This window comes from Adiantum capillus-veneris, chromosome 22, assembly GCF_014529385.1.
Source record: "Adiantum capillus-veneris isolate H3 chromosome 22, ASM1452938v2, whole genome shotgun sequence".
NCBI classification, from domain to species: domain Eukaryota; kingdom Viridiplantae; phylum Streptophyta; class Polypodiopsida; order Polypodiales; family Pteridaceae; genus Adiantum; species Adiantum capillus-veneris.
In genome coordinates, this window is record NC_140952.1 from 85967033 (window position 1) to 86111211 (window position 144179).

Sequence of the window (144179 nt, forward strand, 5' to 3'; positions counted from 1 at the left end):
TTGTTGAATTTGTACAATGCATCCAAGAGTGAGCTCCTCCTTTGTCATATTATAATACAAAGCATTCAAGTCACCCTTGACCCATGCATGGAGGAGGATTATTGGTGAAATAAGAAATATATACATGGTGGGACTAGTGTATGGACTATTCATGGACTTTAGCTCAATGAGCACATGGTGTTAGAATAATAAGTAAAAATAATAATAAAAATATGGAGGAGTTATGGATATGGAAAGATATTGGAATCATATGATATGGTCCCTCCTTGAATTATTTTGGGTGAAAGAGGAAAAGGTATGCAAGTAAATAATATAATAAAAGTAACCAATGAGTAGAAATCAATTTTTTGTTTTCACGAGGGTGAGGGTGAAAATGTGGGAGTGATTTGTATAAAAGAAAAATATGAGGTTAGAGTATGTACATATTGGCAAAAAATATAATTATGGTGTAAGAGGATGAAAGAAGGTGTACATAGGTTTAATAAAACACACACCTAAGTAGAAATATTTAAATAAAATACCAAAATAATTATAAAAAATCCCTATATTTAAGCCATATATACAATGAAATATTTACACACAAAGAGGCTATAATATACTTTTATTTTTTTTATTTTTTTTTATTTTTATTTTTTGGCTCACCTAGCCCAGTGACTAGCTAGCTGAGGGTTTTTAAGAAAATATGGGGAAAGTTTCCTAACTCACACACGCCTATATATAGTGAAATGGTAGGGATAGCCACAGTGTTTGGGTGATTTTGGTAGGGTGAGGTAACTCACTATGGCAATTACAGAGAGCCGAAAAACGGCTATCAACATCAACAAGCAGATCATTTGTCAAGGATTGTTTCAGGGGAATCACCTAAAGGGCTAGACGATGATTTACCAGATCCCTATTTGTTCTCCCTAGAAATGATACCTAGATGGTCGGAAAACATTGTGTCATTAATGAAAATAGCTCAAGTGGATTCACAAATACCACTTCCAATCACAATCGGATTAATTGAGCAATCGGCTATGTATCAATTACTAGTTAGAAGGCTATACAAAAGAAATCGGGACGGAGTATTGCTCTTATGCATTAACCCTAAAGAAAAAGAATAGTACCTAAGTCAAGCACATGTTACCATAGTAGGACTTCACTTTGCGGAAGACCAAACTATGCAACAAATCTTGAGACTTAGAGTATTTTGGCCGACTATGAGGAGAAATGTTAGATCTTTTGTAAAGGATTTCCCTCAATGTCAAAAACAAACTTCCATTCCTCATGTAACCTTGTTTCAAATGTCACCTGTTCCTAAGTGGAGTAATTATTTGGTTAATTACTTATCGAGCCAAACATTTCCTGAGGATATGAGTACACGCCATCAAAAAGCAATTGAAACTAAAGCAAGAGACTATGCTCTTATTGGGAACCAATTGTATCGGAGAGGTAAAGATCAACATTTGCGTCTTTGTGCAAATGAAAATGAGTATATTCCGACTATAGAACAAGCACATGCTAGATTAGCTAGAGGTCACTTTTCTAGTGAGACCATGGCAATAGCAATATTGATGGCAGGTATATGGTGGCCAACATTTTTTGCAGATGCCAAAGAATATGTTCGAAGATGTGATGCTTGTCAACGAGCAAAAATGCCAACATGAGTAGATAGAATGCCCTTAAGACCAATGATGGGGGCTAGAGCTTTCGAAAAATGGGGTATAGATTTTGTTGGACCAATACAGCCACCTGCTTATAGAACCCAAGCTCAATATATCATTGTAGCTATGGACTATTTGACCAAGTGGGCCGGGGCTTAAGCAAGTCAAAAGAATGATGCCAGAACCACTGCTCCATTTTTATATGAGTATGTATTCACGAGATATGGACTACCAATAGAGATTGTCAGTGATCAGGGAGCTCAGGTAATAGAGTATTTGCTTAATGAATTTATGGTCATCCATAACAAATCAGCTCCCTATCACCCACAAGCTAACGGACAAGCTGAGCATACGAATAAAATTCTTAGCTTGGGTGCTGACTAATGTGGTTAGTTCAGGAAGGACGGACTGGGAAATGAATCTCCATGCTGCTCTATGGGCTTATCAAGTTTCATTCAAAACAGCTCTAAATGCTACACCCTTTAACCTTGTTTATGGTCTTGATGCCATACTGCCAATAGAATTTCTATTGTCGACATTAAGAGTAGCACAAAATCTTGAGTGGACTCAACATCAATTGTCAAAAAGACTTGAAGATTTGGAAAAGCTAGACGAGAAAAGGCTAACTGTTGTAGCTCATATCTATGCACAAAAGCGGAAACAAAAACAATTTTTTGATTCCCACTTAATCACAAAGACCTTCAAGAAAGGGAACTTAGTTCTAGTCTATTTTCTTAAGCAACACATTCCCAAGTTTAAGAAAAAGGGAAACAGACCATTTATCATTGAAGATGTATCTCCAAGTGGAGCAGTAAAATTCTCCACCCTAGATGGTGAACCAATGGCTAATTGGATTAGTGGATGTCATTTAAATAAATACAATTTGCCACTAACCAATGAATTGCTAGAAAGAATGCATGCAGCCAAACAAAGGAAGATCAAACGATAGCAGGTGATTGAGGAAGCCCAAGAGGAAGCTCGGCTTCGAGTACTCAAGCGAAAACTGCTCTCAAGAATCAACAGATACTGATTCCCATCAACACTTTGGAAATAGATGATCGACAATGGGAATTACCTAAAGAGGCAGTTTCAACAGATGATGACTGGTTAGATGGAATGGACATGCGCATCAAAGTACAACTTAACAATCATAGCACCAATGCTTTGGTCAACACAGGAGCTAGAGTAAATACAGTCAATTATTCCACATACAAGAAGGCCACAAGTCAAGCATCGACGGCAGGAATAGCGATAATCAAAGGATGCAACAAGAACCCAACTCCAACATTGGGAGTAGTCAACTTGAATGTAATAGTACATGGATGTTCATGTCCTCATCAGTTTGTATGCTTACCAGATGAACACATGAATGAGACGATGATTCTTAGAATTCCCTGGATGCGTACATACAAAGCAGTACCAGATTGGGATACGAATCAACTAAAGCTATCACCTAAAGGAGGACAACTCATTGTTCCAATTGCACCAAGCAAGGAGGAATGGAAAAGAAGCAATCAATAGACCAATCCACAAAGTCAATCTTCTCCATCCCCTCGACAATCAAATGCTACATATAGCATGCAAGGAGTCAGGCAAATTTTCACAGCTTAAGGATAAACCGATTCAGATCTGGGTGCCTAAAACTTCACCGACGAAACAAAAGAAGGTTCCAAGGGTTCGAACACAGAGACGAGCATCTCCGAGCGAGGAACCTAACATGGAAATGGTTTGGAAGAAAGACGTGCACTTATCTTCTCCACAACCCGCAAAACCAATCAAGAAATGGCGAGTTAAGTCTCAACAGACTCCACCACACCATGCAGCACCATGCCAACCAAATTACCAATGGCGAGAAAAATCTTGAAAGTGCTACCAACACCTCAAGCAATCAGCGTGCTAAAGAATCATGATGGTACAATCAAACAAAGAGCACACAAACTACAATATTTTCTTTTTGGAAGACATCAACAACAAACCTCGACATCAGAAACCCTTGAGTTAATTACTCAAGACCAAGCTCTTGCACAGTATATTGGTTTGAATTGCATTGATCTTCATATCATGGTAGAGCCAATCACGGTTATGCATAGACACGATTGTTGAACCCATGCACACAGTCGTCCTGGAGTATGCCATCTAGGAGGGGTGGAAGGGCACTAAGAACTACGTACTAAGTACTAAGTAATTAAGGGCAATGTTTGAAGAGGGAGGAAAAAGTTCTATGTTAACGTGTGATTTTTTGCAAAATTACCTAATAATGCCCTTATAATTTATCACCAAGGGAAAATTCACAGATAATATCTCCCCAATGAGTGTAAATAGTGTATATACTATTAGAAAATCATAAAAAATAGTCATTTTTGAGTATTTTTTTACATTTTTATGGATAAGAGGCTTAAAAATAGAAAAATCCAACAAAAAATAATAAAGCTATGTTTTTCAGGGGATTTTCTTAATTATTGAATTTTTACTTTACTTTTTTAGAACATTGTTCTTTTTTCTTTGATTTTTTCAAATAAACAGGTCAAAAATTAATAATAAATAGCAGGAAAGCTCAAATGGAAAAATGAAAGACACGATGATGATCAGAAAGACAAGGCGGACAAGCACAAAAGTTTTTAATAAAATGAGAAGATGGAAGCGGGAAGCCTAAATTAAGCGGCCAGGCCTACTTTTGCAAAATTCTTGCAGAATGAGCTACATGAATCCGATCAGGGAAATTTTTGAGTCTAACATAGATTTCACGGCCTACTAGGACTAACGGGGGAGTCTGGGTAAATCGGGAAGTCCGGGTATAGATATCCAGGGTAGGCTAAAACCACCTCATTTCCACTTGGAGCCTTTGCAGAGAGAGATTTCGGCCTCTTTTCGCGCGACTTTTCCGGAGCCCACAATTGACCATTTTCAGTGCCGTCTCACACGAGACATGAGGGGTAAGTTCTTTACTTGACAATGATTCATTTTGTACGGCCGGTAGCTAGTCTAAAGCCCTAGAAAAAACCCTAGAAACCGAGCAGTGTATGAAGACCTATGACCTAAAACTGACCATAGCGGCCTGCCAGCTTGACCAAATCGGATGGGATTTGAACCATAGCATGCCCTAACATAATAGAACCTTTCTATACCATCAGATGACCATTCAGCAGGGGTCGAGGGGGTCCTTAGTAGAAAAGTTAGGTTTTTGGCAAATGCCAGAATTCCGACCTGACTCCACAGATGGCTTGCTTATGAGGTCCATATACAATGTATATGATTGGTTTGGTGAAATTTATCAAGCAAAGCCCTCGAAAAGCAAAAAACGGCTCGAAGGTTACAAAGCGTCAAATTCGACATACGAGGTCAAACTGACTCCAAATGAGCAAGAATTGGACATGCTACTTCACGACTATGTTGCGAACAAGTCCAAAGCCTCAAAGTTGACCGACCAACCCAACAGACCGAGTAGTCACAAAAAACAGTGATTTCCGAGCCGACAGAACACAAAGTGATGCCGGCACGACCAAACTTGACCAAATTCAGTTTAGGACTTGTATTAGGTGTATGGAACATGTCTAGGTCAAAATTTGTAGGTTTTGAAAAGTTTTTGTCACTATTGTAAATAATCACGATTATTTACTTTTGCATCAGTTTTGATTGGAAATTGTCAAATCACCTCACGTATCATGTGTACACACCTATATTTACATGCCAAAAATCAAGTATGAGCCAAAATGACCACCTATTACTTGTAAATTGCCAAAAAACGCAAGGAAGTCTTTGCAAGCCAAAATTTGGGTTATGGACTACATTTTTTGATCCAAATCACTTCATATCTCATACCCAAGGTCCATACAATGCCTAGAACCAATTTGTACCAAAAAATGTTAATTTTGGAAGAAAAGTTAATAATCGCGATTATTTACTTTCTGGTCAAAATTGGGAAATTAGGATATTTTGTCATCATACATCCAAAGTACATAATGTGTTAAGCCCACTAGCAAATTTTGAATCAATTTGGAGTTCAAAATCTCAAATTTCCTTTAAATCTACTGTTTTAGAGACCTAAAGCCAAAATCTGGTACCATTTTGACCCTGTGCATCCAAATGAGCCCATATTTCACTCAGAGCATGTATTTGGTATATACTTCAAGCCTATAAAGCCAAGTTTGCAAAAAGTTGAAAATTTTTCTTAGTTGTAAATAATTGCGATTATTTACTTTGGTTGCAAATTTTTGTTTTGACCATACAGTGTTGTTCCTTGCATGTTTTTATGCATCTTTGCTTGTTCAAAAATTGCTTTGAAGCAAATTGGACCAAATTGTCAGCATTTCAGTCTAAAAGGATGATAATTTCGACAAATCTGCTAACTTTGCACTCTATTCACTGAACTGGAGCCATGCAAGCAGCAGAGAGGGCCAAGAAGAAGCTAAACCCAAAAGAGAAACTGCAAGAACTTCCTGCGTATCAACTAGACCCCGTGTCAGTCAAAGCAGCAAAGGCATCCTACCTTTCTAGAGAAGAGCTGGAAGAGCACCACACTATAGCTTTCACTGGCAGGTTCAAAAGTGAAGAAGGGCATCAAGTGGAGTTGCAATTTTATGATGTAGCTGCTAAATCGGAAACCAAGGGAGCTAACTGCAGGTTGGGGCTCATGCATTTCTACGAACAGAGCCTTGCGGAGTGGACTTTCAGAAAGCTTACGAGCTTCTATCCACCATCAAAGAAGACGGAACCGCACAGATATCAGACACCCAAGGGAACAAGTTCAAAGTAGAGATCACAAAATAGATAGTGGTAGAGGCACTCAGACTGCCCATTGAAGGAATGACCATGTAGGCAAGAGACAGGAAAACCGCAGGTACATTTACCAAAGAGACAGCCGAGGCTACATTAGCTGATCTTATCCACAAACAAGTGGAAGATCAAGCCCGTTTGTACCACCAACACTTCCATTTTCTGGCAAAAAGGGAACCAAGGTACAGTACAAATCACGTCATGGCCACCACATTCACTCAGATTCTGAAGTTGACGACAAGGCAACCAGTGGACCACGTGCAATATGTCTTGACAACCTTGAAGGGCACCAAGAAGGAAGGCAAAATCATGTACTTGGGTGCACTAGAGGTCTTGACTAGAATAGCATATCATGCCATCGGCATGGCCGACAACCTACCACCTGTCCCTGATCAGAATACATGGATATTGACAGCACAACCCTCTCCAAGAGCTACAAGATCATATAAATTTGATGATGAGTCAGTTGATAGCTCGCCGAAATGGCACATCAGTGAGAGCTCTGACAACGAAGAAAAGAGAGTGAGGAGAGAAGAGATGAAAAGGAAAGCTATGGCCGCACACCAAGAAGAGCCATCTAAAAAATAAGCGCACTTTGAAAGAGAGAAACATGCGTACGAGTGCAGTAGGCAAGCACAAGGGAAGGACCCAGAAAAATGGTACCTGCAGGACTAAAAGGCCCTCGAACAAAACATCATACAAGAAAAGAGGTGGATGATCCAACAGAGTATTTAGAAAGAATGTACCAAGAGGCTGAAGCTCTAAAGCTGAAGGAGGCAGAAGAAGCTGCAAAGAAAGCCAAGGAAGCAGAAGACCAAAGGCAAGCCGAGGAAACGGCTAGCCAAGAGCAAAGTCATGGATCTCCCCGACCCATCTCACCGCATACAGAACAACAAGACCATCCCATGCCTAGTCCACCACCATCATTTGCAAGTAAAGACACCAATGAAGAAACAGAGCCTGAGAAAGAGAAAGATTCTGAGTCCATCCAACAAACAGAATCTGCACAAGAGGCTGACCACCTCGACAGACAAAAAGAAAAAGAAGACGAGTCGGAACAAGAGAAGGCAGCAGAAGATACTCAAAGGCAAAAGAGGAAAAGGCAAATAAATCTGAAAAAGAGACTGATAAGGAAGCAGATGCGGAAAAAGCACTTACCACTGCACATGAGATGGAACCTGAGCTAGAAAAGGAAGAAAGGCCGGCACCTGAAGAGACAACAAGGGTTGAGACAACACCCTCTACTTCTACTCAGCCAAAAACTGCCGAGGCATCAAAGCCTCAGGATGGCCAAGAAGAAGACCGATCATCTACCTCACCAGTAGCAGTTATGATGCAGCAAGAAGCCACACATGAGGCTGCAGGCACATCCCAGCTGGCAAGACAAGAGGAGTGGCAGTCAAACGACGAAGTAATAGTCCAAGTCAATGAATATGCACGCTAGATGCAAGAAATGACGGAGAGACTCCGTTCAGCAACTTTAAACCGCAGCACAAAGGCCAAGGAACTTGAAATGGTGATCGATGCTCTCCAAGGAGAGTTAGAAGACAGGATGACTATCATCACTGATCTCCAAAGGCAGGTGCAAGAGCTGAAGGCAGAAGCGGGACAACATCAGCTGGCCAGAGATAAACAACAAAAAGAAATGGAGGAGTTAGGTGATCTACTCACTAAACTGTCCGATGCCTGCAAAGCAAAAGATAAGAAGTTGACAGAAGTTAAAAATGAACTTCTTACGACATCTCTGTCAGCTCAAAAAATTTAGTTGCAGTCAGATGTTGCCAATGCTTCTCTGCAGTATTCTGAATAGAGGATCAATGATCATGCCATTTTCTTACGGCAAATCAGAGAAAATCCAGCAGTGGCCTTGATCAAAGGAACTGATAAAGTGTACAAGGCACTTGAAAAGAAAAACAAAGACTTAGAATTGGAATAAAAGCTAGAACAATCACAGCGCAGGGACCTGGCATTGATGCGGGTTCAAAGGGAGGAGGAGCTTCTAAAGGAGATAGCAAAACTCAAGAGGATTAATCAACTCCTCAGAGATGGGAAACTAGACACGCAGGAAGAGGCAGACACTTCAGAGCTGCCACAGATAGACATACCCTCGGTCTCGTTTGCTGAGTTTGAGACACAGTCCACAGCAGAGCCGAGTGGTGATGAATATTTTCATATTAACATCACGGACGAAGACATAATGCCAATGGTCCTGTAACATTTAATGGTCTAAAAACTTATGTGTAGCGGAAATTAGCATGAACATAGTGGGCATTTCATTAGCATAGATTCCTAATAAGAATTACAAGAGTGCTTGGGTGGAGAGAGCAACAAAAAGCATAACACCTAGTTAGATAGCATCAACAATACTTTCAAAAGAGAGAGAAATTAAGCTAATGACAACAGTTGAGGACCGGATTTGCATGGAGCCGGTCCCCCCTCCAAAAGGCTTTGTATTATGTTTTCTCCCATCAAGAGAGACATTGTACAATACAATTCTTTGTGTTCCTTCAAGACTAGCTAGTGCAATGAAGATGAAAGCTTCATGCACTAAGCAAAACACTTAGCAAACACAACTTGAATTATCCCCGTTCTCAGACCCAAGACCTCACACACCTTCAAAGATGGTGAGAGCTAGCAGGGTATGAGAGTAGATTGAGAGGAAGAAGGAGTATCTTACGAGAAAGATGTACATCTCCTCACATAATCACTCATATTAGCATAGCTTAGCTTAGTAATTAGCTTGGTAGAGGAGATGAGCATGCATTGAAGCTTGGATCTTGGTTGGATTTGCATCCACAAGCCAAGAGTGTGTCGAGGTAGGCTTCTATCTCACAAGCTTGGAGTAGGTGATGAGTTCTCCATTAAAGCTTGGGAAGAGATAGTCTTCTCTTTCTTCACACATGAGATTGTGTGAGTGTGTGTGTGATAATGCCTTGCAAAAATCATCCCCCTCTCTCTCTTGGGCGAGCCCTCTTGCTATTTGCTCTTGCTGAGCCCTCATTGGCCCTCACCAAGTCAAGCCAATCACAATTAAGCAGCATAAGTGATAGCCTTTTGACATGTGTCCCCGTTTCCCCTTTTGTGAGAGCTTTAGGTAATTAAATAATTAAACTAAACTCTCATTGGACCCATTTGCCTCCTGGCCAATAGGAATCAGGCAAGCCATTGGGCTCCTGAATGCTCATTGGACCCCTTGGGAGACTGCCCAATAGTCTTCTAGGAGACTTAATTCTCATTGGTTTCTTTTATTAAATGTTTTTAAATTAATTAAACTAGATTTACTCTAGCTTAATTCTCATTGGTCCACTTCAAGGGTCATCCAATAGAAACTGGGCACACCTTGTGGGCATCTGGCCTAGGGAGCTGACACGTGTCCCTCATTCCCTTTGTGTAAAGGGAGCTTGTGTGTGTGTGTGTGTGTGTGACTTTCTCTCTCATCCCCTAGAAGAAGGGCTCACCCCCTCCCATGTAGGGATATGCATTGACTTTGGAGAGCACACAAAGCATCCAATTCCCCCTAAGCTTTAACCCTTTGGACACAACCTTTGAATTTTGGAACCTTAGCATTTTGGAAGTCTTAATGGGCTGAACCTTAGGGTCTTTTTCGCCCATTGTTGCACATGGATCTTTTGCAGATGGCCCCCCCTTGGATCCCTATTTTCCCTCCTTTGGATCCCTACTGTGGCCGGTCTGCTAGCTTAACCAATATTCTATCCCTTCCCCACATTAAATGATCAGTTAAATATGAGAAAATCATTTAGGAGAATTAGATATTGATTATTATGACATTACCTCTCTCTTGAAATCATAGTCGTCCTCGACTATGGTGTAGAGAAGATAAAGCATATTCATGAGTCCTTTTCTTAGCGGGTAGAGGATCCCTATGTTACCCTACGACATCATTCCACAATGGATGACTAGTCCATTTGGCGCTTGAGAGCCTTAGACTGCCGCAAGCATGTCTGCACATTAGTCCTATCAGTCTTCCATAATAGAGTGACAAGCTCTACTTGGTGTTTGGGAGACGTCATCTCCGCAAACTTGATCTAAGCATGCATACTACTTCAGTTTTGTGCACAATAAAGAAAAAGAGAGTGTTATAAGACAAAAACTTTGTTCATTTTTAACATTTTGTACATTTGCTTACTCTTGGGAAGCATTGTAAGCATTGACAAGGTTTAGGTTATCCTTTAATTGTATGCCTTGCATCCATCTAGCATCTTCAAAAGGATAATTCTTAAACTTAATAAGATATCGTCGGATAGTCTTACCGCCTCTTAATACCTTGTCTTCATGTCGGAGAATGGACTCGGGCTGCAACACCTCCTCTTGGTCCTCGATCTCCGGTGGGTCTTCAATAGTTGGTTCTTGAGGTGGCTCTCCTTTGTAAGGCTTTAATAGGCTCACATGGAAAGCATTGTGTATGAGCCAATGATTGGGAAACTTGAGTTGATAGGCCATATCATTCATTGGCCTAAGAATCTGGAAGGGACCATAGTACCTTTTTGCCAGTTTAGCATAGTACTTTTGGTGGCCCGTAGGATTCTTGCCCGTCGTGTGCCTTAATCGAGCCTTGGGAAACTTTAACAAGACCCAATCGTTTTCTTTAAATGCTTGGGCTCTTTTGTGCTTGTCAGCAGCAGCCTTTTGCCTTTGCTGTGAGATAGAGATAGCATCCTTAATCTTTTGAAAAGATTCTTGTAGGTCTCGGCTATACTCATCTGCAGCGAAGATCTTCCCATGTACCTTAAGTAGCAAGGGACTTTTTGATCTTCCCTCAATTACCTCGAAAGGTGCTTTTCCCGTGGAAGTATGTATAGTGTTATTGTAAGCATACTCCACTAAGGGTAAGATTGGGATCTTTGATCTACTTCCGTTACATAGGCTTTTAGTAGATCAAGAATGGTTAGGTTAGCTATTTCACTTTGGCCATCCGTTTGTGGATGATAGGCCGAAGAGAAGTTTAGCCTTGTCCCTAAATTCTCAAAGAGACCCTTCCAGAAATTACTGGTCATTCTAGGATCTCTATCCGACACTATGGACATTGGCAAGCCACGGTACTTGAAAATTTGTGAAATGAAGAGGGTTGCCATTTGATGGGCTTTGATAGTCTTTTTGACAGGTATAAAATGAGCTTGTTTACTAAACCTGTTGACTATCGTCCATATTCCCGTATTCCCATGGATAGACTTAGGAAATCCAAAGATAAAATCCATGGATATGGTCTTCCATGGTGAATTAGGGATTGGCAAGGGTTGAAATAATCCAAGTTGCTTCCCTCTATCAAATTTTGTCTTTTGGCATACTACACATTTAGAAACATACTCTTGTATGTTCACTTTCATGGTAGGCCAATAGAAATATGTTTCAATTCCCTTTAAGGTAGACTGAATCCCTCTATGCCCCGCATAAGGTGGAGCATGAGATTCATACATTACTTTCTCACGTAGTGAGTTAGTCACTCATAGTCTATTTCCATAGAGAAGATAACCATCTTGTAAGGTAAATGGTTCTTCTTTCTTCCCTAATGCAAGGGCTGAAATCACATCTCTAAAATTGGGATCAATAGCGTACTCATCTATCATTGAAGATAGATCATTGTGAGTTGCTATGGAAACCGCATTCACTCTCGGTCGTCTTGAGAGTGCAGCAGCTACTTGATTATGCTTGCCAGCAATGTGAGCAATATGAAAATGAAATTGCGAAAGGAAATTTTCCCACCTCATTTGTTTGTCGGAGAGCTTGGTCTGCGTCATGAAGTACTTAAGACTTTGGTGATCCGTTCGCACAATGAAAGGAGTCCCCAATAAATAGTGCTTCCATGAGTCTAAGGCATGTAGAATTGCAAGGAGTTCCTTTTCATATATGCCTAGAGCTAGCTCAACAGGGTCGAGCCTTCGACTCTCATAGGCTACGGTGTGCCCTTCTTGGAGTAAAACAGCTCCAAGGCAATCACCACAAGCATCACATTGGAACTCAAATGGTTTTGAGAGATCCGGTAGTGTAAGCACAGGTTGAGTGATAAGCTTTTCTTTAAGCTTTTCGAAAGCGTTGTTCTCTTTAGCAGACCATGTATACCTAACGTTTTTCTTTGTTAGGTCATGTAATGGTTCCGCAATTTGTGAGAAATTTTCTATGAAGCTTCTATAGTATGCACACATACCTATAAAGCTTCTTAGTTCATGAAGATTCCTTGGTTTAGGCCATCCTTTTATTACCTCTAACTTTCATGGATCCATTTGGATGCCATCTTGAGAGATAATGTGACCTAAATACTGAATCTCTTGCAAGAAAAATTCACTTTTCTTTCGATTAACATAAAGTTTATTCTCTCTCAAAACTTGAAATATTACCTGGAGGTGTTGCCTGTGTTCATCTAATCAATTAGAGTAGATGATAATATCATCAAAGAACACTCCAGTGAAGGTTCGATGAGGCTTGAACAGCTTCTCCATCAAGCGGTTGAATGTAGCTGGTGCATTGGTCAAGCCAAAAGGCATGACAATGTATTCGTAAAGACCAAATGTGGTGCGAAATGCGGTCTTTACAATGTCTTGATCAACTATCCTTATTTGATGATAGCCACTTTTTAGGTCAATCCTACTGAAGTAGGTCGATCCTTGTAGCTTATCAAATAGGTCTTCTACCCGTGGAACGGGAAACCTATTCTTGATAGTGATCCTATTTAGTGCTCTATAGTCGACACACATACGATATGTGCCGTCTTTATTGTGCACTAATAGCACCGGTGAGCAAAAGGGAGATGAGCTAGGCCTAGCCATGCCCTTCTCAACTAACTCATGCACTTGCCGCATAATCTCCTCTTGTTGAGCGTGAGAAACTCTATAAGGAGGTTTGTTAGGCGGTGAACTTCCTGGAAGAAGTTCAATTGCATGGTTATCATTACCTCGTTTAGGAGGTAGCTCACAAGGGATGTCGTCAATAAAAACATCTTGAAACCCCTTGAGAAAATTGGATAACTCTAATTCCTTTTGGTTGCTTTTATTTTCTTTTGATAAAGCATTAGGTTCTCTTTTAGAGTCTTTAACAAAAATCATGTACACGGAAATAGAGCTCTTTATTGACTTGTTGAAAGCTGGTGTATGTACAATGGGGATAGTTTTACCCATTTCCTTAGCATCTATATACATGTCTTTTTCCCTGAACTTAAAGGAGATTCTCCTTTCATAAAATTTAACACCGGCAGCCAGGCGGTCAAACCATGGTGCCCCTAGGATTACATCCTCATGCTTGAGAGGAGAGATAAAGAAGTCCTCTTTGTCCACATAGCCTTGGACATGAAGCCTCAATTTCCCAATTAAGGGAGTGAGTGAAGCTTCTTGCCCTTTGAAGGCACTGTCTGCGGGTAGGACATCTCCCATCTCGTAGTATTGTATGCCTAGCTTAGTGGCTAACTCCATAGATATAAAATTATGAGTAGAACCAGGGTGAAAGAGAATAAAAGCATCATGTTCTCTTACCTTTCCCCAAGCATGGCATATAGGAGATCCTTTGTGGTGAGTCTCCTCCTCTTGGATTTCAACCAAGGAAGCTCTAGGAGGATCTTGGCGGTTGTTCTTTTGGGGACAAGCGCGGTATGCATGCCCTTGTTCGCCGCACTTGAAACACCGGTTATCCTTACGATAACGCTCAAGCTCTTTAGGAGAGAGTTTATTCTTACCTTTGTAAACTCCCTTCTCTTTAGCTTTGTTGGAGTTGCCCTTAGGAGACTTTTGGACATTGTCCTTCCCCTTAGGCTCATTAGAACCCTTGTTTTCCGGGGGCTTATTATTTCTTTTAGCCCCCGTTTGGAAATTGATTCGAGAGGCCACCATAGTGTGGTGTATTACCGCCGATATGGTACGTGGCCTTTGGGAGTTGACATACTCCGCCATTTCTTCGGTTAAGCCCGCACAAAATTGTTGCTTTTGCTCTCCAAAATCCAACTTTTTGAAGAGAGTGGCTTTGAGTTGTAGGTCCCAAAATTTGTCTACATATTTGTGGATGGATTCATTGGGAGAGAGCTTTAAGCTTCACCATTGGGTGAGTACTTTGTCTTTGGAATCCGTGGCCAAAAACTACTTCATAATGGAAGCTCTTAAAGCTTTCCATGTTCGTGGAGCTTCACCGTTGGCTCGTAGGCTAGACCACCATTGTCTGGCGGACTTTTGAAAGTGCATAGCTACATGGCGTAGCTTAGAGGACTCCGTGAAGCCCTCATCTCCAAATGCCACATCGAATTGCTGGATAAAGGCCAAGACTTTGTCTGTAGCACCAAAGGTGCCATCATAGGTAAGGAAAGAGATGCTCTTCCCTCCCTCTTTGAATTTCTTTAGCTTGGACGACCTCTTCCATGTGGCATAGGATTTCCTATAGCCTCTTCCTTTTGATGGTTCAAAGGTTGCACCATCACTTTCTTCAGAAGGTGAAGAATTTGAAGAGGGTGGAGAAGAGGGTGACCTCTTTCTTGCCTTTTTCTTGTCTTGATCTTTGTTGTCTTTTCACCATAGCTTTCATAAGAGGAAGAGGATGAAGAAGATGGAGAAGAGGGTGTCCTCTTTCTCGCCTTTTTCTTCTCTTGCTTTTTATCATCCCTCTTTGAATTATGGCATGGAGAAGAGTATGATGGTCTTCTCCGCTTTGGTGGTGATGGAGAGCGTTTAGCCCGCCGTCTTCGTGGAGCCATCTCCGCCGAGGTGGCGGGAGACTCGCTTCTTTCTCGTTCCTTCGGTGGAGGTTCTTGAGTTCTCCTTTGGGAAGGAGATGCATCATCAAGAAGTAAATTCTTGAGCCCTTCGTATGGATTCTCTTCTTCTTCCCGAATCGGAGAGAGACCTCTTTTGGTAGTCTCACAAGGAGGCTTCCTAGGTGTTCTGTCGTCATGGTGATGAGCTTGGAGACTCCCGTGAGCACGGAGCTGCCGTTGCACTTCACTTTGGAGAGATGGATTGCCCATGGCTTGTTGAAGCCTAGAAACAAGATAGTTAACAATCAAGATAGTTAACAAGATAGTTATGTCAGCTCCAAAAATTTAGTTGCAGTTAGATGTTGCCAATGCTTCTCTGCAGTATTCTGAATAGAGGATCAATGACCATGCCATTTTATTACGGAAAATCAGAGAAAATCCAGCAGTGGCCTCGATCAAAGGAACTGATGAAGTGTACAAGGCACTTGAAAAGAAAAACAAAGACTTAGAATTGGAAGTAAAGCTAGAACAATCACAGCGCAGGGACCTGGCATTGATGCAAGTTCAAAGGGAGGAGGAGCTTCTAAAGGAGATAGCAAAACTCAAGATGATTAATCAACTCCTCAGAGATGGGAAACTAGACACGCAGGAAGAGGCAGACACTTCAGAGCCGCCACAGATAGACATACCCTCGGTCTCGTTTGCTGAGTTTGAGACACAATCCACAGCAGAGCCGAGTGGTGATGAAGATTTTCATATTAACATCACGGACGAAGACATAATGCCAATGGTCCTGTAACATTTAATGGTCTAAAAACTTATGTGTAGCGGAAATTAGCATGAACATAGTGGGAATTTCATTAGCAAAGATTCCTAATGAGAATTACAAGAGTGCTTGGGTGGAGAGAGCAACAAAAAGCATAACACCTAGTTAGATAGCATCGACAGTACTTTATAAAGAGAGAGAAATTAAGCTAATGACAACAGTTGAGGACCGGATTTGCATGGAGCCGGTCCCCCCTCCAAAAGGCTTTGTATTATGGTTTCTCCCATCAAGAGAGACATTGTACAATACAATTCTTTGTGTTCCTTCAAGACTAGCTAGTGCAATGAAGATGAAAGCTTCATGCACTAAGCAAAACACTTAGCAAACACAACTTGAATTATCCCCGTTCTCAGACCCAAGACCTCACACACCTTCGAAGATGGTGAGACCTAGCAGGGTATGAGAGTAGATTGAGAGGAAGAAGGAGTATCTTACGAGAAAGATGTACATCTCCTCACATAATCACTCATATTAGCATAGCTTAGCTTAGTAATTAGCTTGGTAGAGGAGATGAGCATGCATTGAAGCTTGGCTCTTGGTTGGATTTGCATCCACAAGCCAAGAGTGTGTCGAGGTAGGCTTCTATCTCACAAGCTTGGAGTAGGTGATGAGTTCTCCATTAAAGCTTGGGAAGAGATAGTCTTCTCTTTCTTCACACATGAGATTGTGTGAGTGTGTGTGTGATAATGCCTTGCAAAAATCAGCTCCCTCTCTCTCTTGGGCAAGCCCTCTTGCTATTTGCTCTTGCTGAGCCCTCATTGGCCCTCACCAAGTCAAGCCAATCACAATTAAGCAGCATAAGTGATAGCCTTTTGACATGTGTCCCCCTTTCCCCTTTTGTGAGAGCTTTAGGTAATTAAATAATTAAAAGAAACTCTCATTGGACCCCTTTGCCTCCTGGCCAATAGGAATCAGGCAAGCCATTGGGCTCCTGAATGCTCATTGGACCCCTTGGGAGACTGCCCAATAGTCTTCTAGGAGACTTAATTCTCATTGGTTTCTTTTATTAAATGTTTTTAAATTAATTAAACTAGATTTACTCTAGCTTAATTCTCATTGGTCCACTTCAAGGGTCATCCAATAGAAACTGGGCACACCTTGTGGGCATCTGGCCTAGGGAGCTGACACGTGTCCCCCATTCCCTTTGTGTAAAGGGAGCTTGTGTGTGTGTGTGTGTGTGTGTGTGTGTGTGTGAATTTCTCTCTCATCCCCTAGAAGAATGGCTCACCCCCTCCCATGTAGGGATATGCATTGACTTTGGATAGCACACAAAGCATCCAATTCCCCCTAAGCTTTAACCCTTTGGACACAACCTTTGAATTTTGGAACCTTAGCATTTTGGAAGTCTTAATGGGTTGAACCTTAGGGTCTTTTTAGCCCATTGTTGCACATGGATCTTTTGCAGATGGCCCCCCCTTTGGATCCCTATTTTCCCTCCTTTGGATCCCTACTGTGGCCGGTCTGCTAGCTTAACCAATATTCTAGCCTTTTCTCCCGTGGCACTTCCCCACATTAAATGATCAGTTTAATATGAGAAAATCATTTAGGAGAATTAGATATTGATTATTATGATAGGTCTAGCTGTCAAAAGCTGAAGAAGACACACTGAAGGAGAAGATCACCCTAGAGGTGGATGAGCGGTGGAAAGTCGCTATGGATTGGGAGTTGAGAGTTTTACACTGTCAACGTCACTCAACTCACCCCCAATCAGATCAACGCTCATTGCCATCAACAATCCCTGCCGTACCCTCTCATCAAAGTAGAACTATTACAGGTGAAAGAAAGGATATACAAGGATATGCAAGAAGATGGCGCAGATAAAGACCACCCAAAGTGGAGGTTAAGCTGGCTGAACAAGAATCCGAGATACGTGATTTTGTTCACAAGAGCACCTGCAAACCTTCAAAGAGATCTGACCTTTTGTCCTATACCCAGAGTAAGGACATGGCAAGCGCATGAAGCACTGCAAAAGAAGAGGCCAACTTGGCTCAACTTGCCCAGGCTACCAGCTCTAGAGAGAGGCCAAGCGACAAAGGAATACATGATGAAAACCCTAACGGGCACCATGTCTTTCTTCAAGAGTCTTCCAGATCTCTCCTGTGCCATGTTATGTAAGATCTGCAGAACGCTGCTCACATGTATACAGGTTTTTTAAGAGCCTGAGCAAACAGGAGCCCCATGGCTATCATTCTTAGAAGGAAACAAAGGCTTATGCTGCGATCTGAGTGGGCAACCTTCAGAAGAGGTCCTTTACGGATTCTATGTCAGAAGAGGTCCTTTACGGATTCTATGTCAGATGCATGTTCTTGCCATTGAATAATATACTAGCCTTTGAAGAAGCTTTCTACACTGGATTCTTCACTTGGAGAACGAAGATATTTGCACCGATGACCAACAACGATGATCAACAACCTAACATCCAGGTTTGTAGGCTACTCAATGGTGGAGCTGAAGAATCAAGTCACAATGCAATTTCTGAAGTGCCCGACAAAGAACGAAGAATCAGATACCAGAAGGCATTGGACGCGCTTAAAGAGCGCCTCGCTAGTCGTCAACCCTAAGACTATTTCAGCCCATAAAGTTGTGTCAAGGGACGACACAGGCGAGGAGGGGGGGAATGTTAGCAGCAAGCTAACACGGACACCATTTTTCGAAGTTCTCTTTGTAAAATATTTATTATTTTGATAATTCAGGAATATTGTAACTCGTACTTTCTCAGATAAACTCTATAATTAATGAGCCGGGGATACAAGCTTCCAGGTTGTATCAGCCAGCTTTGGTAGAACTCCAGATTATTAGTTTTGACCACCCAAAAACCTTGGCTAAGGTATAAAAGCCAATTTTTGTAAGTTTTATATAAGTTTTGGATAAGAAATACACAGCGTGAGCTAACGATGCTCACTTCTCTCCTTCTCGTGCTTCCTACTCCCTCTTTGGTTGTCATATTGTGATTGCGTTTTTTGCATTGCAACCGCAGGTAAGAGCTCTACGCATTGACGCAAGCCATTCACAGTATTTCGTAGCTTTTGGTGTCGCCGATCCGCGGCCTAATTTCATCATAACTAGGAATTTACACTTTTAAATCAAAAACTAAGCATAGGCGGGGTATTGGGGCATCATTGCTAAGCATTTAGATGCATTCTGGGTCGAAAACAACTAGGTCAAAAATCCACTGCTGTTAATAATCGCGATTTTGGAACTTGACTTAAAGTGGGGTTTGAGACCATAGGCATGTGTGCTTAGGTCTTATAAACTTTTCCTAGAAGTTTTGTTACGTTTGGATGTCGTTTGGTGCTGTAATGGATGTCACATTTGCTTGCCGATGAGCGATTGGCTTTTGGTGATTTTAGTCACTTGAGTGTAGCTTGAGTTAGATGCGAGTTGTTAGTTGTTTTCCAAGAGATTGACAACCTCTTGTAGCCTCTATGCACTAGTCGAGTCAGCTTCGTCCCATGGTTTGACAAATTAATCGTGGTTCTCGCTAATACTGCAATAAGATAGGATGGTGAGGTTAGACATGCGTCCCACAACCACTTATGAAACATGTAATGAAAAAGGCCTATGAACATCAGAATAGAGAAATTAATGTTGGAATTAAGGTTGCAAGGAAACACACACAGCTTGGAGAAAAGGAAGCTCAAGGCACACAATAGAGAATGTATAACTTTGTGTGCAATGGAAAGATAGATAGCCCTAGAGTGATGGGCATGTATACAATGCACGGGGGAAAAAACCTCTTGAAGAGATAAAAAATGCCCCAGCGGTCCTAGTGTGTTCACACACATCACTACCACATGTATATGCTAACAAATCCCCCTTGGGAGTGATGCGGTGAACGAGGGCTGACACGAAGAGTAAAGGGAAGTGCTATGCTCTGAAGACATGATCAGTCCACAAAGGGGAGCAAGCCCAAAGCTTTGTGGAAAGATTTGAACTTCTCACAAGACAATGCCTTTGTGAAAAGAACTACAAGGTTGTCCTATGTTTGCACATAAGCCAAGTTGATCTCTCCTGCTGAGAGCCTCTCCCTAACATAGTGGTAATGCACCTCAATGTGCTTTGTGCGAGCATGAAAAAATGGGCTCCTTGCAACTGCCAAGGAACTCTACTGTCAGTATAGATGATGTTGGCAATGTCTTGTCCAGCACCCAAATCAGCCATAAGGCGTTTGAGCCATACACACTCAACCATAGGTGTGAAGATTACCCTGTACTTAGCGTCACAATTGGAAGTGGCAACAATAGGTTGCTTCTTGCTCAACCATGAAATAAATGAACTGCCAAACATGAAACAAAAACCACTTGTGGACACTCGCGTGTCATAACAACCAGCCCAATGTGAGTCCAATGTAAATCTGGCAGCAATGATCCCCCTTTGGATAAAACAAGCCAAGATGCAAAGTGCCGCTCAAGTAGCAAAAAATCCTATTGACTGCTTGCCGCATAAATTTGCTGACATGTGAGACTGCAAATTGAATATTCAGCCTTGTGTTGCATACATAAATGAGGCATCCAACAATAATTTGGTAAAGAGTGACATCGATAGGATCATTAGCATCATGTAGACTCAACTTCAAACCTGTTTCCATGGGAGTGGCAATAGGTTTGAAATCCTCAAGTCCAAACTTACATAGCAATGTCTCTATGTAACTTTTCTAACACAAGGCAATACCACCATCACATTGCTTAAATTGTATGGCCAAGTAATGAAGCAACAACCCCCCCAAATATTTAATCTTGAAAGTAGCATTCAAATCAGCCTCATTAGGACCAGTGATCAGAAAATCATCCATATAAAGAACAACAATGAGAAGTACATCGCAGTCACGCTTGACATACAATGTGCTTTCTGTTGGACTGTTACAAAAGCCTCATTTGACCAAATGAGTGTCAGCTTTCTCATACCAGGCACGAGGAGATTTCTTCAACCCATACAAAGCCTTCTTACATCTACACACTTTGTCCTCTTGTCCTTTCTTTACAAAACGTGAGGCTTTGTTACATAGATTTCCTAAAAAATATCACCATTCAAGAAAGTAGTAACAATATTGGATTGATGTACATCCCAACCAAAATGAGCTGCCAATGCACATAGAAAATGAAGTAGTCATACGACAAGTGGGAGCAAAAGTTTCTTCATAATCTATGCCTTTTTGTTGCGCATAGCCTTTTGCAACAAGTCGAGCCTTATGGCAAGCAACCTCACCATCCGACTTGTGTTTCAACTTGTAAACCCACTTTGTACTAATGGCCTTTTTGTCAAGAGGCAAATCAAATAAAGTCCATGTGTCATTTTCTAGAAGTGCATCATATTTTGATTGCATGGCAGCCATCCAATTTTTTGAATTCTGTGCTTCATCAAAAGATAGAGGTTCCTCTATATCACATAAGCTAGACACAGCCAAAGCATAACAATTTGATGCATAAGAGGCATGGCGAGAACTTGAAAGAGTACAACTAGACAAAGGTGCATCCAATTTACTATCATGCAAAGTGTGCACCAGCCATTTTGGCATACCTCTAGCTTGCTCATTTTTAGCCCTTTCCTCATCAAGTACATCATGTACATTTGCACAGTAAAAGGCTGATCTGTAACATTTTTAGAAACCCCCATAGATTGTACATTTGCCTCATTTGAATTTACATTCGAACTTCCATCATTGAAAAGAGGCAATAAACTATCATAAATGTCCTTTGAGCTTACATTACTATCTCTAGTACATGACACAAAGGCTGAACAAAATCTTCTACAAACACAACAGGTGATACCAAAATACGCTTTGTTTGCATATGGTACAACATATAACCTTTTCTTTCATCACTATAACAAAAAAAAACATTTGACAGTCTTATCATCCAATTTTTTGTGTTGCGCTTGTGGCACTAAACCATAAGCCAAACAACCAAAAACACGCATGTGCTCAATAAATGGATTTCTATCATGCCATGCTTCATATGGAGTCATAGACTGCAACGCTTTTGTAGGACACCCACTGAGACAACCTCAAGCCAAAATGAATGTGGTATAGCTTGACTCTTGACCACACACAGTGCAATATTCGTAAGACCTTTTTTTCCTCTAAGAAACACCGTTTTTTTGAGGCGTATACGGCACTGTACATTGTTGTTGTATCCCATGACTAGCCATAAATGCATTAAATTCATGAGACATATAATCCCCTTCTTGATTGGAATGGAGGGCGTCCATAGTACATTTTGAGACATTTTTTAGCCATAGCAAGAAATTGCTTGAAGCACATAAACACTTTGGCCTTAGCTTTCAATGGATATACCCATGCATGCTTGGAGTAGTTGTCAATGAAATTCACAAAGTACAAGTAATTTTCTAAGGAAGGAGTTTTCATAGGCCCACAAACATCATTATGCACAAGCTGCAATCTGCATGTAGCACGATCTGAACCATCCCTTAGAAACTTAGCACACTGCATTTTACCCAAAATACAGCCTTCACAAACATGTTTGATGGGTGCTTCAAGAGGCGGCAAAGAAGCAACCGTATCAAATTTTTGCAAACACAGCAAACTGGAAAGGTTCAAAAGCCCAAAACATGCATGCCACACTTTTGCATTTGAAATAGTCATTGAATTTGCAACTGCATTTACAAAATTTTTTCCACACTTGTCATACAAAGTGCGCTTATACAACCCACGACACAAAAGGCCAGATGCAACAATTTTATCACCAAAATTGAGATCATGAACTGCACATCTGCCATCCACAAATTTGACTAAGAGACCAAGTCTAGCAAGTGCAGATACAAACAAAAGGTTATTTCTAATCCCAGGTATATACAATGCATCAAAAGTGTGAAAGAACTACCATTTACAGCAGTAAGCACAATATTTTCAACTCCTTGAATATGATAAGAGGCATTGTTGGCACAAGTCATCGTATTCCCATGAGGGAATAACTCAATAGAGGTAAACAAATCATGATGTAACGTAATGTGCTTTGTAGAACCACTGTAAAAATACCACACATGTGAATCTGCAGCAACCCACATACATGCATCATGGACAACACGATCATAAGTGCACTTTGCACTAAATGCCCATTCTGCATCAACATCAACATCACAATCTCCTTTGATAGAAGACTCTACAATCACTACACTTGTATTGGACCCTGTAGTGGATCCAAACTCTTTCTTCTTAGCCTCTTTTGCCTTCAATTTTGGACACTGCTTGATCAAGTATCATTAGCTTTACAATAATGGCAACGCATCTTCTTTTTGCCCTTATCACCAAAATTGCCAGACAAAGTGCTGCCAGTAGAAGGTGTTGGGAGAAGAGGGGGAGATCGACTGCTTAAGCTATTCAACACATGCTCCCAAACATCACCATCAACCTGTCCACTTCTTTTCCCAATTTCCAAGCACACATACACACCTAGACTATGACACACACACACACAGAACATAGAATTGACATAGACAAGCTTGTAAGAGTGTGTAAGAGAATTGTAAGAGATGGAGACTTGATTAGAAAGTACACAACAGAACATAGCATAAGAGAGTAGAGAAGAGAATCTGCAAGAGAAAGACCTAAATCTAGCCCCAAACTCCACGACACCTCTCTTTGGAGTTGGTATTTAATATATTATTTTTGAGTTTAAGGTGCCAAAAATTGAGGCCCCTCTTTTTACAACCACTTTACTTTTGTAACTGAGTGAAGCTCATTAGTACTTGCATGACCCATAAGGGGAGTTCCCACAAGAATTATTTACTGATCGATAGTGGCTTATTGAAATGAGATTCTAAAATACTGTGAAATTATAAAATGTTGAAGAGTAATTGCCGACGTCTCTTCATCAACTCCCCACATTCCACTCTACAAAATCATCATCATCAACTCAATTAGAAAATATATAGACATCACATAATTAACCATTATGCTAGCTATCCCAATTGCAACTGACCACTACAATAGGAGGGTGCCCAGTCTCGTAACATCCCTCCCACCAAGGATAACAACTGTCCTCAGTTGCTCAATAGAGAAATCAACCGGACCGTGAATGATGGAAATTGTGGAGAAGGTCGGAGAAGTTGTGAAAAAACTTTTCAGGCATCCATTTGGCATCCTCTCTAGGGTGGCCCTTGAAAGTCAAAAGGTAACGGTTATAAACCATATTCGTGCGTGTAGTGGTGGTCTTGTGACCAAGTATTGTTTTCGGGGATGAGTTGCTCTTCTTAGTCTACAAGTGAAGGTGGGTCTTCATGAATGTGGTGTGTAGGTAGGGGTCCTTTGAATGGGCATAAAAGACTAATGTGAAAAATGCATTGTGAATGTGCCTGGGAGAAGAGAAGTTAAGGATTAAGAGTCATTACAAGGTTAAGATTCTTGTTTAAATAAACACCATGACCCAAAATATCGTGAGTATGCAAGCATGAGCTGAGGACACGGAGAATGCACAAGATCTTAAGAGTCCTCATGCTCAGCATATCCTGCATTACAACCATAGAAGGTGGCACATAAGGTGGCAACAAGTGTGATTATCTAAAAAGAAAAATTGACCAAGAATTTAGTACCTGATAGGCTAGTAAGCCCAAATCTACAAGATATGCAATACCATATCAACTTGTTAAACTTAACTTTTTCATCAAATAAGAAAATGCTATTATGAAGAAATTGGTGCATTTTGTTATACAGTAATGTTTCTATGTAGAAATAGAGTTAGCATACTAGTAATAAATAAAGTAATGATATCATTTTAGCAACTTAATGACTGGGCATTCAGCTTTTTGAAAAGAGTGTAAACCAGTGTAAATCTAGAACTTTAACCTCACAATTTGTGAGAGAATTTGTACTAACAAGCAATTGCGTTCGCGATCTGTCAGCATTAGGATTAAAAGTGGCCTTTGTGCTTTGATTAGTAGCATGAAGATTAAAAAATATGTAGCATGAAATCATCAATGATTAACTACAATTGTCAAGTAACAATCCATAAATGATTATTACTATGAATAAATGTTAGCAAATTTTTTTCTAAAGAGATAAAAGAGAGATAGCTTACAAAAGTGAACAATCATATTCAGAAACACACACTCGACATGTCATATGACCAAAACAACCCCAATATGGCAGCTTATCGAGTGGATAGTTTCCAAAGATGTAGGGAGAGAAATGATATGGATAATGGTAAATAGATGGTTAGGTTTTTGACATTAAAACTATCGTTTGATAATCCATAAAAACTTCAAAGCAAGTCTTTGAAAAATAATAATTTAAAGTTAGAATAGACACTTATCAATCTATTTGATATGTAGACTTGTGCTCTAATGATCCTCGACGTGGCATGATTAAACTTGGAAACCATGTTCCATTAGTTGTCATAGTACCTGTCGAAAATACCTCAAACCAAGACTTCTTGGGGTTGATTAGTAGCTATCCTAATTTTAGTATATATATATATATAATAAATAAATATGAACCATAATAAGTAAAGGGAAATTTAAATAAGGGGCTTAGCTATGATGCATGAGCGTTCCGCTAGCCCGAAATTTTACTTTGTGAGTATAAAATTTTAGGAGTAATCCATGACAAAGTGAATATCTAAGTGTCATCTTTTATTTTTTTAAGAGAAATTATAAATTTTCATGCTTGAAATGTAAAACTTTGAGGGTTTATATAATAATAAACTCGACACTTAATTATCATGAAAAATATAAGTAATCATGTCAATAATAAAGTTGAGATGATGTATTTACCTTGTCGTACCTGATTATTTGAGAATTTTACCAATCAATCTCACGAGCCGAAGTCCAAGCGTTGAATTCCCTTTTGTAGCTTAGGCCAAATTTTTTCTAAGATACGCATGAGTTTGATTCGTCTGTTGAAATGCTTCCTTAATTTGTACAATCAAAAACCTGCACTAAACTCACCCTCGTCGAGAACCGAGCTTATCAAGTTAGATGAATCTAGGTGAATTGCCTTTGGGACACCAATCGAAAGCCTTAATGGGAGGTGGCTTTTTTTTTTTTGGCTTATGGTTCTAAAGGTGTTAAAATTGAAAACTCATGGTATCTTATATAACCTAGGTGTATGTGTGGGTAAAGTCTGGTCAAAATCTGGCATTGAGGTACACCGATCGCGATCGTACTTTGGAGCCCAAATTGGATGAAACTTCACCAGCTTGTTCACTATGCTATTTTAAGACTACCTGCCAAATCTTTTTGGATTTGGACTCAAAAAAGTCAAGAATTTGCAGTTTCTTGGTCTGAAGTGTCTGATTTCCAGAATCTGTCAATTTGACTTGATCTTGATGTTTGTTTTGGGAAATGAAAGCTATTTGGGATTGTCTTGTGTACAGGCTATCCCTCTGTATGCTTTCTTCTCAGTTTTGATGTGTTTTGGTCTACTGAAAGTCAATTTCTATGCCAGTTTAGCAGTTTTTGACTAGGATCTGTATTCAGTGGTTTTGATCTGTTTTTTGTGGTTTTTGACCCTAGGTCCTTTAGACTTTTATGTTTGTATACACTTGGGGAGTCCAAGGTAAAGTCTGGTCAAAATCTGGCACTTAGGTACACCGATCGCGATCGTAGTTTGGAGCCCAAATTAGACCAAATTTGGAATGCTTGTAGACAATGATGTTTTAAGGCTATCCCCCAAGTCTTTTTGCATTTGGATCACCAAAAGTCAAGATTTTACAGTTTTTGGGTCTGTCAGGCTAGTTTTACCCAAGTGGCCTGATTTTCTTGATTTTTGATGTTTTTGGGTGTGGTTGCTTTAGACAAACTTGTTTAGAATCTTATCAGGAAGGCACATGTCAAATCTTGTCCAATTTTGGCACTAAGGTACACCGATCGCGATCGTAGTACAGAGGCCAAAACTGATGAAATTTTGTCTGCTCCCTCTGACAAGTGTTTCCTAGTGTTTGGTGCTACCACTTTGTGATTTGAATCAATTTCAGCTCTGTTTGGTCAGATTTTCAAAATTTCAATCTTATGGCCTTTTTGCCAAAGTTATGGTTTTCTGGTTTCTCGACTCTAACTTTTACCCCAAATCTGACTGGAATGTGATTTACTTATCCTACTCTTAAGTACAAAAATGAAAGAACATAAGAAAATGAATCCAACAAAACAAACAGGATAAAAAACGGATGATGGATCAGTACTCAATCAATACAAAGAAATTTGAAGAGCAAACATGCTTAAAGCAACCTCACTCACAACTCCCTATATCTCTCAAGAGTAGATCTAGCCAGTCCACCGACCCTAGACTCCACTAAGCACTAAACCCCTGTCTAGATGCTTCACCGAAATGTAAATGGAATGGAAATTATCTTTTCAAACAATAAGAAAACTCTGAATACGCACTCGGTCACTCATCACCTAAGATTCATTCCCCGGCAACGGCGCCAATGTTTGCGGGTCACCGTGACAGACGTCCATAGCATAGCTCTCAAGCATCAACATAAAATTATTGATACAGGGGAAGCGACTCGGATGAGGCATGGAAACTCACTAGGGTGTCAATCCTAATGAAGTGAACTCGAAGAGATGCAACTACTAACTCTACAAGCAAATCAAACGCACGAAAGCCAAGTAATCTGCCTATGTCCTTCTACACAGCTCTACAGTCATCACGCCCGTTCACCATGCAAATCATATCAGAATCGCACGAAACTTGAAGGGAAGCTACAGGGGACTATCAGGAACATATCCTATCACTGTCACAGCATTCTGGAGAGGTACACGATCGCGATTGTACGTCCCACAGTACGCAAAAACAGTAAACGAATGATCCTAAAGGGTCATTTTTAGGTCCCTAAAGCCTCTCTTAGGGTCAAAACAACATAAAATACGCATATAAACACTAAAAACAGCGATTTAAGGCCTAAATGGACGCGTTTGAAACCTTCACCGAATCTTGAATGCTTACACTTGAATGAAAGAGCAGAGTAAGAGGAATACAATGCAAGAAACAAAACTGAATTTGGATTACAGTAGCCACGGAAGCGATGATTACAAGTTGGAGCAAAGAGGTAGCTCTCTGTACGTAACGCAGTAGTCCCTTATCTTCACAAAAAATGATCTCCGCTTTTAGTGTATTATATACCTAGGGCTTTCTAAAGTGGCCGGTGGCCAACTTCTCATGGACCTTTACATACATCATTGGAAAAATTACATCTTTGACTCAGACTTGACATAGGCGATTGTCATTAGACTTTTACAGGGTTTGATGTATTAAACATCGGAAAAATAATGTGACCACATCAAAACTTTGGCCGCCTGACCCAACGGTGCCTTGGCTAGGTGGGCACCTGTATGTTGTTATCACCTCCAAACACTCCCCCCTTCCTAGCTCGTGTCGTCCCTTGACACGACCTTGTGCAGTCTTGTCATAGGGTTGTCTTTAGCTTTGTCTTCAAGGTTGGTCTTCATCTTGGGAAGCCCGTTGTCGTTGATGACGCTCCCCCCTTCCTTGAGTGATGCATAGCTGTCATGTTGTTGATACATGATTTGAGCTTTGATTATCGAGGCAACGTTTTTTCTTGTTGTGCATTCGCCTCTTGGTTGTCAATCTTAGCTGCCGTAAAGATGGACGTTCAAGTGTTTGATCATGTAGAACTGATTTTCCTTGTGGTGTGGACTTTATGATGGATATTCTTTCAAGGTCCACTGCAATTTGAGTTGTTTGCAATAGGTCACCAATGTTGAAGCACGGTGTGAGCTATTTTTGATTGTTGTGGATAGCTCGCTTGCTAAATTTCTCATTGCTTGATGTTGTAGTCCATTCTTTGACTTGCCATTGTTGGATGGAGCTTTGTTGTCACCCTTGAAGATAAAAGATGCTCTTGATAAGCATATGGAGACCTGCTATTTTTACTCCAAGTTGTTGTTGATTGATTTGGGTAGCCCTTTCCTTATTGTTGATGTAGAAGGAATATATACAAGAAGTTGATGATGAGGTCTATATTAGGGTATTAAAACCTGGATGACCAAAGGGAAAAAACCCGGTGGGAAAAAAGTGCCTTTGGTATACGCTCTTATTGGGTTGAGCATTTGGACTGGAAGTACCTGTCATGCAAGGTGAGTGCTTGGGAGAAACAAAGGAAGAGTGCCTAATGTAAGTGCCAATTATGGGACACTCTATATGCTTATGAGAAGTTTTCAAAAAAAATCATGTAGTGTAAAAGATGGAGTTGATGGGTGCTTCAAGGAACAAATGTAGCACATGTGACATCAAAGGACGTCTCAATAGCTTGCACGTTTCCAAGAAGGGTTTTCGATGTAGAAGCTTCTCCACTCATTCCTCACTATGCATAGTGCGTGAATGTCTTTTGGACTCTCTTCTTCACTTTACCAAACTTAAAATACATAGACTTGGACTCTTATGCTCACCTATACCATCATGAGCGACACAACATAAATATGCTCAACTCCTCCACCTTGAGCAATACCTAGAATAGCTAAGACTCTTAGACCACAGAGAATATTACTTGAAGCTTTGGGACTAATGCCTTGCTCATTTAGTGGCTCAGCTGCCTGACTCTTGACTTTTATGCCATGTATTTTTAATGGCAACTTGGACTTACCTGTTCATGGCCTGAAACCCAATGCCATAAGTTCTTGAGATTAAGGCCTCTATCATTGTGTTGGTCTTTGGATGGCGCCATTTTGTCGAGTAGGTTGGCATATTTTGGCTCCTCTTGACTTGCTTTTTGTATGTTGATACTTCTTTGTAAAACAAGTCCTTCAGCTCTGATAGGGATCGATGTAGCCTTTGCATTAATTTCCATGAGAAGCGATTGTCGAGATGTGTGGGTTCTCTGTGATTGAGTTTCCACTAGCAATTTTGGAACCCATCTTGTTTTTGGTCCTTGTGTGACCGTCTTTGGCATTTTATCTTCTTCTATAATTTGATGGACACTAGGCTTTGGTATCCAAATGTGATAATTTCCGTTGTAAAAGCCTTGCTTTTGTAATTGATGACAAGGTATCCATCTGTAGATTGCAGCAGCCTTGGTTGTAATTGGCTTCTGTTGGCTTTTTATTGTTGTTGATTGTCTTTGTGTGGGGTCATTTGCTACTTGGTTGGTCTTAGTGGCTCTAGGTTGAGCAACTACTTTGGGTAACCATATTTGGGTGTTACCTTCATAGAATCCTTGTGCTTCGAGTAGCTTCACTGGAATCACCCGCTGATTCACCTGTTTGTGTTGGGTATCTTTGTTGAAGTCTGATTTCGGTACCCAAAATTTTCGCGTTGCCCGCTTGGAAGGTCTTTTTGTTTGCCTTTTGTTGGCGTTCTTTTGCTTCCCTGAGTATTTTGTATTCCGTTGATAGCACGTCTTGTTCCTTGGAGAACTCGTTGGTTGAGGTGGGTAGGTCCAGGCTGTTACTTTAGGCTTTTTGGCCCAAACATTAGTGTTTCCTTGCCTTGAGCAGTGATTGACTCATTTGATGCTATCCACCCTGTCACCTTTTGTTGTTGTGGTTGAACCCATGTTTCATGTATCCAAACTGGGTCTTTGACTTGGATGTGCTCTTTGGATACCAACACTTGGTTGACATTCTTCGGCTTCTTCTGGATGCTTTTTTGTGATGGAAACTTTGGTTGATAGACTTTTTGCTTTGGTTTCCATTGCATTGTTGATGGTGTGGCTCTTGATGTAGAGGCTTCGTGGGAAATTTGATGGAAGCTTGTTGAAGGTAAAGTCGTCTGGCGAGGTTGATATACTTCAATGTTTACCTTTGCTTTACCTTTTTCCACGATGGTTGGCAATTTCTTCTCTGCATGGATTTGAGAAGCTTCATGGAGTCTTACCGTTGTTGTTGTTGAAGATTTTGATTGTTGTAGAAAGAAGATGTTCCTCCAGCTTTCTGTCAGGACCAGGCTCTCCTTGATATGATGGGAGTTGATTATGTGGAAAGTACCTTTATACTCCCCGGTACTCAATTTGAGTACAGCTTCTGCCACTCCAAAGCTAGGAATCGGCATTTTTGAACTTGTGTAAACTGTTTCTTCTAGCTCATTGATTGGTGGCTTTCCCATCATGATCCATGTTCCATAAGTCATTAGATTCTTTGTTGCTTCTGGATCTATTGCCGCCGAACATGTAACCTTGAGCCCTGTTTGTCCGCATAAATTGAATTTGATCATCGTAGGAGATAGTCCATCTTATTCCTTGTCCCTGTTCTTCTTTTGATCTTGCGTTTGTTGAAGATTTGTCGTTGAACTTGGAAGCTTTTCTCCTTCATCTACTTTCATTTACACTTTTTCTGGAGTAGGCTTCTTTGAAATAGCTTTTGTCGATTCTTCAGGTATGTCAATGATAACATATTCTCGTTGTTTCTTTGCTTTCTTCATGTGCACTTTGGCATCATGCTCCATGACGTAGCTATCTATTTCACCTTTTTTGCCTTCACACTCACAAATCTCGTTAGCTTCCTTCAACACCTTTATCGTAAATACAGGAGTTATATCATACCCTTCCTCATCACAAAATTTAGTCGGGGTCACCTCATTCACACACACATCCAAGATTGCCAATATTTTAGTCCATCCAAATGGCTCAAATAACTCCTCTGGAAAGGGTTCCGGTATGTAAGCTTCATCGTCCATTGATCTTTCTAGGATGCAATCCTCCTTCAATGAGCTTCCACACTTCGAAGCACCACACATCCAAAGTTCTTGTTTGGTTTGTAGCCACGCAGGTATCTCTTTCCCATTGACTATAGAAGAGTCAATTTATTCTAACGGAGTTCTATTCACATCTCTATAGCTATGGTCTTTTACGCTTATTTTTGTGGTGATCTTTTTATGTCTCAAGTAGATATAGTCATAGCCCCAATCTTGAACCATCTTAAGTTGACGCATGAAAGGTCTTCCTAAAATGATATCAAAATTGTTCCCTTTTCCAAAATCTACTATTGCAAATGTATGTTCATATTCAATTCCACAAGAAGTCACAATAATTTGCTCTAGGATACCCAGAGCTTTTTCTGTGTATCCATCTGCAAGTTGCAGCTTCATTCTAGTTTTCCTAAGCGCTGGTCTACCCCATTTTTCCCAAATGTTTTTTGTGGCTATGGCTACTCCAGCCCCACTATCAAGTACAGCCAATGTTTTAACTCCTTTTTATTCCACAGGTAAGGTGGTGTTTCCTTCTTCTCCTTTGCAATATTCCCCCACCTTGTTTATTGGCACAGGTTTAGCGTCTACACTTTCTTGTTGAGTTTTGTTTGATTGTTCATTTGAGGGTAGATCTTGCAGAGGTATCTTTAATCCCATCTTCCCCAAATTGTTGCCTACTTCATCCCATACACGTGGTCTAATCTTAAGCAGTTCAGATAGAGTAATGGTGCACTGTATTGGAGCTGACATCAACTCTTGCATACTCTTTGTATCCATCATCTTGGATATGGGTTTCCTCTGAGATGGCACCACTCTAGTCTCTGAGTCTGCCTCATGTTCTCCTATGTATGAGGGTAAGGTCTTCAAGGACTCTGGTTTGCTTTCAATTGAAACTTCCGTCCCTACATCTCCGTTTAGAGATTGAATGTCTCCTTGATAGACTTCATGCCCTGTATTGACCTCAATTATGGGTGCAGATTGGAAAGTCGCACTTCCATCTTTTGCACTTCTAATTGCTTCCCACAAGTCATTTGGCCATGGCTCATCTATCTCTGGGATAGGTGCCATAAATTGTGATCTTGATCTTGCATCATTAGTGGTGTTGGCCACTACTTGATCATCTAGTTGAATTTCTAGGTTGTTGGTTTGTGTTGCAGTCTTTGCTTGCACATCCTTTTGTGATTCTAGCTCAATGTTTCTTTGAGTTAATGTTTCAACAACCTTTTCCTTAGGCATTTTAAATCCAACACTTTTTGGTTTTGTTTCTGGAGGTGGAATTGGTACTTCAGGCTCCATCATTGCCTGCCCTGTTTTTACCAATTCCTTACACATTTTCAACCTCTCAGTCTCTACCTCAGCATGAGGATATTTCATCCCTCGTTGCTCTAGGGTTTGGTTGGGTTTCAACCTAGCCTCATATGCTTCCAGTGCAGCATCTAATGGCTCTAGGACTTTGTCTACCAATACAGATCCTCCAGAAGACGCCTTCCTCGGTTTCTTATCGCTCACCATCGTTTTGTTTTCCAGTTCTTGTTTTAACTGCTCCTTTGTCTCTTGTCATTCTGTTTGTAGTGCAGTTTGTTTTGTAATTGTTTTTGCTTTAATTCTGTCTCTTTTGGCTTTCCAAGATTTTCTCCCAGTCCTTACTGACACACTAGTTGTCTCCCCTTGTTTGGGTTGTTGATCTTTCTCCTCATTAGCTTGGTCCTCAGCATTTTCTTTTGCTTGGGCTCTCGTCACTACCTTCACAGGAATTTTGGGTTTTGCCTCGGATCCACTTGGAGAAGGTAACACTCCCACAACATTCATTGTTGTTTTCCCCTGTTTGTTTGGGTGTTTTGGACAATTTGGAACAATGTGTGTAATGGCACACTCCAAACAATATCCAATTATCTCTACACGAGAACAATTCTTGGCCTAATGGTTACCTCCACACTTGTAGCATGGTCCATCTTGTTGAGTCACTGGTGGCACAATTGATGGTTGTTCTTGCTTAGCCAGAATGGTCTCTGGTCTACGCTCTTGATTGGCTATGAACATCAGAGTGTCCTCATTCCATGAATAGAGTTTTCTCGTAGGTTCTTGTCCTAGCCTAGGTTGTGATACCTCAGCTCTTTGTAAAGCCCTTGATACAACCCTATTTTGAAATAATGGATGATTTGGTAAAGGCATTTTTTTTCTATTTTATGTCCAAATAGTGTCCCCCTCGTGTAGGTTTGATTATAGTAGCACTCACTCATCTCATGATTGGTCCATTTTTTCTCAATGGCACACCATTTTATTCGTTGTGCTACCTGCACTGCTAGCTCATCTAGGTCTAGGTTGGTCATTAATTGAGACATAACCAATTGCCTTGTGTTGGTTTCACTAGATGCTAAAGGAGCATTATCCATAGTGATCTTTGTATCACTAATTTTCTCGCCATAGGCTTTACAATTGTCAACTAGGTATAACACTTCTCTCGTGACTTGTTCAAAGGAAATACATCCTTTTAAGTGCAAATCTTTCTTGAGAGTTTCATTTATCAAACCCTCTATGAAGAGAATTGATAATCTTTCATCCTGTGGTAACTCGCGTTTCGGACATCTCTCTATATATTGTTTGAAGCATAGCGATGATTCCTTCACTCTCTCATCTTCTTTTTGCTTGAATGCATAGATTTGGGACACTGTGTTATGCTTGATTCCCATTTTAGAGAACTCCACAACAAATTCTTGCAACAGTTGTTCAACGTTTGAGAAGGCATTTTTGTCCAACGGTTGGAACCAATTCAATGCTATCCCTTCCAAGGTTAAGCCAAATCCCTCATACTGTGTATGAAAATAAAATACTTGTTCGGCTCTTAACACTTGTCTGAACAAGGATGCATGTACGTATGGATCCCTTAACCCATCATACTTCTTCTTGACACATTTGGCCAATTGATATGGTCTTAATCGATGTGGTTCAGTCACCAATCCAACCAATTTGTGGTCTCTTGCACAATCGGATCCCGCTCTTTCCTCTCTTCTCATAGAAAATCCCGGTGGAATCCTCTCTGATGTGTACTCTGGCATCATTTTTGGCTGCAAGTAAGTGAAGATCGGTGTACCCTTGTATGTGTATCGTTCTAAGTCAATTGGATTGACAAGTTTGTACTCACGTCCATACTTATCTACCATCAAAACTTGAACTCCGTGGGCATCCGTATATGTGAATGCATAGAGGTTCTTATGGGTGGTCAACTCCCTGGCATTGGTCTCTACACACCTGTAGAAGATGTATGGCTCCCCATTTGTGAATTTGTATAAGCCCTCATGAGTGTAATCTGTAAGCACTCTCATGGATTCATTGGCTTTGATGAATCTCACATCTGGTTTGTTGATTAGAGGATGCTTCTCCTCTAAGTCTCCAACAATTTCTACTTTTGCTCTTCCAAACTCCTGCATCTTTGTTGATTGGTTTGGCTTCCAGTGAGCTACATGATCACTTGACAAATATCCATGAGCCATGCCTTGAGGTTTGGCTTGATATGATTGATAAGCCTCATGGTCTTGTCTCAACCCTCTTGTTATAGGTGTTGCACTATTTCTGGTTGTTTGTGTAGGTGGTATAGCTCTGAGTTGAGTGGGAAACCCCAATGATGGATGATTTGTCATGTTTAAGCCTCACTCAGTACTCTCAAGATGGTCCTAGATAAGAACACCTTGGCTTAGTGCACACAATCCCTTTTTGCCCCTGGTCCAAGTCTCTAAAAAGTCAGGAATTTGTGACTTTTTCGGTCTCTGGAAATTGGTTCTGGGTACCCTAAAAGTTTGGAATTAGGAAACCTAGAAAAATTCAGCTCTAAAACCTGACTAAGTTTGGAGTTGTCTATCAAAAGTTAGAGCAATTTTAGTGAACTGCACTTGAAACAGCACTCAAAACAGTCTCAGGACCAGAACACAGGAACTTTTGTTCTTGTATCTTGGCCTCCAAAGGGTATTTTTCACTCAAACTTGAGATTTGGGATGTACTCAAGTAGGTCTACAAACTTATGAAGTCAAATACCCCCACTCTGTAGAGGTACACCGATCGCGATCGTTGACCCCATGTCACAAATTTGGAAGATTTTTGCACAGTAGCTAGCCCTTGATGTCTTGATACCAAGTGTCTTTGTATTTTTGAATTTGGAGATGTTTTGACCAATGAAAACCCAAATCCCAGGTGGTTCTGCGGTTATTGGCCTGATTGCTTAACTGGGACTTTTGACCACTTTCTTTTGCTTTTTTGACCTTGCTCCTTTTGGAAAATATGTTGCACTAGATGTCAGCTACCTACTCATAAATTTTCAGTCCAAAATGTCACTGGGGTACACCGATCGCGATCGTAGTTTGGAGCCCAAATTGGATGAAATTTTAGGAGTTGATAGACATGGGTATGATTAGTCTATTCCCAAACCCACTTTGCATTTGGATCTCAAAAACTTGAATTTTCTCAAGATTTTGGTCTGAAGGATTAGTGATTAGTGTTTGCCTTATTTGACAACTGTCTTTTGGTTTTTTGACCTTGGTTCTTTTGAGAAAGTTGTTTGTCTAGTCATCAGCTACCTACTCACCAAGTCTCAACTCAAAATGTCAGAATGGTACACCGATCGCGATCGTACTTTTGAGCCCAAATTGGATGAAACTTGTGGATATGGTAGACAATGATGTGTACAATCTACTCCCCAAATCTTTTTGAATTTGGACAAGAAAAAGTCATGTTTTCACCAGATCTTGGTCTGCTGCAGTGGTTTTCTGTCTGTCTGCTATTTTTGGCTATTTTGGTGATTTTTTTGAATTTTGAAAAATCATGGTATCTTATATAACCTAGGTGTATGTGTGGGTAAAGTCTGATCAAAATCTGGCATTGAGGTACACCGATCGCGATCGTACTTTGGAGCCCAAATTGGATGAAACTTCACCAGCTTGTTCACTATGCTATTTTAAGACTACCTGCCAAATCTTTTTGAATTTGGACTCAAAAAAGTCAAGAATTTGCAGTTTCTTGGTCTGAAGTGTCTGATTTCCAGAATCTGTCAATTTGACTTGATCTTGATGTTTGTTTTGGGAAATGAAAGCTATTTGGGATTGTCTTGTGTACAGGCTATCCCTCTGTATGCTTTCTTCTCAGTTTTGATGTGTTTTGGTCTACTGAAAGTCAATTTCTATGCCAGTTTAGCAGTTTTTGATTCGGATCTGTATTCAGTGGTTTTGACCTGTTTTTTGTGGTTTTTGACCCTAGGTTCTTTAGACTTTTATGTTTGTATACACTTGGGGAGTCCACAGGTAAAGTCTGGTCAAAATCTGGCACTTAGGTACATCGATCGCGATCGTAGTTTGGAGCCCAAATTAGACCAAATTTGGCATGCTTGTAGACACGGATGTTTTAAGGCTATCCCCCAAGTCTTTTTGCATTTGGATCACCAAAAGTCAAGATTTTACAGTTTTTGGGTATGTCAGGCTAGTTTTACCCAAGTGGCCTGATTTTCTTGATTTTTGATGTTTTTGGGTGTGGTTGCTTTAGACAAACTTGTTTAGAATCTTATCAGGAAGGCACATGTCAAATCTTGTCCAATTCTGGCACTAAGGTACACCGATCGCGATCGTAGTACAGAGGCCAAAACTGATGAAATTTTGTCTGCTCCCTCTGACAAGTGTTTCCTAGTGTTTGGTGCTACCACTTTGTGATTTGAATCAATTTCAGCTCTGTTTGGTCAGATTTTCAAAATTTCAGTCTTATGGCCTTTTTGCCAAAGTTATGGTTTTCTGGTTTCTCGACTCTAACTTTTACCCCAAATCTGACTGGAATGTGATTTACTTATCCTACTCTTAAGTACAAAAATGAAAGAACATAAGAAAATGAATCCAACAAAACAAACAGGATAAAAAATGGATGATGGATCAGTACTCAATCAATACAAAGAAATTTGAAGAGCAAACATGCTTAAAGCAACCTCACTCACAACTCCCTATATCTCTCAAGAGTAGATCTAGCCAGTCCACCGACCCTAGACTCCACTAAGCACTAAACCCCTGTCTAGATGCTTCACCAAAATGTAAATGGAATGGAAATTATCTTTTCAAACAATAAGAAAACTCTGAATACGCACTCGGTCACTCATCACCTAAGATTCATTCCCCGGCAACGGCGCCAATGTTTGCGGGTCTCCGTGACGGACGTCCATAGCATAGCTCTCAAGCATCAACATAAAATTATCGATACAGGGGAAGCGACTCGGATGAGGCATGGAAACTCACTAGGGTGTCAATCCTAATGAAGTGAACTCGAAGAGATGCAACTACTAACTCTACAAGCAAGTCAAACGCACGAAAGCCAAGTAATCTGCCTATGTCCTTCTACACAGTTCTACAGCCATCACGCCCGTTCACCATGCAAATCATATCGGAATCGCACGAAACTTGAAGGGAAGCTACAGGGGACTATCAGGAACATATCCTATCACTGTCACAGCATTCTGGAGAGGTACACGATCGCGATTGTACGTCCCACAGTACGCAAAAACAGTAAACGAATGATCCTAAAGGGTCGTTTTTAGGTCCCTAAAGCCTCTCCTAGGGTCAAAACAACATAAAATACGCATATAAACACTAAAAACAGCGATTTAAGGCCTAAATGGACGCGTTTGAAACCTTCACCGAATCTTGAATGCTTACACTTGAATGAAAGAGCAGAGTAAGAGGAACACAATGCAAGAAACAAAACTGAATTTGGATTACCGTAGCCACAGAAGCGATGATTACAAGCTGGAGCAAAGATGTAGCTCTCTGTACGTAACGCAGTAGTCCCTTATCTTCACAAAAAATGATCTCCCCTTTCCAACTAACCTTAGTGTATTTTATACCTAGGGCTTTCTAAAGTGGCCGGCAGCCAACTTCTCATGGACGTTTACATACATCATTGGAAAAATTACATCTTTGACTCAGACTTGACATAGGCGATTGTCATTAGACTTTTACAGGGTTTGATGTATTAAACATCGGAAAAATAATGTGACCACATCAAAACTTTGGCCGCCTGACCAAACGGCGCCTTGGCTAGGTGGGCACTTGTATGTTGTTATCACCTCCAAACAATTATTGTCTATTTTTTTTCTTGTTTTGACCTCCATCTTTTCTTGAGCTAGTTATGATCAACTTAACTTCTTCGGAACCACTTCAAAGAGCTTCAAGATTTGTCGAACTCGCTTCTTTTGGATCAAATGCTTCCTCTTCTTCACAAGCTTGAAGAGTTAGTAAAAATAGACATGGGAAAAAAAAGTTTAGTCGTACCTTTCTTCTTCTCTCGTTTCCTTGTCCCGTGAATTCACAAATCCAAGGGAATTTAGTGATTGCTTAGAAATTAATGCTGCACATACCAAATTTTGATCGTCAATAAGTGGAAAAATTAGCCGATTTACTAAGTATTCGTCAAGTAAGCCTTGATATTGCAAACTTGGTGTTGCATGTCGTAATTTTCTCTTTTAAAATTTGAATCCAGTGCCGATTTTCCTCGAACCAGAAGCTCTGATACCACTGTTGGGAGAAGAGGGGGAGATCGACTGCTTAAGCTATTAAACACATGCGCTCAAACATCACCATAAACCTGTCCACTTCTTTTCCCAATTTCCAATCACACACACACACCTAGACTATGAAACACACACACACACACACACACACACACACACACACACACACACACACACACACACACACACACACACACACACACACACAACATAGAAATGACATAGACAAGCTTGTAAGAGTTTGTAAGAGAATTGTAAGAGATGGAGACTTGATTAGAGAGTACACAACAAATAGAACATAGCATAAGAGAGTAGAGAAGAGAATCTGCAAGAGAAAGGCCTAAATCTAGCCCCAAACTCCACGGGCACCTCTCTTGTGGAGTTGGTATTTAATATATTATTTTTGAGTTTAAGGTGCCAAAATTTGAGGCCCCTCTTTTTACAACCACTTTACTTTTGTAAATGAGTGAAGCTCATTAGTTCTTGCATGACCCATAAGGTAAGTTTCCACTAGAATTATTTACAGAGCCATAGTGGCCTATTGTAATGAGATTCTAAAATACTGTCCAAATATAAAATGGCCAAGAGTAATTGCCGAAGCCTCTTCATCAACTCCCCGCATTCCACTCTACAAAATCATCATCATCAACTCAATTAGAAAATAAATAGACAGCACATAATTAACCTTTACGCCAGCTATCCCAATTGCAGCTAACCACTACAACAGGAGGGTGCTCAGTCTCATAACAGAAGCATTAGGAACATAAGTTTTTCCACTCGCATCAGAACCATAAGAAGTGGTTACATTGCTGTTCCCACCTTTTCTTTAAGCTGCAATAAAAGCTTGGTCAGCCTAGTTCTATTTTTTTGGAAAGTGACTCTTGCAAGAACAATGTGCATAATCCATCAAACTTGACATCTTCAAGATTTCCTTGGGTCATAAGTCTCTAAGTACTAGAAAAAGTATGGTAAGAATCTGGCAAAGCAATGAAAATAGTCTGCACAAGTGCACTATCAAAAATGACTTCTCCAATAAAAAGTAGTTTCTCATTAACATCCTTAAAACCAACAAGAAAAGGGTCCATTTCATCTTCCTCATGCATAATCATTGATTCCAGCTCTTTATGCACCAAAGAAATTTTAGCCTCATTGCGGCTTGCATAAAGACCTGCTAGAATATCCCAAGCCTGTTTTGCAAATTTTGCTAAATGGATGTGAGGAGTGATAGTGTGATTCAAAAACAATGCAATAAATGTATGAGCTTGCACATCTCTTTTATCCCAATGAGCCCGCTCAACTGTAGGCAAAACAACTCTGACAACAACAACCTTGGCAACAAATCCTAGAGAATCCTCAACATTGCCTGCATCCACAGTACCAAGATGTACATCAATGTCTTGCACAATGTTCCAAACTCCCTTTGAAACAAGTACATGTTGTATCATGTAAGCCTGCCACCACAGGATCTACATCAGAGGACCGTCGTCGACTAGACTGTCCAAATTTTGCCATGATTCCACAATCTTGAGTAAAATGCTTTTTGTCAATCCGTTCCACCCTAAAATGTCAACCTTTACACCATGCTGTTGTGTATGACTTATACTACAACAAACAAAGATTATGAGTGGCCATTCAAACATCTAGAAAGTCACTAGTCATACATTGCAAACTTACCTTGGTTGCGCAACCCCTAGAGTACTCCCACTCTTCCTCAATCACTTCTTCATTGCATTGTTGTGCGCTTTTCAATTGGTTGTGCAACCATCTTAAGCTCATGAATTTTGGTAGGCTCTCCAGACCCATTGGATAGTGCATTGGTGGTCGTCTCCACTCGATTTGTGCCCTTTGTCGCTCTTGCTTTGCATCCTCATATTGTGAAATCCACTTTTGCATCACTGGATTGTGAAGCATGCAAAATCGGTTGATTTTAGCCTCTAGATCTTCTGTCATCTTCTTCTCAACACCGAGATTGCACATGACAATCCCAGATATGCACTCATCGTCTATGGTTCGCCATAGCGTGTCCTGGGCTTTATCAAATCCGTCTAGCCACTCTCCAATGTACACTAGGGACTCTGATACTAGCCAACCTTCTTCCATGCTACCCTCCAGATGTGCCTTCTGATGCACATATCCCTTGAGCATTTTCATGAAACATTCTAAAAAGAACATCCATCTGGAATGTACTGTGCCAGCTATTTCCACCTCATCAACTATGTGAACAAGAAGATGCACTTGAATGGTTAGCATGGTAGTAGGAAAATGTTTCTCAAACATGCACACAACCTCCGCAGAGTTTAGTTTGGTGAATGGTATGGAGTCTACGTTGATATCCTTCTGTGAGATCCATTGCACCAACTTTTCAAGTTTGTAGATTATGTTACGGACGTCAAGAGACAAATATCCCTCAATGGCAACCGGTAAAATAAACTGCAAAACACATGCACCAATGATATTAAAGTCCACACATGAATTTGTTACACAATTCCCACTATTATATATTCCACTATGAACATACTTGACACATTTTATGCCAGTCGTGTGACTTCGAACCGGTAAGCTTTCCTTCTTTAGTACAACACGTTTGGAGCGAGTGCATTACGCTAGTGGGGGTCTCTTTTACTTTGCATTCTTGGGCTCCTGTGAAAATCCATGGTGCTTTGGGGAGTTTTATCGATCCATCGGACACTGTTTGCAGCCAATATTTCTCCATACGATCCAAATTTCTAAGGTCAACCCTGGCTCCCAAAGTATCTTTCTTGCCGGTGAGATGGTCCCATAGTAGATTACCCACATTCTTGAATATGTGCATTGGATCGAGCAAGTGATTGATCATGAGTCGGGTCCAGTATGGTAACTCGTACCATAGAGATAGTCTCTTCATCCCTGGGGGAAATCCGTCATCAAACATCTCCTTCTGCTCTACCATGCTTGTGCAGACATCCTCGGTGGCTCTCTTCCCAAAAAGCCGTTGTGTAACACATGATTCTCTGGAAGATACGCTTGATGACCTTCGTAGATTTGCTTCTTCAATGAGGGCGCCCTACGTGCATTCAGTCTAGGTCCACATGTGACACATGCTCTGTATCCGCTTGTTTGAAGCCCTGCATGTATACACATGATAATAGATCAGCTTGAGAAAAACCAAGATTTACAGTGTTTAAGTGAGGAGTGTAAATCACCTGAGCATTCTGCTAGTCCGGGATAGTCATGCATGGTCCACATTAGAATGCCTCTAATCAAAGCATTCCATCGACCTGTGTGTCGGCTCATATCCACCACTTCTATGCCAATCCACTTCTAGCTCTTCCAATAGTGGACAAAGATACACATCCATATTCTTCACTTTATATCACCCCGGCACAATCAAGCTTAGCCATAGGTGCCCCTTCTTCGTAGTCAACCACGGAGGAATGTTGTAGTTGACGATGACAACGGGCCATACACTCTAAGATGTTGATCTTGGACCAAATGAATTTACGCCATCCATAGCCAGGACTAAGCGCAAATTTTGAGCTTCCCTGGCGAAATCCGACCATGTTTTATCTATATGTTTACAGGCTACGCAATCTGCAGAAATCCGTAGCACACCATCCGAAGATTTATTCTCCTCATGCCATGATGCTAGGGCGGCCATGGACTTACATTCAAAGAAATGCTTGATGCGAGGAAGCAGAGGAAAATGTCGCAAAACCTTTTGCGGAATTTTTGTTCCGTGGAGATCTACTCGATATCTCTCGGAATCACATTTTGGACACTTCTCCATGTCTATGTATTCCCCTCTGAAAAGAATGCAGTCATTAGGACAAGCGTGGATCGAATTGTAATCCATCCCCAAGTTTTTCAAAATCTTTCTTGCTTCCTCTCGGGAATTTGGCATCACATTATTAGCTGGTAGTATGTGCTCTTTGAGCAATCTACACAACATAAAACTACAGTACAATTGTGTAAAAATCTATCAGATCATTATACATTTTGAGTTTTATTAAAGTAAACTAATTGTAATAGATCACCTGAAAAGCGTTGTGACGCTAGTGTCACTCCATCCAAACTTTGCCTGTATGTTGAGAAGAACGAGGAGCACTTTCAATCTAGACACACATGCTCCATTATACAATGGCGTATCGGCTTTACTTTTCATATCATCATAGATAAGCCTTTCTGAATCCATGATCGTCTCGATCCTTTCATCAGTCTCGGGCTCAAACATTGCCTCATTGGGAATGTGGTCTGCATGATCATCCCCCGAGTTGTCAGAGGCTACATCTTGTGCCCTCACATATGCTGCTTGACCAAAGTGCCTGCGAACACGTCTATTGGGTTGCAAGATTGCTGCTTGCTGGCCAGCGTCAGAGTCCAACGAGTTATAATTGGCAACAACTCGATCTATAATAGATGGATCGAACTCGTCAAATTTGCGGACGTGCTGCAAAGAAACGTGTCTTGTCCGTCGCACAGCATGCTTGCATTGATTACAAGGACATAAGATTCTCGTTGAGAGATAAGTGTTTCGGTTGGACGACCCCACATCCTCGTCACTACTCATAATGAGGGTAAAAATATTATAACTTGGACAACAATATAATCTTCTATTGGCATTCTTCGCCTTATCTCTCTCTCTCTCTCTCTCTCTCTTTGTTCACACTGTAAACTACCTCACATTCTCTAGTCATGTCCAATCCCCACACACCTCGGTCTAGAGGTGCACGGAGATCAGAACCATCGGTTTATAATCTCGTCTTTATTGGTCAATGCCTATATTTGTGGGTACAAGAAATCTAGACACCCACGTCTACATGATAGTGCATGTAGTGGACAAAACCCCTTTGCCTCTTCTCTAGCCGTAGCATTTCACAGCATCTTACATCTTTTTACAGTAGATCTTTTCACCGTTCGTCTAACTCTAATTTTTTTACCATAATCTCGAAAGGTAGACTCTAATATAAAAACTCAATCCAAAATCTTATCTTAAATCTAACCTAATTGAACATGTGGTGATTCGCTCCATTGAAGGGTAAAAGACATACCAATGGGGCTACTAGATGTGTAGATGTGAATGGGCCTCACATATACAAATACTTCAATGCAAGAGTTTAATACTCTCACCTCTCCACCCTGTCGATCCATGACCCAGGTGATGGGACAAAATCCTCCTCGAAGCTGGCCCAGCCGCCACTCCCCAGGTGATGGGATAATCCCGTCTTGATGCAAACTCTTGCTGTGTCCCTTTGCTGCCACCACCTGTCTCCATTGGTCGTCCTCTCCTCCCTGATACCCCTCCAGTCTTCTCTTTCAAGCCAGTCAGGTCTGGCATCTGTGCATCTGACCTCCGATGCTTCATGTAGTCACACATGCGTCTCCTCATCCAAGCATCGTCAAATGTATTCTCCAGAGAGAGAACTGGAAACTCCCGATGCAGCGTAGCAATAAGATAATCCTTAGAGGCTTTATCCCGATCCCTCTAAGAGACCATGACACACTACAGTGTATCAAAAAACCTGTTTACACAACTGTTGTATGCGGCCCATCACTTGCTTCCCCTCAGGGGTCATAATGGTCTCATCAGACATACGATTCATGATGAGGCAGGCATAACTTTTGGCATGTCCCTCCCATGAACTATAGAAACCATGTGCGATGAATGCTCATCATCCAAGCCTCTAGGTGACCTCGACGCAGTGTTCGGGTCACCACCACCACTAGACTGTTGTGGAATTGCTGGTCCGCATGGTCCATCAAACATAAATCTAGATCTAATTTAATCTTAAACTCAAAATAAACCTAAATTTAATCTAATCTAACGTAAATCTAAATCTAACGCGCGTTAATAAACCTAAACTAATCTAACATAAATCTAACTCAAAATAAACCTACATCTAATCTAATCTAACCTAAATAAACCTAAATCTAATCTAGCATAAATCTAAATCTAACCTTATCTTAAACGATAAAAAGAGAAAAATGGTATAACCTTTCTATCACCCAAGTGTGGTAGATTGGTTATGACATTTCCCTCTTGAATAACAGGTCTTGAGTTCAACTCCTTGTCGGCTAGATCTTTAAGGTCTTTTGGGATAGTTTTTTATGATGTTAAAACTTTCTTCTTCTCGGGGGTGTGTGTGTGTGTGTGCCAATAAAAAGAGAAAAATGGTATAACCTTTCTATCACCCAAGTGTGGTAGATTGGTTATGCCATTTCCCTCTTGAATAACAGGTCTTGAGTTCAACTCCTCGTCGGCTAGATCTTTAAGGTCTCTTGGGATAGTTTCCTACGACGTTAAAACTCTCTTATTCTCGGGTGTGTGTGTGTGGGTGTGTGGGTGCACCAATAAAAAGAGGAAAATGGTAAAACCTTTCTATCACCCAAGTGTGGTAGATTGGTTATGCCATTTTCCTCTTCAACAATAGGTAATACCCTAAATCTAATCTAATATAACGTAGATCTAAATCTAACGTAAATAAACCTAAATCTAACCTAATATAACGTAAATCTAAATCTAACGTAAATAAACCTAAATCTAACTAAAAATAAATCTAAATCTAATCTAATTTAACTTAAATAAACCTAAATCTAATCTAACGTAAGTCTACATCTAAACTAATCTTTAATGTCTTTTGGGATAGTTTCCTACGACGTTAAAACTCTCTTCTTCTCGTGTGTGTGTGTGTGTGTGTGTGTGCCAATAAAAAGATAACCTTTCTATCACCCAAGTGTGGTAGATTGGTTATGCCATTTCCCTCTTGAATAACAGGTCTTGAGTTCAACTCCTCGTCAGCTAGATCTTTAAGGTCTCTTGAATTAGTTTCCTACGACGTTAAATTAAACTCTCTTCTTCTCGGGTATGTGTGTGTGGGTGTGTGTGCACGCCAATAAAAGGAGAAAAATGGTATAACCTTTCTATCACCCAAGTGTGATAGATTGGTTATGCCATTTCCCTCATGAATCATTAGGAGAAATATGAACCTTGCATGGGCCTTGTAAGGAATCCTAATTTTTAGGGATTAAAGCTAATGTTGTGTAGGGTTAAGGGGACAAGGGCATTCAAGAAGCTAGTTTTGAGTAGACTTTTCTAGCCTTTTTTTAGACACATGTAGGATGTGGACCTAAGAGGTCACTTCCTCTCTCTAGATTTTGGAAAGTGAAGGGAGTAAAGGGGTGTGGCCACATCGGCAAAAACGTGGGTCACTAAGACCCAAAATTTGACTTTTTTTCAAAAAAGTTATTTTTACTTATTTTTGACTTAAAATTCCCTCCCAACATATATACACATCAAAAAATCATTTTTTGACATTTTTTTAAACCTACAAACACTAAAAGTCCACTTTTTCAAAAAAAAAATCCCCCCCAAAAAAAAACCTTTGTTCTCTCCTCCTCCTTCCTCCTCTCTCCCTCTCCTTTCCCTCCCTACCCCCTTCTCTCCTCCTCCTCCCCTCTCTCTCCCTCTCCCCCCTCTGCCCCCTTCTCTCCTCCCATGTTCCTCTCCTCTCCTCTCCCTCCCTACCCCCTTCTCTCCTCCTCCTCCCCTCTCTCTCCCTCTCTCCCTTTGCCCCCTTCTCTCCTCCCATGTTCCTCCCTCTCCCTCCCCCCTCTTTCTTTTCATTCTTTGCTTCCTCACGCAACAATTGCCATGGTACTCACGGACATCACAAATCGTATCCCTCCACCACCATGTACTCCGCACAACAAAAGTGTACATATTGCTTGTCCGCAGTGTTTGCACCGAAGGCCGCAAGTGAGGGTGAGCAGAGGTTATCCCAAGATCTTCATATTGTCGGTGAGACGAATGTGTATGGTTCTTCAATATCTTGGGAGGGAAGAAGTAGGCTTGTTAGGCTATTGCAATTGGTTGTGTATGGGTGCAGGTGCTTCTTTGCATTCGTGGATGCACGAATGTCAAGCTCTTCAGCTCAAAATAGTGGCATTACAAGAAATAGTGGGTGCAGGTTAGAGAGGTCAAGTGTCACCACTTTTCCTCTAAAACAGCCTTCTTTGTTACATCTTGCAGGTAGGTGCTTCAAATCCATCATTATTAGAAGTGGATAATCTCATCCTAATGCAAGAATGGCTCAAGGAACTAGCATAACATGAAGCTTTTACGGTGGCACAAAGCTCTCCTTAAGCAATGTGGCTCCCACTACACCAAAAATCACTATGCTAACATGGAGAGATCCCTAGTAGGACAATACAACAACTTTTCATCAGCAGCACACCCTTTCCTAACATGAGGGCACCCCCACCAGAGATATTTTTATATGATAGGTCACCCCATGAGCATACCATGTCATGGAATGGATTTAAGAACTATGACTGCACTACCCCTTGGAAGTTGTTCACGAATGTATGTTTATCAAAGTTAATGAGAAGAAGTTTGAACTTTTTTGTTTGTTGATGTATAAGAGCACTCTTGGTCTACCATATTTTAGATTGTTTGATAAGTTAAATAAGATTTGTAGTCATTTATAGTATCTTTTTTTTTTGGTAAGATTGTACATGAGAAGACATGATAAAGTACAAGAGATCTTGACAGAATAAACCTCGATGAGATTCCCACCATGCACTTGTAACACCATACCTCTCCTTGAACCCTTTGACTTCTATCATTGTGGGGAGTCCAATGGGGGGCTATTTTCAAATTTTTAGCATAACTTTTTTTTGAAGGAAATTTTGGTTATTCTAAAATTTATACACAGTCTAGGAGTTCATTCTGATTGTTTTTCTTCACTTTCAAATTTTGACCGAGTACACTCCTTGGAAGCCACTTTTGAAGGTGTTAGGACGAGATTTTGGGAAAGTTTTGTATGTAGGAAATACAGTCCTTAACACAATAAAAAACAATGGTTCTTTGAGTATTTTCAGATTCCATGGTTTTAATGCTCGTTGGAGCCCGTAGATTAAGAAAAAAAGTAAAAAATGTATGTTTTACATCATTTTTAAATAAATTGTCAACTTGTACATTGATTTTTGGAGAATGCGAGCAAGATATGATTTTTTCTCATCACATGATGGTCGAAGAACGCGATGAGATGAACAAATTCATGTGAGACAAGCCCAGACAGATTCGGAGCCGATTGAAATCTAGAAGCTGTTGAAAACAACCGAAAAGTTCAACACTTAGAAAAAAAAAAAAAAAACTTAACACTTGAATCATGGCCATGCATCAAAAATATGCTCACACGGTGAAGGAGGTGCTTCAAAGCTATGGAAATCAGTATAAAATGCAAGCAATAGCGTTGGAGGCTATTCAAGAAGTTGTAGAGGCTCACATCATTTCAGATGACTTTGCAATGACAAAATGATTAAGAGTTGTGTCTACTGTCTCCATAGTGATTTGGCTTTTCTGTTTATCCATGTGTTTTAAGTTAAGTGGTTTTGGCCATGAAGAGTTAAATTTAAATCAAATATTAACATTTTTGCCATCCTAAGGGGCAAACAAAGCTAGAAAATGCAAAAAAAAGGGTGGCCACAAGGACGCGCAGATGGCCCATCTAGCAGTTTTGGATGGCTCATCTGCGCGCCCTTGTGGCCACCCTTTTTTTTGCATTTTCTAGCTTTGTTTGCCCCTTAGGATAGCAAAAATGTTAATAGCTGATGAAACCAGATGTTTATGTAGCATGAGACTAGATTTTTATATTGTCCAATGTGATTTGGCCTTTTGGTGTAGGGAACTAGTAAGTTGAGTTGAAGGAAGGCATAATGTGTTTGAAAAGTTAAATTTTACATTCATCTCACCTTTTCCAAGGTCCTGGAGTGCAACAATAGCCTAATTATGCAAAAAAAAGGGTGGCCACAAGGGCGCGCAGATGGCGCATCCAGCAGTTTTGGATGGCTCATCTGCGCGCCCTTGTGGCCACCCTTTTTTTTGCATTTTCTAGCTTTGTTTGCCCCTTAGGATAGCAAGAATGTTAATATTTGATGAAACCAGATGTTTATGCAGCATGAGACTAGATTTTTATACTGTCCAATGTGATTTGCCCTTTTGGTGCAGGGAACTAGTAAGTTGAGTTCAAGGAAGACATAATGTGCTTGAAAAGTTCAATTTTAGGTTCATCTCATCTTTTCCAGGGTTTTGGAGTGCAGCAATAGCCTAATTATGCAAAAAAAGGGTGGCCACAAGGGCCCACATATGGCCCATCCAGCAGTTTTGGATGGCTCACTACGCGCGCTTGTGGCCACCCCTTTTTTTGCATTATATGGCCTTGTCTGCACCCCAAGATACCAATTTTTTTTTAGATCAAGTGAAAGCAAATCTTTATGCAACATGATAGTACAAATTCCACTTCTTTTCACTCAGATGTAATTAGAGCTCCCCCCCCCTCCCCCCCCTTTCTTTGTGTTCAAAGGTCCGGAGCATTCACTATGTAAAATTTTCCGATATCACGTGCGTTCACTAGAATGGATTAAAAGTACCCCTTATAGTCCTTATCTACACATGTTTCTGCAACTTTACAAGAATATAAAATCCCTTCTGTTGAACACATGTGCTATGTTACATATACTTTAGTGAACTCTCCATGTCAACGGCCTCACAAATCCTGTGCACTAAACATTAAACACTAGAAATCGACCAAACAAGGAGCCAATTTTTACTTCCTTGTGTCCACCTAGTGTTCTTGTGAAACATTGCTAATGATATATATTCAACATCCCCAAATGAGGACATCTTGACAAAGTTTATGATCCACTTTAATAAGAATAACCATTAATGATTAAACTGAAATCAAAATATTGCTTGAATTTCTTCAAGGTGGAGTGATTAAGACTTGCGACTTGAATCATCGTACAAGCAAATCAAAATATCCATAAAAGTAAACAATATTTCTCAGATCTGTATGAAACTTCAGTAATCTAAATTAAATACTCTCACTCAATGCGACACCATTTAACAAAAAAACATATTTATATTGCATTTATAGAGGAATCCAGCCTCATGAAAAATAATTACAAATGGAGACAATGTTGTTGATGTTAGGCTTATCTTACAAGTATTTGTCTTCCTCATCTAGAGATTCATATACACTTGAGTATTTGTGTGTCTATGACACTAGGGAAGATAGTAGTACTATATGGATGGCTTCTATGAGAGCTTCTAGAGAGTCCCTATTGGTTCAAGATTCTAAAAAACACCTACTATTCTTATCAAAATCTTTTAACATGGTAGTGAAAGGTTCCTCAAGGAACAAAAATAGAGTGATTTCCATGTCTGCACATGGTTGCTTGCTCATGTCCTCTTAAAACAAGTTGAATCTGTAAGTAAACAAAAGATTATGTGAGCACAAAGTTATAAAGTACAAAATGATATCATTCCAATTATCTAATGACAATTATACGAAGAATAAATTACAAGAAAAATCTTTGACGACTCTCCATAGATAACACAACTTACTAACATTGTGAGACTCAAATCACATGCTACACAACTATAGATGGCGCACCAAAGTCATCAACAAAATAGCACCACCCAGTGTTATGAGGTGTGAAGCCTAAACACTGAAATCCATAAAGAGGTTAATTCTCTCCAGCATGATAAACTTAAAGATGGAGATGATGTTAAGCTCTGAATGTAAGCTACAAGGGTAGTTTTCTTACCATTCTATCTTTATGTTGGAGATGAACCCTTGCAATGCCCACGCGATATTCACACCTCCTATTGTTGTGGTGTGCAACTCATGTGAGCTCATACTTTTTCCACCTTCGGGAGTAGAGGTTTCCATGTAGTGTGAGTGAATGAAAGTAGAAGGAGTAGAATCTTGTTTCATGTTGTAATGGAGATGAGAGAAGGGAGAGGAGCTAGCTTGGTGTGAAACTATGTGGTGGGTAAGGGGAAGAGATGGAGGAGTAGCTTGCTTGGTGCTACAATGGAGGTGGGAGAAAGCTAGCAGAGAGATAATGATAGACTATAGGGGGTGCATGTGGTTGTTGCAGCAATGGAGAGCTTGGAAAAAGGTTTGTAGAGAGAGAAAAACACTTTTTAGCTATAGAATAGGTTTGGAAAGACTTTGGAGGGTGAAAATGATGTTTTGATTTGTTTTTTAAAAAAATCAATTTTTTGGATTTTTTAGTGCACGTTTTTAACTTTTGAAAGTCAAAAATACTTTTTTGACCATGAAATAGGTTTGGGGACCTTTTAAGGAGGGAAAACTTGAAATTTGCAAAATTTTGAAAATTTGAAATTTTTAGTGTATTTTTAAATCCGGGCCAAAAAGTGGGGGAAAAGAGATCAAAGTGGTCCCCCCCCCCCCCTCTTTCCCCTAGCCACCTCCCTTACCTTCTCACTAGGTAAGAGATAATTAAGAGGTGTAAGGCTACCTTGTCCCCCTACTTTTTTGAGGGTATAGAGTGTGTCCACCACCCTCTTCCTATTGGCTGACCTCTAATTAACCTTAATCCCAAAGGGCCCCTAGAGGGTTCATATTTTTCCTAATGTAACAGGTCTTGAGTTCAACTCCTCGTCGACTAGATCTTTAAGGTCTCTTGGGATAGTTTCCTTCGACGTTAAGACTCTCTTCTTCTTCTTCTTCTCTCTCTCTCTCTCTCTCTCAATGTGTGTGTGCGTTTTTTGTTTATGCATGTTCTCTCTCTCTCTCTCTCTCTCTCTCTCTCTCTTTCTTCTCCACACACACACACACACATGAAGAGAGGAAGGAGAGCCAGGTATGCTCCTTCCCTCTCCTCACTCTCATGTTCCCTTCCCCTCTTTCTCTCTCCCTCTCTCTCTCTCTCTCTCACACACACACACACACACACATTGTGTTTTTGAGAGAGAGAGAGAGAGAGAGAAGAGAGAGAGAGAGAGAAGGAGAGAGAAAGAGGGGAAGGGAACATGAGAGTGAGGAGAGGGAAGGAGCATACTCTCAAAAACACAATGTGTGTGTGTGTGTGTGTGTGTGTGAGAGAGAGAGAGAGAGAGAGAGAGAGAGGGAGAGAGAAAGAGGGGAAGGGAACATGAGAGTGAGGAGAGGGAAGGAGCATACCTGGCTCTCCTTCCTCTCCTCGTGTGTGTGTGTGTGTGTGGAGAAGAAAGAGAGAGAGAGAGAGAGAGAGAGAGAGAGAGAGAGAGAGAGAGCGAGAGCATGCATTACCTTTGCTTGTTTGAGCACGCGCCGAAAACTCAGATATGAGATCTGAGTTTTCGGATGCTCTTGGTTATTTTTTTACCCCTAACAGCATCGTTATAGGCATCGCTATGAGCGTCGCTAAGTTACTGATAACTTAGCGATGCCCATAGCGACGCCTATAACGACGCCGTGGGTTTTCACATTTGAGCGTCGCACTGCGAGCGTCGCTAAAATTAAGTATCTCTTGTAGTGATTGGAGCATTTGACCATCTGATTGATCTTCATGAAGGGTAATCAAGGTGGTATTCTCAACCTCCCTAGAACCTAGAGATGTGTAGAATTGTGTAGAGATCCCACCATGATGCAATGTGATGCTGATGCAATGTAATGATATGCTATGTTGATGCAATGCAATGTTGATGTTGTGGATTGAAAATTTTGCGATTATTCATTTTCACGCCGTCGTAATGCCGAAATTTTTAAGAATTGGTGGCGAATGATTTAACAGTTTCAATTGCTAATTGGTGATTGTGGATTGCTAATTGGGTGCCTAATTAAGTTGATTGTATGCTTGGATGGTCAATTTCAAGTGTGTGTGCACTAAAATCAAGTGTGTGCATTTTAATTGAGTGTGTGTATGCTAATTTTAGGTGTGTGCACTATTTTTTCCATGTTTGTGCACTAAAAAAAATCAATGTGTGCTTAATCAATTTTCAATTGTGATGATTGATTTGTGTTGTGCTCATGCCCAACTAATTATTTGTGAAGTCACGTTGCAAATCTGACAAGTTTAACCCTTTTGTGTGCGCACCTAAAGATTGATAAAAACTTTCGATTTTTTAGTGTGTGTGTGCCTAAAAAGTGTGTAATTTGCATGGTTAGTTCAATGTTTTGATTGCATAATTGATGTGTGAAATGATTAAATGCCGTGTTTTTGTGTCCAAAACAGGGATTTACACACTCTAATTGTGGCAATTTTTTGCCTAATTTTGTCGATAATTTTGCCGATTTAATTGCCTAGTTTTGATTTTATTGATGAAATTGTTGGCAATTGAATTGATGTGATTTGTGCAATTTTATTTGAATGCACTATTTCCAATGTGTGGAGAATTTTTAGAAAATTTTTGGGTTATTTTCGGATAATCTTTGCAATTGTTTGACCATTTTATTGCTAATTTTTGGATAATTCCATAAAAATTTGATTTTGCGATCTTTACGAGCTATTTTGTGTGTGCACATTTATGGCATCATTTTTTTAGCATTCGTACCCTCCATGGTCGAGTTTTGAGCGTTTTGCTATTTTCGAGGGCCGGTTGAACAATTTTGTCAAAATTGACGTTTTCGGAAAAAATCTGCTATTTTTGATGTGTTTTGCGTGTCATGAATGCTCGATTGTGAATGACGATGATTTTCTAAGATTCCTAAAATCTTTCGGAAATTTTTTGGATTTTTTGGCGATTTTGGGATTTTCTTGTGATTTTTTGGAGTTTCGGCTAATTTTCGGCCTATTTTTGGCATTTCTGGACGTTTGGAAGTTTGCAACTAAAAAATTGATAATAATAATATTAAAAAAACGGTTTATGTGGGACGACTCCTGGGCCGAAGCATTAACTTCTCCGCGCGACGGATAGATCTTTATGATCTGCTGGGATAGATTTTGCCAACAATAAAATTCTCTTCTCCTTTTTCCCTCCAGACACACACCCTTACTCTCTCTCGCTCTAACCATCCCTCACACTCTCTCTATATCTCTCCCTTTTTCTCTCGCTAAAATCCTAGCGTGCCAGCTCTCTCTCTCTCTTGGCCCTATTCTCTCTTCAACTCCACTCTCTGATTTTCTCTCTCTCTCTCTCTCTCTGTCTTAACTTATTCATTCTCTCTCTAGCTCTCACACATACACCCACTCTCTCTCTCTTCTCATTCTCTCTCTAGCTCTCACACATACACCCACTCTCTCTCTTCTCACTTTCTATCTCTCCTCGTTCCCGTTGACAGCTGGAGCAGTTAAAAGAGACAAAGGCCTTGTCGTGTACTGGTACAGCTGCAGCCTGCACGCCGTCGCTACTACACGCCAAGCTACCACGTCAGGCTCGCCCACGTGCGCGCACACTATCACACACAGCCACGGTGCCACCCTCGTTCACTTTCTCTCTCGGGGTCCCTGACAACCTGGTCCCCCGCAACTCTGGCCACACAAGCAGGCGACACACATGTACGCTCGTCTCACATCTGTCGCAATAAGCGGCACTGTTCGTCCTGCTTCTCCCTTTCTCTCTGCAGTCGACACGTCAAGCCTTAAGTCAATAACGGCCATCAACCACGCCCGCGTGCAGGTAAGTGACAAGTGAGTATTCTTTTTATTATTATTTTTGTCAATTTCAAATAATTTTTTTAAAAAAGAGAGAATAAAAAATTAAAAAAATCAAAATCAAAAACATAAAACATGAAAAAAAAATCACAAAAAACATAAAAAGATTTACATGTGACCAAACTCACATATGCATATCAAGATGCACATGGAAATGAATACCAGCAGGTTTATGATCTTGTACAAACCCTACGAATGGCCCAAATGAAGTCAAAGACTATCTGAAGATGATGTAAAGCCTCAAGCTACCAGAACAGGTGACAAAAAAGTCAAAGTTAGTGGGAGCTAAAGTCCATAAAGCTACACAAAGGTCACCACCAAAATCTCCTTCGAAGAGACAGATTCTGCCAAAAAGTACAATGGATCTATTGAGATCAAAGGTTACTCAGATGCACGAGGACAATGCTCAACAATTGGAAAAAAGTGCAATATTACAGCCAATGGAGTCAACATCGATTGAAGCAGGTGGTCAAAGCAAAGAAAATGGAGATAAAGTTCAACCAAAGGATGCTGCCACAACAAAAGTAGTCAATAAAGAAAGAAATTGTGAGATGATCAAGTGCAACATTGTTGGTGACAATGAAGAAAAGATGTCAAGAGAAGTAAAGCTAGATTTTTAGTTAGACAAGAACCTCATGTCCTTTTGCACTTGGAAAAGATGTGGCCAAACACAACTGGAAGATGATCCTAAATTTGTGAGCATATCAGGAACAAACGAGCAGAATGCTGGGGAAACATCTGCACTACCATTGAAGTAAGTTCATAGATCATCACAACTCAATTCCACGTGATCACAACAAAAGATATGCCAGATGACATCATAATGGGAATGACAATGGCCCAAAAGATGTTAGAGATACAGAATGCAAACAGGATGTAGTCATCAAAGACAACAAAGAATGAAGACCAAGACTAGTCACCCGCGGACGACAGCACAAAGTCCTCAAGCACAGTTAAAGATGATTCATCTCCATCAATCAAACATTCAAAAGAGATTAAAGAAAATTAGGCAATAGCAAGTGCCAAGCAAACAGAGCAAAGAGAAACCACGAAAGCTATTGAGCAAAGAATGCCACCAAAGTGAAAAGTTAAGAAGAACGAGGTTGCAAAAAACTAGGAAGCAATAGGAAGTCCAAGATCAATCAGACATTGCCAGCTAAATCAACTGAAGAAGGTCAGATTGAAAAACAGAGTCTCAAGACACACTCCATAGAGACACAATTAATTCAAGATGAGACCATGGCAAAAGCGGGACATAAATCTTCAATAGAACCTCCAGTGAGAATAGCTATAGTTCTTAGGAATACAAAAGGAGAAAGTTCAGATGCAATGCTCTACTGGATAAAGAAGCAAATTTTCATATGGTTGCAGATAAAGGCTACAGTATTCTAGAGATTACTCAAGGCAAGCCAGATAATAGATACATCATGGGTAAGGCTACTGGTCAAGAAGAAATGGTTGCTACCCTTAGCATCCAACTTCATGAAGAGCAGGTGAAGTTTCAGATGAAGCCTTCAAAAGACATGCTTGCAGATGTAATACTTGGACATCAATGGTTAGACCAACATAAGGCCTACAAAGAAGATACAATGATAATACTCTCTTGTCCAAGAGGTAGCAAGCAGATACAGGTACCGTTAATGCTAGATTCAGAGTTACATAAGTCACAAGAATCAAAGACAAATCTTGTCAACAAAGGTAAAGCTAAAGTGGAATCTCCACTGGTTAGCACGAAAGATGTGATAGCATATGCCTCTACATCAAAGAACCCTCATGGAACAGCTTCTTCAAGCAAGACAGGATTTCAAAATTTCAAATCAAGTGCTGACCCAACAGAGACCTCTAAGGAGCCACCTAGAAAAGCAAAGATACTTCAACCAAAGTACTCAAGAAAGAAAAGATAATCAAGCAAGTGTTTCTTTTGACAAATTTAGTCAAAGTCAATGATCCGGTTTGGATTAAGGATAGGAAATCAACACAAAAAGACAAACACATGGGATGGATAGCATCACAATGGAGCCTAAAGGAACAGGAGTACTATGAAGTTAACAAAGAGATATGGGTGCCAAAACCGCAGGTTAGGGCATATGAAGTGAAATCAAGTCCCTCACATGAAAGAAGGCCCACAAGGTATCAACCTCGACAATATTCTAGGGTACTTAAGCAGCAGGTATACAACAAGAGAACATTGAATGATGCTAAAGTCAACCACAAATCTCAAGAGGATACAAAACAAAGACAAATGTCAAAGAATGTTCCTCTTAGAAAAGGATTCTACAGAGGGTATACAAAGATTTGGCTACGAGTCAACCACAAGCCAGCTGAAACTACATTAGACCTGCATGAAGATCTCAAGAAACCAACAAGAGCACGAAGCAAAGTCAACAAAGGAGTTACAAAGGTCATCAAGAGATTTAGATTCCTAAATCTTCTAATGCTCCTAGTCAAAAACCAAATGCCAACAATAAACAGAGGCATACAACAACAGCAAAGATTCCTATCAGCAGGCCTACTTGGAAAATCAATAGATGATGGAGTCTTCATAGTCAAAGAAGGACAACCCAACCAATGTGCCTGCAGATTCAAAGATGATAAAACAGGTATGGCAAAAGAAACCTTCAATGCCAACTTGGTCCTTCACTAATTCTATTTTTGAGGATTCAAGCTTACTTTTACCTGAAGAAATGTTTGTAGTAAACACAAGAATGTAAAAAGTCAAGTTGCCAGGGTGCAAAAAACACTCTTTGGCATAGTCAGAGTCGACGGGCTGTTGAGCCATGAAATGAGCAAAGCATTAGTCCCAAAGCTTCAAGTCATATTAAACTCCGTGCCAAGAGTCATAGTTATTAGTCTTACGTTCTAGCTGGAAGAGTTAAGCATATCTAAGTTTTGTTGCTCATGCTGGATGAGATGAGCATAACAGTCGAAGTCTATTAACTTACAGTTGGTGGAGTGTCATAGAGTCCAACACTCGCGCACAATGCACAGTAAGATGAGAGCACATATCCTCGTCAACAAAAACCATTCTTAAAGGGGTGCCAGCTTGCAAATCCATGTCATATGCTTTTATAGCTACACCATCTTCTTGAAGATCCCCTCAAAATCTTTCTTGCACAGCATATTGTTCTCCATGCATTTTTGTGTATGCATAAATAGGATGTCCCACCATTGGACATATGCATTAGACAATCTTTTTTGCTTCCACCTATGCACCTCGAGTGGACTACAACAGGCAAACCAATGTTCCATCATGCTACCCTCTCATATTTGTTGCCTTTTAAATTCCATATCTATCAACAAATAATCCCTTCAGTACTTTATTAATATTTCCCATGCTAATAAGTACTCCAATAATGCGCGTATCCCAAAGGTATTTTTTTCCCACTGGGTTTTTTTCCTTTGGTCATCCAGGTATTAGACCCTAATTTAGAACCTTATCATTCTACTTCTCATGTACATACTTTTCATAAATAAACACCAGTCTCATCATTATGCTATTACAATGGACAAATGCAAAATCATCTCTTCCATCAAACATATTTGGACCAATGAAGATGCTGCAACAAATTGAACCTCATCAACAAATTCATGAAGACAATCAGCCCATCAACAACCAGTCAAAACCTTCCATAGTCTCCAAGGACACTTTTCAACAATGTCCGAGGATGGGCACTAAAATCGGAAGGGGGGAATGTTAACTGAGTCAACGTCAATTAACAGAAGCTGCTAAAGACCGAAGACATACGGATGCACATCGAAGATCAAAGTGAAGACCCAGTAAAGATTGGAGTTACACATCTTCCACATTTTTCCAAAATGGTCACATAGTGTAAATTCCCAATTTAGTTCAAGCCATTGTAATATTTTAATGTGTTACGGGCTCAATGGGAGTTCCAAGATGTAAAGAACATGACAGTTATTGTGCCTAAGTAGCAGATTCAAAAAGTGGTGATCCATAAAGGCCTTGGGTGCCCGGGCATTGCACAATTTTACTATAGGTACATAAGGCAGTTTGTTGAGAGCACTCTTTGGTGAGAGCTCTTGAGGTGTGTGGCTATGGAGTCCTTTAGCTTCTCCTTGCTCATGAGACTTGTTTAGCACTAATCAATGATTCATTCTCTTTCATTATGCCTCTCTCATGCTTCTTGTGATTGCCTATGATGCTTAGATTAGCTAGATCTTAACTAATTAGTGGTTAATCCCTCTCTAATCTTGTGTGATTGCCCTCTTTTGCTTGTGTGTGCATGTAGGTTTGATTGGAGTGTGATGCTCAATAGATTTATGTCTCTGTGCTTGAAATTAGTGTGTTGCATGATAGGATTAGTGAAATCAATTTTGAACATAGATGCACATTCAAGTGTTAAAAATCTACAACCAGCAAGAGGTGTGAGAAAAACCCCAAGCTATGTTGAAGTAGCCTTGAATTTGGAAGGAGACACAAAGTGAAGTTTGAGTTGCATTATACATTTGAAGAGTTGTAAGGTGGATCCAAGGTAATGATGATATTGCCATCAAACCTAAATTTCCTTGAATGACCTATCTAAAGAGTGGGAGCTTACAAGAAGGTGAGGCTTCAAAGTAGTTGCATGAGTGGCTCAAAGTTAAGTTCGTGCCTAGTTAGTCATACAGTTTTCTTTGAGGATAGAACATTAGTTTCAGTATAGGTGGCCGTGGAGATCATACTATGACAATTGAGCCTTGATGAACATTCAAAATACAATGAGGTTTTTTGTCTTAGTTTTTTATATGTAAATTGAGTCTTAGTGATTTTAGTCCTAGTGTTTTACGTGTTGTAGCCGGACAATTTTACATGCATAAAGATTCCAAGAAATCATTTAAGCAAGAGGGTTGGTGGAGGTGGGTCCCTCACTCATTGATCCTAAGAGGTTTTAGCCAAGGGAAGTCAAAACTATGTTCAATTTGTGAGTATTTTTTTTCCTAAAACTCTAAAAAAACTAGTTCTAGACACCCCTAACTTAGTCGAATTTTTTGACCCTTAAATGTCATTTTTTTTTTAAAATTGTTAAAAAAACCTTTAGTGCAACAACAACTTTTTTGAACAGTGTTTGTTGATAAAAGCATAGAGCTGTTGTCAAGCTACAAGCTCATAAAAAAAGTTTTGCAATGGGACTTCGTATGTGAAAGTTATGTTGATTTTCGTGAGAAGTTTTTTTTTCCACTTCTTTTAACCATTATGAAAACCTATTAGTTTTGGTCCCCACATGTGCGTTTGCTAATCTAACCTTGGAACGGTTGGTGGGAGAAGCTATTAAAGCCTTTTTAGTGCTTTTGAAACCTTTAATATTGTAATAGGTTTGGATTTTTCTAAAGACGATGACAAATTCGACGACAGGGCAAAAGGTGAGATTCTTTACTCCCATGTCTCCTTGCCCTCTGTGCATTTGCTCGCGGCCCCACAAGGCTCTTTCTCACATGTCTACATTAATTCTCTCTCTCTCTCTCTCTCTCTCTCTCTCTCTCTCTCCTACATTAAAATAGGGTTTGGATTTTCTTGCAGACTGTGCAAAAAATCGATGACAACGTGATAGGTAAGGTTCTTTACTTCTGCATCTCCCTCTCGTCTATGTATCTATTGGCATTCCCAAAAATCTCTTTCTCTCACATCTACATTAACTCTCTCTTCTCTCTCTCTCTCTCTCTCTCTTTGATTTTGCAGGTAAAGATCTGCTATAGCAGTGGTTTCCAGATTTGAATTTTGAATTTCAAATTTGAAAGGCTTATCCAAGTTCACCTCTCTCTCTCTCTCTCTCTCGTGTGTGTGTGAGAGATATCTTCTTCTAATCTTTTTGTGTAATTACCTTTAGCTCCTCTTAATCACTCCCTAATACTTTCTAATATCTCTGTGTAATCTCCCTTGCCTCCTCTTAATCACTCCCTCCCTTCCTCTCTTAATCTCTCCTGAACGTGCACAAATCAAAATTTCATCTTACTAACCAATGTAACTTGTCTTTTGAGATTACATTCACAGGTCCTAAACTTCTACTCTCCTCTCAAATACTAACCTTTTCATCTCCTCTAATCTATTTTCCCTTTTCAATTCTAAATGCATCTCAAAATTCACTCTTCAATCTCATTTTTTTAGTTTCTAATCTCTATTCAATCCTCTTCATTAATGACTACATACACTCAAAATTATTCTTTGTCGCCTCCTTGGTACACCTTTTAAACTCTTTCACTAAGTTAATCAAACTTTAACTACGTCTAAAATCATGCTCTATGATTGAAAGTAAGTGACTATTCTCTAATTAGAGTACTTAATCAATAAGTACTCTAATTAATTTTTTTAAATCTCTAATTAAGTACTTAATCATTAATGACACTTACTTGGTTGGGTATTGAGTGTGACATTGCCACTTGACGTAGATTCTTTGCTTCTAATATTCAACTCGTTTTTGGTGCCTTGTTTCCTTGTTGAGAAACTAGAACAATGAAGTGATGTAGCTTAAAACTCACCTTCTAATGTTATCAAAGCACTACATATTCCACTCTAGTGTGGCCTCATGATCTTATTGTGGATATTTTAGCATGATAGTGACGTGAGCAAAGCAAACCCCGAACCCGCGACGGCCTCTAAAACACCGGGGTCCGCATGGCGCGCCTCGAGCCTGTCATGGTAAAGCAAACAGGGGGCACCACCTAGCTTCAGCGGCTAGGACGCAAACAACACACCACCATAACAAAGTTTTCATCCAAGAGAGATGGATGCTTGGGAGTAATGATGAAGAGGAAGGGAAATGAGATCAAGTGAGAGAGAGAGAGAGAGAGAGAGAGAGAGAGAGAGAGAGAGAGGGAGGGGGTATAGCGGCTTAGTACTTAGGCACCACAGAAGGATGGCGAATCCGCACACCCTTCACACATACACAAGCTCAATCCAAACACAAGACTAGGTGGCGATTCTGCACACCTCACATGGGCAAAACATTGCAAGAAAACATACTCACAAAACCTCAAGCTTTATTTAGAGAATAAGGCGATGAAATGGGGAGCATAAGGTAGGGGAATGAGAAGGAAGAGAGTGGTAGAGCGCATGGCGGATAGGTGGGAGTTGATGGCGAAGACTCGCATGAGGGTTATGGCCATCATCCTTCATTTAGCTGCCCTTCATCTTCCATAGCCCAAGGGTGTAGAGGTCATGCTCAAGACGAGCATGGTGATTGCGATGATGGTGATGGTGTGGGTGTGTGTGTGTGCACTAGGCACACACAGTGCATAGTGTACTCTTTGGTGATGTTGTGTGTATGTTTAGTGTGATGGTGACCCCTCTTTATATAGGGGAGGAGGGGGGAGAAATTCTAGAATTTAGAAACGAAGAAATCATTATCTACATAGGCCATGTGACCGTGGGCCCCACTTGTCTGGCTATGTGTATATGTACTAGAACAGCAGTCTCATGAGAGAGAGACTAAGAGAGATGAAAAAAAGTGAGAGGTGACATGGAGAATAAAGTAATTACAAGAGGGGAGAGAGGGGAGTGTGTTTAGAGGTGAATTTGTGTGCAGATGTGTGTGAACACAAGAAAAATCAGGTAACCACCGGGTGGGGATGGGTCTCTGGGCACCTTTTTCAGTGAAACTGAGTGTGTGTGTGAGTGTGGGTGAGGTTATTTAGCTACAAGACAAGAGACATGGCTCCCTTTAGAGAGAGAGGGGGGTATTTGGGTCATGGGATATGATAGGAGAGAGAAAGGGGGGGTGGGGTATACTATTTTGGAAGATAGGATAAGTTGCATGTGAGTTAGGGTGCATTATTGGTGAGTTAGAATGAATTATTGGTGAGAGGTGGGGTAGCTTGAGGGGAGAGAGAAAGGAGAAAGGACAAGGGGAAGAGAGAGGGGGTTGACCTTTTGAGTGGAGGAGAGGAAAAGGGACACAGTACGGCGGGGCAATAGTGAAGAAAAAGGAGGCAAGGTGGGGATGGGCTGCCCCGCAGGCATGAGGTGCCCTATTTTACCTTTCTCATATATTTACATAATCATACTTTATTTTTTTCTTACTTTTTCCAATGCCTTTTATCACTCCCTCCCTAAGAGGGGGTTTTCATGGGGTGGGGACGAGAGAAGAGGGGTATGGGAGCTTGGCTTGTGAAAAGCTCCCATCATTAGCCCTCCCCTTTTGGCTAGAGGAATTCATGTCTCTAGCTCATCTGTTTGATCATTATGGTCGGAGGTGGCGGCTGATGGTGTGTCCTCATTCGGAATGTCAATAGGTGGAGCCTGGTCAAATCGAAGAAAATAAGGTTTCAGTCGCCAACCATTTACCCTGGTTTTATGAAGTTTTCCATCAGCCTCCATAAGCTGGTAGCTTCCATTGGCATACTTTTTCCTGATGATGAAAGGGCCTTCCCATCGGAGCAGGAGTTTCTTATCCTTGCACGTGTCGAAGCGATTGTTGTAGCGGAGCACCAACATTCCTTTCTTCAATTCTTTTTTCCTGAGATGCTGGTTAAAGCTAAGTCGTCTATGCTCTGCTTGTGCCACATAATAATTTATTGCTTCTTCTCTGTCCAGTTGCAGTCTTTCCAAGTTGATGATGTGATCTCTCAAATGCATGTTGGGCTGTTGAAGTTGGCTTGCCATTACTCTGAGACTTTGTAGTTGCACTTCAATGGGCAAGATTGCTTCCTTACCAAATACTAGATGATACGGTGTGAATCCCAAGGATGTACGGAATGAAGTTCTGTAGGCCCAAAAAGCTGGTAGTAGGTACTTATCCCAGTCTCCAGGATGATTGTTTACCTGCTTGGTAATAATTTTAGAAACCATTCCATTTACCTTTTCAACTAGGCCATTACATTGAGGGTAATATGGTGAAGAGTGCCTCCTTGTAATGCCCAGTTTCTGCATTAATTCTCCTACCAAGTCTGCTCTAAAACCTGGCCCTCTATCAGAGATGATCTCTAAAGGTGTGCCAAACCTACAACATATGTGCTAGTAGATAAATTTAGCTACCTCTACCGCTGTGATTCTAGTGGTGGCTGTAGCCTCTGCCCATCTAGTCATGTAGTCGACCCCCATGATAATGTAGAATTTTCCTAAGTTGGCCCTAGGTAATGGCCCAATGGCATCGATACCCCATTTTTCAAATGGGCCATATAAGAGAATAGATGTCTGTGGTTCAGGCATAAGTGACCTAGTGCCGGCCTTTTGACACAACTTACACGTTTTGCACTAGTGGTGTACATCACGGTTGAGGCTAGGCCATATGAAGGCTGCCTGCAAGATTTTCCTACTTGTTATGTCTAGGGAAAAGTGACCACCACAAACCCCGTCATGACAACTAGCAATTACTCCCGTGATTTCTTGAGAGAGAGGGACCTTCCTGAGTATTTGGTCCTTACCCTTACAGTACAAACCGTCATTGATGAGTCGATACCTTGTGGCCTTCCGCGTCAGTCATTGCTTCTGTCCCTTTGTTAAATCTGATGGGCATTCCCCTATTTCCAAAAAATGCATGATGTCAGGCAAGGCATCACTGCCTTGAAATAGAGGGAGATTTAGTTTTATTGCTCCAACCACCACTTCCTGTAGTCTTTCACTTGCTAGGGCATCTGCTTCTTGGTTTTGAGCCCTTGGGATATGGTGTATTTGAACTTCTTCAAACTTACCCAACAAGGTTTTTACACCACTTAAATGAGTCCTTAAACTAGGATTCTTGCATGTCCATGCTCCATTTACTTGCCTTACCAGAAGTAGAGCATCCCCAAATACATTAAGGCGTATTACACCTTGCGAGACGCACCATTGTAGACCCTTGGTTAGTGTTGCATACTCAGATTCATTGTTAGAATCTGAATCTAAAAATTGGACCAACAAAAATAGCTTTGTCCCTTTGTCATCAAAGACCACTATGCCTGCAGCTGCTTTGTCGGACGCTCGCTTGTACGCTCCATCAAAGTAGAGAGAGTGTGCTCCTTCTACCATCGGTAGTACTGGAGGTAATCGGACTTCTCCTTCCTTAGATTGCTTCTCCTTCCCTTCAAAGACTTGGTAGGTCATGAGTCCCCCCAAACTTGCCCTTGTCGTGCTTTCTACCTGTACCGTGTAGTCAAACTCTTGCAGACAAACTAGCCATTTAGTAATTCTAGCAGACACATCCATGTGTTATACAACATAGGGAAATATTTCGTCCGTGGTTAGAATCACAAATTGCTTAGGCAGCCAATATGACCTAAACTTTGTAGTTGCAAATCTAAGAGCTAGGACTAAGTGTTCCACATGGGTGAAACCTTTCTCTCCTGCTGTCATCATTCGACTAGAGAAGTAGATTGGCCTCATGAAAGATGTCGTCGTATCCTTTTGGAGTAGCACAGCCCCCAATGAGTCATCACCAACACTTGAGGTGACATAGAATTTTTCATCCCACTTAGGTGGTGAGATAGTTGGCAGAGTGGCTAAGACCTCCTTTACCTTGTTGTAGTGATGTTCGCTTTCCTCGTCCCAAGTGAAAGTTGATCTTTGAGTGAGTTGTTGCAGTGGTAGAACAAGTTGTGATAGTAGATGTATGAATCTACTTAAGTACCTCACCTTCTGTAGAAAAGAGACCAGTTGACGTGCGGTCGTTGGTGAAGGTAGGGCTATGAGTGCGGACACCTTACTTGGGTCGGCGTTGATACCTTTTGCTGAAATTTCATGGCCGAGTAGAATGAATTTACTCTCCCCAATGTGGCATTTATCCACATTTAATTGCCCACCTAGGCTCTGCAACCTGGCCAAACCTTCAGTTACCTTTTCCAAATGTGAAATACGGGAGCTATATATACAAAAATCATAAATGAACATTCTTATGGATGTTCCAAAGTGAAGGGGATCGGGGAGCACCACAGACGGAGAGTGAGAGAGAGAGAAGGAGACACACACACACGATGTGGGTGGGGAGACACAAAGAGTGAGCAGCCCCCTATACACTTATGCTATGTATAAGGTATACAAGTCAGTGGGCGCCCAGACTCTGGGCGGCTGGGCAAGGCACAGACGCCTATACCCCAACAACCTCCCACTTAAAGGCGACTGTGCCTTTAAGCAAGAGAACCTAGTCTAAAGACTACAAAAGGAGAGAGAAAACCGCTCTCAACCGATGCCCACTGGCTGGCTGTGATCGTGTGCATCCGGCTGTCTTGCTCCCGTGTAAGTCCATACACCACCAGACGTACCGCACACGTACTGCAAGTATGTACGCAATACCTGCATATCTCCCTCGTGCACTATGCCATCATCAGTCAACAAACGACTGACAACCCCAACTGCAAATGCTCCCACTACAGCTGCGATATCCGGTCTCAAGATCAACATCTCATACATGAGACCACCGAATGTCGATGCAATGCTAGCGGGCCCTGCTAGCTCTACAGAGCATGCATCAGCAATGGGCATCTCTGACTGACAAGGCGCGTCAGCCACATGCATCTCCTGACTGTCCTCAAAAGACGCATCAACCTGTCGTGCAACCTCAGAGCAAACCAGTTGCTCTAGGTGTCTGCTGGAAGACATATCCTGCACAACTATATCCCCATGCACACTGTCGAGCATAGAAAGGAATGACTGCATAATCACTGACATATCAGTCTCCTCTGCAATCATCCACTGCAAACATGACCACTCAATCTGCTGTGACTCACTAGAGCTCTCATGCTCTAACTCCATATGCATAGACTCTTGCACAACGTCCTCCTGTCGTGACTCACTAGAGCAAGACCTCTCTACCTGTCTATCCTGCATAGAAGTATCTCGCACAACTGACTCTCTGCTTTGCTCAGTCACTAGCAAAGCATGCATGTCTGACTTTGTCACCTCTCTGTGTGACTGCTCAAGTCGTGCCCCAACTTTGTGCACAACGAGCTCACTACTCTGCACTCCATGCAAAGCATCCTGCAACCCATGAGCAAAAGAGACTCGCCTGCTCTCTTGCTCTCTACCTGGCTGCATGATCACAGAGACAACACCATCTCTCACGTGATCCACATGCAATGGGTAACCTGTACCACTCCTGGCACCTCTCCCAATCACTAGCAAACCCAAATGCATCACAAAATCTCTCTCTCGTAGCGAAATCTGACATCCACTATCCCGTAACTGTCTGACTGAGATCAAATCCCGTCTCAGATCTGGCACATAACGCACATGACGCAGGGTAAATCTCATACCACTGGGCAAGGACAAACATACGTCTCCTGCACCCTCAATGTCATACACAAAACCATCAGCCATGTGCACACAACCAAGTCTCCCACTAGAAATCGTGCTAAACCACTCACGATGTGACGTGACATGGAAAGTAGCATCTGAATCTAGTAACCAATGTGAAGACAATGTGCAATCCGATATGCAATCCGTAGACATAAGATTGTCTAAAGACAAGCTAGATGTAAATGTGACATCGCCGTCACAAGCATACTTAGTAACCACCGTACTGATCTCACTAGCATCTGTCATGCCCAAATCTGCATCACGCATCTGTCGCCTCCGTTGTCTCAAATGCCTGAAACATCGACGCCTAATGTGCCCTCTATGTCCACAATGCCAACATGTCAAGTCTTTATGCCGTCGAGACTTGCGTGTGGGACCAATCTCTCCCATGGACATAGAAGTGGGACTAGACTCCCCAGTAGACATGGATGTCGTGTACATAGCATGTAAACTCTGCCATAAAGCATGAGTTATAGTCTCCCTCGAGACCTGCCAGTCAACAGACTCAACTCGATGCAAACGAATCGTAGACATGGCTAACTCATCAAGATCCTCCCAATCATCATCACGCGTAGAATTGGGCTTCGTCGATAAACCACGCAAGGGTTTATCCTGCCCCAAATTCGCCAATGCAATAAGCATATGCTCCTTCCAAGCAACAAAATCTGCACCATCAAACTGTGTCAGACCATAACGCTGGAAGTCAAATGAAAAATCAGCCATAATGCTCGCAAAAGAGCAACCAACAATGAGTAGCAAATGTCAACCAAATCAGCCCTAAAATGGCTCGAATCACATCAACAAAAGTCTGCAAATATGGTTGTAAATCAGCCCCAAAATTCAGCTCTTAAACAACTGCATAAACAAGTCACAAACATGTCCCATATCAGCCTACAACTGAGCCATACATGGACACCTGCAAAGAGGAAACAATGGCTGAAAATTCAGCACCCAAATAAGCCCTCAAACCTGCCTGTAAACTTGTAAACCTGTAAAACCTACTGAAAAACCTCAAGCCATTAGTGCTCGAATCCGGCTACTTAGCTCGTAGCCACACAAGCATACATCACAATACTCACTCCTGTGAGTGTGCCAAGATAACTGCACGCCTGTCAAACCGTGAGCTAATCACCAAGCCCACACTGTGCGGTATCGATGCATACACACCCATAAATCTCCCACCTGCAGAGAACACCGCACGCAAACGCTGAGTGCAACCCGCAATCTCTACCTAGATCGCATAAATGATGCGCATAAAACTCCTGGGAAAATTTTGCCAGAGTTTCGTCAGTAAAACGGCCACAAAACCAGTAACCAAACTGACTGCACGCTCAAAACCATGAGCAACCAAAGCACATCAAACTGCACTCCAAATTCATGCACCAATCTTCACACTTTGCATACATCATTGCAAACACCTGCAAATCTAGTACAAAAATATCTTCTCTACCTGTGACTGCCAAAAAACATGCTCGAGGCATACATTGCCGAGCTCAAAATGCAATCACATTAGTCTCCCTGAGCATCAAACCACATAAGGCATACATTGTATCCTCCCACCTGTGAGGAAACTTGCAGCAAATATCACTCTCACATCTGAGAGCAAACCATGTGTGGAATCCTCGACACACAATTAACAACTGCTTCTGCAGAAAATTCAGCATTCAGAATTTTAAAATTCTGATATGAGGAGCGCGTCCAGAGTGTGCCAAAACCCCAAGGTAGACTCCTGGATCACATGTATCCAAGTCCGAGTGTGAAAGCTATGCCAAAAAACCTCCGTTTCGACCCAAAAACGCTGAATTTGCCGATGCCGAAGTCGAAACCCTGTTTGTACTCTTAAAAGTGCGCGCGCATGCGGACTCAATTTTGGGAATGAAACTGGCTCTCCGCTGTCTTCGTGACTATGCACACATGCGCTCCCTTTGCACCTACGCTCGGATACCAATTGAAGGGGATCGGGGAGCACCACAGACGGAGAGTGAGAGAGAGAGAGAAGAAGACACACACACGATGTGGGTGGGGAGACTCAAAGAGTGAGCAGCCCCCTATACACTTATGCTATGTATAAGGTATACAAGTCAGTGGGCGCCCAGACTCTGGGCGGCCGGGCAAGGCACAAACGCCTATACCCCAACACAAAGAACGGTTGAAAAACATATGTGACATATCTTTGGAATGTGGCAGGTGCATTTGTGAGACCAAATGGCATAACCCTGTATGAAAAACAACCCCATGGCGTGATAAAAGTGGTTTTTAGCTGATCTTCCAAGGCTATGTGTATTTGAAAGTATTCTGAATAACCATCACAGACGGTATAGCATTCAAAACCTGCTACTTCATTCAGAATTTCATCCAAGAAAGGGAGAGGAAAGTGGTCTCTCTTTGTAGCTGCATTTAGTGGTTTGTAGTCAACACAGACCCTCCACTTACCATTCTTTTTAGGCGTCACCACTATGGGTGACACCCATTCTGAGTTTTCTACAGGATAGATGAATCCCGCCTCCAACAGTTTTCTTACCTCGGCCAAGAGTGCCTTTTCTTGTATGACCCCTAGTCGTCGTAGCTTTTGCACAACTGGTTTTACCCCTTCCTTCAGCTTAATATGATGTTCCACCACTGTAATGCCTGTGATTCTTTCATAGTTGTCAATGAACAGGTTAGGAAATCCCATCAACATCTGCAAAAAACTATCTTTCTCCTCAAGTGTTAATTCCGTAGGCAACATACCCTTCAACCTACTTCCTCCTAGGCCAGGTGATTTGCTCTCCTCTTCATTGGGTTTCCCTTTTGGTGATGGATCACCAGTTGTGCTTACCCTTTGTGGATCCTTCATAATGATACCCATCACGTCAATGGAACTGTCACTTTCCGCGGTGGATGTGGTCTCCTCCTCAGAACTGGAAGATTCGCTAGTGGTTTCATCTGCCGATGTTTCCAGATTCATTTGCTTCTGCTTGCCAATCCTCATGTCGTAGTAGATTTTCTCCCCTTTCTTACCGGTCATGCGTAGAAGGCCAGTACCCCAGTCCTGTTTTGCCTTCATGGCCTTCCCAAGATTAGTGGATAGCCCTCCCCCTTAGTAGGCATTACAAAAACATCTACCTCTACCTCAATGTTGAAAGCTTTTATTTTCACGGCACTTACCACACGCACACACTTTACTTTTGCGTTGTTTGCCATCTTTGCCTTGCATGGAGAAGGCCTATCAACCTCGAGCCCTAATCGAAGCATCATAGCTTCGCTCATTACACAGATTTGTGCACCTCCATCAATGTAGGTGTTTCCAACCCTCTTTCCTTTTATGTTTACGTCAACAATTGGAAGGATGTCATCCATGTTGCATCCAAAAATTGCTCCGGCTACCTTTATTTTGGAGCGTCTTGTACTTACCATTTTAGACCATTGTTGCCTTACTTTAGGTACAAGATGTAGCAGTTGTGGCCATGTAATCTTCGGTCCTTGCTCTGCCACATCCAATGCTAGATCATAGGGCTTAGAACTTTCCCCTAGCTGGAAGTCGATAATGCCCAATTTCCGTCGTGGCCTGGATGGCCTCTTGCTAGTTTCTCCTCTCATGCTTCTCTCATCATCTGATTGTGTAGCTTTCTCCCTCCTAGCTCTTTTCACAGTCGTGGTTGAAGGAGTACGAGCATAAGTGTGACGCGAGAGAGAGTGCGAGAAGAAGAGCACGACGATATGGTGAACTCGCTCTACTGTAATATGTAGAGCATAGTGAGTTCTTATTAGGTTTTAACAGAAGAATATGTGTACATACCTGGCGGCCCGTCCACTTACCTGGGCGACCACATTGGGCTTTATACCCCAACAACCTCCCACTTAAAGTCAAATGTGGTACTTTAAGTGTGAGAGAAGCTACTATACAAGTTAATATACAAGAGATGTAGAGAAGTGATGTACTACCCTACACCTATTTGCTTGCGAAAATGCGCAAAGCTCTCTGAGGGAAGTCCTTTTGTAAGTAGATCAACAGAGATGTAGAGAAGTGATGTACTACCCTACACCTATTTGCTTGCAAAAATGCGCAAAGCTCTCTGAGGGAAGTCCTTTTGTAAGTAGATCAACAGGATTTTCTGTGGTGTGAACTTTGACAAGCTGAAGTTGCTTATCATCGAGCATTTCCCTGATGAAATGATACTTCACATCCACATGCTTTGTCTTTGAGTGATAAACTGGATTGCGAGCCAATTGTATAGCACTTTGACTATCACAATATAACACAGGAATCTCTTCTTTGATTCCCAAATCTGTTACTAGTCGATTAAGCCAAATTGATTCTTTGCATGCCTCTGATGCTGCAACATATTCAGCCTCTGTAGTAGACTGAGTAACACAATCTTGTAATCTAGAACGCCATGATACTGCTCCACCAGCCAATGTAAAGACATACCCTGCTCCTCAACCCTCTCTGGTTTAGAATGATATTTGGATTCATTAAAGTGAACATCATTGCTGCGGACAACCTTTCTGGATTCGGGATCCCAAAGTCTGTACCCCATCTCACCAGAATTACCATAGCCTAGAAAGATGCACTTTCTACTCTTTGGCTCAAGTTTGTTCCTAAATTCCTTTGGAACGTGAGTATATGCCTCACAGCCAAAGACTCTGAGATGCTTGTATGAGGGCATTTTGCCTGACCATACCATCTCTGGCACTAAATCCTTCTGCAAAACCTTGCTAGGAGATCTATTTACAAGATGAACAGCTGCTGATACAGCTTCAGCCCAAAACCCATTTGGTAGCTGTGCATTAGACAACATACTTATGACCTTCTCTTGTATGGTCCTATTCATCCTCTCAGCAACACCATTTTGAGGAGGATTGTAAGGAGCAGTAAGTTCACGTTTTATACCTTTTGACTCACAAAAGTCCTGAAAGGCCTTTGAAACATACTCTCCACCATTGTCAGTGTGTAAGCATATAAGCTTCTTGCCACTCTGATTCTCCACAAGTGTCACAAACGTTTTGAAAACACTAAACGCTTCATCCTTGTGCTTGATAAAGTAAACCCATACTTTCCTCGAGTAATCATCTATAAATGTCATAAAGTAAGAAGCTCCCCCTAGAGATAGGTTAGGCATAGGTCCACACAAATCACTATGAACAGGTGCCAACTGTGTATCTCTTCTACTGCTTCTATGCTTATGTGGCTGCTGTGTTTGCTTACCATACAGACAATGTTCACAGAATTCAAAATCATTAAATGAAAAGCCAGGAAAATAACCAGAACGAGACAAGATTTCCATTCCCTTCTTGGACATATGTCCTAACCGGCTATGCCACAAAGAAATGTTCGGTTGCTCAGTTACATTGATTACATTTTTAGAGACATTTGATACATAAATCATGTAAAGTCCTCCAAACTTTACTCCATGTGCTACTGTCATAGAACCCTTGGATATCTTCCACATGTTCTGTCCAAAAGTGGTGACGTAGCCAGCATCATCAAGTAAACCTGTGCTGATCAAGCTCTTTGTAATTGCGGGAACATGTCTCACATTCTTCAGCGTGAAAGAAGATCCATTCTGAAACTTCAATTGAACATCTCCAACACCTAAGATCTCACATGTCTACCCATTGCCTAGCCGAACATGATCTTTAGTGGTCACATAAGAAGTAAACCACTCCTTGTTTGGAGACACATGAAGTGATGCCCCTGAGTCTATAATCCAGTCACTCAGTGCATTTCCATCAGATGTTGTAAGAAGAGCTGAGTCCATTGTATTCTTCAAGAAGTAGATGTCTCCTGACACTAGACTGTCATCCTCTGCAACAGTGTTTGTCACATTTATTTCTTGAATCTTCACTGAGGACTTGTTCTTCTCACCATGGTCTTCAGCTTTCTCTTTGCCTTTTTCTGCTTTCCATTCTCTGCAGTCTCTTTTCATGTGACCCTTCTTGCCACAATGGTAGCATTCTATGTCACTCTTGCCTTTAGCACTACGGGACTTGCTACAAGACTGATTCCTCTTTCCACCTTTGTACTTTTCTTTGGTCCTTCCCCTGACAACTAAGGCTGTTCCTTTGCCTTTGTCCATTGTCTTTCTATTGGTTTCTTCAGTAAGCAGACTTCCTTCTACACCTGTTATGTTCAAACCATCTAGAGGTGCAGAATTACTCAAAGCTATGCGAAAAGTGTCCCAACTTTCCGGCAATGTGATCAACAGGAACATAGCTCTAACAGGTTCATCAAAATTGACACCTTGAGCTGACAACTGACTGTAGATTGTGTTGAATTCATTCAGATTATTGGACATAGGTGTCCCTTCTTTCATCTTCAAGTCAACAAGCTTCTTAAGCCAGTACACCTGTGAAGCTGTACTCTGCTTCTCATAAAGATCACTCAGCTTTAACCATGCTTGATAAGCCGACATCTCGTCTACTACATTGAAGTAAACGCTTTCTGCCAAAGTTAGCATAATGGTAGAAAGTGCCAATTCATCCATTTCGCTCCATTCATCTTCGTACATATCTTCTGGTTTTATCCCCTTGAGCTTTATAGGTTTTATCTGCTTCTTTTGTACCAACACGTGCCAAATCTTCTTCTTCCACAATGGGAAACTGGTTCCATCCAACTTCTTGATATTGTAAAGAGCAGTGTCCTGTGATCTAGCCATAGCTACGCTTCACAGTGGTTTACTTTCTTGGGAAAAATTCGGCAGTGTTTCCCCTGTAAACTGACCTCTGAACCAATATCAACCTGTCAAATGAACCAAGAAAGCTTCAGATTCTGCATAAATTTTGGCAGAGTCTCCTTTGTAAAATGGCTCTGGTGTACTCAAAAAACAGACCAAAAAACAGCTCAAAAAACACTGTCTCTCTGACACTGTAAGCTGCGGGTAAACCTATCCTGCACCTGTACTGTCTCTCACTGTCCTGTAAGCATAGACTGTGACAATGCCTCAATGGAAGTAAAGCAAAGATGCAATCCCAACTGTCTAACTCGCAGTCAATACATCCTAGTTGCCTATCTAAGGGTGCTCGAGGGATCGCTCCAAGACCTGTATCACCGAAAGGATCTCAACATTTGAGAATCCCCCAGCTCAATAAAACCTCACTCGACCCTCAACAAAGGCTTCAGTAAATCCGACAGTACATAGACTTCCCACAAAGTCATACATCCACAAATTTCCCACTGTATGCTGTAACCACTGCGGCGGTTGTTTGCTGCGTGACTCACAGCCAGCAAATCCTCAATAGACATACATCATCTCTGACAATACATCCCATGTGGAAGTACCTGCAATGTCAGGATGAAATCTAGAATATCAAGCATCAAACACAAGCTACCTGATGAACTAGTGGATGTCCCCTACAGTCTCTGTGTAGATGCGCCCGTGTCGTATGTGACACGCCTCCAAGAACTGTGAGCCGTCCTTCGATGTGTAGACAGCCACAAATTAACACTCTAGGAGTGTCGATATCCTCAGCACCTGCAGTCGTAGGCCAAAAAACCCAAATTTGCAGAGTCGGATCTGCACCCACCGAGACCACGTAGTCGAAAATGGCCTGCGCAGATCTTTGTCGAAGCCGAACGGTGGCTGAGATGACCTCAGAATGAAATTTTGAGAACACCGAGCCCATCGGGCTTGCCCACAGGATTTGGGGCCATGTCTTTGCCTGTCGAATTTCACTCCAATCTGAGCTAGTGACTCTAGCCTCCTGTAGTGCTGCCCCGAGCCTCGATTTGATCTCTGATACCAGTTGAAGGAGTACGAGCGGAAGTGTGACGCAAGAGAGAGTGCGAGAAGAAGAGCAAGACGATATGGTGAACTCGCTCTACTGTAATGTGTAGAGCATAGTGAGTTCTTATTAGGTTTTAACAAAAGAATATGTGTACATACCTGGCGGCCCGCCCACTTACCTGGGCGACCACATTGGGCTTTGTACCCCAGCAGTGGCTTCAAGTGGTTCTAAAAAGGTTACCTTCTCCTTACCCTTGTCCCTCTCCTTTGCTCTGGGTGGATCCACTACTACATCTTTTCCTTTCTCTTCTAGCCTTATGATGTTTACAGGGCAATCAGGTGATGGGGCTGGTGGAAGCGGTGGAATGGATGCTTGTAGTGGTCTCTGGGGTGGACGTAGAATTTGTGTTGGTGGGGGTGGTGCTCGGGGTGGGGGTGTTCTTTCTCTAGGGGGTGAAAATTGGTTCCTCCTACCTCCTCTATTATAGTTTTGTCGTGGTTTGGGACAGTAGTACATATCGTGACCGTCTTCTCCGCAGTTGTAGCAATGATACTCTGTTTTGTTGTCGTGCTCTTCCAGGGTCTTCATCTCTTTCTTGACGCTCCCTTGCCTGTATTAAGTGGAAGACAAATTCTACAGTTGGTCAGTAATATGGGCCAACATATCTTGTTGGTCATCTTTACCCCAAGAGCCGGTGGTGGTGGTGGAATGGTGGTTGTCGTAGTTGCTAGTCGACGCGATGTTCCTACTTCGTGTTGACTCGGTTTCTTTGGCTTTCATTCGCAGCTTCTTGTCCTTAAGGCAAGCAATCTCAACGGCTAACTCGTACGTAGCGGGAATCTACCTTTCACCTTCTCCTTGAGAAGCGGCATAAGCCATGCGTGAAACGATCTTTTTTTAGAAAATCGGTGCAGCTTCCCCTTGCCAGTGACTCACCCACCATTCCCACAAATCCACAAATTTGGACTCATAGGTGGCATATTCTAAAAGACCCTCCTGCTTCAAGTCTCTCAACTTGTCCACAACTTTCTGAAGTGGTACCTCCCCCAAAGCGCCTCTTTAAAAGCGTTTTTTAAGGGTTCCCAATCATCCTTGGTTGCTTGTGGAAGCGCAGTGTACCTTGATCTAGCTCTAGCTTCATGAGATGCTTAAAGATTCTAACCCGGGATTCATCCGTATCTTTGTTGCTCACTACACATGCTACTTCAAAGTCATCTAGGAAGTTTGTTACAAAATCCTCCCCCTTCTTTCCTTTAAATGTTGGAAATGCTACACTTGCCATGATTACTGAGAGAGAGTAGAAAGACAACTGCTTAACTTGCAAAAGTTTTTTTCTTCTTTACAAGGAGGTGTGTATACCCTTTTATCTAGGACATAGATTAAAACTTCAAATGGTACATTGCCTTGTACCAAGGTAAGACAAATGGTTGATCTAATTCCAGAACCTCAAAAAACCGCCCACCAGCATGGTGTCAATGACGTGCTGGTAGTGAGCCTTCAAGTCCAGTATTACCTTGATTGAGCGTACACATTGTGAGCGGATAAAAACACACACATCGCCTCTATAACGACACGACACACATCTTGGGAAGATACACACACACACTAGGGGGCACCACTCGGCTTACTCAACACACTGGCCGAGAGACAGGAAACACACCTATGGAGTGAGAGGAGAGAGATTATCCACTTGCCCACTCCACACAGAGACCTACACACACACACACCCAAAAAAAATTAGCTCAAAAGAGGAGAATTCTGATGTTTAGATACAATTGAGCTTGGGCCAACACCATGGGGCAATTAGCTCACACAATATAGGTAAAATAAGCCAGATACAATCACAAACTAGAGCAGAAACTTCGCTCATAGGAGAAACTTACACAGAAAAACAGCAGAAAAAGAGTGAGGAATTTGGCAAATGGACGGCGCCATCGCATCCGGAACGGCCCAAAACCCCAGTCTACAATGTCAAAGGCTCAAATCCGACATCAAATGAGCAGTTTACGGCCAAAACAGGCTCCAAAATGGGCAAAAACACAGTTGCGGCTGTTCCTCCTCTCTTCTCCACGTTTTTTCTGGTCTTCTCTCTGTTTTTTCAGTTCCCACACTTAGCTTTTTTAGTTGGGCACACTTGGCCTTTTAGATGACCTCAAACGGACCCCGAACAGGCTAAAATTTGACCTCGCAGTGCATAGTTGTCACCTTTTTGCATCATTTGCACACCTGGCACTCAGCTTTTTTCCAATAATGCATCTCGCCACCACGTGAAGTGGCCCCAAAAAGTGGTCCTAATGATGAACTTTCTGCATAACTCTCACAAGAAAACACCCACGTCGTGTCCGTACGTCTCCGCGTGCAAGTATTGACCTCGTTCGCCCTCCTGACGCCACTAGATGCCATCTGACGCACCTGCTGACCTCACGTCATCGTCCCGTGGATAGCTTCCGCGAGAAGTTTTACGTGCTACCAACTCCTCCTTATTGTAGAAAAAACACACTGGTACTGGTAATAGTGGAAATCGATGCACTATGTACATGGTGTCCTACCTGTACACATGTGGGCCCCACGTAACCACCTGGCTATGGAAATTGGGCAATCCTTTATTCGATACACCATGCATGTGTATGTACATATGCGCAATCCCTTGCTCCAAAAAACTCCTGACATAATTTGCACATCCCCTAGCCTGCTAGATCATTCATGATCAGCAGCAGCAAAGAGAGATATGAGACTCGCCGCATCACAGGTCTCCTCATCCTTCACCAAATTTGCTTGCTCCACAGATAGCTCATCTTGCTCCACCATCATCAATCTAGCATGATACAATTTAAGACGCAATCCATTTACTCTTGACTGATGTAGAACACCATCCAGGTTAGCCAGCTGATATGTGCCATTTGGAAAACACTCTACTACCTTGAAAGGGCCTTCCCACTTAATTTGAAACTTCTTTTGGAAGGTGTTGTCCAGCTTACTGTTGTAGCGCAAAACCAAGTCATGTTTCTTGATACCCTTACTTTTGACTTTTCATTTATCTTTGTCAAAGCCTTATCCTACATCTGCCCATAATGCTCCAATTGCGCTATCCTATCCAATTGGACCTCTTGTAACTGCAAGAGCCTCTCTTTGAATGCATCACTAGGGGGCCCAAGCAACTTCTCTAACATCTTGACCGTAGGCAACTCTACCTCACAGATACCCTACTTCCTTTATCTTTGCCAAAGCTTATCCTACATCTGCCCATAATGCTCCAATGCGCTCATCCTATCCAATTGGACCTCTTGTAACTGCAAGAGCCTCTCTTTGAATGCATCACTAGGCGGCCCAAGCAACTTCTCTAACATCTTGACCGTAGGCAACTCTACCTCCACAGGCAATAGTGCTTCCTTTCCATACACCAAATGAAATGGAGTAAACCCAGTACCTGTCTTCACCGAAGTACGGTAAGCCCATAATGCACTAGGCAATTCCAAATCCCAATTCTTTCCTTGGTGCTCTGTCACTTTAGAAAGAATTTGTACCAACTCACCATTGAATCTTTCATTTAAGCCATTACACTACGGGTAATAAGGAGTGGTATGCTAGTGCCTAATCTTCATCTTTGTGCATAAGAAGTCTAGTAGTTTAGCTCTAAATCCTGGCCCCTTATCTGAAAGTAGCTCTAATGGCACCCCAAACTTGCAACATATTTCATCATACACAAATTTTGCCACATCCTTTGCAGTGATCTATTTTACTGCTATAGCCTCTGCCCATCTAGAAAGATAGTCCACTGCCGTCAAAATATAGCTTTTGCCCCTGCTTGTGATAGGTAACGGGCCTATTGCATCAATCCCCCACTTTTCAAACACATCAAACGCCATAATGGTTTTTCGTAGCTCTGGCTTCAACACTCTCTTCCCAAATGCTTGACACCTATTGCAAGACCTACACCAATGGTGAACATCCTTGTGCAAACTAGGCCATACATACCCCTCTTGCAAAATCTTATGCAAGGTGATCTTTAGAGCAAAATGGCCACCACATGCGCCTTCATGACTCTCTTCCAACACTCTGTAAAGCTCCTCCCGCTAAGGTACACGTGTCAACACGAGATCAGCCCCTTTCATGTATAAGACATCACCAATCAATTTGTACCTGTATGCTCTACGCACAAAGCCATACTTCTTAGACTTCTGAATCTCCTTTGGAATGATTCCTGTTAGCAAAAACTCCTCTTCTTGAGCCAAACTTTCCCGGCCATGATAAAGAGGTAAATTGGTCCTCAACACGAATAGCTCCCCAATCATGCCTTGAGCTGCTTCATGTGCCTCTCCATTTAGAGCACGTTCAATGTGTTTGATGCTCCATGCTTCAAACTTTTTTAACAAGCCTTTAATTCTAAAGCACATTTCCTGCAATGAGGTGTTCTTGCTCTTCCACACACCCAGCACTTGCTTCACCACTAACAAGGCATCACCTTTTATGCTCAACCTTCGAACCCCATGCTTCAAACAAATGTGTAATCCGGCTTCCAATGTAGCATATTCAGCCTCATTGTTACTATGCGCATCCAATTTGAACCCTCTCTTGCATACTAGCTTCCCCTCTGGATCATAAAGTGCTAAACCCCCTGAAGCTGCATCGTGGCTCTTTCTGTATGAACCATCAAAGAAAAACACATGTGCATTGCTGATCTGTGGCACTTCTTCAACTACCTTTCTCACCACCTCTTCCTTAACAATAAGGGGATTCTCCTTGTAGGTCAACAAATCAGCTAGGGTAGCCCTTGTACTATTTTCCACTAGAAAAGAGAACTCAAACTCTTGCAGCTCAATTATCCATTTCTTCACCACATTTGACATGTTAGTACCATTAATTAACTATGGAAAAAAGGCATAACTCGTCAAGAAAACAAAAGGCCGTGGTAGCAAGTAATGACGAAATCGTCGAAAAGCAAATATTACACTGGCCATCACTAGCTCTACTTCCGATAACTTTCTCTCCGCTACCAACTTCACTCGGCTTGCACAATACACTGGCCTCATATAATGGCTGCCCTTCCCCTTTTGCAATAGCATGGCTCCAATGGCATCATCCCCTACTGATGGATTTACATAAAAAACTTTCTCCCAATCAAGATCCTGCATGGCTGACAACCCCCCTAACACCTCTTTCACCTCTTGAAACACTTCTTCACACTTGTCATCCCATTGCAATGGATCATGCTTTTCCACTTGCTGTAATGGATAAAGAAGCTGAGAAGACAATGGAATAAACCATGCCATGTACTTCACTTTGTGTATAAAGGTTGCCAATTGCTTCGTACTCATAGGTGATGGAAGAAGAATAATAGACTTAACCTTGTCTGGATCAGCCTCAATGCCATTTTCTGACACCATGTGGCCCAATAACTTCACCCTTGGCTGTGCTAGATGACATTTATTTGGATTTAGTTGTCCTCCACATTCATCATATCGAGCCAATACCCTCTGCAGCTTCTCATGGTGATCAGCCCTACTGCTATAGACACAGAAGTCATCCATAAAAGCTTTAACACAACTACTAATGAATGGTTCCAACACCCAATTTGCTCTCTCTTGATAGAAGGAAGGTCCATTTGACAACCCAAATGGCAATACTATGTAGCAATAGCAGCCCCATGGCGTGATAAAAGTTGTCTTTGTGCGGTCTTTAAGAGCAATCTTCAATTGAAAATAGCCTGAAAAACCATCACACACACTGTACCTCTCATAACCTGCCACTGAATCCAAGATCTGATCGATGAATGGAAGAGGATATGGGTTCTTCTTAGTGGCTGCTTTTAAGGGTTTAAAATCCACACAAATTCTCCACTTCCCATCCTTCTTTGGACTGACTACAACTGGACTCACCCATTTTGTGGTCTCCACTGGAACTATGAACCCTGCCTTCAGTAACTTGTCCACCTCTACCCGCAAGGCTTCCATTTTCTCTTGACCCATCCTTCTTAGCCTTTGCCGCACTGGCTTAGCACCTTCTTTCAGCTCTATATGCATCTCTTCACCCTTGAACCCTCTGATCTCTTCATATGAAGTAATGAACAAATCAGGAAAACTAGCCAGCATATGCAAACATATATCCTTCTCCATAGCTGAGAGGTCTCCACTAATCATTTGCGTCATTAATTCCTGCTTCTTTGACAACTCAACCTTGGTTTGTATCAGCCCTTCAATCACTTCATAAGGCCCTTCACTTTCATCTTCAACCTCATTCGCAAATGCAACTAAACCAATCTCCTAGATTTCTTTGTCCATCAAAAGAAATGCAACATCAGCATCCTCATCACTGCTGGTAGTGCTATCACTGTCCTCATCTGTCACCGTGGAAGAGTCTTCATCACTAGACTCATCCTCATCTTCATAAAGCTCCTCTAATCGTTTCCTTGTGTCCATATTATAAAGCTTCTTGGTACCTGTCTTTCCATAGAGGCTAATCGTACCATGTCGCCAATCTTGAACAGCTCCCACTGCACGTAACCATGGTCTTCCCAGTATAATAGGATATGCTCCCAACCCTGCTGGCATCACATGAAAATCAACCACTGCCTTTGCATCATATGCCTCCACTTCTAAGCTCTTTACAACACCTAAGCATTTTACTTTTTGATGGTTTGCCAATCTGATCCGAAAACCTGACACCCCAGCCACTGTGAGACCCATCTTCTCAACGCATGAGTGTGTTATGATGCATATTTGGGCTCCGCCATCCACATAACCTTGTCCCAAATTTTTCCTTTTATGCCACACATCTACTATTGGACAAATGTCTGGTAGCTCATCCATTGCCAACACCTTCACTGAACCTCTCTCTGGCTCTTTCTCCATTGGGTTAACCATCCTCTTCCACTGTCGCTTTAGCTTAGGCACCATCTCTATAAGCTGTCCAAAAGTAACATCTGCCTTCCTGCTTGTCAGATCCTCCTTCAAGTCATAGCTTAATTTCCCATCCCCTAGTGGAAAATCTGAAACATGAAACTTTCGACGAGCTCTGCTTTTCCTCTTGGCCTTGACATCCTCGCCTTCATGGCTCTTTCCTTTCTTCTTACTAGGACCTGGGGCACTTCTTCCTTCCTTATCCTCTGTGGTCCTCTTCCCAATAGGCATCACTAATGTATCCTCTAGCTTTGATGCCTTCTCCAAAGTGACTACACTTAGCACTTTTGTCTTTCCCTTTTTCTCCTGGGTCAGTCCACTGGTTCCTTCGTCTCCCTTAATTTCGATGCCATAATCATTTGACCTAGTTAGCACCTGTCTTGGCAATGGATACATGTCTCCCCCCATCCTTGGTGGCTTATCACATTGCGGGCTGATGTGACCCAACTCTCCACAATTATAACATGTGGGCGTCTGCCTCCAAAACCTACCATTGCTTTGTCCAACACCATTCCTAGGCCTTTCTTCACCTCCTGGCTGATTTGCAAACCGCCCTCGACCTCGATTATTTCCCACTTGACCTAGCATGTTTAGGCTGAGATTCTTCATCAAATCAACCACTTGCCTCATGTCTTGCCTTAGGCCATCATCTTGCACTGCTGTAGTGACCACTGCTGGCATAACCTGAGTAGTAATAGGAACCACTGGCTCATGATGAACCCCTGACATACGACCTTGTAAAGAGTCCATAGGCTGAAATTCAGACCTCATTGGCAAAGACTCCACCCCTAACTGGCTCATTTTCCTCAGCTTTCACTCTTTGTTCCTTGCTACCTCTAGTGCATCCGCATATGTCCTAGGCTTCTTTAGCTCCACTCTCCAACGTATATTCTCCCAAAGACCAGCCAAGAACCTGTCCTTCTTCATCATGTCAGGCGGGGGTACCTGTGGTGCTAAAGCCTTGCAAATTCGCTCCCATGCCAATGAAAACTTACGTATGTACGCATCTACTGGCTCACCTTCCTTTTGTACCAAAGCCTGTACTTCTTGCCACACCTTGTCAGGATCTTCTATCTTCACAAACTCCACTTCCAACCCATGTCGTAGATTGTCCCAACTCAACCTTACAGGTGGATCAGCCACACGCAACTCCTCTTCAAATGCTTTAGACCAAACTCGTGCATCACTCTTCAAACAAATTTGGAGAAGGCGTAACATTTGCGTAGGGTCATGAATCTGGTTGCTAATGCAGGCAACCTCCATCTTTTCCAAAAATTCTTCCACATCTTCATCACTTCTTCCATGAAACTCGGGATAAGAGAAATCCATGGCAACCCAAATTATGATGCTTTGAGAACCCCTTCGAACACACGTGCAAGAACCCAAAACTTTTCACTACCCAATCCCCAGAAACTTCAATGGAGCTCAACTTTAGATAAGGACAAACACATGCACATCAAATGAGTTTTCATAGTTAATCATCGGAATGACAACAGGCAAAGGACATTCCAGGATCTCTCTCAATCTTCTTGGCCCAAACATAAAGACTATGCGCTACTGGAAAAAAATCTTCCTGGACACATGAACATTTATCTGGATTCTTTGAGTTAAATGAAAAGGAGTGAATTGAGGGCCATTTTGATCATCCATTAAAGCCAACCATGAAGCTCCCAAGAAGGCACACCTGACTTAACCTCTGATTTTGCCAAAATTTCAGCAGCATAACAGCATAAATGGCTCAAAAGACAAAAAAACCAGCCATCATAACTTGGAAAAATTTTGGCAGAGCTTCCCCAGAAATAGAGCAGTAGGAACCCAAAATATAGATTGTATATGTATGCATAAACTGTCAACAATAAAACCCGAGCATCAAGTAGGACTCACTAGTACATAGCCTATGGCGAGGTCACAAAAAGGGTGCTCTAGCTACCTGTATCACCGAAAGGATCTCTACATTTGAGAATCCCCCAGCTCAATAAAAACCTCACGCTATCGACCCTCACACGAAGGCTAATGCAAATCACGTATAGTCAAGTCTCAGAAATGACTATCTTCCAGACCAAGTCTCAGAAATGGCTGGGACTACCAAATACAACCAAGTATGGCTCCACAAATGCGTACAATGGCAGTTTCCACAAGTAACGTACAATCCAACAGACAATGTGCTCAAATAGGCGCCAAGTGATGCATTCCCACAACAACTGCAAGTGACATCACTGCTAGTATATCACTGTACTCCAGCTACCTGTACCTGTGTGAATCACCTGTACCTGTACCTGTCCCTATCCATGTAACCTGTAACCTGTAACCTGTAATCTGCAACCTGCAACCTGTAATCCCGAAGCTCGAAGCTCGAAGCTCGAAGCAGAAGGTACTCGAAGAAGATCCTCCGTGGGGACGCCAAAAGAATGTGAGCGGGATAAAAACACACACAGCGCCTCTATAACGACCTGACACACACTCTTGGGAAGATACACACACACACTAGGGGGAACCACCCGGCTTACTCAACACACCTGGCCGAGACAGGAAACACACCTATGGAGTGAGAGGAGAGAGATTATCCACTTGCCCACTCCACACAGAGACACACATACACACACACACCCAAAAAATCTCAGCTCAAAAGAGGAGAATTTCTGATGTTTAGATACAATTGAGCTTGGGCCAACACCAATGGGGCAAATAGCTCACACAATATAGGTAAAATAAGCCAGATACAATCACAAACTAGAGCAGAAACTTCGCTCATAGGAGAAACTTACACAGAAAAACAGCAGAAAAAGAGTGAGGAATTTGGCAAAATGGACGGCTCCATCGCGTCCGGAACGGCCCAAAACCCCAGTCTACAATGTCAAAGTGCTCAAATCCGACATCGGATGAGCAGTTTACGGCCAAAACAGGCTCCAAAATGGGCAAAAACACAGTTGCGGCTGTTCCTCCTCTCTTCTCCACGTTTTCTCTGGTCTTCTCTCTGTTTTTTCAGTTCCCACACTTAGCTTTTTTAGTTGGGCACCCTTGGCCTTTTAGATGACCTCAAACGGACCCTGAACAGGCCAAAAACTGACCTCGCATTGCATAGTTGTCACCTTTTTGCATCATTTGCACACCTGGCACTCAGCTTTTTTCCAATAATGCATCTCGCCACCACGTGAAGTGGCCCCAAAAAGTGGTCCTAATGATGAACTTTTTGCATAACTCTCACAAGAAAACACCCACGTCGTGTTCGTACTTCTCCGTGTGCAAGTATTGACCTCGTTCGCCCTCCTGACGCCACTAGATGCCATCTGATGCACCTGCTGACCTCACGTTGTCGGCCCGCGGATAGCTTCCTCGAGAAGTTTTACGCGCTACCAACTCCTCCTTATTGTAGAAAAAACACACTGGTACTGGTAATAGTGGAAATCGATGCACTATGTACATGGTGTCCTACCTGTACACATGTGGGCCCCACGTAACCACCTGGCTATGGAAATTGGGAAATCCTTTATTCGATACACCATGCATGTGTATGTACATATGCGCAATCCCTTGCTCCAAAAAACTCCTGACAACGTGTTGGTATGTGTGATCTGTCTTGAGGTAGGTTGTACTGATTCATGTGAAGCTTAGAGGTGCTTAGTAACTGTCCAAGCTTGTGGGAGAGGGTGGTGTTCTTTCCTGAAACAAACTCAGTAGATCCCTAGTTTCTCTAGTGATAGTGTGAGCCAATGATTCCGTTATCTGTGCTGCAGCATCAGGTGCGACTTGAAAACTGATTGTGATAATTACCTCGGTGACTTGAGTTACCCGATTCTCAAAGTAGAATAGTGTTGATTCTCTATTGTGTAGAGCTCCTTCCATTTTGTTGTTGTGGGTTGGTTGTAGGTTGCGGACATGGTTTCGACCTTCTCCTTCTTCTTCTTGGCACTTGGCCTATGTATATCCACTAGGTTTGGCATGCTGGTTGACCCTCCCACTGCAAATCGACTACCGTTACGCTTGGCACTCGAGCTTCGATGGAGATGCGGAGTTCGTCTAGTTGTGCTTGGAGCTCGTTTTCTTCTGTCGTCCAATTAGAAAATCCTGCTAGCCATTCATCCTTTCACAATAGTTTAGGGGTTTCAGTCTTGTAAATTGAAGGGTTTCATGAAAAGATCCTCAGTGGGGGCACCAAATGACGGGAGCAAAGAGAACCCCAAACCCCCGACGGCCTCTAAAACACCGGGGACCGAATGGCGCACCTCGAGCCTGTCATGGTAAATCAAACAGGGGGCACCACCTAGATTCAGCGGCTAGGACGCAAACAACACACCACCATAACAAAGTTTTCATCCAAGAGAGATGGATGCTTGGGAGTAATGATGAAGAGGAAGGGAAATGAGATCAAGTGAGAGTGAGAGAGAGAGAGAGAGAGTGAGGGAGGGGGTATAGCGGCTTAGTACTTAGGCACCACAGAAGGATGGCGAATCCACATACCCTTCACACATACACAAGCTCACTCCAAACACAAGACTAGGTGGCGATTCCGCACACCTCACATGGGCAAAACATTGAAAGAAAACATACTCACAAAACCTCAAGCTTTATTTAGAGAATAAGGCGATTAAATGGGGAGCATAAGGTAGGGGAATGAGAAGGGAGAGAGTGGTAGAGCGCATGGCGGATAGGTGGGAGTTGATGGCGAAGACTCGCACGAGGGTTATGGACATCATCCTTCATTTAGCTGCCCTTCATCTTCCATAGCCCAAGGGTGTAGAGGTCATGCTCAAGACGAGCATGGTGATTGCGGTGATGGTGATGGTGTGGGTGTGTGTGTGTGCACTAGGCATACACAGTGCATAGTGTACTCTTTGGTGATGTTGTGTGTGTGTTTAGTGTGATGGCGACCCCTATTTATATAGGGGAGGAGGGGGGAGAAATTCTAGAATTTAGAAATGAAGAAATCATTATCTACATAGGCCATGTGACTATGGGCCCCACTTGTCTGGCTGTGTGTATATGTGCCAGAACAGCAGTCTCATGAGAGAGAGACTAAGAGAGAGAGATGGGTTGATGAAAAAAAGTGAGAGGTGACATGGAAAATAAAGTAATTACAAGAGGGGAGAGAGGGGAGTGTGTTCAGAGGTGAATCTGTGTGCAGATGTGTGTGAACACAAGAAAAATCAGGTAACCACCGGGTGGGGATGGGTCTGTGGGCACCTTTTTCAGTGAAACTGAGTGTGTGTGAGTGTGGGTGAGGTTATTTAGCTACAAGACAAGAGACATGGCGCCCTTTAGAGAGACTGGGGGATATTTGGGTCATGGGATATGATAGGAGAGAGAAAGGGGGGGTGGGGTATACTATTTTGGAAGATAGGATAAGTTGCATGTGAGTTAGGGTGCATTATTGGTGAGTTAGAATGTATTATTGGTGAGAGGTGGGGTAGCTTGAGGGGAGAGAGAAAGGAGAAAGGACAAGGGGAAGAGAGAGGGGGTTGACCTTTTGAGTGGAGGAGAGGAAAAGGGACACTCGGCGGGGCAACAGTGAAGAAAAAGGAGGCAAGGTGGGGATGGGCTGCCCCGCAGGCACGAGGTGCCCTATTTTACCTTTCTCATATATTTACATAATCATACTTTATTTTTTTCTTACTTTTTCCAATGCCTTTTATCACTCCCTCCCTAAGAGGGGGTTTTCATGGGGTGGGGATGAGAGAAGAGGGGTATGGGAGCTTGGCTTGTGAAAAGCCCCCATTAATAGCATTGCCTCATGCAAGTGATTGGGACTGAACCAGGGCCAGAGAAGAATAATAGTTCTAGGATCGAACTTAAGTTTGAGCCTCAACTACATGTGCCACTGTAGCACAAGGGTTCAAAGATAGCCTCATCAGATCCTTGGCTGCCAATGGCAAGAGGCTCAAACTTAAGTTTGAGCCATTATTTAGTTTGATCCATTCATGTCTATGCTAGTGTAGCAATATTGTGCAATGCTACCTACATGACATCGTTGAGGCTACTACCAAGAGCATGAAATAACACATTTAAGCTTGCACTTAAGTTTCAGCCTTAACTTTCTATGCTAGTATAGCAAAGCACTACTATACAAGCCTATCCTCCTAACATCCTTGTAGCTACCAATGGAAAGAGACTTGCTTGCAGTGTAGCTACCAATGGAAAGAGCCTTGCTTGCAGTGTAGCCCTACTATGCAAGGGCATAGCCTCATGACATCCTTGTGGCTATTAAAGACATGGAGAAATATCTTTAGGCTCAAATAGAAGTTTGAGTATTTGGTACTATAGCACTAGGGTGAAGTAGGTTAGCCTCGTGAAATCCTTGTAGCTACCAAGGACATAGAATAACATCCTTATGGAAAACAATGGGAAGAGGCTTGCACTTAAGTACAAACCTTGCCTACATATGTCAGTATAGCACTACAATGCAAGTCTAGCTTCATGACATCCTTGTGAATACCAAAGGAAAGAAAAACACTTTGAGGCTCAAACTTAAGTTCAAGCCTCTTGGAATTAGTATCTCTAAAGGATGAGGTTAGACTTATTCCCTAGTGCTACAATAGCTTATACAGTTGATGCTCCCCTTGAACTAGAGAGATTAGAAATGGATCTTCAAAGTACATCTATAACGAAATAAATTTCTCCTTCATCCTCAGTTTCTTCTTCTTAGACTATATGTGTTGCTCCTCTCACTGCTTTCTTACCTTTGTTGTTATTGTTGCTACTATTATCTTGAACTTTGTTGTCATCTGCAATCATACTTGCTTCTCCCCTTCTTAAGGAGAGTCTCATGAGTTTCCGAGGGCCCAAGCAGGTAGAAAAATATTTGTCTACCATCTTTATAGTTTCTCTTGTGAAGCACCTCTTCACAAGCCTGAAGTCGCTCTTCACAAGTGAATAAGAGAGAAAATCTTGTGCATGTGAGGGTGGTCTTACCATAAAGGCAGTGTCTAATACCCTCGTGCATTTACAAGTCTTAGTGTGCCTAGTAGTGCACAAATTTAACATACAAAACTTAAATCAAAAGATTGCGTGTGAATGCTTTGAAAAAACTTTGGAGTCGCTTTTGCTTGGTGTGATAAATTCGAGTGTAATAATTCCGAGGGTTGAGAGCTTGAAGGGTGTCGGAGAATCCGAGAGTTGAAAATCTTGACGGCGGTTGAACTTGAGAGCGACTTGTTATCAAGTTTACGGGCTTGAACACGGGGTCGACTATGTTGGCTGCAAGGGTGGGGATATCGATTGTATTATTATAAGGCAGGTGAGATTGGACAAGCTGTGCATGGGTACAAAGACTTATATATTACAAAGCATTTTAAAAAAAATGAAAGCTTGAGTCTGTCAATTGCAAAGAACTAACAGAAGCCGTCCAATTGCTTTGGAATGAGTCCTAGTGCTCGGCATGAACTGAGTGATGCAGAGTAAATCGTTTTGATCTCCTGATTCGATCCGTGGGGGCTGATCGAGGCTAACTTGTTGATGAAGCGCTAGTGTGTGTGTGTGTGTGAGAAGAAAGCGGTGCAGTAGAATACCAAATTGCATTGATTTGCTTCTTACTTATTGCTTTGCATTGTGTAAGCCAACGCTGTCAAAATCCCTTATTTACATGCTTTCGCTTCCTTGATTGCAATCAATTATACGAGATTCCAATGTCAATGTGTGCGCCACAGACCCAAAGCAAGATACCGAGAGCTGAATCAAGTGAAGTGGAGTCGATTGTGGACATTCACTCTTGATTTCATCTACTCAATGCAGGATGCCCAACTCTCAGATTCGGCTACGAGTTGCCCTGAACCTACGAAGCTCAAGAGCTCTCTGCTTTACTACTTTTGGATTTTCTCCTTTCTTCGATACTCTACTACTTCCGTTGCTTTTGATGCAGTGCCGTGATCTACCTTGCTTCAAGCTCCTAGCTTTGCTCGCTACTGCTCGACATTCTCCTTGATTCAATTCCTTTGCTCTCCTACTAGCTACCGACTATCATGTCCGATTGGCCGATTTTGTGTTATTGCCTTCCAGACAAGTGTGTGCTTGATGGAAATTGGACAAATGGGTATTCTAAGGATTGTGTGCGGTATTGCTAAGCTAATCGAGGTGCTAACTGGCTCTAATACCAGTTGTAAGGATCGGGAGGGGGAGGGAGCTCAAGGAGGTTTGAAGCTTGGAAAAACCATGGCTATACACAGTAGAGAGAGAGAGAGAGAGAGAGAGAGAGAGAGAGAGAGAGAGACAGAGAGAGACTCACACTGAATAGACGATAGTGTACATACAATATATTTACAGCATATGTTATTATTGGTTCATATACAAAAAGGAAGTGTTTATATACAAAAGGTCTCACAGCCAGTATCCGGCAGCTCATATCTCCAGGTGCCTTTTGAAAAGGCTATACACATGTATGTAATATGTGTCACATCAAAAATGAACTAGGTGTTGAAGGAGTTCCCATGCCCACCTTTCAGGATTGTCATAGAATCCTACCTCAGTAGTTCCAAGTGAAGCCCATAATTTCATATCATATTGTAGCAATTACATATGTTAAGAAAGAGTCATAACCTCTAACAAGAAATTGACATTTATTTTGTAGGATCGAACCTAAGTTCAAGCTTTGTCTTTGTATGTTATTGTAGCACTACCATGTGAGTCTAGCCTCATGAGCATTGTAGCAAAATAATGTTACAAATAACAAAATACTTATAGATTATGAAGAAAAATGGATCATACCTTGAAAAATTGATAGATAAGGGGTTTTATAAATAGGTCTTGAATGCACATAATATATAAGGTTTTCACATAGTGAATGATAAAGACTAAAAGGGTCTTAGGGCTTACATTTTAAACTTGAAACATAAGCCTTAACTTTGAGACTTAAGTTTTAGGTTTGAAACAAAAGCCTAAACTTTAAGACTTAAGCTAAACTTTGAGACTTAAGTTTTAGCCCGGGGGATTCACTCTCTATACAAAACGAGACGCCACCTGCGAGTGGACAACTTTGGTGAAACCCCTATATACGACTCATATTAGGGAATATGACCCCCCTTTCTATGCTTATACGACAATCAATCAAAAAAACTAGCATACCCCTATCTTATATATAAAATGTAGATCTCACATGATCTCATTGAGTAAAACTAGTCAAAGAGTGGGTAACATAGTGACTGGCAATGTACTAAGGAACCACTTTTGTTGATAACTAGATGTACCCTCAATGTGTCTTAGTTTGACTTTCAAACTATGTGCCCGATGAGCGTGCACTTTGGCTACTTGTCCAATTTTGGCCCATCTAAATTACTCAAAAACCATGGTTATAACATTGTTCTACGTTCTTCGTGTAAGTTTGCATCTATATAAACTCTTTTTAGCTTTCATCCCTCAACAAATGAGCTATAATCACAAAAGAAGCAATTGATACAAAAAAGTGTTAGTTCTTGCATGTATCTTACAAGTTCAAGTGCAAACTCTTTTGGAAAGCCAAGATCTTGAAACACAAATCCTTCCTCTCATTTTTGGAAAGCCAAGACCTTGAAACACAAATCCTTCCTCTCTCTTTTGGAAAGCCAAGATCTTGAAACACAAATCCTTCCTCTATTGACTTAGAAGTTCAAGTGCAAACTCTTTTGGAAAGCCAAGATCTTGAAACACAAATCCTTCCTCTATTGACTTAGAAGTTCAAGTGCAAACTCTTTTGGAAAGCCAAGATCTTGAAACACAAATCCTTCCTCTCATTTTTTTATTTTCTCACTCCCCCCCCCCCCCCCCCACCCAAATATGATACCCCCCTCCCTTATTTTTAAGCTTGGGAGATAAATTATTGGGGGCCTGCCCCTCACTTATATGCTTATGTGACTTGTAAAAGAAAACCCCTCCTCTATACTTACGTGATGCGATAAGTTTTCCATGGTGAATCCCCCAGGAGTTCTAGTATTGAAACAAAAGGCTAAACTTTGAGACTTAAGCTTTAGGATGGAGCTTAAGATCGAGCTTCACTTTCAAATGTGCTTTCGGTATCATGCTTGGTGAGCATTTTTGTGTTAATGTGTTCAATGGGGCCTTTCTAGCATAAAACTTATGGTTTAGATGGAAATGAAATGGATTCTATGGTTATTGAAAATCCACTAGACTATTTCAGTCAAGAGGTTGTGTGCACTTGTGAAATTTTAGTGACGAAAATACATTGGGTTTTTATACTCCCGACATCACTAAGACTGTCTCTAATAGCGTCGCTACGAGAACGTTGCTATATGCGTTGCTATCTGCATCGCTATATGAATCGCTATATAGCAACAAAGATAGCGACGGTTGCAGGCTTTCTGTAGCTATGCTCATAGCAACATTGTAGAGACTTATATAGCGATGATTGCAGGTCTTCTATAGCGACGCTCATAGCTATGTTACAGAGCCTTATATAGCGACGTTTTTGGGTGGCAGGGCATTCTCGAGAGTAAAATTTTTTGGGTGGCAGGGCATTCACCCATCAATCATATTGAATGTTTCAAGAATAGAGTAAACCTAAATGAATCCAAGATAAGCCCAGATTCACCTTTGAAAGAAAGTGCAAGGTATAGACCCAAAGTAGTTACCCAAAAGACAATATAAGCATTAACTCCATCATGCATAGTATTGTTTGCAGAATAAAGATACAAAAATGACAAAAGTAAATCAATGACAATTGTACACATCATAGGCAAAATCACTTGACTGTTTAGCTTTTCAAATGTAATAGTTACAACACCATTGTCATTATTGAGAAAATACATGGTTTTCTAATAGTTACAAAAAGACAAATACACGTCATCTCATTATACATGCTATGAGAAAAGGAAACTAATTCTATCTGGCTACAGCTAGACTCACGTTGTCTAATCAGACATCTCATCGCGTCCAAGCGGCGTATCTGTCTGATTCTGCAAAAAAAAAACAATAAGACTTTCTGTAAGTATAAACATATAATTTACAAAACAATCTATTTTCTTAGAATCTTATTAAAATACAACAAATGTAAAAGAGTAAAGTGAAATACTAACCATGCCACCGAAAGAACTCAGAATGTCCATCAGGGTATTTAAGCCCTTTATGCCACCATACTCACGCTCATACGGTGTGGGGTCACGTCCTGTCAAAAAATACAAAGAATCCATTATGTTAGAATTTAAAAGTACAAATAGATGTAGCTACCAAACCTGCAGAGCAATGAGAAATCGCTTTAAAAACCGGCCTCAAGTGATGCCCACCAACCACTTCCCAAGTGGTGCAAACTCCCTGCCTCTACTCGTGCTTTGGTTGCCTCCTATTGTTGCTTCCACTTGTCAAGATTCTCGCACGCTGCTTGATTCGTATTCTTCCAATCTTCTCTGGCCAGCCAATCTGGTCTGTTCCACCCATGCTTTATTGCTTTTTGTACTTCCAAACACTTGTGCTTGCAGTATTCGCGCATTCGAATCTTTATTAGGTCTTCATTGAAGTGCTCATCCCGCATTGACACAAGAAACTCGTCATGCAGCATGATGATGAATCTATCTTTTAATTCACTTGGCACTTCACTCCAGGTGTGTAGTATGTAGTATCTAAACACCTGAGAGCAAAGACCGCGCATGCGCAAGATCACCTTCTTTCCTTCTTCATCAAAGATGATGTCGCCGCTGATGTCGATCGAGTACATCAAGCCCTCTTGCCTGTGACGCATGAACTAGGGTGTCTCAACAAGGATCTCTAGCGGCGTCTCGATGGGGGTACGGATGTCAGGTGTCTCCACTAGAGTCTGGGCCCCAAAACGAGGAGTATCAACTCGGGTGACTCCCGGAGAAGTAGTTAGTGGTATGTAGCCAGGAACAGATGACAGCCGCATAAAACCTGGCATAGATGGTGATGTCGTGGTTGGTGTGGGGGTGGGCAAAGAAGGGGAATTTAAGGAGCCTCATCAAACATGAGGTTGTGTCAAGGCATCAGCGATGGTATCCCCATAGCAACCATCGCTGCCACCACTAGAGCGTCGGTGCCTAGAAGAGTGTGAAGATCATCTCGTCAACACCAAAGCTTCGGAGTGTATTGAATGCTCCAAAATAGAGGGAGATGTTGAAGGAGTAGAACAACGTGATGGTTCTCTAGAGTGATGATGCTCCTCGTACCACCTCCTCTGCTAGGGTGACAAAGAAGAAAGAAACTCATCATCATACATACATACATTAAACACACAAACATTTAATCTTAATATTGAATGGAGAAGGAAACATTGACAGGTTATAATCTATACTATAGATAATAGGGAGAGGGATTCTTGTGTAGAGAGAGAGAGAGAGAGAGAGGACTCATAAAGGGGGAGGGATTCATGTGTAGAGAGATTCCTGTGAAGTTCTTGTGAATTTGTCTCGTGTGTGTATTACATGTATCTTGTAAAAGGATGAAACTCGTAGTGCGATGGAGACTGAGGCTACAATCGCAAAAGATATGATCCATCCCTGCTCATAGATGCAACATCTATGAGCAGATACGTCCTTCACGATTGTAGCCTTAGTCTCCATCGCACTCGGAGCGCAGTGCTACGTCGGCATATCAGACTTTCACAACACACCGAGGAGTGTCCTTGCTTGTGAGAACATACCTGGAGCATACCTAGAGTGGAAGCAATGACGATTAAACACAATTTAAATTTCTCAAGTATAGCATAAAGAAAGGAATGGACAAAAAGACACGTGAATACAATATATATTATAAAACAAAGAAAAAAATTTCAAATACAATGTCTATGGCTTTAACACTAGAATGGTAACCTAAAAGGACATAAAAGTGTCCTTTCAGGGTTTTGGAAAAAAATTCCAAAACCATAGTAGATCCACTCATTCTGAAAACTCCTTTCATGAGCGTATAGTTCAATAACCACTACATATGGTAAAAATGAGAAACTTGTAGTTTTTCTCATCCCTTGGTCACTACAAGCCTCCAAAGTTGATGGACCATTGCATTTTGTCCAAAACAACAATTTCTTAAGGTTGATTGCATATAAATAAGAGTGGGGATTTTTGTAGGACATGAGATAAAATGCCCTGTTAACATCAATGGGTTGGTTATCAAAAAATATGGTTGCTTTTACCTCACTAAATGTTTTTTGGGAAAAAAAAAGGTACAAAAATGTTGCATTTTTTACCATTCTTCGGACCTATCATCAAAGTTTCTATGGTCACGCTCAATACAGATACTATATACATGATTTCTTAGTTCCCTTTGGGCCTTTGGATTCAAAAGGAGCCATGGATCATGTCAAAAGGATAATGGATCTCTTACTAAGTGGAACCTTGGGGGCAATGATAAAGTGCTAAATACAGCAAACATAAAAAAACTGGGTTAGCATTATGACCTCTAGAAACCCATAGAAACTACTCAATATCTAGCCAAGTCTGTAGTCTATGATTAGATATGGTTACTACCTAAAAAATAAACACAATTGGCCTAAGAAACTAGCAATATTGAGAAATTTATACTTGCTACTCTAAAATGTATCGTATTCTTGAGCAATCAAAAAACTCAACAATCATCGTATACTATGCTATATAAGATATTAGGTCCCCCAAAACGCAAGGAAGAGTAGCTTTATGTTATACATTACACTTACACAATCAAAATTGAAATTGGATATCAAGAAAGACACCAAAAAATCATAAAAGTGCTAATTTTGGCCAAAAAACAGGATTATGCAATTCTTGTAAGCTGGTCATAACTTTCAATTTTAACACTTAGCTCTCCCTACAACCATCAAAACATGTTGAGAACTATGAAGGCCCTAACCTCTAGCCATCTAAACCTCACAAACATGAAGTTTAGAGTGGTATAGTTGCCAAAAATTCAAAAAAAGGCAAAAATAGCACTCGTTTTTTCACACAGTTTAGGTTCAAAAATGTTGTGCAAGAGTAAGGTTAATGGTGAGATCGATACTCCAAAAAAAATGTCAAGTTTTTTTCAGCTGATAAGGCAAATTTGTGGATATATAGCACCTAGAAATTCATTTTCATACTCTTCAAATAATTCAAGCAAAATGGTCACTTAACAGGACAAAGTGTCCAAGGACATAAAAGTGTCATGTTACCATTCTAGTGTTAAGAGGTCTCTCTCTCATCCTTGCATAGCTCAACATAACTCCCTATGTCTATATAGAGCTCTCCATTTAGGCAAATGTCCTCCTTTTTATTTTGTAGATCCTCTGCATACACCCCATAGAGAGTAGCAGCTTGATGCTCGTTTGGCACCACCTCAGTGGCTTCTGACTGAGCATCTTCTCCGATATCCTCCATTGATGCCACTGTGATTGGTACATGATAGCCCTCATATGTCCGTGCACTATAAGGGGCTACCTCTATGACGTACCACCAGTTTGATGCAAACTTTGTAGGATGAAATATCACCTGCTATAGCCATATAACTTACATAGGAGCTTCAGGGCACAGAACTTTTAAAATTGGATGTTAAATATTTATGTACTTACTTGTTCAAAATGCTCGGCTAGTACAAAAGTGTCGCCTAGGTTGGTCCAATTTTTAGTTGAATTAGCCTTAAGGAAACCAGACTCTCCTCTGCACACAGTAGCATTGTGACCCTCCATGTTTATCTTGAACCATTGCACATTAAACAAGTCAACAAAAAACCCTCTATAATCCATCCTCAAAATCTCTTTAGCGTGCTGAAGTAAGTGAGTTCCACCACCACGGGATCTGCATCAGAGAACCGTTGTAAGGTCTCTACCTGCCCTAGAAGAGGGTTACCTATGTAAAATTTTATCTCTAAATATCACTTTGGCAAAAGATGCTATTTTTAGTAGGTTTCAATGATCAAATGTCATTTTTATGTTTTGATCCTTGTAGAACTTTTAATTCTAGTCAAATTCAATTTTTGTGAAAATTTCCCAAAATAGAAAGATTTTGATCCCCGGCATGGTTTAGGGTCGACCGGCTCGTCAAACTATGCCCTGGCCTAGGTTTTCTTAAAAATAGGGTCTGGATCCCCGAAGCTGCTATTTATGGCAGGTAGTCGTATCTGTTACCTTGCAGGTCTGTCTCAAGTTATGAAGTTTCAAAAATGAATCTGGGATAGTATAGATCAAGTTAGCCTACGTTTAGCATTTGCTAAGGTATGTCTATGGCACATATAAGGATGTGCATGCATGGGTATGCATGGTCATGGGTGTGCATGCATGGTCATGGGTATGCATGGACATGTAACCCTATCATGTATGGCCATGGGTCATGTGTATCGGTAGTCTTGTGCCAAGTGTTGGACTAAGTGTGGGAGTGTGGCATGGAGGCTAAGTATGGACTAGAGAGGTGTATCACTTAATTAGGTAAAAGGGGACACCTCTAGTGGTTAGTGAGAGGCTTGTGACACCTTTACTTCTTCTTTTGGCAAGAGGGGGCGAGAAAGGGAGGTATGGAAAATCCTTGGCCATCAAGCAACCTTAGAAGCCTATATAAGGAGCATTCCCACCCAATTTTACACACACAATTCCCAAGACAGTGCAAGGAAGAGCTCCTGCCAGATCAATCTTTTGTCAAGCCTTTCTACATCACATAACACACAAAGGATATCTTAATTAAGGGTAATTTAATTATATTTATGTTAATCCTATTGCTCCATAACTTCTTTTCTCTAGACGATTCCTATGTCAAGCTTAGTTATGCTAGCTGGCTACAACATTAAATAATCTATTCTCTATTATATGTGGGGTATTGTCATTGCCAGTTATGCATGTTGTGCATAGTTATGTTGTAAAGCTCTTCACCTATGATTCTCTAAGATATGGTGAGACTTTTTGTGCACCTAAATTGAGGATTAATCAAGGAATTAAACCCTTGATTTGCCCATGGAATTAGGACATAAATATGAGACTTCTTACATACAAAAACAGATGCACAACTAGGGTATTGTGCTACATTAGCAAATTGTGTATGATTTTGTGGAAATTAATCATCTATTATATTGGGTATTTGCATTGTTATAGTCTACCATTGTATGTTGTAATGATGCATCTAATTAGTACATAATCTTCATCTCATGTTGCATACAAGGGAAGTTTTGGTTTATGATAATCTTAGGATGAGTTTATGAGTAATTAAGGTATAATCATCTCGTTGCATCCTTGAGTTAGCTTGCATACTTGCAGTTGTGAAGGCTTGTCATTTAATCTAGCATTATGTGTAAGAATAAGGTTATTCCTTGTCAAGTTTTCTCATTGGTTGTTGTGAGTATTACGCTTAGTCTGTTGTTTCTCTGAAAGAACTAATCCTAATAGTGAGATATGGCCCCCAAGAGGACACGTTTTGGTGGTGCTAACGATCGTGAGGCAGGAACTAGCAACATGGAAAACAACGGTAAAGCACCGATGAGGGAGGAAAATCCGGCCATCTCACGAGGCATCGAAGAGGAAATTCATGAGGTAGGATGAATTTAATTTTTGTATTTTACATAAGCATTGCATTACGATAAATTTAGGAATGTTTAAACTCCCCAAAGTATGTTGGAAATCCAACTGAGACAACGGCATTGGTATTTTTAAAGGTTTTATTTAAGTTTAAGTTTAAATTAAATAGGAAAGAAATGTTTTATGGAAAGACTGTTTGAAAGCAGGAAAGAATGGTTGTTAGGGGAAACTATTCTCAAACAAATTTTATTCATTATTCCAATGTAGATTTAGTCTGAACCCCATACTCATCACAGGATGGTAGCTCGCAAAGTTATCGCAAGAGCTAAATCCCTGACTTGCTTTCTATGCGGTGGATATGTCCATGGCTTGCTTTCTATGCTGTGGATACATGATTTTTTCCCGGACAGTTACTCCATGAATTGGGTGGAATAATGGACCGGTTTTATGGGCGGCCTGTTGACAACGTGTGGAATTAACACTTACTGGAGGTCCTCACGACTCCAGGACATTTGAATTTTTAATGCAGTATTGTTTGTTGAGTACTTTTTTCTAGGAAAGATATGTTTTGGTGCCGATTTGACAATGTTTGAAGGGTTGTATTAACGAACTTGTGTCGAGGAAATATAAAAAAGAACCCTAAGTGTTGAACAACAATGTTTTAGTAATTAAGCCACACAAAGACTCTGTGTGAGTACGGGGTGGAAAGTGGGGGCTTGGATCAGGTTGTCAAAGTCTACGATTCTAGCCTGCGCAATAGAGTACGTCATTAGATAGCTCATTACGTCACAGCGGAAGAAACTCATGTACGTGCCTCTGAAAGTTGTGGGGAAAAAGGCACTGAGGTTACTTCTTCTCCTGGAAGATGAGAATAGGGCCGATAGTACAAAAATATTCTTCCCCTGTGGGGCGGAGCTAGACTCCTTTTCATTGGTGGCTTAGACTTAACTCACTAAGAGATGAGAGACCATCCACTAGTCTTCTTTTCTTCTTAGCCAATTTTTGTTTGCTTCCGCATAGGATCTAGTGACCGTCAGGTGTCCTCCAGTTCCGTCATGGGTGAGACGGGGAGGGGACCTCATAGCTGGTATCAAACCCTAGGGTTCAAAGTCTAGGTTAGTCTAGAAAAATTTTGTACTTTCTGAAAATTTTAAAACCAAGAAAAATTGGTTAGCTAATCCAAGGCTTATGCATCGATGTTTCAGGAAGATCCTATGGTTGAATATTGCAAGTTCCAAGTCTTCGAGCTTATTTATGAGAGTGCTTGTCGTTCTCCAAACTATCTTTTTCGACGGAGAGTGATGGAGCTACTGATGAAGGTTCACACTCCTCATTCGACTCAGATAGATAAAGGCTGGGAGCTCAAACGGAGCAATGAAGGCGGGACTTATTACATCAATGCTTGGAAGCTGGGATGTATTACCACGGATCTAAAGAAACTACGCTGGGCAGAGGAACTGAGAGTGGTTCAGTTGTACTACTTCTTGGGTACAAACTCGAGTATCATTGTTCCCACTTATCCAGAGGGCACGGGGAAACCCCTGAATAAATGGGTATGGGATAAAGTGGTGGAGATAATTCCATATTGAAGGATCAGAAATTTTTCTATCCCTAAGGATACCCCTAAGAATATGGATCTTGTAATTTACTTCCCAATTCCAAATGAGTATAGAAACTATTATACCAATTGGTTAGAAGATTGTAAAAATGTGACTACAAACACCCATCATTTGTATCACCATATTCCAAGTCAGCCAGGTATGCGGATTCTTTAGATGCCGCAAAAATTTACAATAAGTTAGGATGAGATACCCTAAGCTTCTTTTGTAAGACTATCCTTGTAAATATTCACTTTAATAAAGAACTAAGTCTTTCGAATTGAGTATCTTGATCTTGTGTCTATTCTGAAGGTAAACCTTAGCCGTGTGATAAGTCTTTATATTTTTTAGTCTATCGATCTTATGAAATCATGTAGGTACCTTATTCTGCTCTTTATACCGTGGTTCAGGAGAAAAAACTTCTTCTCAAGCAAGCACAACCCCCCAACTTCAAAGGTGAAGGGTTTAACGTGGAACAAGATGCAGAGGCGTGGCTCGAAGCCATGGAGGATTATTTTGAAGCTGCGAGAACTCATCCGCAGAATCAAACTATGCTTGCCATGTTCTGGCTTACGGGAGATGCCAAAATATGGTGGAAACAACATTGCCGAGAGTCCAACATTGTTGGATCATCTCAGTCATGGGAAGAGATTAAGACTGAAGTGACCGAACGCTACTTACCACCAGCTCATAGGGCCATCAAAGTGAACGAGTTTGTGACTCTAAAGAGATATGCACCCAAGATGACCTTGGAACAACAAGTGGCCAGGTTCTGTCAAGGCCTCATTGAACCATTGAACAATAGATTGGAAGCTCTTAGACCAACAACATTTCAAGATTCTTTGTTAAGAGCCAAGCCGTTAGCTGCAAAAATCATGAAAGTTGCTCAGGGCAGAAGAAATTACTTAGCGAAGAGGGCCAGACCAAATAACTGGGATAACAAACCGGAAAACCTTGCTTATCAGGATCGTCCTATGGTAGCTACTTCAACCGCTACCAAATTTCCCAATGTGCGATGTTATGACTACCAAGAGTACGGCCATTACAGAAATAGATTTCCCAAGAAGACTCGTGCATCCAGTGCAAATGCAGTACCTCTCAATGCCAATGGAAGAGGTCAACCGAACAATCGTGGAGGACAATGAAGAGGAGGCAAAGGACGAGGACGTGGTGCAGATGCTAGGGCTAATGCTACAGTTTGACAACCGACTGTAGGTGATGAAGCAGATGAAAGGGCATTGATGCATGCTACCATAGATAATCCTGGTGCTCGTCAGTAGCTCGCCGTAATTCAAACTTCTAGAGCGCGCCAAGGTGATAAAGCTGAATTCCTCATAGAATGTGGAAGTACGCATTCATTTCTATCTGCATGAGAAAGTTAAAGCTAAACCAGTATCCTGCAAATAGACTAGTAGTAGAACTAGCTAATGGGAAGAAAATGTTATCTCAACATTCCGTAGACTTGATAGATTTTGAATTAGGGGGTTATGCTACTTCTACGTAGTTTCGTACTTTACCTTTAGGAATTTATGACGGAATTTTAGGAATGGACAAGTTGAAGAAGAACCAAGCCCACATTCATTGTGCTCAGGGAAACTTTAAGTTCACAGATAACCTTGGGAATGAAGTTCTAGTTCAAGGGAAAAATGGGATACCCAAGGCTCATTTAGTTAAAGCCAGTAGACTTCTGAAGAGCCTTAAGAAGGGACAATAGATTTATGCTCTGAAGCTTAACAAGGTGGGTCAATCAGATTCAAACTTTCACCCAGAATGGTTGAAGGAATATGCCAATGTTTTCCCAGAAGACTTGACCAATCTGCCACTATATCGTGAAGTAGACCATGAGATAGAAACTATACCAAGATGTGAACCTGTTTCTAAGAGACATACAAAATGTTGTTACCCGAAGCTATAGAGCTTAAAGAACAACTTAGGAAACTGATTGAGCAAGGGTTCATAAAACCTAGTACTTCTCCTTGGGGTGCACTAGTTCTTTTTCAAAAGAAGAAGGATGGATCTTTGCGGCCATGCATAGAGTAGCATGGACTTAACCAAGTGACTGTCAAGAACAAGTATCCGATTTCGAGAATTGACAAATTGTTGGATAGACTCTATGGGTCCAGGATCTTTTCAAAGATTGATCTTCAGTCGGGAAATTATCATATCAGAATCAAAGAATCAGACATACTGAAGACAGCTTTTAATACTAGGTATGGGAATTATGAATTCACAGTTATGTCCTTTAGTCTTACTAATGCACATGCAAGATTCAATCAACTAATGCAGGATATCTTTAGACCTTACTTGGATGACTTTGTCCTAGTCTTTTTTCATGATATTTTGGTTTACTTTAAAGACGAAGCAAAGCATGAAGGACATGTAAGGAAAGTGTTGTAAATTCAATGTCAACATCAGCTTTATGCTAAGGAAAGCAAGTTTACTTTTTGTACTCCACAAGTTAGTTATTTAGGTTTCATTATATCCGCCGATGGAATTTTAGTTGATTTTGAGAAGATCAAGGATATAGTGGATTGGCCTCAACCTTCTTCTATCAGTGAAGCATGGTGGTATAAGATTTTTGTCAAAGATTATGCTCCTATTGCAACACCTTTGACAGGACTTCTGAAGAAAGAAATGAAAATCGATTGGAAAGCAGAGCACAAAGCTAGTTTTTCTGAGTTAAAGAGATATTTGGTGTCTTCTTCTGTTCTAAAGCTTCCAGATTTCAATAAGGATTTTGAATTTGTGACCGACGCCAACAGTCTTGCCTTAGGAGGATTTCTTACTCAAGAAGGAAGACCAATAGCGTTTACCTCTCGTAAGCGCAGAGATCATGAGAAGAACTATTCAACTCACGATCTATACCTTCTTGTTGTTATCCATGCATTGAAGCTATGGAAACATTATTTTTTTAATCGCAAATGTCAGCTAGTTACCGACCACAAGAGCTTAAAGTGGATCTTTACGCAACCCAACCTCAACATGAGATAGTAGAGGTGAATTGAACTTCTTCAAGAGTACAATTTTGATATCAAGTACCGACCTGAGAAGGACAATGTAGTTGCAAATGGACTTAGTCCTAAGTCTTTCCTCAATGTTATCTCTATACCCAATAATCCTATTCTGGAAAGGATTAGAGAAGCTTCTTAAAATGACCCAGAGTATCAGCGACTGTTAACACAAATTCAACAAGGCAAAGGACCTAAAGTAACTTCTAGACCGGTTGAAGACTATTCTCTTCAAGGGGAATTTCTTTATCTTGGTCAAAGACTTTATATACCTAAGGATCCAGCACTAAAGAAACCAATTTTATTTGAGGCTCATGATAGTCCGACTTCTGGACACTCAGGGTATGTAAAAACCTTGAATGTAGTCAGAAGAAGTTATTTTTGGCCAGCAATGAAAGGTGATGTTCTTCGTTACGTAAAGCAGTATTTATCTTGTCAACAAATTAAAGCCGAATGAATCAAGCTTCCCTGGGAACTCAAACCTCTTGATATAACTCAAATGAAATGGGAGTGTATCAGTATGATTTTGTCACCGGATTACCTTCTGTCAGAGGCTACAATTCTGTATTTGTTATTATCGATATGCTCACTAACTTGATACCTATCAAGACAACCTACAATGCTTCTAACATTAGTAGGTTTTCATCAAGGAAACCTTTAGACTTCACTATTTACCAAGAAGAATCGTCAGTGATAGTGATGCGAAGTTTACTTCAAAGTTTTGGACTTCTCTTTTTCAAACAATTGGAACTCAGTTATGCTTCAGTACAGCATATCATCCTCAAACCGACGGGCAGACTGAAAGGGTGAACCAAGTAATCAAAGATATTCTTAGAGCTTACTGTCCACAAGAGCCAAGGAAATGGATTCAATATCTTCCTTTAGTAGAATATGCTTATAATTCTTTCGATCATAGAAGCATAAAAATGTCACCATTCAAGGCACTCTATGGGCAAGAGTGTATAGCTCCACTAACTTTTTTAATCCAACTATTAAAGTGGAGGCCTCAAAGAAAATGTTAGAATACATGGAAGCATAGACTAGAGAAATTCACAAGGATATTCAAGCAACTCAGGACAGATAGAAGCATTATGCAGACAAGAAAATATCTGAAAGAACTTTTAAGTTAGGAGATAAAGTATTTCTCAGGGTTAGACCCAAGAGGAGTAATCTATCCTTGGGAAAATTTAAGAAGCTTAGTCCAAGATACTATGGACCTTATGAGATTGTAAAGGTTGTAAGTGACCAAGCTTACAAGTTGCAGTTATCCTCAAACCTTAAAGTTCATGACGTTTTTCACGTGAGTTTGCTTAAACCGTATATTCCCCATCCCGATCATCTTGTAGATGCAGATCAAGTTGTTATTCCTAATCAAGGAATTCTCGAGCTACAACTTGATTATATCCTTGAGATGCAAGAAAGAAAACTAAGGAATAGGAACATATCGAACATCTAGTCAAGTGGAAGGATTTTCCAAAAGAAGATGCAACGTGGTAAGATCGACTATCACTTCAGAGGGATTACCCAAACTTATCCTTGAAGTGAGGGAATCTCAATTCTTTCACGTTGGGTAGAATGTAAGGTCTCTACCTGCCCTAGAAGAGGGTTACCTATGTAAAATTTTATCTCTAAATATCAGTTTGGCAAAAGATGTTATTTTTAGCAGGTTTCAATGATCAAATGTCATTTTTATGTTGTGATCCTTGTAGAACTTTTAATTTTGGTCAAATTCAATTTTTGTGAAAAAATTCCAAAAATAGAAAGATTTTGACCCTCGGCATGGTCTAGGGTCGACCGGCTCGTCAAACTGTGTACTGGCCCAGATTTTCTTAAAATAGGGTCCGGACGTCGGAAGCTGCTATTTATGGCAGGTAGTCGTATCTGTTACCTACAAGTCTATCTCGAGTTAGCAAGTTTCAGAGTTAAATTTGGGTTAGTATAGATCAAGTTAGCCTAAGGTTAGCATTTCCTAAGGTATGTGCATGGCATGTATGAGGATGTGCATGCATGGGTATGCATGGTCATGGGTGTGCATGCATGGTCATGGGTATGCATGGACATGTAACCCCATCATGTATGGCCATGGGTCATGTGTAAAGGCAGTCTTGTGCCAAGTGTTGGGTCAAGTGTTGGAGTGTGGCATGGAGGCTAAGTATGGACTAGAGAGGTGTATCACTTAATTAGGTAAAAGGGGACACCTCTAGTGGTTAGTGAGAGGCTTGTGACACCTTTACTTCTTCTTTTGGCAAGAGGGGGCGAGAAAGGGAGGTATGGGAAATCCTTGGCCATCAAGCAACCTTAGAATCCTATATAAGGAGCATTCCCACCCAATTTTACACACACAATTCCCAAGACAGTGCAAGGAAGAGCTCCTGCCAGATCAATCTTTTGTCAAGCCTTTCTACATCACATAACACACAAAGGATATCTTAATTAAGGGTAATTTAATTATATTTATGTTAATCCTATTGCTCCATAGCTTCTTTTCTCTAGACGATTCCTATGTCAAGCTTAGTTATGCTAGCTGGCTACAACATTAAATAATCTATTCTCTATTATATGTGGGGTATTGTCAATGGTTTCCATCCATTGATTGTATTTCCATTGTTGGGTTAAGGAGCACCTTTCTTCTTAAATATATTTAATTTTCCTTAATTAAGCATGAGTTTATGAATATAATCATCATTGCCAGTTATGCATGTTGTGCCTAGTTATGTTGTAAAGAAGATTGCTCTTAAAGACCGCAGAAAGAAAACTTTTATTACGCCATGGGGCTGCTATTGCTACACAGTATTGCCATTTGGGTTGTCAAATGGACCCTATCAAGAGAGAGAAAATTGGGTATTGGAACCATTCATTGGTAGTTGTGTTAAAGCTTTCATGGATGACTTATGTGTCTACAGCAGTAGCGTTGAACATCATGAGAAGCTGCAGATGGTATTGGCTCGATATAATGAATGTGGAGGACAACTAAATCCAAAGAAATGTCATCTAGCACAGCCAAGGGTAAAGTTATTGGGCCATATGGTGTAAGAAAATGGCATTGAGGCTGATCTAGATAAGGTTAAGTCTATTATTCTTCTTCCATCACCTACAAGTACGAAGCAATTGGCAACTTTTATACACAAAGTGAAGTACATGGCACGGTTTATTCCATTGTCTTCGCAGCTTCTTTATCCATTACAGCAAGTGGCAAATCATGATCCATTCCAATGGGATGACAAGTGTGGAGAAGTGTTTCAAGAAGTGAAAGAGGTGTTAGGGGGGTTTTCATCCATGCAGGCTCCTGATTGGGAGCAAGTGTTTTATGTAAATCCATCAGTTGGGGTTGATGCCATTGGAGCCATGCTATTGCAAAAGGGGAAGAACAACCATTATATGAGGCCAGTGTATTGTGCAAGCCGTGTGAAGCTGGTAGCAGAGAGAAAATTCTCGGAAGTGGAGCTAGTGATGGTTAGTGTAATATTTTCTTGTCGACGATTTCGTCATTACTTGCTACCATGACCTTTTGTTTTCTTGACGAGTTATGCCTTTTTGCCACAGTTAATTAATGGTACTAACATGTCAAATGTGGTGAAGAAATGGGTAATTGAGCTGCAAGAGTTTGAGTTCTCTTTTCTCGTGGAAGATAGCACAAGGGCTACCCTAGCTGATTTGTTGACCTACAAGGAGAATCCCCTTATTGTTAAGGAAGAGGTGGTGAGAAAGGTAGTTGAAGAAGTGCCACATATCAACAATGCACATGTGTTGTTCTTTGAGGGTTCATACAGAAAGAGCCATGATGCAGCCTCAGGGGGTATAGCACTTTATGATCCAGAGGGGAAGCTAGTATGCAAGAGAGGGTTCAAATTGGATGCTCATAGTAGCCTCTCAGCTATGGAGAAGGAGATATATTTGCACATGATGGCTAGTTTTCTTGATTTGTTCATTACTTCATATGAAGAGATCAGAGGGTTCAAGGGTGAAGAGATGCATATAGAGCTGAAAGAAGGTGCTAAACCAGTGCGGCAAAGGCTAAGAAGGATGGGTCAAGAGAAAATGGAAGCCTTGTGAGAAGAGGTGGACAAGTTATTGAAGGCAGGGTTCATAGTCCCTGTGGAGACCACAGAATGGGTGAGTCCAGTTGTAGTCAGTCCAAAGAAGGATGGGAAGTGGAGAATTTGTGTAGATTTTAAACCCTTAAACGCAGCCACTAAGAAGAACCCATATCCTCTTCCATTCATCGATCAGATCTTGGATTCAGTGGCTGGTTATGAGAGGTACAGTGTGTGTGATGGTTTTTCAGGCTATTTTCAATTGAAGATTGCTCTTAAAGACCGCAGAAAGACAACTTTTATTACGCCATGGGGCTGCTATTGCTACACAGTATTGCCATTTGGGTTGTCAAATGGACCCTATCAAGAGAGAGAAAATTGGGTATTGGAACCATTCATTGGTAGTTGTGTTAAAGCTTTCATGGATGACTTCTGTGTCTACAGCAGTAGCGTTGAACATCATGAGAAGCTGCAGATGGTATTGGCTCGATATAATGAATGTGGAGGACAACTAAATCCAAAGAAATGTCGTCTAGCACAGCCAAGGGTGAAGTTATTGGGCCATATGGTGTAAGAAAATGGCATTGAGGCTGATCTAGATAAGGTTAAGTCTATTATTCTTCTTCCATCACCTACGAGTACGAAGAAATTGGCAACTTTTATACACAAAGTGAAGTACATGGCACGGTTTATTCCATTGTCTTCGCAGCTTCTTTATCCATTACAGCAAGTGGCAAATCATGATCCATTCCAATGGGATGACAAGTGTGGAGAAGTGTTTCAAGAAGTCAAAGAGGTGTTAGGGGGGTTTTCATCCATGCAGGCTCCTGATTGGGAGCAAGTGTATTATGTAAATCCATCAGTTGGGGTTGATGCCATTGGAGCCATGCTATTGCAAAAGGGGAAGAACAGCCATTATATGAGGCCAGTGTATTGTGCAAGCCGTGTGAAGCTGGTAGCAGAGAGAAAATTCTCGGAAGTGGAGCTAGTGATGGCCAGTGTAATATTTTCTTGTCGACGATTTCGTCATTACTTGCTACCATGACCTTTTGTTTTCTTGACGAGTTATGCCTTTTTGCCACAGTTAATTAATGGTACTAACATGTCAAATGTGGTGAAGAAATGGGTAATTGAGCTGCAAGAGTTTGAGTTCTCTTTTCTCGTGGAAGATAGTACAAGGGCTACCCTAGCTGATTTGTTGACCTACAAGGAGAATCCCCTTATTGTTAAGGAAGAGGTGGTGAGAAAGGTAGTTGAAGAAGTGCCACATATCAGCAATGCACATGTGTTGTTCTTTGAGGGTTCATACAGAAAGAGCCATGATGCAGCCTCAGGGGGTATAGCACTTTATGATCCAGAGGGGAAGCTAGTATGCAAGAGAGGGTTCAAATTGGATGCTCATAGTAGCCTCTTAGCTATGGAGAAGGAGATATATTTGCACATGATGGCTAGTTTTCTTGATTTGTTCATTACTTCATATGAAGAGATCAAAGGGTTCAAGGGTGAAGAGATGCATATAGAGCTGAAAGAAGGTGTTAAACCAGTGCGGCAAAGGCTAAGAAGGATGGGTCAAGAGAAAATGGAAGCCTTGTGAGAAGAGGTGGACAAGTTATTGAAGGCAGGGTTCATAGTCCCTGTGGAGACCACAGAATGGGTGAGTCCAGTTGTAGTCAGTCCAAAGAAGGATGGGAAGTGGAGAATTTGTGTAGATTTTAAACCCTTAAACGCAGCCACTAAGAAGAACCCATATCCTCTTCCATTCATCGATCAGATCTTGGATTCAGTGGCTGGTTATGAGAGGTACAGTGTGTGTGATGGTTTTTCAGGCTATTTTCAATTGAAGATTGCTCTTAAAGACCGCAGAAAGACAACTTTTATTACGCCATGGGGCTGCTATTGCTACACAGTATTGCCATTTGGGTTGTCAAATGGACCCTATCAAGAGAGAGCAAATTGGGTATTGGAACCATTCATTGGTAGTTGTGTTAAAGCTTTCATGGATGACTTCTGTGTCTACAGCAGTAGCGTTGAACATCATGAGAAGCTGCAGATGGTATTGGCTCGATATAATGAATGTGGAGGACAACTAAATCCAAAGAAATGTCGTCTAGCACAGCCAAGGGTGAAGTTATTGGGCCATATGGTGTAAGAAAATGGCATTGAGGCTGATCTAGATAAGGTTAAGTCTATTATTCTTCTTCCATCACTTACGAGTACGAAGCAATTGGCAACTTTTATACACAAAGTGAAGTACATGGCACGGTTTATTCCATTGTCTTCACAGCTTCTTTATCCATTACAGCAAGTGGCAAATCATGATCCATTCCAATGGGATGACAAGTGTGGAGAAGTGTTTCAAGAAGTGAAAGAGGTGTTAGTGGGGTTTTGATCCATGCAGGCTCCTGATTGGGAGCAAGTGTTTTATGTAAATCCATCAGTTGGGGTTGATGCCATTGGAGCCATGCTATTGCAAAAGGGGAAGAACAGCCATTATATGAGGCCAGTGTATTGTGCAAGCCGTGTGAAGCTGGTAGCAGAGAGAAAATTCTCGAAAGTGGAGCTAGTGATGGCCAGTGTAATATTTTCTTGTCGACGATTTCGTCATTACTTGCTACCATGACCTTTTGTTTTCTTGACGAGTTATGCCTTTTTGCCACAGTTAGTTAATGGTACTAACATGTCAAATGTGGTGAAGAAATGGGTAATTGAGCTGCAAGAGTTTGAGTTCTCTTTTCTCGTGGAAGATAGTACAAGGGCTACCCTAGCTGATTTGTTGACCTACAAGGAGAATCCCCTTATTGTTAAGGAAGAGGTGGTGAGAAAGGTAGTTGAAGAAGTGCCACATATCAGCAATGCACATGTGTTGTTCTTTGAGGGTTCATACAGAAAGAGCCATGATGCAGCCTCAGGGGGTATAGCACTTTATGATCCAGAGGGGAAGCTAGTATGCAAGAGAGGGTTCAAATTGGATGCTCATAGTAACAATGAGGCTGAATATGCTACTCTGGAAGCCGGATTACACATTTGTTTGAAGCATGGGGTTCGAAGGTTGAGCATAAAAGGTGATGCCTTGTTAGTGGTGAAGCAAGTGCTGGGTGTGTGGAAGAGCAAGAACACCTCATTGAAGGAAATGTGCTTCAAAATTAAAGGCCTGTTAAAAAAGTACATATGTACATATACATGCATGATGCATCAAATAAAGAATTGCCCATTTTTCAGAGCCAGGTGGTTACGTGGGGCCCACATGTGTACAGGTAGGATAGCATGTACATAGTGCATCGATTTTCACGATTACCAGTACCAGTGTGTTTTTTCTACAATAATGAGGAGTTGGTAGAGCGTAAAACTTCTCGAGGAAGCTATCCGCGGGCCGACGACATGAGGTAAGCAGGTGCGTCAGATGGCATCTAGTGGCGTCAGGAGGTCGAACGGGGTTAATACTTGCACGTGGAGAAGTACGGACACAACGTGGGTTTTTCCTTGTGAGAGTTATGCAGAAAGTTCATCATTAGGACCAATTTTTGGGGCCACGTCACGTGGTTGCGAGACGCATTATTGAAAAGAAATGACTGCCAGGTGTGCGGACGATGCAAAAAGGTGACAACTATGCACTGCGAGGTCAGTTTTTGGCCTGTTCGGGGTCCGTTTGAGGTCATCTAAAAGGCCAAGGGTGCCCAAATAATAAAGCTAAGTTTGGGAACTGAAACAATGGAGAGAAGTCCAGAAAAAACGTAGAGAAGAGAGGAGGAATAGCCGCAGGTGTGTTTTTGGGGTTTTTGGAGCCTATTTTGGCCGTAAACTGCTCATCCGAGGTCGGATTTGAGCACTTTGACATTGTAGACTGGGGTTTTGGGCCGTTCCGGACGCGATGGCGCTGTCCATTTTTCAAAATTCTTCACTCTTTTTCTATTTTTTTGGCTGTGTAAGTTTCTCCTATGAGCGAAGCTTCTGCTCCAATTTGTGATTGTATCTGGTATCTTTTATCCATATTGTGTGAGCTATTTTCCCCATTGGTGTTGGCCCAAGCTCAATTGTATCTAAACATCAGAAATTCTCCTCTTTTGAGCTGAGTTTTTTGGGTGTGTGTGTGTGTGTGTGTGTGTCTGTGTGGAGTGGGCAAGTAGATAGTCTCTCTTCTCTCACTCCAGAGGTGTGTTCCCTATCTCGGCCAAGTGTGTTGTGGCAGCCGAGTGGTGCCCCATAGTGTGTGTGTGTATCATTCCAAGTGTGTGTGTCGGGTATTTATAGAGTCGCTGTGTGTGTTTTCATCTCGCTCACAACGCTTAGTCTCTTGTTTCTCCGAAAGAACTAATCCTAATAGTCAGATATGGCCCCCAAGAGGACACGTTTTGGTGGTGCTAACGACCGTGAGGCAGGAACTAGCAATATGGCAAACAACGGTAAAGCACCGATGAGGGAGGAAAATCCGGCCATCTCACGAGGCATCGAAGAGGAAATTCATGAGGTAGGATGAATTTAATTTTTGTATTTTACATAAGCATTGCATTACGATAACTTTAGGAATGTTTAAACTCCCCAAACTATGTCGGAAATCCAATTGAGACAACGACATTGGTATTTTTAAAGGTTTTATTTAAGTTTAAGTTTAAATTAAATAGGAAAGAAATGTTATATGGAAAGACTGTTTGGAAGTAGGAAAGAATGGTTGTTAGATGAAACTATCTCAAACAAATTTCATTCATTATTCCAATGTCAATTTAGTCTGAACCCCCTACAGATCATAGGGCGGTAGCTCGCAAAGTTATCACAAGAGCTAAATCCATGACTTGCTTTCTATGTGGTGGATATGTCCAGGGCTTGCTTTCTATGCGGTGGATACATGATTTTTACCCGAACAGTTACTCCATGAATTGGGTGGAATAATGGACCGGTTTTATGGGTGGCCAGTTGAAAACATGTGTAGTTAACACTCACTAGAGGTCCTCACGATTCCGGGACATTTGAATTTTTAATGCAGTATTGTTTGTTGAGTACTTTTTTTTAGGCAAGATATGTTTTGGTGCCGATTTGACAATGTTTGAAGGGCTGTATTAACGAACTTGTGTCGAGGAAATATAAAAAAAGAACCTTAAGTGTTGAACAACAATGTGTTAGTAATTAGTCCACACAAAGACTCTGTGTGAGTGCGGGGGGGAAAGTGGGGGCTTGGCTTATGTTGCCAAAGCCTACGAGACGGGTGTTCTGATTAGTCGCGAACTCTCTGTCCTACACAATAGAGTACGTCATTAGATAGCTCATTACGTCAGAGCGGAAGGAACTCGATGTACGTGCCTCTGAAAATTATGGGGAAAAAAGCATTGAGGTTACTACTCCTCCTGGAAGATGAGAATAGGATCGATAGTATAAAATTATGCTTTCCCTGTGGGGCGGAGCTAGACTCCTTTTCACTGGTGGATTAGACTCAACTCACTAAGAGACGAGAGACCATTCACTGGTCTTCTTTTTCTTCTTAGCCTTTTTTTTTTTGCTTACGCATAGGATCTAGCGACGGTCAGGTGTCCTCCAGTTCCCTCATGGTGAGACGCAGAGGGGACCTCACAACCGTTGTCCACTAGATTGTTCAAATTTTTCCATTATTCACAATCTTGAGTAAAATGCTTTTTGTCGATCCGTTCCACCCTATAATGTTGACCTTTACACCATGCTATTGTGTATGACTTATACTACAACCAACAAAGATTATGAGTGGCCATTCAAAAACATCTAGAAAGTCGCTAGTTGTACATTGCAAACTTACCACGGTTGTGTAACCCCAAGAGTACTTCCACTCCTCCTCAGTCACTTCTTCACCGCACTGTTGTGCGCTTTTTAATTGGTTGTGCAACCATGTTAAGCTCATGGATGTTGGTAGCCTCTCCAAACCCGCCGGAAAATGCATCGGTGGTTTTCTTCCCCGTCTCCACTTGATTCGTGCCCTTTGTCGCTCTTGTGTTGTATCCTCATATTGTGAAATCCACTTTTGCATCACTGGGTTGTGAAGCATGAAAAATCAGTTAATTTTAGACTCTAGATATTCTGTCATCTTCTTCTCAACACCGAGATTGCACATGACAATCCCAGATATGCGCTCATCATCTATGGTTCACCATAGCATGTCCTGGGCTTTATCAAATCCGTCTAGCCACTCTCCAATGTAAACTAGTGACTCTGATACCAGCTAACCTTCTGCCATGCTACCCACTGGAAGTGCCTTCTGACGCACATATCCCTTGAGCGTTTTCATTAAACGTTCTAAAAAGAACATCCATATGGAATGTATTGTGCTAGCTATTTCCACCTCATCAACTATGTGAACAGGAAGATGCACCTGAATGGTTAGCATGGTAGTATGAAAGTGTTTCGCAAACATGCACACACCTCCGCAGTGTTTAGTTTGGCAAATGGTATGGAGTTTACATTGATCACCTTTTGTGAGATCCATTGCACCAACTTCGCAAGTTTGTAAATTCTGTTACAGATGTAAGGAGACAAGCATCCCTCAATGGCCACCGGTAAAATAACTTCAAAACACTTCTAGCAATTATATTAAAGTCCACACACAAATTTCTTACACAATTTCCACTATGATATATTCCACTTCAAACATACCTGACACATTTTATGCCAGTCGTGTGACTTCAAACCGATAATCTTTCCTTTTTTAGTGAAACACGTTTGGAACAAGTGCATTACGTCAGTGGGGTCCCTCACAGATTGAATGGTCTCTTTTACTTTGCTTTCTTGGGCTCCTGTCAAAATCCATGGCGCTTTAGGGAGTTTTATAGATCCATTGGATGCTGTCTGCGATCAATATTTCTCCATATGATCCACATTTCTAAGGTCAATTCTGGCTCCTAAATTATCTTTCTTGCCAATCCGATGGTCCCACAGTAGATTACCCACATTCTTGAATATGTGCATTGGATCGATCAAGTGATTGATCATGAGTTTGGGCCAATATGGTAACTCATACCATAGAGAGAGTCTCTTCATCCCTAGGGGCAAACCTTCATTACACATCTCCTTTTTCTCTAACCATGCTTGTGCAGACATCCTGGCTGGATCTCTTCCCAAAATCTAGTCGCATAACACATGATTCTTTAGAAGATACGCTTGATGACCTTCATAGATCTGCTTCTTCAATGAGGACGCCCGACGTGCATTAAGTCTAGGTCCACATGTAACACATGCTCTGTATCCGTTTGTTTGAAGCCTTTTATGTATACACATGACAATAGATAAGCTTGAGAAAAACCAAGATTTATAGTGTTTAAGTTTGAGTGTAAATCACCTGAGCATTCTGTTAGAAGGCTCTGAATTTAAAATAAAAAAGCTCGCAAATAAAACACACTCAACATTGTCATGGTAAGATCAATGAATTGACATGTTTAGCATGGAGTGGTTGCACTGATGTTTGTCATCCATCTTATCCATAAAGGAGAAGATGGTTTCAAAAATTATTTCCTCGTTGAAGTTTGAGAAGGCTTTTAGGTTTGTAGGTCTAAGTCAATGTTGTTTTGTGCATGTTTTTGTGCATTATTAAGGCCCTGCCATTCAATGTCACACCCACTATGTTTATATGCAAGAGTGTGTCTTTTGAATCATCACAACCCTTGTTAGGAGAGAATTGGGCATTTATAGAGGGTATGCAGCAGGGAGATAGATATTGATACAAGCTAGGGGCTTCAAGTATTGGGATAAAATACTCAAAAGCTTGCACAACTTTGTATGTATGCTTCCACCTAGAGCTATGGATGTGTAAGACTGAAAATGGATACCTCATTTAAGCCTTGAAGGGAATCTTGTGACATTTGACATTCATATTAAAATTCCAAATGATGTCTCTAAAACTGTACAAGTTAGTAATTGCACAAGCTAGGGGCTTTGGATATGGTACTTAAAAGTTCGCACAACTTTGTATATACGCTTCCACTACGAGAGGTGGATGTGTAGGACTGGGAAATGCATACCTCTACAAAGCATTGAAGGTAATCTTGTGACATTTGACATTCATATTACAATGCAAATGATGTCTCTAAAAATGTGTGAGTTAGTGACCGCAGGCGTTGACACAATTGCCTTGGTCACTTCAAATATTGCACTTGCAAAGCGCAGGCAAACGTTATGGAGGAGGAGTTCTTGGCAACCCAAGCCAAGCTTGTGGAAAATCAACAATCTCTTCCTGTTGATCCACTTGACTCTGATGCTCCAAACATTGTTGATGAGAGGAGATCGTCCCTCAACCTTTACCTTACACCAACTATGGACGACCGACAACAAGCAGCATGCAGTAATTTTCTTCCTTGTGTAATTGTCCATCCCAATGTATTTTCCTAACACAAGGTCTCTTGGATGAAATTCTTGCAATAAGAATAAAAAACGAAACAATCACCACAAAAGCAACTTCACACATGTAGGAAATATGATAGGGTATTCCAAAATGCACCTTGTAGCTGTAACACTTCTCTTCCAAGCACCACCTTTGGGAGCAAGGTATGTATGGATGAGAAGCTCCTCTTATTCTCCCTTGCACCTAAAGGTGTATCTTTCAAACTCAATATGGTACCCTCAAGCTTTGCAATCTTACCATATTTCTCTTCCACATATTGTTGTTGAAGACTTTGTGCTTATTTCTCCATTGAATGATCCTTTGTTGTAGACTAGCAATGTTATGAATAATAACTTGGTGTTGATGCATCCACCATTGCACAACATGAGCGTTGATAGTGGAGAACGCTTACAATATCCAAGAAGACCTGGCTTCCTTTTACCTACATATTGCAAGAAGGTAGGGAGATTATTGAATGTTGGGTACACATTAACCAAAGGGTCATTGGGGTAGAGGCATACCTCCACCCAATGGTCCACATATGTGTGAACTGCACTGTAGCATTGTTGTGTTGTATGCAAGTCATAACGCTTAGAGGGTGCGAGCTCTTTTGACAACCGCATATGTACGCGTTTCATTTTTTACCGTGACGGATCGTGTTGTGGATAGGAGGTTTGTATTGTCATTTGTATCCATAGCATGGAGAGACGGGTTTTTATACCATAGAATGAAGGAGATAGAGAGGGTCCAAGGCAAAGATTATGGGCTGTATATTATGGGCTACAAAGACCATTGTGTGCTATCAGCTCTAATAGATGACAATAGCTTGCGGTATCCAAGAAGATTGTGCTCCCCTCTACCTACATATTGTAAGAATGAATTAAGGCTATTGAATGTTGGATACACATTGATAGTTGGATTACTAGGGTAGAGGCAACCATGCACCGATATGGTTTGGGCGGTCAAGGTCCATACTATGCTCTAAAATGGGCCGTACAAGCCATATGACCCATTTTAGCGCATAGTATGGTTCGAGACCGCCCAAACCATATTGGATGGCCACAAGATTTTCCACAAATAGGGGTGAGTACCATTCCTTCACCCCTACAAATTTTGGCAGCCATCTAATATGGTATAGGCGATCAAGGCCCATAATATGTACTAAAATGCATCCTATGAGCCATACGGCCCATTTTAACACATAGTATGGGTTGGAACCACTCAAACCATATTGGATGGCCATAATAATTATAGTGGTGGGGGTTATAAGAATCCCCCCCACTCTTACAAAGTTTCACAGCCATCCTATATCGTATGGGCAGTCAATGCCCATACTATGTGCTAAAATGGGACATATAGCTATCTTATGCTCATCTCATCCGATGCATGATCCACACAACTTAGATATGCTCGAGTCTTCCAACTTGAGCATAATTCTAATAATTACAACTCTTAGCACAAATTTTATTAAGGAGTGAATCTTTGGGACTAGCACTTTGCTCATTTTTTGGCTCAGCGGCTCTACTGACTATGCTAAAGAGTGTTTTTTGTAGCCTATCGACTTGACTTTTCACACGCTTATACTTATTAAAACACTTTATCTGGTATAAGTAATCTTGAATCCTCAAAAAGTGGATTGTTGAAGGGCCAAGTTGGTATTGAAGGTTTATTTTTCCATATATATTTAAGTAGCCTTGGATTTGCATCTATGTTGAATGGGTTGTCCTTCTTTGACTCTGAGGACTCCATTGTCTGTTTTATTATCCAATGTCAGGGGATTCACCATTTAGTATCTCCCTATATAACCTGCATTTGCAGGTTATTAAAAAACCGGGCCTCTTTTAACATGTATTAAAGAATAAAATGAACCCTTATTTTAGGAATTTTTTGCAAAATTGAATATAAAACCCCTTAGTTTAATGTGTGTCTATTAAATTGATAATTTTGTTGCATTTTAAAACCCCTCCTATCAAACTCACACTATACATTAACATGATTACATAGTGCACCCCCCAAGTCTCCAATTGGGCCTATTATAAGGAGCCTTTGATGCTTTTGTAGGCTTCTGCTGACTTTTAGCATTCGATCTTTAATTCGAAGCATTGGAAGACTTAGGAATCCAAATCCTTCCATTACCTTCATAGCTTCTTTGACAACTTTATATGGCATAAGTTCTTGGTGAGCTCTTGATAGTTTCATACAACTTGTCTATAGTAGTTTGAGTTGGCCTTTGGTTGATTGGTAGCAAAATCTTTGCATAGCCTCTGGAGAACCTTTGTCTAAGAATAAGACTCTTTGGAAATAGTTTTTGACTTATATCCTCTTGCGGGTTGTGGTTGACTTTAAAAGCATTCGATGTTGTCCTTTTGTATTTTCTCTTGTTAGGTATCTTGGGATGTTATCCTACTTGGTACTTTTTTGGCCTTCTTTCTTGGGAGGGCCTTGAATATATTTCATATGTCATGACCTTTGGTTTTGGTACCCAAATTTGTCTGTTACCTTTGTAGTACTATTGTTCTTTGAAACTATATTGTGACGCTATCCATTCCATGTTTTGTTTTTCTGTGTTAATCTTCCATCTTCAATCCACACTAGATCACTGATTTTTACTAGATTGCTCGGAATAAACACTTGCTTGATTTTCTCATGCTTTGATGAGTACTTGGGCTAATTTACCTTTTCTTTTTTTGGTGAATCCCTGGAGGTTTTTTTTGGGTCAGCAAATGATTGGGAGTTTCTAAAACCTGGCTTGCTCAAAGGAGCTGATCCATGAGGGTTCTTTGATGTAGAGGCATATGATGTCACATATTTTGTGTTAATCGGTTGTCTGTAATTTTTTTCCTTGATTTCTGTGACACTTTCAACTCTAAATCTAGCAATAAATGTACATGTAATAATTTCGTACTACCACTTCGAAAGGAGAGTACTAGCAATGTATATTCTTTGAATGCTTTGTGTTGTTCTAACCATTGACATCCAAGGATGGCATTTGTAGGCATTTCTTTTGAAGGATTTATTTGAAACTTAACGTTCTCTTCATGCTTTTGGATGTTAAGAGCAGCAAACATTTCTCCTTGACTTGTATCCATACCTAACATTGATTTACTATCTTATTTAAATGGAGTTATCTCAAGGATTCTCTAAATATTTTTTGCAACCATATTTCACTTTGCTTCTTTATCAAGTAGAGCATTACATCAGACACTAGCTCCATTTTCACTATTGAGAACTATAGCTATTCTCATTGGTAGTTCTATTGTAGATACATGTCTTTCTTTTGTCATGGTCTCACTTGATCTAGTTAGGTCTCTATAGGAGATTTAAGACTTTGTGTTCCCTTCAAACTTCGACATTAGGAAGAGGATGAGGTCTAGGAGGGCCTCTTTATTTGCCATGATATTATGGAGGTGATTAACATTTTGACAAATAGGTCCATGCCATGTGTGCAAGAATGGTGGGTGTGTAAGGGAGGTGTAAGAATGGTCAAAAGATGCACTTTTTCCCCCCAAAGGGGGGGAGGGGGGGGGGGGGGGGGACAACTTTATGATTTTTGGCCTCCCAATAACTCTTACATATGATCTTCGATTTGAGTGGAGATTATAGATCTCTAATATACACGCGAGCTCTTTCCGTAGATATGTTACATGATATAGTTTTTTTGGGTAGATTTTGAATTTCATTTTGGGGGGAAATTTAAATTCAAATAAACTAGCCATTTTCCCTATTTGAATTCAAAAGCTGTCGTTTGATTGTTTTCTTAATACTAGAGCTTTGACTCCCTTGAACCGCCAAATAAAGAGGCCCTCCTAGAACCGTTCTCTTCCTAATGTTTGTTAATTCAGCTAACAATGAGTGCTTGATATTTGGCTTTCCCATTACTTCATGGTTGTCTATAGCTTCAATCTCCTTGACCTTCTGTCTTGATTGTGATTTCTTTTCATTGTCTCTTGTGGTTGTCACCTACTCTTGAAACACACTTTCTTTTTCTTGATCTGCTTCAAGTTCTTTGGTTTTTTATTGGGTGGAGATGAATCATCTTCAATAAGCTCTACTTTGGCATTAGTCTCCATTTGAGTTGTACTCGAGGACTTTATGTTTTCTTCCATCGGTGACCAATTCTGGTCTTCATTATTGGTTTTCTTTAAAGTTTATATTGTTAGAACTTCGTGTATCTAGAACCTTTTGGGCTAGTGGCATTTCCAATATAATGTCATTTGGTACACCTTTTACTGTTATCACATGAAATGGAGCTATGAGGTTCTGTGAACCTATTTGAATGGTGGTGGAAATGATTCCCCAATATTCTACTTGTTTGTTTCTAGATATGCTAATGAATTCTGGTGCATCTTCTAGTTGTGCTTTGGCACATTTTTGCCAAGTGTGAAAAGACTTGAGGTTCTTGTCTAGCTAAAAATCTAGCTTTACTTTGCTTGACAGCTTTTCTTCATGCTCACTAGTAATGTTGCACTTGATCTTCTCAAGATTTCTTTATGTATTGACTGATCTTACTATGGTGGTGTCCTTGGGTTGAACTTTTTTTGCATATGTAGCAGGCTATAGTGTCACTTTGCCAGGACACACAGTTAGAAGAGTTGTTCTGGTCTGGTTCACACTGGACGGACTCTCTGGGCTAGGCAACGACACGTGGTGGGGATACAATGGTGGTTCTAGTGGGCATCATGGCCAGGTCACCACGACCACTCATTTTGGAGATAGACATAGATGGATGACATTTATGAGCCGTTGGTGGCTCTTTATGGTGAGACATGAGTAGTAGCTACTGGGTGATAGGGATCATCTTCTTCATATATGGTCTAGCGTCGTCGTCGTCTAGAGTAGCAACTCTATACACACTGCATGTCTTCACGATCCCTACACATCTGAGCCTCGACACCCCCATTGTACCTGTGAGTTCTGGGTTGGAGCTAAGAGTGTTGCCATGCCAGAGTCTATATCCGTTCTTTGAGATAGTCGAGTTCATATGTTCTGGTCTATTGTTGTAGCAGTGTCTCTGTATTGATCGGTTGTTATCTATTATTCCTTTGTTTTTAGTTTGTTTTGAGTGAGATTTTCATGCACTTTGCACTTAGGAGCACCCACTATAGAGAGCACTATACACTATCCATGCTACAGGTGCTCTTATTTTTGGTGATCACGATGGGACCTGAACTGAAGTCTCACTCTCTATTGAGGTGCAAAACAAGGAAGCCAGTTGGTTTTCACCTAGCTTCACCTACTTTGCCTTGCATTGTGCAGTTGTTGGGTTGGTCCTTTCTCGTCTTTGTCCAACTAGCTCTCATCTTGGTCTAGGCCTTCCTCGTCCTTGGTCTAGTCCTTCCTTGTCCCTGGTCTAGTCCTTCCTCGTCTCTGTTCTAGCTTGGTGGTCTAGTCATTTGCCCTGGTCTAGTAGAGTCTAGACTGTGTTCATCCAGTGTAAGGTCTTCTTGCCCAGAGCTTGGTTGGGTCTGTGGTCTCTACATGACACATACAAGGCGGTCATTAGAGTGTCAAAGCGCACTGCTGAGTCCTCTAAAGTACAACAATAGAAGACGATCCTTGGTACCTAGTATAAGTTCACCAACCTCATCATCCATACCTCCATAGACTGCATCACCCATTCCTCCATACAGCTCCACATCTTCCAGTTCACCTTCCCCAGTAAATCTCTCTCCTATTTTGTTACAGCAGGCTATTGAGCAATGTGCTCTCGAGCAAGAGGCCATGAAGGCATTGACCAGTGTTTTGGCCAAGGTAAACATCAATCTTCCTACTTTCAATGGACTCTCCTCAGAAGATGCAGACGACCATGCATGGAGGTTTGTATCTCTCTGTAGAGGTCGTGGTCTTAATAGAGAAGATGCTTATTTGGCGTTGTTTCCATCAACATTGGATGGCTTAGCCGACAAGTGGTATAGTCAATTTGCAGAAAACCATTTTGCAACTTGGGCAGCTTTACAAAAACAATTATGTACGGCATTCAGGCCAAGCGATTACCAAGAAAAGGTTTTGGATGAGTTGGCCGACAGGGTGCTCTAGTCAGAGGAGACTTTTGCAGAACTCATGACTAAAACCAAGTCTCTGGTGGCCAAGCTTACTTAGCAGCCAGGGGAATTTATGGTTAAGAAGTGGGTGGAGAAGTCTCTTTCCAAAAATTCCCAGCAAAAACTCCGAGAGAGTCTCCGACCTGACGCCACACTGGAGGAGTTTGTCGTGGCTGCCACTAGGATAGAGGGAGCTAGGAAGTTGTTCACCAACTCCTCTCAGGTAGAGACCCTCTCAGTGTTTTTAGAAAGTCCTTCTCATCCGTGAACTTCTTTATGTAGGAAACTTGAAGCCCTAAAACTACAACGCGCTCTTCAAGAGGAGAAAGCGGTCTCTCTTAGACACAGGAGAAACCCCCACATCTCGAGGTTTTGGATAAAATCAAGAGAGAGCTAGAAGAGCTTTGGTCTCAGCAGAAGACTAAAGCTATGGTCTGGTAAAGCTAGTGTCGCTCTCATGGATACCCTTCACACGATTGTCCCCTTCGGGCTTATTGCCACTTCTACGAAAAGTCTGGGCATGAGGACAAGAACTGCTACTACCTCAAGGGATTGCGACAAATACAATAAAGTCTTGGTCCTACTCTTCAACAAGGGCCAACACCTGCATCCAATATGGTTTCTCCCTGAGGCCATCCACACCACATGCCACCTTTATTGTCAGCCCCTCTTATGCAAGGTATGCAGAGCACTTTTCCCTCTTAGAGCTTTTATTACACCCATGCTCCCTCCGCACCTCACAGTTTCTGTGCCTCCACCTCCAACTCCATGCACCAAGAGCAAGGACCACCTTGTCCTTTGACTCGCCCATTGAATCGGCCCATTTTGTGCTACAGATGCGGGGAATATGGTCATTACCAAAGCAAATGCCCTTTGCCCGAAGGGTCCCCTCCCTATTGTCATTGCCCTGAAATGAAGGATCACTACAGTAAGGATTGCCCTAAACTTTGTGCATCCACGGCTTTGAACCCAAATCAAAGCTAGAATGAGTTTACCTTTCCCAAGCTCAATCTAATAGCAGTTAGCACCGTTCCTCAGCCACCCCTTCTACCCACATAGTTACCCACAAAATAAGTTGCAGCTAGTAGAGGAGCCATCGGGTGTCCTCACTCGGGCCCAGAGAGCGGCTCTCGGTCTTAGCATTCTAGCAAGTTCAACTCCCCCACACATTCTCACAACAGTGGATACTTTTCCTTCAGTTGGCGCCAAGCCCTTAGTCAGTGACAAGCAAGAATCCAAATCTTTGCTTTCCAATCTTGATGAATATTTCTTGGAAGTAGTTTTAGATCTACAAAAGATCAAGGTACCAGAGAAACCACTGGTAGAACAAAAAAAGCTTACAGCAGAGACAACCTTGAAGAACACTTTCCAACAAGTGTCCTCTATGAAATGCTGCGCCTTGTAGTTATTCAATCCCTTTACCCCCCCGGAGTAGTTCCTAGTGGTGGACACCTCCCAGTCCGGCCATCAGAGTCATATATGATATCCAATCCCGCTGCTCCCCTCACTAATTATAGAAGCCCTCGTGTGATAGTGTCCGTCTTGGGTCAGCAATTTTCAGGAGTAATTGTGGATGGTGGATCTGGCATCAATATGATGCCTAAGTTCACTATGATGGCTTTAGGCCTGTAGCCTACTCAACTTGCCCCTTTTACAGCAGTAACATTGGCCGACCAGAGGAAAGTATACCCTATGGGCATAGTGGAATATGTGCCTTTGTAGGTACAAGATTTCACTTTTAGTTTGGATTTTGTTGTGGTTCGTATTCCACAAGTGGAGGGCGGATTTCCCTTGCTCATCGGTAGACCATGGCTGTGACACACTAAAGCACTTCATGATTGGGGAAACGATGCCATGTGGATACATACTCCTGGCTTCTCGATGCAATCAATTTTCCGAGAAGGAGGCATGGATCCCGTCGTGCAACATAGTTGTTTGTCCCTAGCAACCAGCCTTGAATTGGAACAACCTACTCCACCTGATGGGTCATATGAGGATCTGTTGGAGTGGTTGGATGCTACCAAATATATGTCTTGTTATGGAGTCTCTATTCACTCTTTGCTTGAAGTTAGACCCTCTTCCAATGTTTCCATAGTAACTAAACCTAATGAGCCACCTGAGCCAGCTCAAAGGTTGAAGGTCACAGGGAATACGCCTAATGCACCCTTGGTTGAAGTCTTTGAATTTGGTGAGCCTATGAAAAATCATAAAAGAAGAAAAAAAAACCCTGTACAGGAGTTCACCCCCCTTCACCATCAGCCCTAGTGTCTGCTTCTCCAACCAAAACAAAGCTCTCATCTATGTCTAGCGAACTCCCTTCACAGAGCTTCCTCAAGACGGGATACAACCAGAAAGATGTTAATTTCAAGCCTAATAAATTCCCTACTCATGCTCATGATATCTCTATGCTCCATGTCATTCTAGCCTCACCATTCACTACCCCTACCCACTCCCTTCCTGCCCTCGCCCCCTACTCACCCCTCGCCCCCCTACCCACCCCCTCCCTTTGCCCTCACCTCTACCCACCCCCTACTCTCCCCCTACCCACCCCCTCTCTTGCCCTCACCCCTACCCACCCCCTACTTGCCCCTACCCACCCACCCCCTCCCTGCCCTCTCCCCCTACTCACCCCTCACCCCTACCCACCCCCTACTCACCCCTACCCACCCCTCTCTAGCCCTCGCCCCTACCCACCCCCTACTCGTCCCTACCCACCCCCTCTCTTACCCTCGCCCCCTACTGACCCCTCGCCCCTACCCACCCCCTACTCACCCCTCACCCCTACCCACCCCCTACTCACCCCTACCCACCCCTCTCTAGCCCTCGCCCCTACCCACCCCCTACTCGTCCCTACCCACCCCCTCTCTTACCCTAGCCCCCTACTCACCCCTCGCCCCTACCCCCCCCCCCCCCCCCCCCCCCCCCCCCCCCCCCCCCCTCCTCACCCCTACCCACCCCCTCCTTGCCCTTGCCCCTATCTAGCCCTCCCCACCCCTCCCAGCTGTGGGACCTGGTTGCCATTAGCCCTCCCCACCCCTCCCAGCTGTGGAACCTGGTTGCCATATCATTGCTATAAATGCTTTTTGTTCTACTATCATGATGGAGCTTAACCTTAACCGTGGTATTACTCAAGCTTCTGGTCATCCCTATTTTCAAGCAACTTCATTTGCAAGCATGGACCAGGTTATTTTCCTCTCACTATGGTTATGGAGTATAAAGATGCGTTGGATCCAAACCAAGCATATCTCTTTCTTGTGGAGCCTCAATCTGTTTTGCCAATTGGGATTCTTGGACTATGCAAACATACTGGGTTCCTGTCTAGTCAAAGGCTTAAGGAGTTTGCAAGCAGTGCAATGTTTTTAACTCCACTTTTGAGGCATGTAAGGTCATGTTTGGGCCTAGCACGTGCTTCAAGAAAGACGTACAGATGCGGTACCTAGTGGTTTTATTTTAAGTTTTTTAGTATTTACTCTCACCAAGACGGTGAGTGGTCTTGTGGTAGGCAACCTGTAGTAGGCTACAGTGTCACTTTCACAAGACACATAGTTAGTACACTAGTTGGTCTAGTCTGGTTCACACTGGACGGACGCTATGGGCTGGGCAATGACACGTGGCAGGGATACGATGGTGGTTCTAGTGGACATCGTGGCTGTAAGGTTTCCAATTTCTGAAACCTTAAAGATTGTATAAAACTTAATCAAACTGATATTATTATTGAAAAAGTAATGTAGAATTGCCCGACCATGGAAAATATTGGTATTTTTGGAATCTTAAGCACATCAAACCCCGGGCTAGAAATTTTCAAATTTAAATTCGGACAAAAATTGACCCCGCTAGTCCTTCCGGAAGATTCAATGTAAATTAAATTATTAAGAAAAATTGAAGGGTTGCAGTAATCATTTAAGCATAGACTTTATTAAAGGCCTCCCATATATTTACAAGATATTTTACCAATTAAGCAAAAATAGGTCAAAATATAGTAGAATTGATATTTTAAAAGCTGGCAGGTAATGGGAGGGTCATCACTGACCTGCCAGGGACTCATTTAGCAGCAGGGGGCATTTTTTGACTTGTTGGGGACTGCTTGAGCTGCAAGCAACTGCCTTTTACAACTTGTGAGTGCCAGAAAACTATAAATAGGACCCCTTACTTCACAAATTCGACAGACTCGGAGCCTTGACACTCTCTCTCTCATCCAGAGAGAACGCTATGCAAAAATCACTAGAGATTAAGCTCTAGTCAATTAATCTAAATGGTAATTAGTCTAATCCTTCTTAATTAGCAAGGCTAGATTAATCTATTTTGTTAATAAATCAAAGATTAGGCCTATGTATACTCATAAACCCTATCTTAATTAATTATTCTCTACTGATTGTTATAATTAAGCTTGGTAATGTTAAGCTAATTAATTATCCTATCATATTAGGGCTGAAATTAGCCAAATTAACCATGAATTACTGGGAAATATATTAATTAACCTTAGATTAACTTGAAGTAATTATTAGAGCTGCATTAGACAGTCATTAAGCTAGGAAAATTATCCTATAGTTTTTTGAGTAATTTTCCTAATTAACTGGGCAGAATTACACTGTTTTTTAGAGAAAATTAAAGGGGAAAATAAACAAATTAATCCCAAATGCTTTTATTTATTTATTAGTGGTTAATCAGGTGCCCAAATAATTAATTTAGCTAAATACTTTAGTAGAAATACTCTGTTTTTAGGACAAATTAAATAGGGGAAATTAGCAAGTTGATTTCAAATACTGTCGGATATTTATCAGTGGTTAATTAGGTGTTAAAAAACCCTTAATAATTAGGAGAATCTCAGATAATTAATTTAGCTAATTAATTTAGTAGAAATACTCTGTTTTTAGAGAAAATTAAATAGGGGAAATTAGTAAACTGACTTCAAATACTGTGAGATATTTATCAGTGGTTAATTAGGTATTCAAAAACCCATGATAATTAGAAAAAGTTTAAATAATTAATTTAGCTAATTACTTTAGCAGAAATACTCTATGTTTAGGACAAATTAAATAGGGGAAATTAGTAAATGGATTTTAAATGATGTGAGTTATTTATCAGTGGTTAATTAGGTATTAAGAAACCCGTTATAATTAGGAAAAGCTAAGAAATTAATTTAGCTAATTACTTTAGCAGAAATACTCTATTTTTAGGACAAGTTAAATAGGGGAAATTAGTAAATTAATCTCAAATGCTGTGAGTTATTTATCAATGGTTAATTAGGTGTTGAGGAACCCATGATAATTAGAAAAAGCTCAGATAATTAATTTAGCTAATAAATTTAGCAAAAATACTCTGTTTTTAGGAGTAATTCAATAGGGAAATTAGTAAACTCATTTTTAATTCTTTGAGTTATTTATTAGTGATTAATTTGGTGTTAAGAAACCTGTGATAGTTAGGGAAAGCTCAAATGATTAATCTAGCTAATTACTTTAGTAAAAATACTCTGTTTTTTGGACAATTTAAATAAGGGAAATTAGAAAATAGATTCAAATTGAATTGATTTATTTATCAAATGTTAATTAGATGTTGAAAAACCCGTGATAATTAGGAGAATCTTAAATGAGTAATCTAGCTAATTACTTTAGCAAAAATACTCTATTTTTTGGACAATTTAAATAGAGGAAACTAGCAAATAGATTCAAATTAAATTGAGTTATTTATCAGAGGTTATTTAGATGTTAAGAAACTCGTGATAATTAGGACAATATCAAAGGAGTAATCTAGCTAATTACTTTAGCGGAATTACCCTGTTTTTAAGACAAATTAAATAAGGGAAATTACCAAATAGATTCAAATTAAATTGAACTCTTTATTAGATGTTAATTAGACTTTGGGAAACCGGTAATAATTATGTTACCATCATAAAATTAGTTTAACTAAATATCCCAGTGAAATTATATTATTTTTAGGGAAAAATAAAAGGGGAAATATAGTAAATTAACCCAAAAACCTTTGATATCAATATCAGAGGAAGAACACACCTTGAAGAATACATGATAAATATCCCAACCTTAGATAAATAGTTTAGGTATGTGTCTTCAATAAAAATAACCAATTCTTGTATAAAATGGACAAGGGAAATTAGGAAATGAATTTATCTAATTGCCAAATAAATACCCGAGATCCAAAACCATTATTGAAGAGTGGGAAAAATTACTTATAGCATAAATAAGTTATAGAAGGAATATCTCATCAAATCAACTATTAAAGATACCTATTTGTTCCAAAAATCCTTGTTTTTGGGTAAACAAGGAAAAAGAAGACTATTCAATTAAGCTTCTAATGGATTAAGTCTGTTTATAAGGCTGCCGACATGGCTCCCAAGAGAACCAAGGGAAATCTTGAAGAAGAGGATGTTAGTAACAAGCGAAACAAAGCAACTAATGACCATGAAGCAGGGCCTGATGTGGACGGTTGGATAGTTCATTGTGTGGGAACGTCTTCAGAAGATGGGCAGCGAATTACTTAGTAGTTACTATGGTAATTACTACAGTAAACCCGAAGTGTATAAATAGGGCCCATTACATTGTAATCGGGTTGGCAATTATTATCATTTGGGTTAGCGCCTTCGCTATACTTGTACTTGAGAATCATTGGCATTATTGTCGGCTGTACTTTCTCTCTGTAAATCATATTCGTTGTAATCTTGATCTGTAATCCCAATCATGGCATATATTCTAGTTATACTTACTTCTCGTCCAGTCTTCTGAATCTGAATCTGAATCTGAACCTTATTTCCAGTACATAAGTCTGATTCTTATTTCAGTATCCAAATTCCAGTCTAGTCTCTGATTCCTATCCAGTCTGCTGTCTGAAATCTTCCAACATTGGAATTAGCTATCTCAGGAGATCAGCTCCAATTCCATTTTGGCAATCACGGTGGCTCGAGCTGAAGCTCGTTGACCGAAAGACTCTTCTCCTAGTTCGAAGTTTTCAGCAATGGCACCAAAATCCAGTCGTGGCCAGAAATCCACCATTCGTGTTGACCCCATTCCTGAGGAGTCAGGAAGAGAGTCTAACCCCAAGCAAGAGAAGATGACTGACACTGAGGCTCAGGAGGCGCAGGACTCACAGCACTCCAGTCATTCTTGACACCGACGGGCAAAACGGGAAGCACGGAAGGCAAAGAGTTCCAAGAGTTCTCGGTCCCGGCAGAGAAATGAGGATACCAAGGGAAGTAAAGGAAGTCACCGTACTTCTAGCAGAAAAACCAGAGAAGACACTGACACTGAGACAGATACAGAGATTGATTGGGATGCTGACACTGACAATTGCAAGAAGTGGAAGGATGAGTAGTAATCGGCATGATTACACAGCTTTCGTGAAGATTTCTTTTCCAATATTCAAGGGAGGGAAAAGGGATGATCCAGATGTTCACATACAAGCTTTCGAGCAGTATGCTGAACTGAAAAATATGGATGAAGATGACTGGGGGGAATATTTTCCACAAACCTTGAAGGAGGCAGCGAGGAAATGGTATTACCATTACCCTGCCTTCCAGATCAGATCATATAACAAATTGCTCAAAGCCTTCAGGTTGGAATATTCCAACAATAGAGGGGATGAAGATATTCTTTGTGAATTAGATAAGATCAAACAGAGAAATTTGTCACTCCACAGTTATGTGGAAAAGATCAAGGAACTAACCAAGCAATTACAGGAACCGCAATCTGAAAAGAGGTTGAGGGCATGGTTCATGAATGGGTTCAGAAGCAAAAATCTTAGGGAACAAGAGGTACCAGCCCCTACCAAAAAATTCAATGATCTGGTCCAAAGGGCATTAAAGCTGGAACAGCAGGCTAAGAAGGAAAACAGCCACAAGAAGCGAAGGACCAGTAGTAGTAGCTATGCTACTGAAACTTCTGATTCCAATGAGATGTCCAGTAGCTCCAAGAGCATCTCTAATGAACGAGCAAAGGAGAAATCAAATAAGGGATCCTGGACCAAGAAAATTGAAGAGAAGGCTAGGCAGATTTCCAAAATTAGCCACACAAGACAGCCAGTTCGAAAGATGGAGACTTGGTGTTCAAGATGCAAATCCAAGGACCATATCTCCACTGAATGTCCACAATGTACCTACTGCAAGTCTTTTGGTCATCTATGGAATAATTGTGGAATCAGAATTCGCCACTTTAAGAAAGGAAAAGATCTGTCAGTGGTTGCCTACACTGAACCAGTGAAGGTAGAACCAGTCAAAGTAGCTCAAGAGGAGAGACCAGGTACCAGTGGTACTAGTCAGGGACGTGGCAGATACCAACCAGGAATGGGCAGAGGCAGAGGAAGAGGCAACTTCCAGAACAGGAGCATGAATTGCTATACTTGTGGGAAGTATGGCCATTTTGCAGCCCAATGCCCAGGTACACCTGTAATGATTACTACTGAGGCTAAGGCACCAGAGCCAGTCCGAGTCAAGGTAGTTACTAGGAGCAAGGGGGTAGTCATTGAAGAAATCCCAGACACTTCAGAAGCATGAGTCAATCCTAACAGTAGCAAGTGGGCTCAACAAAGAGAAGTTTGGAAGGCCAAAGGTAGAGAAAAGGTGGTAGATGAGTGGCAAGAGCAGAGGGAACTAGCAGCTAAAATCATGGAGGATTTAGACAAGAAGCTGCCAGAGCAACCAGAAAGTTTCGAAGCTAGAGTCATTCAGAGGATACCAGCCCAATCGGCTGATAAAGATCAGTCAGTACCAGCCATGATTGAGACCATGTTGGTTGTGGTACATGGACTAGTTGATGAAATGGGAGTAGATGGAAAGAATGGAAGCACTGCAAAAGAAGAATGGCAGTGTGAAGATACCAGTTCTTCAAGCTCTGACAATCAGTCTGACCAAGAGAGAGAAGAAATTCATGTGAAAATTTGTGATAGAATTCAGAAGCTGACTGTAGAGCTGGAGGATATAAGAAAAACCTTGCCTTAGGTAGACAACTTTATCAGGCAGTGCAAGAAAGCTGAGGCAGAGGCCAGAACAGTGGACCTGACGGTCGTCCGGGATGATGAAGTTCCACTTATTCAAGTGGACTACAAGGTCAGGAAGCAGTGGGAACCTCTCTCGAGTGTTATCCTAGATGGAGGGGCAGGAGTCAACATAATGGGAGCCCATCTTCAGCAAAGAATGGGTATCACTAATATGAAACCAGCACCATTGAAAGTACAAATGGCAGATCATAGAGTCGTACATGCGACGGGTATGATTGAAAACATGCAGATAAGAGTTAGGAGGAAGAAATTTAAATCCAGTTTCCTAGTTCTGGATGTGCAGGGAGCATATGGGATGCTACTAGGGCACCCATGGTTGAGAACAGCACATGCTGTTCATGACTATGCAAACCAAACATTGACCATAGAAGGGGCCAGTGGCAGAATCCAAATCCAGACCAACAATACTAGGATCTGGAAAAAGGAATTGAGGCCGAAGGAGTTATGTCAGAAGTACAGATCTGAGAAGATCGAGTGAATGCTAGCGGCTATGAACATATTCCCTTTGGCAGAGATTGACTTGAATGCAGTCTTCCTGAACAAAGAGTAGGCTGATAAGCAGAAGAGACAATTTCCTTATCAGTTTATTGAAGTCAATACAGGGGAAAGAACAGTGCAGCTAACTGGAAGGATGGTGGAACCAGCTGATACTGGTATAGTAGAAGAACCAGTATGTTTTGAAGAGTACCCACCATTGGATCATAATATTGATTCAGAAATGAATGGACCATCCTGGGACTACGCTGAAGAATCAACCAAATGAAAAGGAGGCGGACCAAACTGGTTGCTTCCAGATGACCAAGAAGTACAAGAGTGGAATCTAGGATCAGAGGTCAGCACCGAATACCACTGAAACCGGATGCTAGGCCAGTACGATTGCAAAGATATCAGATGAACCCCAACTATTCAAAGAAGGTCAAGGAGGAGATTGATAATCTTCTCAAGGCTGGGTTCATTACGGAAGTGGCAAGCAGTGATTGGCTATTTCCCATAGTCGTCGTCCCCAAGAAGAATGGAAAATTGAGAGTTTGTGTCGACTATAGGAAACTAAATGCCCAAACTATTAAGGATCAATTTCCCTTACCTTGTACTGATATGTTGCTTGATGAGATCGTAGGATATGAAATTTATAGCTTCATGGATGGTTATAGCGGCTATAACCAGTTACAGATCGCTCCTGAAGATAGAGCCAAGACCACTTTCATCACAGAGCGGGGAGCTTTCATGTATCTGGTGATGCCTTTTGGCCTGTGCAATGCACCAGCTACCTTTCAGTGGTGTATGATAGAGATGTTTAATGAATTTCTTCATCAGTTCCTCGCCATCTTCATGGATGACTTCACTATCTATTCAGATGAGGAACAGCAACTCCTATTCCTAGAAATGATTTTCAAACGTTGTCAGGAGAAGCGGATTTGTTTGAATCCATTCAAATCTGTTTTTCTAGTCTGGAAGGAACAGCTACTAGGACATGTGGTTTCCCACAATGAAATAGAGATGGCCAATGAAAAAATACAGTGTGTTCAGCAAGCTAAAGCACCCAGAACTGCTTCAGAGTTGAGCTCTTTCTTGCGTTATGTGAATTTCTATAGAAGATTTGTACACAAGTTTGCTTCTCAAGCAGTACCACTATATGAGCAGTACACAAGTTTGCTTCTCAAGCAGTACCACTATATGAGCTTACAAAGAAGACCAGTAAGTTCAACTGGACTGTTGAATGCGAGGAGAGCTTCCAGAATCTGAAAAAAGCCATTACCAATAAACCAGTCCTTAGGCAACCAAATTGGGATATTATTTTCCACGTACATGTAGATGCTTCGGGATTGGCAATGGGGGCAATATTAGCTCAGCCAGATGGAAGAACAAACTATCCGGTTTATTTTGCTAGTCACAGATTCATTCAGGATGAACAAGGCTATACGACTACTAAGAGAGAAGCCCTTGGAATGGTTTTCAGCGCTACAAAGTTCAGGCATTACCTGTTGGGGAAGTTATTTCATTTTTATGTGGACCATCAAGCTCTTCTATTTCTGATTAATAAAGTCATTATTCAAGGCAGGCTGATAAGATGGATGATGTTCCTTATGGAATTTGAATTCAGAATTTTCCATAAGCCTGGCCGAAACCATTGTGGAGCTGATTTTCTTTCAAGAAGTATGGAAGGATATTCAGAATCACCCTTGAGAGATGAACCAATGGATGTTGATTTATTTCAGTTAGAGGCAGAAGAATCAGTGGATCCTGAATGGTATGATATATATCAATTTCTTTCCCAAGGTGCCTTTCCAGAGGATTGGAAGCAGAATCAGAAGAAAGCTCTGATCATAAAAATCCTGAAATTTACTATCATAGGAGGATTACTTTATCGACTGGGTATTGATGGTATACTTCGACGATGTGTCCCTATGGAAGGAAGAATGCAAGTAATTTCAGAAGCGCATAATGGTGAATCTGATGGACTCTTTTCCAACGAAGTAACCTATAAGAAGATTCTGCAAGCTGGTCTGTGGTGGCAAACACTGATTGTTGATGTCAGAAGTTGTAAAACTTGTGACATATGCCAAAGAATGGTCGACCAACAGCTGCAGATATGACTCCCTTGATGCCAGTCCAACCACTGGGAGTGTTCATGAAATGGGGACTAGATTTTATGGGACCTTTTAAGAAGGTTACTCCCCGGAAGAACAAGTACATAGTAATGACTACTTGTTATGTAACCAAGTGGGTTGAAGCTAAGGCTCTTCCTGAAAACACAGCCAAGTCAACTGCAAGGTTTCTATTTGAGAATATTGTCTGCCGATATGGATGTCCAATAGAGATTGTGACCGATCAAGGAACACATTTTATCAATGAAACTATGGAAATCCTATTGGATATGCTTTCAGTCAAGCATCGGAAATCTACTCCTTACTATCCCCGATGCAATGGACAAGCTGAAAGTAGCAACAAGACAATAAAGAGTATTCTGACTAAGGTGGTGCAAAAGAAACCAGACCAGTGGGATTTTCAACTTCAGACTGCTCTATGGGCTTATAGGACAGCTTATAAGGTAACTACTGGAATGACACCATTCAGAATGATGTATGGCACTGAAGCTGTGGTTCCTATGGAGTTTGTGATCCCAAGTCTGAGAATGGCTGTGAAGTATGGCTTAGACTTCAACCATAATCTTAAAAAACGGCTAGATGAACTGATGCAATTAGATGAACTCAGGCAACGGGCTATGTTGGAACAAGAAATTGTTCAACAACGAAGGAAGCACTGGCATGATCACTGAATTAAAGTTTGAGAATTTCAGAAAGGAGACTTAGTGCTTCTATATCATTCTAGATTGGGTCCAAAGAAGCCAAACCTGAAGATTGCCTGGGCAGGGCCATTTGAGGTAGACTGGGTCTTCTCCAATGGCATAGTCAGACTGAAAGATTTATCTGGATTGTTGTTTCCAGGAGTATATAATGGGGCAAAGATCAAGCTTTATTATTCAAAGACCAGAGAAACTGGGCCAGAACAAGGTACTAAGGGACTGGAACTTGCTGATCAAGAGATACCAGAATCAAACATTTTTGGACTTTTTCTTGTGCAACCAGTTCCAATTTCAGAACTAGTACCAAAAGAATCAGATTAGGCTGACCTTAGAATCAGTACCAGTATGGTCAAGCTAGACTTGAAATCAGTCCAGTATCAGTGGGGACACACTTTCCAATTTTTAAGCGCCCATCGGTCAAATGGCACGCCAGTAGTAATTATTTCAATGATGGGTTGCAGTCTTGTCCAATGCATGTCTGCCACGACAGCAGCGATGCACACAAGTCTAGGAATGGTGAGTGGTGGAGATTTTATGGCGCGAACATGTATAACATTCAGGAGAGTTAGCATTTTTCCTCATAAATCCCCTGTGCAACGCTTTCCTCCTATTAACCATTCTCCATCGCCAAGCTCCGAGGTTTCTTCGCTACAGCCGCAAACCTTGACTTCTAAAGAGACAGTTGACTGTCAGCTAGCATTGCCAGCAACACCAGGAAACGGCTTTGACATGACAAGTAAGAAGTCATCTTCTCCTTTGCCTGTTTCATCGTCATTGTCTTCACAGTTTATGGGTAGAAGGAAACGCTCAGAGAAGATGTAGGAGTCTCTTGAGGAAACCCAAGCCATAGTTGCTGCTGCAAAGGCAAGCCTTCCCATTATACCGCACAGTAAAATCCAGCGTTATGTATTCATTGACCAAGCAATGACTCTGCTACAACTCTGGGATCTTTGAGTTGTGTTGTAAGCTACAAGAATTTCTTTTGACGCAGACATCATCAAACAAGTCCTTGATTCTTTCAACCTGAAGATGGCAGTGCCATGGTAAATGGTAGGAAGGTGTCAGTGACATCAGAAAACATAGCTTTTGCATTCAGAATGCCCAACGAGCCCAAACCATCTGTGGAAACTGCACAGCAGATAAGTATAGCTCTGAAGGAGGATGGAGCGGCTAAACGTAAGCGCAAGCCAAGTGGTCAAGGAGTTCCAGTAGAGCAGGACTGGAAGCTTCCATTGCTTACAGGTTTGTAGTCGAAGCAGTAAGCCTTAAAAACAACCCAACGTATATATTCGAAAAACTGTTTGCTATGCTGTTGGCCAAGATATTGGATCCACAGGTTCCTATAAACCTTTGTCAAATTCTCTCGCACAATGTACTCCAGCAAACTGCCAAGCTAAAATTGCAAAATGTTTTCAAATCTTGGTATGTTTGGCAATTCTTGTATTGGGCTACTGCTGCATATGTTAACGAGCAGGTAAAGAAGGCTTGGAGTGAGAATCCAATTTCTGAGCCAAAGAACATTGAGCTGTCCTCAGACAATGAAGAAACGGACAGTCAAACTATTTCAACAGACCTGAAAAGGAAAGCAACTGCAGAACAGGCTGGCAGTTCAAAGAAGCCAAAGATTACACTCACAAACAGCAGTGAGTTTTTGAAGCAGATAGAAAGCCAGGTCAAGACAGTAAATACGGAGAAAGCTGTAGTAAGCCAGACAGAGCAGCAATCTGCTCAAAAAACTGTGCCTAACCAGTCAGTAGCACAAAGTGCAGTTGCTACTAGTTCTGAAAAAGATCAGGCCAAGCCAGTCACTTCTGAGAAGATAGCAGACCAGTCAGGGGACAAAGGCAAGAGCCAAATGGACAAGGGGAAAGGTCCAGCTTCCTCGACTCTACCAGGCGGAGTTCCTACTCCCAATACTGAAAACATTCTGCAACTGGTAAAACAGGACAAGTTGCAGCAAATGCAGACTAACCTTGTAGCTGTAACACTTCTCTTCCAAGCAAAATGCTAAGGATGGTTCAGAGGAGAGCTCATCATATTCGAGCTCCAACTAAGGTAACAATCATGTACATATTCGTTTCAAAAAAAAAAAAGGGAAAAAAAGAGAAGAAAAAAAAAGAAAAAAAGAGAATGCTACTAGTGAAAGCGGATATTGACAATGGATGGGGTATGGCTTTCAAGGGTCTAGGAGACCAGTTGTTAGTCATGGATGGATACCATTATTCATCAGAAAGGACTAAACAGGGTGCATCAGCCAAGAAAGCAGTAACATGGCAAATTCAATTGGTACCAGGTGGGTAAGTATTCAAGAGAACCCTATTGTAGCACAACCTACAGCTAGAGGCATCAAATACCTCTAGCTTAAGGGGGAGGGCTATATGATGCATGGTTTTTAGGACCCCTTCTGAAGATGCAATAAAGGCACAGTCAGTTGTTGGGGAGATGAAGATACTCTAGTCCAAGGGATCTCGAAAGAGAAGAAAAATCTACTTCACAAGCACCAAAGAGTAAAAAGTGCCATGGACAGAAGATACGTGCGAACGAGCTCTTATGCATGCCTACAACCTATATCTTACAGAATAGCCCATTCTAGGTGTGAATTTCTAGTGAAATTTACACGAGGATGTTTGTGTGGACTCACAGCACAGCATACTCCGTTTTCACTTTTTTACCGACAGTAAATATTTTTTACCTACAGTAAATATTTTTTACCTACAGTAAATATTTTTTACCACAGTAAATATTTTTTACCTACAGTAAATATTTTTTACCTACAGTAAATATTTTTCACCTACATGGTAAATACAAATCACTTTTTACCTACGGTAACTTTTTTTACCCATGGTAAATATTTTTACTGCACCATAAGTATTTGGTAGGTAACAGTTCACTGTTACTAGAAGCAGTGATTGGGCATCAACAATGCAGTTACAGGAGGAGAAAAGGGGAAAATCTTATGGTAAAGGTGAGTCAACAGGGATAAAGACTTTTGAGTTGAAAAGAGACATGCTGATTTTTTCAAAGAACACATGTCAAAAGAAGCCATGGTTGAGGATTTTTTGAGAATTTGATATTCAGGAGGACCCAGCTGCCACCTCCCCCCCGCAGGTCCCCCCCTGACATGTGCAGAATCTCCAGTTTCAACAGCCACCTTACCTGCTCTTAAATGCTGGTCAAGGCCTTATCCCCATGTGTCACAATCAGAAAAAATCAGCATTTACCCTCCCCTCTCACATCACTCTAGAGAATATCTTGATGGTGACATATCAGGTGACCTCAATCTGTTGACCACCCTAAGCAAAAAGTAACCCCAATCAACGGATTTAAGCATGTTTATCCCTAATCCTAAACCCTCTCAGAAACCTATATAAGGAGGCCTTCTCTCACTCAAAACCAACACTTCACCCACTTCACCAAGCAACGAAGCTATGACGACATTGCTCACAACGAGGAGCTATGGATGGAGCTCTACTCTCTCTCCCTCTCTCTCTCTCCCTCTAGTATGCTACATTACTAGCCCTAAAACCTAAATAAGGAGTCTTCTCTCATGCTCCATGGCCACCATCCTCGCCATCATTCTCTAAGGTATTGATGTGTTGCTAGTAGGATCATACCTACTTGCTAGGTTGATTGTTTTTGACAAGGGATTATGCCATCCTTGGCTTGCTTCTCTATATCCTTGTTATGTATGATTAGATGTCGTTGTATTGTTAAGCTGATGTCTTGTGTATATATATGCTACATAAGGTCCCTAAGCTTCGTTTCTATGTGTTTTGCCATATGTTTTGATGTCATCATAATGCCAGAAGTCTCACTTGCCTATGTGCACTATGTGTGAGGTCCCTAAACCTCTAAATTTAGGGTGGTGCCCCCTTTGTTTTGTTCTTTGCTTGTTTGCATGAGGCGTGGTTTGTGGAGTGTGCACGAGTACAGAGGCCACCCGATTGCACTGCTCTTTTTCCCGCTATCAGAGCCAGGGAAATGGTAGAACATTGGAAATCGACAGCTTTCCATGATAAAGAAGCTTGTCGTCTACTTGCGCATCCCAGTACAGTTCAGCTGCTGGTGAATGGATACTCAATGCTGATGAGAGAGTGGCAAACCGGCCCTTGCAAAGGCAGTCTACTGTAGATTGTCTCTACCTTGCCCTGGAACTAGAACTTCTGTTGGGTAACAAACCAACTTACCGCTGTATGAAGGATGTTAGGGTACAACTCAAGGAAGTTTTAGTGCAAATGCAAACTGCCAGAGGTGTTTTGGATCAGAGAGTCAAAGCCATTCTTGAGGACCAAACAACCACTAGCAAAGGACCTCAGACTAGAATGTCAGTCGGAGCACAGGCAACTGCTCTCCGAACATTGTTCTAGCTAGTGAGAATCACCAGAAAGATGATGCAGCAAGAGAACCAGGTTGTTCTCAATTTCTTAGAATTTGTGTCTGATTCATTAGTTCTCTTATATGTTGTTCCAGCAAGAGAAACAGAGCTGCCAAGATTCTTTCGAGCACTGTATCCTCAACATCTAGAACCAGTTGATCTCCTTACATACTTCAAAATCACTGATGAGCTTCAAGATTGGTATGAGCGATTGGCTGTAGAATGGAAGACTTGGCAGACGCTGTTCAATGATGCTCTCCAAATCAATGATATGCAGGCACTGAAAGAGGAGATGCATAGGATCCAGTTGTGTACGGGCCAGTGGAAGATTCAAGTCCGAGGACTGACCAGGATTACTAATCAGTTGCTACAACTTACGGTCGAATCTTCTAAATTGCCTGAAAAAGACATTGCAGCAAAGCCGGGTCTGGCACCACAGTACAGGGAGATGGCTTAGATTCTTTTTGAAGCTCGAGTCAAAACTAATCATCCTCTTCCAAAAGGTTGGATCCATACTGCTTCACATTTTCATAAGCTGGCCAGAACCAGACTTAGCAAGAGCAGGCGTACACTCTATGATCCTGACACCAAAACCTATCATTCCCTCACGCCTTATGAAGTAGATATGACCACCGACCGGCGGGATCAGCTTGAGCAAGAGGCCATTTACCGATTGATTCAGAAGTACAATGATGGTATTGCGACTTCTCAGGCACCCTCCAAGTCAAAGGGCAAATGGAAGACGGTCCAATGGAAGGATACTGGGTAGTTCCATCTCAGAATTCAGTGGCAGGTGGAGATGACAGCTCTACCTTGACCTGATGAGAGCTCCACCTTGGCCTTTTCAGCTGCCTACTCGCAATCTTTATATGGCCATTCTATCAGTGGTCAAGCCGGAATCCCAACATCAGAACCAGATGGTGGATTTTTCAGTCTCACATTAGAATCAGACAGGGGAATTTTTCAAAAATTTTGGAATCTTGCCAAAATTCAAGAAAGAAGGGAAGGATGTAGACGGCTGGATAGTTCACTGTGTGGGAACGTCTTCTTAGAAGATGGGCAGCGAATTACTTAGTAGTTACTATGGTTATTACTACAGTAAACCCGAAGTGTATAAATAGGGCCCATTACATTGTAATCAGGTTGGCAATTATTATCATTTGGGTTAGCGCCTTGGCTATACTTGTACTTGAGAATCATTGGCAGTAATGTCGGCTGTACTTTCTCTATGTAAATCATATTCGTTGTAATCTTGATCTGTAATCCCAATCGTGGCATATATTCCAGTTATACTTACTTCTCGTCCAGTCTTCTGAATCTGAACCTTATTTCTAGTACATAAGTATGATTTTTATTTTAGTATCCAAATTCCAGTCTAGTCTCTGATTCCTATCCAGTCTGCTGTTTGAAATCTTCCAACACTGAAATTAGTTGTCTCAGGAGATCAGCTCCAATTCCACCTAGCCATAGGCCAGCAGAGGAGAGTCTACAGGCGCCCACCCCATAGCACATGGGCGAGCAGTTCCAGGTGGGTTTCGCATTATTCAATTAAGGTTTTTTTAGTTTAAGTTCATTTTTAAGTTAGCATTGCATACGTAAAGTTAGGAAGGATAAACTGGCTAAAAACGGAAGGTAACTTCCAACGTGCATTTGTTTATAATGTAGGAAATAATGTTTTGGGTTAAAACTTGTTGAAGTAGGAAAGATATGATTGATCATCCTTAAGACAGCTTGTCTCAAGACACCTCCAACTCCTTAATATAAATTGATGATAATGATTGGCTTTCTAGCCATGGATAAGTCGGTTACCCCCATGAACGATGAGTTTCTACTCCGTGTCATGTCTTGATGTTTCTACATAAGTTAGGATACCGTTTTTTTAATCCTAGGGGAGCCACCCGGTTGTATGGGAAACTGGTTTGGTGTATGGGCACCCGGAACCTTGGGTGGGGGTTTTATCCACTCCGGATTTGAATAAGGAATGGGTGTTGTTTTTCACCCTTAGGTGGTCTTGAGACAAGAAGAGTACTGGTCATGGTTATTATGGAGAATGTTTGATTGACAGTACCCTATCTTAATTTTAAAGATGTCTGTTTTCTAAAAGAATACTTTCAATGTTGTCTTCAAGGAATTACTGTGATGGAACGTTAAAAGAAACCATTATTTTAAGTGTTAAAACAATGTGATAATAAGATAAATGAATATTGTGTGAGTGCGGGGTGGTAAGTGGGGATTGACTAAGGTTGTCAATCATGGACTAAGGTTTTTACTTGTGAAATTCAACTGAAACTTTAGTCCTTGATGATCTTCATAGAAGAACTTGTCCATCAGAGATTATGATAGAATCTTGGTCAACTGGGAAGCAAATCATCACTCTCAGATTGGAAGTCTCCGTATTTCCTATCTCACTGCTCTTGGTCATCATGCCATTTTGATGACTAAATGGACTTAGATCATCATAATTTTAAGGGAATCTATATTAGGCCTAAGGGGACAAACCTACAAAGTGTGGTGGCCATGTGAAAGGTACCAAAATCACACTCCATCATGTATCAAGTCATAAAAATTGCAATAGAATAGCATAAATAGGTCACCCCAAGGTCTAATAAACCCTCCTATGATTAAAACATGAAAAAATAATAATTTAAGCATTCAAAATTAAAGATACAACTCACCAACGTGTAGTGGCAAACCATAACAGAACTTGAAATGCTTACACTTAAATGAAAGAGCAAGAGACAAGGAGCATAATCCAATTCTTAAAATTGAATTTGGATTATTGAATCATGAAAAAAGGGCTAAAAAGTCTAAGTAGAGTAGCCGCTTTTGGCAGGCGTTTATAGAGAGCTCTTCTTTTTCAAAAGATAATGATGCGTTTTCAAACTAATTTTTTTAACTTTTATACCTAGGTCTTCCAAAATTACCAACGGCTGGCTACTTGGGCTTTGAGTACACGATCAAATATTACATTCATCTAAAAGTTTCATAGCTTTTGGATCAAAATACATAGGCTTATTTACAAGACTTCCCAAAACAAAAAAGTTATATCACATGTGGCTTAGGATAGTGTGCCCAAATAGCAAAGTGTTGGTCACTTGCATCATGACAACACTTCCCCCCTTCCTAGTTGTTGCACGTCATCATGCAAGTTGGAAGATGTCTTTAGTAGTGAAATCGTGTTTAATTTTTCTTTAAGGTCTGGATACTTTGTTAAACTATTCCACCCTGGCTATAATATATGCTTTGATTGATAAATCTCTAAGCAGGTTGTTTAGCAACATCCTCTGGTAACCAACATGCCTTGCTTGCAAATCCTTCATCATCCGGTTGAAGATGGTAGACTCAATCTCAAAGAAGCCCATCATGAATTTCCTCAAATGTTTGCATATAATGTGCGGGAAAAAACTTATTCTGGCATACATACTCATAATTATATTTTTTTGAGGGAGCCTCTATCTCCAGGTTCCAACTGATTCTGTATGCCTCTTCAAGGAACACTTCCGGGGGATGTTCTGCTTTGTTGATTTCATCAAATGCTTCAATGCAAGTGAGAATCATCTTTGCAATCTTGCCACGTCATTTGGCATGTCAAATGTGGTACATCTCTCAGCAATTTGATAATATCCCTGAGTGTACGTAACATGTAGGCTTCTATGGTCTTGTGGTTATGTGCAAGTTTGGCTATGATTGGGTAGTTGAGCACTAGGTGTCTCCTGCTCTTCCATACTACATATGTCTCCCAGGTATAGTAGGTTGGATAAATCCGCAAGTGTTGGGAAGCATTTTTATAAGATGTCTCATCTTGGGACTGCTTTTCAAACCAATTCTTGAGCCATAGAGGTTGGATCTGCAGGATGAGAAGCACTTGCTCCTTGGTCACTGGAACTCCTTTGTATTCACCATGTGCATTAGGTTCTAGTGTCAGCAACAAATTTCTTTTCCATATATTCACCTCTTGTTTTGTCATAAAATCTAATATCTAACTAACCCAAATGATTTTCTCATATTAAAATGATCATTCAATGTGGGAGAATAAACGGGAACAAGAGTTAGCTTATGGATTTATCTCGACATGGGGCCAAAGTCAATGGGTCCAAATGAGATATGGTCTGTCAAAGAGAAATGCTAGCTAATGGAGCTTGAAAGACCTTAGGGTTAGCTTCAATAAATACCTCCAAAGGTTAGTGTTAAAAGTCCTTAGACCTAGGACCTTAGTCAAGACAAGGTTTTTCTTGAGGTGGGAACTCGGTCCAAGCTTCACGTGCTTGTCATGCTTGCTGACTAAGATACTTGAGGTGCTTAATGACTAAGGTTCTTAAGGTACTTCATGACTAAGCTTCTTGAGGGGCTTGAGGTGTTCCAAAAATTCAAACACATCCCTACACAAGGGGGATGATCCCTACAAGTAGGGGCATGAGAGAGAACACATACACACTCACTCCATGCAAGCTAAGTCGTCTAAAGAAACAACAAGGACACATTTCAAGTTCCTCCCCATTTTGCCCTCATAAGGTGACTAAATCCTATTGGTTGACCTCTAAATGGGTCCAATGAGGATTTAGTTATTTGATCAATTGTTTAGGAATTTATCAAGCCCTCTCTCTCAGAGGGAAAAGGAGGACACTTGTCCAAAGACTATCCCTATTGCTAGTTATGACCCATGCTAGTGATTGGCTAGGTTTGAGAGAGCAAATGAGCTTCAAACAAGGCCAAAAATAGGGGGTCAACCCAAGAAACTTGGGGGCAAGCTTGGAGGAGTATACTCTCCCCCCCCCACACACACATGCTCATTGTGTGAAGTGCCAAGGGCAAGAACTACATCTCCTTCTCCAAGCTTGTTAAGAGGTTGAGATCCTACACCAACACTCTTGTCTATGGAATGCAAATCCAACCAAGATCCATGCTTCAATGCTAAAGCTTGACATCTTCTCCATCTTCATTACTATGCTATTATGCTATGCTAAGCAAGAAGAGTGATGATAAGTGAGGAACTATTTCTTTCTCATATGAATGTTTCTTCTTCTTCTTCCCTACCCTCATTCCCTACTAGCTCTCTCCACCTTTGAAGGTGTTTGAGGTCTTGGGACTGAGGCCGGGACAAGTTAATGCTTTCAATTAGCTAAATTACGGGAATAATTTGTGTGCATGAATCCGAAACCAATAGAATAGCCAATTCCAAACCTTGGACTTTCCCTTTTGTTAAAAAAATATGCTCCCAAAGGGGTGTTCCCACAGCCTCACCAAAAGTGAATAGCCTTTGACTCCAAGCTCCCACTCAGAGCTTTTCCCCACGGCACTACAAGCCCTCTTTGGACCATAAGTCAAGGTCAATCTTTCAAAGAAAAATCCATCATCCTCAAGGAATTCTTGAGCTCAAAAATTCTAGCCACTCTGGAGAGGTGCTTCTTGTAACATTTAATGGCCTAGTAACTTGTGTGTAGTGGAAAATAGCATGAACATAGTGAGCATTTCATTAGAATAGATTCCTAATGAGAATAACAAGAGTGCTTGGGTAGAGAGAGAGCAACAAAAAGTATAACACCTAGTTAGATAGCATGAACAATACTTCAAAAGAGAGAGAAATTAAGCTATTGACAACAATTGAGGACCGAATTTACATGGAGCCAATCCTCCCTCCAAAAGGCTTTGTATTATGGTTTCTCCAATCAAGAGAGACATTTTACAATACAATTCTTTGTGTTCCTTCAATACTAGCTAGTGCAATGAAGATGGAAACTTAATGCACTAAGCAAAACACTTATCAAACACAACATCAATTCCCTCACGGTCTCAGACCCAAGACCTCACGCACTTCCAAAGATGGTGAGAGCTAGCGGGGTATGAGAGTAGATTGAGAGGAAGAAGAGTATTCTTACGAGAAAGGTGTACATCTCCTTACATAATCACTAATATTAGCATATCTTAACTTAGAATTAGCATGGTAGAGGATATGAGCATGAATTGAAGCTTGGCTCTTGGTTGGATTTTCATCATAAAGCAAAGAGTTTTTGGTGTAGGCCTCCCTTCTCACAAGCTTGGAATAGGTGGTAAGCTTTTGATTAAAGCTTGAGAAGGGGAGAGAGAGTCTTCCTGCTCCAAAAATGAGATTGTGTGAGTATGTAAGTTATAATTCCCTTTGAAAAATCAGCCCCCTCTCTCTCTTGGTCGACCCCTATTGCTATTTGCTCATGCTCACACCCTATTGGACCTCCCCAAGCTTAGCCAATCGAAACTAAGCATCATAAGGGATAGCCTTCTGACATGTGTCCCCTTTCCCCTTTTGTGAGAGCTTTAGGTAATAAATTAATGGAACTAAACTCTCAATTGACCCCTTTGTCTCCTGGCCAATAGGAATCAAGCAAGCCATTGGGCTGCTGAATGCTCATTGGACCCCTTGGGAGACTGTCCAATAGTCTTCTAGAGAGCTTAATTCTTATTGGTTCTTTTATTAATTGTTTCAAAATTAATGAAACTAGATTTACTCTAGCCTAATTCTCATTGGTCCACCTCCAAGGCCATCTAATAGGATTTGAGTACACCTTGTGGGCATCTGGGCTAGGGAGCTGACATGTGTCCCTCATTCCCTTTGTGTAAAGGAAGCTTGTGTGTGTGTGTGAGAGAGAGTTTCTCTCTCTCATCCCCTACTTCTTGGGCTCGACCCCTCCTTTGTAGGGCTTGTGAAAGACTTTTTGGGACACACACAAAGCATCCAATTTTTCTAGGCTTTTGACCTTTGGACATAACCTTTGAATTTTGGAACTTTAGCATTTTGGAAGTCTTAATGGGTTGTCTTAAGGTCTTTTAAGCCCATTGTTGCACCTTTCTCTTTTGCA